General features: G+C 42.9%; 2 protein-coding genes across 5 annotated transcripts; both read left to right on the top strand.

Annotated features, from left to right (window-relative positions):
* The first annotated feature begins 2,540 nt into the window (after positions 1 to 2,540).
* LOC106584788 (serine/arginine-rich splicing factor 7) lies at positions 2,541 to 21,326 on the top strand. 4 transcript variants are annotated; one of them, XM_014170384.2, is made up of 8 exons: positions 2,541 to 2,780; positions 4,671 to 4,851; positions 5,202 to 5,378; positions 6,484 to 6,552; positions 15,221 to 15,292; positions 15,445 to 15,498; positions 20,383 to 20,403; positions 20,968 to 21,326. In XM_014170384.2, the coding sequence occupies exons 1-8, from the start codon at positions 2,753 to 2,755 to the stop codon at positions 21,020 to 21,022; spliced, it is 657 nt and encodes a 218-aa protein (XP_014025859.2). In that variant the 5' UTR covers positions 2,541 to 2,752; the 3' UTR covers positions 21,023 to 21,326. The 4 variants fall into 4 exon arrangements, with proteins under 4 accessions (XP_014025859.2, XP_045561293.1, XP_014025866.2 ...); XM_045705337.1 differs by having other exon boundaries at positions 20,383 to 20,544; positions 20,968 to 21,233; XM_014170391.2 differs by lacking the exon at positions 20,383 to 20,403.
* A 61,046-nt stretch (positions 21,327 to 82,372) lies between these two features.
* Positions 82,373 to 135,796, top strand: LOC106584808 (heterogeneous nuclear ribonucleoprotein L-like). The gene is made up of 13 exons (XM_014170409.2): positions 82,373 to 82,758; positions 108,205 to 108,323; positions 111,290 to 111,527; positions 114,361 to 114,446; positions 116,445 to 116,541; positions 116,659 to 116,731; positions 123,063 to 123,134; positions 125,446 to 125,666; positions 126,177 to 126,298; positions 127,461 to 127,662; positions 128,116 to 128,173; positions 128,621 to 128,719; positions 134,219 to 135,796. The coding sequence occupies exons 1-13, from the start codon at positions 82,564 to 82,566 to the stop codon at positions 134,272 to 134,274; spliced, it is 1,638 nt and encodes a 545-aa protein (XP_014025884.1). The 5' UTR covers positions 82,373 to 82,563; the 3' UTR covers positions 134,275 to 135,796.
* The last annotated feature ends 8,383 nt before the right edge of the window (positions 135,797 to 144,179 follow it).

Here is a 144,179-nt window from a genome sequence, read left to right as displayed (position 1 = left end):
CAAATCCTACCAGGGTAAACCACCAGGGGGAGACTGCTACAATGATCCTCAAACCAGGACATCCGTCATTCTTATGGTGGGTTGCAACATGCAGAATCCTTCCAAGTTTAACCCTCCAGAGGGGGATTGTCATGACTGGTCTGTTCAGGTCAGGTTACCGTGGACCACACTCCTACAAAAGAGGACAAAGGGATTTTGTTTGCTGCCTTAAGATTTACATTGGGCGTGAGGTGTCATAAAACCCCCCACCTACATACCTCTCGATCTCTCCCCCTCTGGCGGGTGTGAGAGATGTCTCTTGTAGGAGTGTGGTCCACGGTAACCTGACCCGAACAGTCCAGTCATGACAGCTGTCAGGCTCACCCAACAGCAGTGCCAGACTGGACAGTTAGATGTCAGCGTTGAACCACAGGTGGTCCGGGCGGCACTTACTGCCGGCCAAATCTACAAAGGGGACAAGAACATCGCAGCCACACCGTATAATGCCTACCACGCAGAGTATCGTCTCCTGAGTATTACTAACGAGCAAATGGCATACCCCATATTACACCTGACAGATAACAATGACTGTATAATCTTCTTTACCACATTCTCTCCCTGCCTAGAGTCCTGTATGAAAGAAAGAGGAGGCCACAGCATTATCAATGACCTTGATAGGGTCTTTCGTACTAGAGATCAAAACTATAAGGCCTTTACGTTCCAGAAAGTCTGGCAACCTATGTGGGGGGGTGAAAACCAATCCCCCAAGGCAAAAAGTACTATGCTCCTTTAGTACAATACATAAGAAGTTCCCCCTATATCACTGTGCTCAAAGCAAGGGTTATTATTGCAATGAGGTGAACACAGGTCGCTGTTTGGAGGGCTACAATGGCTGAGTGCTTTCCTTCAGGTCCAGTTGAGCCAATGAAGACTCCTGTATCTGTAGTGCAAAGAGAGGACTGTCAACCTGCCTCTCCCTTCATCCCTCTCTGTCTCTCACTGTCCCTCTTTGGCCTTTCCTCGGTATCTCTGTCCCTCAATGGGAGAATCTCCATTGGTTTTGCTCGACTCCTCGCGTCCTCACCTCCGTCCTCACCTCCGTCCTCTCCTCGCCTCCTTTTGAAAAAGGTGAGGAGGTGAGGAAAGGAAAACTGGAAACAAATGTGCTTGAATGAAAAGACTCTCCACTAGCACGTCATCAGGCAAATGACATTTACAATGGAGTAATCCCCAAATACATGTGTTAATTATACGCATGCTTTTCTCAGAGAAAACAACTGATTCAAAGGGGGTGTGGCGGATTTTAAAACACTTTCGCGTTAACTGCCGGGAGGATACATCTGTGCTTAGGCTATGGAGGAGAGGAGGAAACTCCTCCGAATTGATACTTTCCTACATATGGTGAACAATTTTTGGTTTCCGAGTCACAGTGTAGAAGAGGACAGAAGTGGAGGAGAGGATGGACTTTTTCCCATTTGGGAATCCCCTTCCCTATCATTCTTTCTCTCCATCCTTCCCTCCCTCTCCTTCTCTTTCTCCCCCTCTACAGTTCCACCATTCAATAAACGACACTATTACGGGACCATTTCTCACTTCATTCCTGTGTTTTATTGTAGATGGGTATGTAGTGATAAGAAAGGTGGATAAGAGAATAATAGATAAGATATAAGGTGATATGTCATGAGGATGTGATTTCATTCACAGGCAGTGTAACAATGTTCTGGGAATAAAATATGAATATCACAAAGTATAACACATTTATGAAAATGATTTTCTGGCTAAATGAGACAAGAATAACCCAATCTTATCATATTTGAACAAGGTTATGACATTCATGACAGTAACCACATAAGATGCATTGAAAAACGTTAAGCTCCAGTATGACTGCTGTTGAGGCCTATCATTGTAGGGCACTATGTTATACTTATTTGGCTGTGACATTACATAAAACCCTTCTTCTCTGTGTCAAGTGCCCATTCCAAATCGACCCCAACATCTGTGAAGTTGTAGTGCTATGGAGGACTACTTAGTTATAACACACAATGTAATACTGTAGCTCAATGTGTAAGGATGAGATTCTCTCTGTATGGTTGGACAGTATGCAGATTTTCATATCGTCATACCATTCTTCCTTCATACTGGTATATACGGTATTACCGGCTTGTTGCGCCAAAAAAAACACACAAAAAAACGCCATTGGGCGTCTATTACCAGAATGCTAACAACATGTGCAGAAGTAATAGCGAATTTCAATGGAGGCTGCTTGCTAAATATGCTAACAAGCGAAACCAATTCATAGAGTCATAGTGGACAGAACAAGCAAGGTGGGCAGAGCCAAGAACGAGCTAGCCTAACCCAACCATGATGTTGCTGTCACTTTGACCTCTTTCTAGACACATCTACGCCACTCCAGTGGCTTCAATTGACGCCACATGTCCATGACTGTTTCAATATACTGACCGAGAATAATCTACACTGGATTTTAATCTTCAAATCAGGTCCTAGAGCTAGCTAGCTGGATTGAGCCTGTGATTGAATTTGTCCGACGGTCAAATGTGTCGTTGTAAACAGTGATACAATTCCAAAGGATTCCAGCCCGAATAATTAAATACCTAATACTGTACTGTGTGATTCATGGTATGAAATATGAGTGATTTAGCATTTTATTGTATTGCAAGAGTACATTTTGTGAGCGGTCCTGTCTGACCGTCCTCTCAGGAGAATGAGTTTGACACACGCATGCGCAGATTGATTGTAAAGCGGGCCTTGAATCATGTCGAGACACGGTCGAAACGGAGGAGGTAAACTAAATAGCATAACGGATTTTAACATCACAAAATAATGCACAGAAGGCTAACCTAACGCATGTTCAGTAGTAGACAAAATATATATTGACGTCAAACTCCGTATTCGTGAAGATAATCTCATGCTTGGTTAACTAGCTAGCTACATTAGGCGTATTTAGCTTTCCCAGCACACCCGATTCGCTAATCAATTGCTTTATTATGTAGGTATTTTTCGCTCGAAATGTTTTAATGGGGGCAATCTGTAGTTGCTACATCCATTTGAGGACCTATAAATGAATGAAATGTGCCCATTGTTGAATTGATTCTTGAAGAATTTAAAGGTGCAATATGCAGATCGCTGCGCAATTTCCTGTTTGCTAAAATTCTAATAATTTACTTAATTTCAGTTTGTGACAAAACAAGCAGTCATTGTGTAGAGAACCATTGTACCATCTAAACCGCTGTGAAATATATTTTCCATAACAAAAAGTAACATATTGCAGCTTAAATGCCTCATGACCATAGTTCAACTGTTGTACCCCATCAGAACTCAAAATATAAGCATGTTTTACTCCAATGTTTGCCAACAATGTAAATGTTAACAAACACTAGATATAAAGCCTCAAAACATGGTTAAAACTATACATTTGATATCATAGATGGTCATTCCTTATATCCATTGCTCTATGGATTTGAGCTTGGTTACATTTCTCCATCCCCATCCCTCAGCTTTTTAACAAAACAGTGGCGGGGATCACTTTGTTTCAACTGCACTGTGATAGCTCTGGTTCACAGTCTGAGATTAATGCCATACATTTGTTTGGAAAATGTCCTCTCACAAGCCAGAATGTTGAATGACTTACTTAACAGGTTGTCTGTAAGAATATGAGACATATTCACAGGAAAGTATACTTCAATGAACTGGTAGTGTGTTCAGATTTCTATCACCTGAAGCATGCGCAGAGCCATGTAAACGTGCACGAGCAAGCGTCTCTTGTGCACATGCTTCAAGTGATCGAAATCTGAACACGCTACCAGGGCTTTGAAAAGTTTATGTAATTATACTTCCTGTCGATATAATGTTTCACATTCCTACCTGCAAAAGGACCAACCACAATGGACAACCGGTAAAGTGAGTAAAAATATAATTTCATCTGTGTCACAGCCGGCCGTGACCAGGAGACCCATGAGGCAGCGCACAATTATCCCAGCGTCGTCCGGGTTAGGGGAGGGTTTGGCCTGCCGGGATTTCGTTGTCCCATCGTGCTCTAGCAACTCCTTGTGGCGGGCCGGGTGGCTGTAAGCTGACCTCGGTCGCCAGTTGGACGGTGTTTCTTGGATATCACGAAATTGGGGAGAAAAAAGTGATAAAAGTACGTAAAACCAAAAAAATCATTTTATTCAACATTTTGGCTTGTAGAGGTCGTGAGAGGAAACTTTCCTGATCCAAACACATATTTCTGCCTGACGTATAATTCAATGCCGGGTCTTCAGGCTAAACTGCTTCAGGCTAAACTGCTTAAGGTTGATTTTTTTTGCCTAATTTATCACATTTTCAGGCTTCAAATATTTGCTCAAGTGTGATTTAAGTGATACGTAATTGCAGTAAATCACTACATGCAGCTCATTGTTATGTGGAAAAGCACACAATATTATGTTCATATGCCTGACACATAATTTAATTTAGACCATAGCATGAGGAACTGCCTCAGGCCAACTCTATGCTAATCGTTCACTGACCTAAATACATGGGATGCCTTGAGAGGACCGCATTTCAATGCAATTTCTACATTTCTGCAGTTACTTTTGATACTGAGCTTAGGGGAGTGGGAAATCAAAGTCCTCTCAGAACAGAATCAGTGAGTTGCAGCAGTGGTGGCACCTCTTTCTATTTTTCCTTTGCAGACGCTAAGGTTTACGTCGGTAACCTGGGCACTGGTGCAGGGAAAGGAGAGCTAGAGCGGGCGTTTGGGTATTATGGACCCTTGAGAACAGTGTGGATTGCTAGGAACCCACCAGGGTTTGCCTTTGTGGAGTTTGAAGACACCCGGGATGCAGAAGATGCGGTCCGTGGCCTTGACGGCAAGTAAGTGGTACCTCAAGACTCCAGACTTCGCCCCCAAGTTTAGCCTACTCTCCAAGACCTACAAGCTGAAAGGGCTCAGAGGGCACCAGTGTTGTTGACGTTTGCCAGTCAATAATGTAATTTGCTCTTTGCCAATATTGATGCATTTTATTGGTTTAGGGACATCTATCAGTAGACAGTAAGCAGGTAGCTGGTATGCTCTTGTTACTCATTTGCTGATATCCAGATGAATCACTTTAGGCATGTTCCTAAATGCTTGTTAAGCTTTAGATGGGTTTCCTCATGTCCTCTTTTTAAAGTAAACTATGCCATTGTGCAATTTGCTTAATGTTGAACTGACTGTCTTTCAGGTTAATTTCTGGATCTCGAGTTCGAGTTGAATTATCTACAGGGATGCCGCGGCGATCTCGGTACGAGCGTGCGCCCACCAACCGGCCCTTTGACTCCAACGACAAGTGCTATGAGTGTGGTGAGCGGGGGCACTATGCCTACGACTGCCACCGCTACAGTCGACGCAGGAGGAGCAGGTAAGCCTCCATAACCAATGCATCAGATTTAGCTTGTTTGGTCTTTTTTCTTATTTTGGTAGTTGTCGCTTATTTTTCATTGTCTTGATTTTTCAGTGTCTTATGTAGATAAAAAAAAAAAGTAAAGATGATTATTATACAATCTTGACAAACTGCCTGTGTCTAGGCTACCTGTTGTTGTTGCTACTTTTGTCTCCGTCTGTCACTTAATCCCTTTTAAAATATGGAAATACTTCTGAACTGTTATGTGGGATTTTTTTTGTTAACAACTCACCTGGTCAAAACATTTCAGGTTTCGTCGTTTGATTCAGAGTGTCACGATCCTTAACGATTTCATGAGGCATCTAGCAAATTCCACACTTTTGATCCTTCTATGACCATGGGGTTGATCGATCAGCCAGACCTCCCCTTCTCAAGCAACTGCCACATCTAGCTGCACCTTAAAGATTTCATAGAGGGCTGACAATGCACCAGATGATTTGGTTATCAATTTGGGCCTGGGGTTTTGTAAAGAGGACAACCTGGTAGACCATGGTCCCGTCTAGAAAAATCTCCTTGCATCTATCAAGTCTCAATCAAGCGATTTGGCTGTCAATACGACCATCATCATTAGAAATCGAAGAACACGACTAGATGCAGAGGTCGGCTGATAGATACTTCTAGATCGCCTAGATCTGCTCGAACCTTGGTCCAAAGTGGGTCAACCGGGCAAACTTGCAAGGTTTATTTCAAGTACCAATTAATGTGTTTTTATCTCCAATGTAATGTATGACTTGACAATAACATTCCTCTCTTCCACTCTTTACTAGAGAACTGAAAGGCCTGCTTTAAGCAGGATACGTTAGCTCCATGAACAGCTATGTCTATATAGTGACTCCTACTACCAGTACCATTGCACGTGTAATGTTAAATCTAATGTAATCCCCCCCTTTTTGTGTGTTGATTTGAGCCAGTGTCAGAGCGTCAGTGGACTTAGGGTGATTGTTGTTGTCAGTGGTCAGGTTAGAAATAAAAACAGACTAAGGCAGTCTTATGTGGGGCTTCGCGGGGCCTGCTCTGAACTGTCGTTCTTTCCCTCCCTCCCCCTCGTTTGGATGTGGTTTAGGTCCCGGTCTCACACCAGGTCCGGTGGGAGGAGGTACTCTCGCTCTCGCAGCCGGGATCGTGGCAGGAGGTGAGCGCTCTTATGTAAAGTCCTTTCTTGTTCCAAAGGCGCTGTTGTCCAACTTCCTCAATCATCGATGGAGTTCCTCAGGGGTCTATTCTTGGTCCTCTTTTTTCATAACACTTATGATGAAATAAAAATGATTGTACAGTGCGTTCGGAAAGTATTCAGACCCCTTGACATTTTCGACATTTTGGTACATTACAACCTTACTCGAAAATGAATATTTCAAAATAATAATCTCCCTCATCCATCTACACACAATACCCCATAGAGACAAAGCAAAAACAGGTTTTTAGAAATGTTGCAAATGTAAAAGAAATATATATATAAAATCATATTTACATAAATATTCAGACCCTTTACTCAGTACTTTGTTGAAGCACCTTTGGCAGCGATTACAGCCTCGAGTCTTCTTGGCTATGATGCTACAAGCTTGGCACACCTGTATTTGTGGAGTTTCTCGCATTCTTCTCTGCAGATCCTCTCAAGCTCTGTCAGGTTGGATGGGGAGCGTCACTGCACAGCTATTTTCAGGTCTCCAGAGATGTTTGATCGCGTTCAAGTGGTGCCTCTGGCTGAGCCACTCCTGCGTTGTCTTGGCTGTGTGCTTAGGGTCATTGTCCTATTGGAAGGTGAACCTTCGCCCCAGTCTTAAGGTCTTGAGTGCTCTGGAGCATATTTTCATCAATGATCTCTCTGTACTTTGTTCTGTTCATCTTTCCCTTGATCCTGACTAGTCTCCCAGTCCCGGCCGCTTAAAAACATCCCCAACAGCATGATGTTGCCACCACCTTGCTTCCCCGTAGGGATGAAGGCCTCATTGGTGGAGTGCTGCAGAGATGGTTGTCCTTCTGGAAGGTTTTCCCCATCTCCACAGCGAAACTTTGGAGCTTAGTCAGAGTGACCATTGGGTTCTTGGTCACCTCCCTGACCAAGGCCCTTCTCCCCGATTGCTCAGTGTGGCCGGCGGCCAGCTCTAAGAAGAGTTTGGTGGTTCCAAACTTCTTTCATTTAAGAATGATGGAGGCCACTGTGTTCTTGGGGACCTTCACTGCTGCAGAAGGTTTTTGGTACCCTTCCCCAGATTTGTGCCTTGACACAATCCTGTCTCGGAGCTCTACGGACAATTCCTTCGACCTCATGGCTTGGTTTTGGCTCTAACATGCACTGTCAACTGTGGAACCTTATATAGACAGATGGGTGCCTTTCCAAATCATGTCCAATCCATTGAATTTACCACAGGAGGACTCCAATCAAGTTGTAGGAACATCTCAAGGCTGATCAATGGAAGCAGAATATTTCAACAAAGGAGCTGATCGTGGACTTCAGCAGAGGGAGCACCCCATCCACATCGTCGGGACCGCAGTAGAAGGTGGAAAGCTTCAAGTTCCTCGGTGTACACATCACTGACAAACTGAAATGGTCCACCCACACAGACAGTGTGGTGAACAAGGCGCAGCAGCGCCTCTTCAACCTCAGGAGGCTGAAGAAATGTGGCTTTACACCTAAAACCCTCACAAACTTTTACAGATGCACAATTGAGAGCATCCTGTCGGGCTGGTTCACCGCCTGGTACGGCAACTGCACCACCCGCAACTGCAGGGCTCTCCAGAGGGTGGTACGGTTGCCCAACGCATCACCGGGGGCAAACTACCTGCCCTCCAGGACACCTACAGCACCCGATGTCACAGGAAGGCCAAAAATATCATCAAGGACAACAACCACCAGAGCCACTGCCTGCTCACCCCGCTATCATCCAGGAGGCGAGATCAGTACAGGTGCATCAAAGCTAGACCGAGAGACTGAAAAACAACTTCTATCTCAAGGCCATCAGATTGTTAAATAGCCATCACTAGCACATTAGAGGCTGCTGCCTATATACATAGACTTAAATCATCACTGGCCACTTTAATAATGGAACACTAGTCACTTTAATAATGTCTATATATTTTGTATTACTCATCTCATGTATATACTGTATTATATCCTATTCCACTATATCTTAGACTATACCGCTCTGACATTGCTCGCCCAAATATTTATATATTCTTAATTCCATTCCTTTAATTTAGATTTGTGTGTATTGTTGTGAAATTGTTAGGTCAGGGCTGCCCAACACTCTTCCTGGAGATCTACCATCCTGTGGGTTTTCAGTTCAACCTTAATACCCTGACTACACTGCTCGCGTGCGTGAGCGTTGCAAAATAAATGTAGAAATCTATATTATTCAATTATTGCGGCAACGTGCATCTGCGTTGCTAAGGGCTAAAATAGAAGTCAGTTCTATTTGTGACGCAGATCGCGCTGCAATTCCTGCCTCTCCCATCTTCTCATTGGTTTATAGAAGCAGATACCCACATTTACGTCATTTAGCGGACGCTCTTATCCTGAGCAACTTACAAATTGGTGCATTCACCTTATGATATCCATTGGAACAACCACTTTACAATAGTACATCTATATATTTTTTTGGGGGGAGGGTGGGGGGGGATTAGAAGGATTACTTTATCCTATCCCAGGTATTCCTTAAAGAGGTGGGGTTTCAGGTGTCTCCGGAAGGTGGTGATTGACTCCGCTGTCCTGGCGTCGTGAGGGAGCTTGTTCCACCATTGGGGTGCCAGAGCAGCGAACAGTTTTGACTAGGCTGAGCGGGAACTGTGCTTCCGCAGAGGTATGGAGGCGAGCAGGCCAGAGGTGGATGAACGCAGTGCCCTTCTTTGGGTGTAGGGACTGATCAGAGCCTGAAGGTATGGAGGTGCCGTTCCCCTCACAGCTCCGTAGGCAAGCACCATGGTCTTGTAGCAGATGCAAGCTTCAACTGGAAGCCAGTGGAGTGTGCGGAGGAGCGGGGTGACGTGAGAGAACTTGGGAAGGTTGAACACCAGACGGGCTGTGGGGTTCTGGATGAGTTGTAGGGGTTTAATGGCACAGGCAGGGAGCCCCGCCAACAGCGAGTTGCAGTAATCCAGACGGGAGATGACAAGTGCCTGGATTAGGACCTGCGCCGCTTCCTGTGTAAGGCAGGGTCATACTCTGCGAATGTTGTAGAGCATGAACCTACAGGATCGGGTCACCGCCTTGATGTTAGCGGAGAACGACAGGGTGTTGTCCAGGGTCACGCCAAGGCTCTTAGCACTCTGGGAGGAGGACACAATGGAGTTGTCAACCGTGATGGCGAGATCATGGAACGGGCAGTCCTTCCCCGGGAGGAAGAGCAGCTCCGTCTTGCCGAGGTTCAGCTTGAGGTGGTGATCCGTCATCCACACTGATATGTCTGCCAGACATGCAGAGATGCGATTCGCCACCTGGTTATCAGAAGGGGGGAAAGGAGAAGATTAATTGTGTGTCGTCTGCGTAGCAATGATAGGAGAGACCATGTGAGGGTATGACAGAGCCAAGTGACTTAGTGTATAGCGAGAATAGGAGAGGGCCTAGAACTGAGCCCTGGGGGACACCAGTGGTGAGAGCACGTGGTGCGGAGACGGATTCTCGCCACGCCACCTGGTAGGAGCGACCAATCCAAGAGTGTGCCGCGCCGGAGATGCCCAACTCGGAGAGGGTGGAGAGGATCTGATAGTTCACAGTATCAAAGGCAGCAGATAGGTCTAGAAGAATGAGAGCAGAGGAGAGAGAGTTAGCTTTAGCAGTGCGGAGAGCCTCCGTGACACAGAGAAGAGCAGTCTCAGTTGAATGACCAGTCTTGAAACCTGACTGATTTGGATCAAGAAGGTCATTCTGAGAGAGATAGCAAGAGAGCTGGCCAAGGACGGATGCTCAGAGTTTTTTGGAGAGAAAAGAAAGAAGGTATACTGGTCTGAAGTTGTTGACATCAGAGGGATCGAGTGTAGGTTTTTTGAGAAGGGGTGCAACTCTCGCTCTCTTGAAGACGGAAGGGACGTAGCCAGCGGTCAAGGATGAGTTGATGAGCGAGGTGAGGTAAAGGAGAAGATCTCCGGAAATGGTCTGGAGAAGAGAGGAGGGGATAGGGTCAAGCGGGCAGGTTGTTGGGCGGCCGGCCGTAACAAGTCGCAAGATTTCATCTGGAGAGAGAGGGGAGAAAGAGGTCAAAGCATAGGGTAGGGCAATATGAGCAGGACCAGCGGTGTCGTTTGACTTAACAAACGAGGATTGAATGTCGTCAACCTTCTTTTCAAAATGGTTGACGAAGTCATCCGCAGAGAGGGAGGAGGGGGGAGGGGGAAGAGGATTCAGGAGGGAGGAGAAGGTGGCAAAGAGCTTCCTAGGGTTAGAGGCAGATGCTTGGAATTTAGAGTGGTAGAAAATGGCTTTAGCAGCAGAAACAGAGGAAGAAAATGTGGAGAGAAGGGAGTGAAAAGATGCCAGGTCCGCAGGGAGGCTAGTTTTCCTCCATTTCCGCTCAGCTGCCCGGAGCCCTGTTCTGTGAGCTCGCAATGAGTCGTCAAGCCACGGAGCAGGAGGGGAGGACCGAGCCGGCCGGGAGGATAGGGGACATAGAGAGTCAAAGGATGCAGAAAGGGAGGAGAGGAGGGTTGAGGAGGCTGAATCAGGAGATTGGTTGGAGAAGGATTGAGCAGAGGGAAGAGATGATAGGATGGAAGAAGAGAGAGTAGCAGGAGAGAGAGAGAGCGAAGGTTGCGACGGCGCAATACCATCTGAGGAGGGGCAGAGTGAGTAGTGTTGGAGGAGAGCGAGAGGGAAAAGGATACAAGGTCGTGGTCGGAGACTTGGAGGGGAGTTGCAGTGAGATTAGTAGAAGAACAGCATCTAGTAAAGATGAGGTCAAGCGTATTGCCTGCCTTGTGAGTAGGGGGGGACGGTGAGAGGGTGAGGTCAAAAGAGGAGAGGAGTGGAAAGAAGGAGGCAGAGAGGAATGAGTCAAAGGTAGACGTGGGGAGGTTAAAGTCACCCAGAACTGTGAGAGGTGAGCCATCTTCAGGAAAGGAACTTATCAAGGCGTCAAGCTCATTGATGAACTGTCCAAGGGAACCTGGAGGGCGATAAATGATAAGGATGTTAAGCTTGAAAGGGCTGGTAACTGTGACAGCATGGAATTCAAATGAGGAGATAGACAGATGGGTCAGGGGAGAAAGAGAGAATGTCCACTTGGGAGAGATGAGGATTCCAGTGCCACCACCCCGCTGACCAGATGCTCTCGGGGTATACGAGAACACGTGGTCAGACGAGGAGAGAGCAGTAGGAGTAGCAGTGTTTTCTGTGGTAATCCATGTTTCCGTCAGCGCCAAGAAGTCGAGGGACTGGAAGGTAGCATAGGCTGAGATGAACTCTGCCTTGTTGGCCGCAGACCGGCAGTTCCAGAGGCTGCCGGAGACCTGGAACTCCACGTGGGTCGTGTGCGCTGGGACCACCAGGTTAGAGTGGCAGCGGCCATGCGGTGTGAAGCGTTTGTGTAGCCTGTGCAGAGAGGAGAGAACAGGGATAGACAGACACATAGTTGACAGGCTACAGGAGAGGCTACGCTAATGCAAAGGAGATTGGAATGAAAATTAACTGAACAACTGGGGAAGCGAGAGAGCCGGGCCTCCCTCACTAACCATTCACTGAAACACTCAAATATAACTTTTACAACTTCCACTTTAGAAATTATAATTGATGTAAACTACAGTGGTTCAATGTTTCCAGGAATAGGCTCAAACTTAGTTAACCTGTTAGGGCTAGGGGGCAGTTTTGGCACGGCTGGATAAAAAACGTACCCGATTTAATCTGGTTACCACTCCTACCCAGTAACTAGAATATGCATATACGTATTACATATGGATAGAAAACACCCTAAAGTTTCTAAAACTGTTTGAATGGTGTCTGTGAGTATAACAGAACTCATTTGGCAGGCAAAAACCTGACAAGGTTTCAGGCAGGAAGTGGCCTGTCTGACAAGGTGTCGTTCTTCTTGTCTCTGTTTATTGAAGAGTGAGGATCTTAGCTGTCCCGTGACACTTCCTACGGCTGCCATAGGGTCTCAGAAGGCGGCAAAAAGCGGAATCGTGGCTTTGCAGGCTCTGGCTGAAAAAAAGTAGCGCGTTTGGGTAGTGGCTGGTTACAGTACTGTGAGACTCAGGCTCGTGCCCGCGTCGACCGAAAGCTTTGTTTACTTTCCTCAGTTTAGCTAAATGGACATTCCCGGTCGGAATATTATCGTTTTTTTACGAGAAAAATGGCATAAAAATGGATTTTAAACAGCGGTTGACATGCTTCGAAGTACGGTAATGGAATATTTAGATTTTTTTTGTCACGAATTGCGCCATGCGCGCGACCCTGATTTACCATTTCAGATAGTGTCTGGGACGCACGAACAAAACGCCGCTATTCGGATATAACGATGGATTATTTTGGACCAAACCAACATTTGTTATTGAAGTAGCAGTCCTGGGAGTGCATTCTGACAAAGACAACAAAAGGTAATCAAACTTTTATAATAGTAAATATGATTATGGTGAGTGCTAAACTTGCCGGGTGTCTAAATAGCTAGCCCGTGATGCCTGGGCTATGTACTTAGAATATTGCAAAATGTGCTTTCACCAAAAAGCTATTTTAAAATCGGACATATCGAGTGCATAGAGGAGGTCTGTATCTATAATTCTTAAAATAATTGTTATGCTTTTTGTGAACGTTTATCGTGAGTAATTTAGTAAAATGTTAGCGAATTCCTCCGGAAGTTTGCGGGGGGTATGCTAGTTCTGAACGTCACATGCTAATGTAAAAAGCTGGTTTTTGATATAAATATGAACTTGATTGAACAAAACATGCATGTATTGTATAACATAATGTCCTAGGGTTGTCATCTGATGAAGATCATCAAAGGTTAGTACTGCATTTAGCTGTCTTCTGGGTTTTTGTGACATTATATGCTAGCTTGAAAAATGGGTGTCTGATTATTTCTGGCTTGGTACTCTGCTGACATAATCTAATGTTTTGCTTTCGTTGTAAAGCCTTTTTGAAATCGGACAGTGTGGTTAGATTAACGAGAGTCTTGTCTTTAAATAGCTGTAAAATAGTCATATGTTTGAGAAATTGAAGTAATAGGATTTTTAAGGTTTTGAAAATCGCGCCACAGGCTTCAAGTGGCTGTTACGTAGGTGGGACGAATTCGTCCCGCCTAGCCCATAGAGGCTAATTCAGCTAGATAACTTGGTACAGTATTCTTCCGTGAAGCCCACCCAGTGCACCGTATCCTATGACGCCGTAGCTAACTAGCATGCTAGCATCCATTAACACACGGTTAGCACCAATACTTGGTTACAACAAACTACCAATGGATCATTCGTGTCCGTGTCTAGTTCCTTTCATAACTCAGAAGTAATTAAACGTTGGCTAGCAAGTGCAAGCTAGCTAGCTAAATTGCCATAATTGTTTAATGCTTTTTGACCTGTCCCCAAATTAATGTCATTGGTTGAGTTTGTTTTGATATTTTAACCTGCGTGTCGTGATCACGTTTGCACGAAATAAATGTATGCACGATGGCGCACACGCGCAGCCGGTTTGGGTTCCGTGTAATTTAACACACCTGGTTCTACTTATTAGCTGCTCAAGAAGACCTTAACTAGCTGAATCAGATAAGCTAAATTAGTTTTGGACTGAAAACCTACAGGACAGTAGATCACCAGGAAGAGGGTTGGGCAGCCCTGTGTTAGATATTACTTGTTAGATATTACCGCACTGTTGGAGCTAGAAACACAAGCATTTCGCTACACCTGCAATAACATCTGTTAAACACGTGTATGTGACAAATACAATTGGATTTTATTTATTTACCTGAGTTCAATTTCGAGTCTCATAGCAAAGGGTCTGAATACTTATGTAAATATGTTTTTATATATAATTTTGGCAATTTCTAAAAACCTGTTTTCGCTTTGTCATTATGGGGTATTGTGTTGATGAGGAAAATGTTTTATTTCATTTTTTTTTTTTAAATAAGGCTGTAACGAAACAATGTGGGAAATTGGAAGGGGTCTGAATACTTTCCAAATGCACTGTATATACACTGAGTGTACAAAACATTAGGGACATTTTCCTAATATTCTGTTGCACCCCCTTTTGCCCTTAGAACAGCCTCAATTCGTCAGGGCATGGCGTCTACAAGGTGTCAAGTGTTCCACAGGGATGCTGGGCCATGTTGATTCCAGTGTTTCCCATGGTTGTGTCAAGTTCTCTGGATGTCCTTTGGGTGGTGGATCCCCCCTTCATCTCTACACTGATTTGAAGTGGATTTAACAAGTGACATCAATAAGGGATCATAGCTTTCACCTGGTCAGCCTGTCACGGTTCTCCAACCCTGTTCCTGGAGAGCTACCTTCCTGTAGGTTTTTGCTCCAACCCCAGTTGTAACTAACCTGATTCAGCTGCTCAACCAGCTAATTATTAGAATCAGGTGTGCTAGATTAGGGTTGGAGTGAAAACCTACAGGACGGTAGCTCTCCAGGAACAGGGGTTGAAGAGCCCTGTGTTGTCATGGAAAGAGCAGGTGTTCCTAATGTTTTGTACACTCAGTGTAGAGTAAATTGTCATTACACTGTTATGCTTTACACAACTCCATATACATACATACATTCACCACATAAACATGTACAGATTTCTATGTGTTACGGTAGTACGATCGAGTAGTTGATCAGGAATGGAAATGCAGAGTTTACCAGGTCTGAATGTATGTTAGCTAACAGCTTTGATGTCTGTGTTCTAGATCAAGATCCTTCTCTCCACGCCGCTCTCGTTCTCCTAGAAGATCTAGAGCCCTTACCCCCAAGAGATCAAGGTAAATTGTAGAAAAATTGACTTGCTTGCATTATTTAAAGATCCCACATTGTGTATAAATAAATTAAGGTTAAATAAATATAAAAATAACATTTGTTCTCTTATTTATTAAATGATGGGTGTTGATACTTTTCCCCCCTCATTTCTTTTTAGATCTCGATCAAAGTACAGATCAAGGTCTAGGTCACTTTCTCGTGCAAAGACCAGGTGAGAAATAACTATTATAGCTCTGATCAGCGTTTCGTTGCTGTTGTCAACAATGCAGCTACATAAATTGAGTAATTAACACTTAATGCAGCAGTTTGTGTCAATCCCCAAAGATTACCGCAACAAAATGCAATTTTGTGTTGGTGTTGACCGTTTCGGGCATTACAATTTAGACATTTGTCCCCTTGATATATTACGTGACTGACTTAAGAGACTAAAGCAGGTGTCAAACTCATTCTATGGAGGGCATGGTGTCTGTGGGTTTTCCCTTTTTAAATGAAGAGAGAGACAAACCAGGTGAGGAGAGTTCCTTACTACATTGAACAAAAATGTGAACATAAGTGTTTGTCCCATGTTTCATGAGCTGAAATAAAAGATCCCAGAAATGTTACACAAAAAGCTTATTTCTCTCAAATTTAGTGCACAAATTTGTTTACATTCCTGTTAGTGAGCATTAATAGTTTGCCAAGATAATCCATCCACCTGACAGATGTGGCATATCAAGAACCGGATTAAACGGAAAGGGAGACAAATATATCTTTGCTTTCCATTTATTACTTAAAGAACACTTAAAGCAAGGAACTTTTCAATGTTTAAATAAAATATTAAAATAAAATATTCAATACTTAATTGTTAAATTAAAATGCAATATCAGGCATGATACCTTCTTCCTTTTGTTAGGTTCATATTTTTGATAGTAAATGACTCACGGACACTAGAGAATCTTAACCAAGTTTAATTCTTCCCAAAGGTTCTGTATAGCTGTATTCAGACAGCAAGACATTTCTCACCATCACAGTTATATACATCCCACTTAAGACACTCCTCCTTCTCTCCAATCCTCTCCAAAAAGGTAACAGGATACCAAACCCTTATTAATCCCTTAAGGGGATCTGACCTCACCTTCTGACCTTACATAATCCACAGATGTCCATCTGTCTTTCCTGTATCAACACGGTGCTCTCCTCCCGTCCCCAACACATTCCAAAGCCACTTTGTCTTTCTACAGATCTCACTCCTTAATATACTATGCGTCTAATCTATCATGTCTTTAACATCTCAATGTTCAAAATGTCGAATCCAACGCTTTGAACAATAGTGAATGAAAAAATTGCCTGTCCACATCATCAAAAGAAAGTTAAGAAAGAAAGCAAAGCAGACCTGAGCTTATAACTTCAAATTATTTTTCAAAAAGATGAGGATGTCTACATTGTCTACATTTGCAGTCACTATTACCCTTGCCGTGGAGAACACCCTCTCGCTAGGAACTAAAGTGCCAGGCACAGCCAGGTAGTGTCTTGCCATCATGGCAATGTGAGGGTATTTACACTCATTGCTTTTCCACCATGTCAGTGGATCACCATCCACTGGAATGCCACTTGTTGCTTGTAGGATGCCTCCTCCTCTTTGATGGTGTTGGCAAACGTCTTGCCTGTGTCCTTGCTCGCAAAGGTCTCCCCGAAAAGCTCCTTCATGGCCAAATGATTTTGTGGAGGAGATGCCTCTGAGTCTGCTCCTGTCAGCTCTGTGGCTTGACCCTGCAGAAAAAATGACTTGATCTATTAAACAAATTATTTATTTTCGTATTTCATAGAACTGTAATTGTCAATAACATTTAATAAAAGCCATTATTATACCAAATCAAAAATGGATGATTCTAATAGCATAGACTAAGATTAGACTGCAGTATATTTATTATTTAAGTAATTCACCCTTATTTTTACTTTTACCTCTTCAGTGGCCACAATCTCAGTGGTGAGATCACTGTATGTCCTCCGGGGTAGGGCAGGGTCTAGGTGAGACAGGGACTTGAACCTTGCATCCAGTGCAGTAGATCTATGAAGGTAGTCCTATACATTAGGGGGGTATCTGGGGTTCAGGTCCTCTCTAAAGGCAGCCTTGACATCTCTTGTGATGGTGCTCTTTTCCTCACTTGGGGCCATGGATTGTAGAATCCTTGTTTTTTCAGAGGTAGGATCATGGACACAAACAGTGCCGTTTCAGTGCTCAATTTTGATATTTTCCTGTTCATAAAGATCTGGTACGATCTTCATACTGAAGTGGTTGTGCGAGTGGATTTCGTAGCATGGCTCAAGCACTTTCACCATATTTTTAAACCCTTTGTTTTCCACAACAGAGTATGGCCTCATGTCTGCAGCGATACGCATCCCAATAGATTTGGTGATGGCTTTAGCCCGGTCTGATTCTGCAGAAAAGGGCTGCTTAAATGCCGCGGTGAGAAGTTGTTGTCTCTTGACTGAGTTGGCTCCCGTCACTGACACACCAGGGTGATGACGCTTTAAATGTGTGGCCATGCTCGATGTATTTCCATGATCATACGGCTTTCTTGTGGCACAATGCCTACACAACGTAATGGTGTTGTCCACCACCCTTCTTCCGTCATCATATTTGACAGGGAAGCCAAAATGCTCCCATACATGAGACTTAAATGAAGCGGAAGGCATTTCCAGTTCTTCAGTTCCTCCGCTAGACATGGCTGTCACTGCTCTTTTTTCTTTGCTTTTTGCAACGCGAGCATCCAGGCTTGATTCGTTGGGATTCAACATGCCCCATTCACATGAACAGTACACACAACTGCTTTAAAAAAAAAAAATCAAATCAACCTTCAGAGTAAAACAGCACGCATTTCTCTTTATCTTTTCACTGCATCTCTGCATCGAGATTTAGGGAATTATTACTTTAAAAAATAACAGCGGCAGTTAAACTGTATTTCACACTATAATGGTTAAACTTTGCAATTGATCCGCGGTTCACATGCATGCCGAACTGTGGGGGGTGATCCGTATGGATCACGGATCAACTATGGTCCATTACACCACTAATCATTACACAGGTGCACCTTGTGCTGTGGACAATAAAAGGCCACTCTAAAATGTGCAGTTTTGTCACACAACACAATGCCACAGATATCTCAAATTTTGAGGGAGCGTGCAATTGGCATGCTGACTTCAGGAATGTTCACCAGAGCTGTTCCCAGAGAATTGAATGTTCATTTTTCTACCATAAGCCGTCTCCAACGTTGTTTAAGAGAATTTGGCAGTAGGTCCAACCGGCCTCACAGCCGCAGACCACGTGTAACCAGGCCAGCCCAGAAAGTCCACATCTGGCTTCTTCACTTGCGGGATCATCTGAGACCAGCCACCCAGACAGCTGATTAAACTGTGGGTTTGCACAACCAAAGAATTTCTGCACAAACTGTCACAAACTGTCTTAGAGAAGCTCATCTGCATGCAATTTGGTGTCGTAAACCAACTTCAGTGGGCAAATGCTCACCTTCAAAGGTTATGGTATGGGCAGGCATAAGCTATGGACAAGGGACACAATTGCATTTTATTGATGGCAATTTGAATACACAGAGATACCGTGATGAGATCCTGAGGCCCATTGTCGTGCCATTCATCCACCACCATTACCTCATATTTCAGTATGATAATGCACGGCCCCATGTTTGGGATGCTCTGGATCGACGTGTACAACAGCGTGTTCCAGTTCCCGCCAATATCCAGCAACTTTGCACAGCCATTGAGGTGTGTGACAATATTCCACAGGCCACCTTTTTATTTTTTTTAAGATATCTGTGACCAAGTGATGCATATCTGTATTCCCATATGAAATCCATAGATTAGATTAGGAAATCCATAGATGAGTTTATTTCAATTTACTGATTTTCTTATATGAACTGTAACTCAGTAAAATCTTTGAAATTGTTTCATATTGATTTATATTTTTGTTCAGTGTAATTAGTGACTTATTTCATCAATCATATACAAGGGAAGAGCGAAACCCCGCAGATACTCGGCTCTCCGTGGATTGAGTTGAAGTGAGGGCTAAAGCCTTGTTCACACTGCAGGCCTTAATGCTCAAATCAGTTTTGTTTTTCAAATGCGTTTTGTAATAGTGACTGTCGTACTTGTGACCACATCGTACTTGCCCTTTGTGCTGTTGTCTGTGCCCAATAATGTTTGTACTATGTTTTGTGCTGCTACCATGTTGCTGCTTCCTCATGTTGTGTTACTACCATGCTGTGTTTTCATGTGTTGCTGCCATGCTGTTGTTGTCATCTTAGGTCTCTCTTTTTATGTAGTGTTGTGGTGTCTCTCTTGTCGTGATGTGTGTTTTGTCCAATATTTTATTTTTTAATCCCAGCCCCCGTCCCCACAGGAGACCTTTTGCCTTTTGGTAGGCCGTCATTGTGTATAAGAATTTGTTCTTAACTGACTTGCCTGGTTAAATAAAAATAAATGTGTGTGTTCCGACAGCAGTCATTTGCTGTCATGGCAACACTGGTTGTCATAGTAACAACAGGTGTGTGCACGGTGGTGTAGGCTGATTGGTGGTGGTGCTCGTGCTTCCCATCACTCAGAAGTTTTGTAGAAAGCTAATGTCACAACAATGCCTGCCATGGACGTTTCCCAGTTGCTTTGAATGTTCAAAATCATAGTGTAAGAACACTTTTTTAAAGCCTCAAATGATAAGATGATCCAACTTTCAAAGCTAGTCCTTTTTGGCTAGCCACTGCAGTCAACTAGCTAGCTAGGTAGCTGTTTAGCTTTCTAGCACATTCACTAATTTGTTTCTAAACAATTAACAAGCTAGTAAGCTACAATGTCATGTTCTTCTCAAACTGTCAACAGAGGAGCTTGAGGGCAAATAGACAAGTCACATGGCCAGCAATCAGATTGAAGGTGGTTTGAAATATGCCTTGAAATATCCGATTTCATGTAGCTTTTGAATGTTCATACTGCAGGAAAAGTAACAGAAGTGATCTTAAGGTGGAGATAAAAATTTTAAAAAATGACATACATGAAAAAGGGACACTTTAAATCTAAAGAATCTGAATGCCTTGTATGTTTACTTCTTCAGGTCTGGTTCCCCCACGAGGAGGTATGCAGAAGTATTGAGTCTGACCCCAATTTTCTTCCCACCATTCTCCTCTCTAAACGAGCTGTGGAACAGTTTGACAATGCATGATAAGCAGCAAAATGAGACAATGAAAATGTTGTCCATCCATACAGTTTAAACGGTGTAGGTGCATGATGGTTCATTAAGTCAGGCTACTTAAGCATTACAAATGAAAGGTAGACTCAGCAATAAATCAACAACAATTACATTCACATCTTTCAGTTCAATATGTGAAATATGTATTAAAAGGTTATTTGAATTGTATTCTTTAAATTCACCCAAATAATACATTTGCATGACAAACTTATATTAAATGCATGGTCCTTAAATACTTTGTTTGCTACCAGTTTCCATTGTCGAAGTCTTATAAGAATGAGCTCTAAAATTAAAATTATATTTGAAATCCCAGCTGTTCAAAATCTAAAGCTTCACCTCAAAAACTAAGGTGCATTTTTCCTCCCAGCTGAGGTAATGACTTTAACTTGGGTTTAATGCACAGCAAATAAATGAAGAGGGAAAACTCATTTCTCTTTTTCTCTCTTTCAGCCACTCTACCTCGAGGAGTCCTCGTCGAGGTGACAGCTCGGAGAGAGAGGACTGAACTTTGAAGTTTTTTTTCTTTATGTAAGCATCGCTTGTGACTAAGTTCTTTGTTAACCCATTGTATTATTTGAAAATATGTAGCTTGTTAATTTCCTCTTGAGGCATATTACTGACATTTCAAAAAGAAGCAATGGGGACCCAGTTTGGAATGCTTTTGTGTTTGTGTTTTAGAAATAGTTGTTGGTTAATAAAGTATATTTGATTTAAAACTGTTTGGTGGTGTGTTGTCCATCTGGGCACAGTTGGTCTGTATATAGCACAACTCAATGAAATGGTTGATAAATAAAAGGTTTTTGATTGAGTGATTGTGTTAACTCCACCTATAGAGGGCAATGTTGCACTTGCGAAATGTGCTCTTCGAATTTTGAACTCAGGATCATAGCACACTGTTCTTGTCTTATCCTTGATACCAAACGGCTACTAAACTCAGCAAGAAAAGAAACATCCCTTTTTCAGGACCCTGTCTTTCAAAGATAATTCGTAAAAATCCAAATAACTTCACAGATCTTCATTGTAAAGGGTTTAAACACTGTTTGCCATGCTTGTTCAATGAACCATAAACAATTAATGAACATGCACCTGTGGAACGGTCATTAAGACACTAACAGCTTACAGATGGTAGGCAATTAAGGTCACAGTTATGAAAACTTAGGACACTAAAGAGGCCTTTTTACTGACTCTGAAAAACACCAAAAGAAAGATGCCCAGGGTCCCTGCTCATCTGCGTGAACGTGCCTTAGGCATGCATGCAAGGCATGCTGCAAGGAGGCATGAGGACTGCAGATGTGGCCAGGGCAATAAATTGCAATGTCCGTACTGTGAGATGCCTAAGACTGCGCTACAGGGAGACAGGACGGACAGCTGATCGTCCTCGCAGTAGCAGACCACGTGTAACAACACCTGCACAGGATCGGTACATCCGAACATCACACCTGAGGGACAGGTACAGGATGCCAACAACAACTGCCTGAGTTACACCAGGAATGCACAATCCCTCCATCAGTGCTCAGACTGTCCGCAATAGGCTGGAGGCTGGACTGAGGACTTGTAGGCCTGTTGTAAGGCAGGTCCTCACCAGACATCACCGGCAACAACGTTGCCTATGGGCACAAACCCACCGTCGCTGGACCAGACAGGACTGGCAAAAAGTGCTCTTCACTGACGAGTCGCGGTTATGTCTCACCAGGGGTGATGGTCGGATTCGCGTTTATCGTCGAAGGAATGAGCGTTACACCGAGGCCTGTACTCTGGAGCGGGATCGATTTGGAGGTGGAGGGTCCGTCATGGTCTGGGGCGGTGTGTCACAGCATCATCGGACTGAGCTTGTTGTCATTGCAGGCAATCTCAACACTGTGCGTTACAGGGAAGACATCCTCCTCCCTCATGTGGTACCCTTCCTGCAGGCTCATCCTGACATGACCCTCCAGCATGACAATGCCACCAGCCATACTGCTCGATCTGTGCGTGATTTCCTGCAAGACAGGAATGTCAGTGTTCTGCCATGGCCAGCGAAGAGCCCGGAACTCAATCCCATTGAGCACGTCTGGGACCTGTTGGATCGGAGGGTGAGAGCTAGGGCCATTTCCCCCAGAAATGTCCGGGAACTTGCAGGTGCCTTGGTGGCAACTGGCAAATCTGGTGCAGTCCACGAGGAGGAGATGCACTGCTGTACTTAGTATCTGGTGTGGCAACCAGCTGCATTGACTTTTACTTTTGATTTTGACCCTCCCTTTGTTCAGGGACACATTATTCCAATTCAGTTAGTCACATGTCTGTGGAACTTGTTCAGTTTATGTCTCAGTTGTTGAATCTTGTTATGTTCATACAAATATTTACACAAGTTAAGTTTGCTGAAAATAAACGCAGTTAACAGTGAGAGGACGTTTCTTTTTTTGCTGAGTTTATTACTACTACTTCTAATTTAAGCTCTTGCCTCTACAAATGTGTAGGTTGATATTTTACTTCAGACGTGACCTACTTGTGTGTATGGACTGACATGTATGTGTATCTGATATTTGCACACCAGTGACGGTCAGTGCTGTTTAAGATGAGGGAGGACACTTTTTTTTTCAGGAGCATGGCCTTATTTCTATTACAGCATATTGGATGACTCTCATTCATATTTCATTCACCCAGTTCAGTGTAACAGCTATAGGTTTAGGCTACTACATGATACTCAAATTTTCCCTGTACCCATCATGAGGTTGCTACAACCTAGCCTATGAATAAAAGTTTACAACGTAGCTGTACACAGGTCGAGAAACACATTTAAGGTGACAGACATGGACAGACAGTGGCATTCAATTCTGCCTTGCACACTCTTGCCTGCATCTAGCTGATTCAGTCCCTTCGGAAAGAATTCAGACTTTACACATTTTGTTACAGCCTTATTATAGAATGGATGAAATAAATAAAAATCCTCAGCAGTCTATGCACAATACCCCATAATGACAAAGTGAAAACAGGTTTTGAGAAATGTTTGCACATTTATTACAAATAAAAAACAGAGATACCTTATTTACATAAGTATTCAGACCCTTTGCTATGAGACTCGAAATTGAGCTCAGGTGCATCCTGTTTCCATTGATCATCCTTGAGATGTTTCTACAACTTGATTGGAGTCAACCTGTGGTAAACTCAATTGATTGAACATGATTTGAAAAGGCACACACCTGTCTATGCAAGGTCCCATAGTTGTGCATGTCAGAGCAAAAACCAAGCCATGAGGTTGAAGGAATTGTCTGTAGAGCGCCGAGACAGGATAGTGTCGAGGCACAGATCTTGGGAAGGGTACCAAAAAACTTCTGCAGCATTGAAGGTCCCCAAGAACACAGTGGCCTCCATCCTTCTTATATGGGAGAATTTTGGAACCACCAACGCTTCCTAGAGCTGGCTGCCCGGCCAAACTGACCAATCGGGGAGAAGGACCTTGGTCAGGGAGATGACCAAGAACCCGATGGTCAATCTGACAGCTCTAGAGTTCCTCTGTGGAGATGGGAGAACCTTCCAAAGGGACAACCATCTCTGCAGCACTCCACCAATCAGGCCTTCATGGCCACTCCTCAGTAAAAGGCACATGACAGCCCGCTTCGAGTTTGCCAAATGACACCTAAAGACTCAGAAACATGAGAAACAGGATTCTCAAGTCTGATGCAACCAATATTGAACTCTTTGGCCTGAATGCCAACTGTCACCTCTGGAGGAAACCTGGGGCCATCCATACGGGGAAGCATGGGGGTGGCAGCATCATGCTGTGGGGATGTTTTTCAACGAGACTGGAAGACTAGTCAGGATCGAGGCAAAGTACGGAGAGATCCTTGATGAAAACCTGCTCCAGAACACTCAGGACCTCAGACTGGGGCAAAGGTTCACCTTCCAACAGGACAACAACCCTAAGCACACAGCCAAGACAACGCAGGAGTGGCTTCGGGACAAGTCTCTGAATGTCCTTGAGTGGCCCAGCCAGAGCCCGGACGAACTCAATCAAACATCTCTGGAGAGACCTGGAAATACCTGTGCAGCAACACTCCCCATCCAACCTGACAGAGCTTGAGAGGATCTGTAGAGATGAATGGGAGCAACTCCCCAAATACAGGTGTGCCAAGCTTGTAGCGTCATACCCAAGAAGACTTGAGTTTGTAATCACTGCCAAAGGTGCTTCTCTAAAGTACTGAGTAAAGGGTCTGAATACTTATGTAAATGCAATATTTCAGTTTTTTTGTTTTCAATAAATTAGCAAAAATTTCGAATATCCTGTTTTTGCTTTAAATAAGAATAAGGCTGTAACCTACCAAAATGTGGAAAGAGTCAAGGGGTCTGAATACTATCTGAAGGCACTGTATAGGGTGTAAACAGTTGCAAACACGAGTTTCTGTTGGCCAAATGTACGTATGTTTATCACCGTTTTGTTCTGTTTGTTTCTTGTTCACACGTAAACACAGTTCACTTTCATAGCAGCCACATTGTGTTCCTTATTGCATATTAGGTAAACTCATGTCATAGTCAGCATAGCTAATATAACTAATGCGTTAGTAAACCCCCTACAATCGTGCAGTAACATTAGAGTACAGTCAGTAAGCAGTGGTCCCCAGTGGCAATAAATTAGTAATACCAAAAGCTTACCGTGACTTGGAAGAGTGAACTAGCTAGCTGCATTTGCTTGCTAAGTAAGTGAAACTGGAAAAAAATGACAATCTCTCCCTGTCTCTATTTCTCTCTTCTTCATTTTGGAAGATATTAATTTGTTCAAAACTGTTCAACTATTGTCTTTCTTTCTCTTTCACATTTAAACACTGCAGTGCTAGCTAGCTGTAGGTTATGCTTTCAGTACTAGATTAATTCTCTGATCCTTTGATTTGATGGACAACATGTCAGTTCATGTTGCAAGAGCTCTGATAGGCTGAAGGACGTCCTCCGGAAGTTGTCATAATTGCTGTGTAAGTCTATGAAAGGGGGTGAGAACCATGAGCTTCCTAGATTTTGTATTGAAGTCAATGTACCCAGAGGAGGATGGAAGCTAGCTGTCCTCCAGCTACTCCATAATGTTACCTTACAGAGTGCTGTTGAGGCTACTGTAGACCTTAGCAAAATAGTGTGTTTTAATCAATTATTTGGTGATGTGATTATATTTAGTATAGTTTTATCTAAAAAGTATAGCTTTTTAAAAGTTTTACAATTTGAATTTTTATGAAATTCACTGAGGAAAATGGTTATCCCCTTCCTCCTCTGAGGAGCCTCCACTGATGCACACTACAGGTAATGTTTTTACATTTAAGTAAATTGTAAAGTATTTTGTCTGTAATGTCTTTTTCGTTATGTGTCGAACCACAGTAAGACTAGCTAATGGAGATCCAAAATAAAATAAAATCGTTAACACATTTGATTGTGAAAACGCCCAAGGTCACAGAGACAAAGGAGGGGGTAAGAGATGGTCATAAAATATGATAATCATGATGCAGTTGATGAGCCTCCAGTTACCCTCTCCACTCATTTTCACTTGGCCAAAGATTTGACAATAATAAAAAAAATCTCATGGTGCAGTAATATCTGAAGTGTTTTTCAGACACGCCAATATGCTCTTGGGCAAGTAAAGACCAGGGAGCGTTTAGCCTGTAACAGCAGTGGGAACGAGGGCATTATGTGCATCCCAAATCGCACCCTTTTCCCTATATAGTGCACTACTTTTGACCAGAGCCCTATGGCCCCCTATTGGCACTAGTCAAAAGTACTGCACTATATAGGGAATAGGGTGCCATTTGGGATGCACATATTGAAATTCAGCTGTTTACCGCTTGTTTCTCCCCCCTTGTTTTTCCCTTTTCTTCCCAGCTGTTTGATCATAATCCAAAGAGACTGCTCATATCTTTTAATAGCCTCATTAGCCAAAGGCAAAATGCCAACTACCTAATGTGCGTGACCTTATTCTGGTATGCAAGGGGTTCGAAGATGAATCAAGGTTATGTGGTGTGTTGGGGAAATGGGGAAATAAATCCTCTCACATGAGGAAAACATGCGTTAGACAAACCATCTTTCGAAGCCTACATTTCTTTTATAATGTCCACCTATATTCTGTTGATATGGCAAGTGCTGTTTCCAGCTTCTTGTGTTTATCCATGTAAACCCTCAAAACAATTGAGATAATTTAAACATAGAGGTCCGTCTATTGGTTTGTTGGTTTCTATAAAGGCAAAGGATCAACACTGGAAAAGAACACAACCAAAAGTCAATCACGGAGTGCTATGCAATTGCAGGGATTTACATTATAACTTAACTTAAAGTACGAATATCAAGTAATTTAACCAGCTCATAACAAATAAAGTATTCATAACCCTTGACTTATTGCATATGTTGTGTTACAGCCTGAATTCAAAATGGATTAAATTGATTTGTTTTTCTCACCCATCTACACAAAATACCCCATAATGATGAAGGGAAAACAAACATGTTTATAGAATTTTCTATCAAATTTTGTGAAAATAAATAAAATCTAATTTACATAACTATTCAGACCCCTGAGTCAAAACATGTTAGATTAATCTTTGGCAGCGATTATAGCTGCAAGTCTTTCTGGGTAAGTCTCTAAGAGCTGTGCACACCTGGATTGTATACTGAACAAACATATAAACGCAACATGTAAAGTGTTGGTCCCATGTTTCATGAGCTGAAATCAAAGATCCCATATGTTCCAGATGCACAAAAAACATTTAAAAAAAATGTTTGCACTAATTTGTTTACATCACTGTTAGTGTGTATTTGTCTTTTGCCAAGATAATCCATCCACCTGACAGGTGTGGCATATCAAGAAGCTGATTAAACAGCATGATCATTACACAGGTGCACCTTGTGCTGGGGACAATAAAAGAAGACTCTAAAATGTGCAGTTTTGTCACACATCACAATGCCACAGATGTCTCAAGTTTTGAGGGAGCATGCAATTGGCATGTTGACTGCAGGAATGTCCACCAGGCTGTTGCCAGATAATTGAATGGTCATTTCTCTACCATAAGCCGCCTCTGTTGTTTTAGAGATTTTGGCAGTAGGTCCAGCCGGCCTCACAACCGCAGACCATGTGTAACCACGCCAGCCCAGGACCTCCATATCCAACTTCTTCACCTGCGGGATGGTCTGATACGAGCCACCCGGACAACTGATGAAACTGTGGGATTGCACAACCGAAAAATTTCTGCACAAACTGTCACAAACCGTCTCAGGGATGCTCATCTGCGTGCTCGTTGTCCTCACCAGTGTCTTGACCTGACTGCAGTTCGGTGTCGTGACCGACGTCAGTGGGCAAATGCTCACCTTCGATGGCCACTGACACAATGCAGAAGTGTGCTCTTCACGGATGAATCACGATTTCAACTGTACCGGGCAGATGGCAGACAGCATGAATGGCGTTGTGTGGGCGAGCAGTTTTCTAATGTCTACGTTGTGAACAGAGTGCCCCATGGTGGCGGTGGGGTTATGGTATTGGCAAGCATAAGCTGCGGTCAACAAACCCAATTTCATTTTATCGATGGCAATTTCAATGCACAGAGATACGAGACGTGATCCTGCGGCCCATTGTCGTGCCATTCATCCACCGCCATCACCTCATGTTTCAGCATGATAATGCACGACCCCATGTCGCAAGGATCTGTACACAATTCTTGGAAGCTGAAAATGTCCCAGTTCTTCCATGGCCTGCATACTCACCAGACATTGTCATTCATGTTTGGGATGCTGTGGATAAACGTGTACAACAGCGTGTTCCAGTTCCCGCCAATATCCAGCAACTTCGCACAGCCTTTGAAGGGGAGTGGGACTACATTCCACATGCCACAATCAACAGCCTGATCAACTCTATGCGAAGGAGATGTGTTAATACTGACTGGTTCTCTGATCCACCCCCTACCTTTTTTTAAAAGGTATATCTGTGGCCAACAGATTCATATCTATTCCCAGTCATGTGAAATCCATAGATTAGGGTCTAATTATGTATTTAAATTGACTGATTTCCTTATATTAAACTGTAACTCAGTAAAATCTTTGAAATTGTTGCATGTATCGTTGATATTTTTGTTCAGTGTACAATATTTGCAAATTATTCTTTAAAAAATTATTCAAGCGCTGTCAAGTTAGTTCTTGATCATTGCTATCATTGACAGCCATTTTGAAGTCTTGCCATAGATTTTCAAGCCAGTTTAAGTCAAAACTGTAACTAGGCCACTCAGGAACATTCAATGTTGTCTTGGTAAGCAACTCCAGTGTATATTTGGTCTTGTGTTTTAGGATATTGTCCTGCTGAAATGTGAATTTGTCTCCCAGTGTCTTTTGGAAAGCAGACTGAACCAGGTTTTCCTCTAGGATGTTGCCTGTGCTTTGCTCTATTACGTTTCTTTTAATCCTAAAACTCCCTAGTCCTTGTCGGAGACGAGCATACCCATAACATGATACAGCCACCACCGTGCTTGAACATTTGAAAGTGGTACACAGTGATGTAGTGTTGGATTTGCCCCAAACATAACGCATTGTATTCAGGACATAAAGTTCATTTCTTTGTCCCATTTTTTGCAGTTTTACTTTAGTGCCTTACTGCAAACAGGAGGCATGTGTTTTAATATTTTTATTCTGTACAGGCTTCTTTCTTTTCACTGTCATTTAGGTTAATATTGTGGAGTAACTACAATGTTGTTGATCCATCCTCAGTTTCCTCCTATCACAGCCATTAAAGGCTGTAACTGTTTTAAAGTCACCATTGGCCACATGGTGAAAGCATTTTCCTTACTCTCCGGAAACTGAGTTAGGAAGGATGCCTGTTAGGAAGGATGACCTCCCTGGTCTTTGTAGTTGAATCTGTGTTTGAAATTCACTGCTTGACTAAAAGACCATAAAATGTATTGTTTGTGTGGGGTAAAGAGATGATGTAGTGTTTCAAAAATCATGTTAAACACTGTTATTGCACACAGAGTGAATCCGTGCAACTTATTATGTGACTTGTTAAGCACATTTTTACTCCCGAACTTTGCCATAATAAAGGGGATGAATACTTATTCACTCAAAACATTTCTTCTTTTCATTTTTAATGAATTTGTCAGCATTTCAAAAAACAGAATTCTACTTTCACATAATAGGGTGTTGTGTGTAGGCCAGTGACACAAAATCTCGATTTAATTAATTGTAAATTTAGGCTGTAACACGACAAAATGTGGAAAAAGTCAAGATGTGTGAATACATTCTGAAGGCACTGTATGTCTCAAGCCTGCTCATAGAATCATGAAGCTGACTAGGGACACTGGCACACATTGTACATTGTCTTGGCTACATTTTAATAGTATAGAATAGGCTAATTTTAATAGTATAGAATGGGATACTTCATTATCCATAATTTGCATCATAATACTGGCAGATGTGGCACACAGACATCACGACACATTTTGACAAGGCAAATAAACACAATATATATGAACCTTGTTTGTGTCAATGAAATAGAATTGGAATAAAGATAGTGAAAGCAACTAGTCAGTGGCGATAAAATTAGGTCTGCATCGTGTTGTGTAACGATATATCAGACTGCCTCTGAAATGTACATTATCGATCATAGTCCGCTGGTGGAAAAATCTATTTGTTATGGCTTTACAGCCCTTGCTATATTGTGGATAAAGAGTTACCTGTCTAACAGAACACAGAGGGTGTTCTTTAATCGAAGCCTCTCCAACATAATCCAGGTCGAATCAGGAATTCCCCAGGGCAGCTGTCTAGTCTGTGTCTATGTATGCAGATGAATCAACACTATACACGTCAGCTACTCCAGTGACCTAAATGACTGCAACACTTAACAAAGAGCTGCAGTTAGTTTCAGAATGGGTGGCAAGGAATAAGTTAGTCCTAAATATCGGATCATCGGATCATCTCAACTAGCTAGCTGCTACCGAGTGGCTATAGTGGCTAATGCCTTTGTCCTGAAGCTAGCACCAGTTAGCCTCGAGCCAGGCGCATCTCCCGGCTAGCAAACAAAATTACTCCAGCTCCAGCTTTTGCCAATTGGCCTGGACCTTTTGTTGACATGGAGCCCCGCCGATCCATCACGTCTGGTCTGCTGACGTAATTCCGTCCGATGTGCTCTCAACCGGCCTTTGTTGGACATCGGTGAAGACGCTTCTGCTAGCCCCTGCCTGCTAACTTTATGAATGCCGTGTCTCCCGCTTGGTAGCTTAGTAACGACTTCCCTGTTTCTATGATCACTTGGCTACATAGCTGATGCCTGCTGGACTGTTCATTAATCACAGTACTCCATTTTGTTTATTTTGTTTATCTGTCGGCCCCAGCCTTCGTGTGTAGTTAACTGACCCTCTCTGCCCATTCATCGCCATTTTACCTGTTATTGTTGTCTTAGCTGATTAGCTGTTGCTGTCTTACCCGTTGTTGTCTTAGCTAGCTCTCCCAATCAACACCTGTGATTGCTTTATGCCTCGCTTTGTCTCTCTCTAATGTCAATATGCCTTGTATACTGTTGTTTAGGGTAGTTATCATTGTTTTATTTTACTGCGGAGCCCCTAGCCCCACTCAACATGCCTCAGATACCTCTTTTGTCCTACCTCCCACACATGGGGTGACCTCACCTAGCATAACTAGTGCCTCCAGAGATGCAACGTCTCTTATCACTCAATGCCTAGGTTTACCTCCACTGTACCCGCACCCTACCATACCCCTGTCTGTACATTATTCCCTGAATCTATTCTACCACGCCCAGAAATCTGCTCCTTTTATTCTCTGTCCCCAACGGACCAGACGACCAGTTTTGATAGCCTTTAGCCGTACCCTCATCATACTCCTCCTCTGTTCCTCAGGTGATGTAGAGGTTAACCCAGGCCCTGTGTGTCCCCAGGCACTCTCATTTGTTGACTTCTGTAACCGTAAAATCCTTGGTTTCATGCATATTAACACCAGAAGCCTCCTCTCTAACTTTGTTTTACTGACTGCTTTAGCACACTCCACCAACCCTGATGTCCTTGCCGTGTCTGAATCCTGGCTTAGGAAGGACACCAAAAATTCTGAGACTTCCATCCCAACTACAACATTTTCCGTCAAGATCGAAGAGATAGCCTACAAAGTTCTGTCATACTTTCCAAGTCTATGCCCAAACAGTTTGAGCTTTTAATTTTAAAAATTAATCTCTCCAGAAATAAGTCTCTCACTGTTGCCGCCTGTCATAGACTCCCCTCAGCTCCCAACACCCCGGCCGTCCTACAATCTATGCTAGATGCCCTCAATCTCACACAAATCATCAAGGAACCCACCAGGTACAACCCTAAATCCGTAAACATGGGCACCCTCATAGATATTATCCTGACCAACTTGCCCTCCAAATACACCTCTGCTGTTTTCAATCAGGATCTGAGACCACTGCCTAATTGCCTGCATCTGTTATGGGTCCGCGGTCAAACGACCACCCCTCATCACTGTCAAACGCTCCCTAAAACTCTTCTGTGAACAGGCCTTTCTAATCGACCTGGCCCGGGTATCCTGGAAGGATATTGACCTCATCCCGTCAGTACAGGATGCCTGGTTGTTCTTTAAAAGTAATTTCCTCACCATTTTAAATAAGCATGCCCCTTTCAATTTTTTTTTAACTAAGAACAGATATAGCCCTTGGTTCACTCCAGACCTGACTGCCCTCAACCAGCACAAAAACATCCTGTGGCGTACTGCACTAGCATCGAATAGTCCCCGCGATATGCAACTTTTCAGGGAAGTCAGGAACCAATACACACAGTCAGTTAGGAAAGAAAAGGCTAGATTTTTCAAACAGAAATTTGCATTCTGTAGCTCTAACTTCAAAAAGTTCTGGGACACTGTAAAGTCCATGGAGAATAAGAGCCTCCTCCCAGCTGCCCACTGCACTGAGACTAGGAAACACTGTCACCACCGATAAATCCACGATAATCGAGAATTTCAATAAGCATTTCTCTACAGCTAGCCATGCTTTCCTCCTAGCTACCCCAACCCCAGCCAACAGCTCCGCACCCCCCGCAGCTACTTGCCCAAGCCTCCCCAGCTTCTCCTTCACCCAAATCCAGATAGCAGATGTTCTGAAAGAGCTGCAAAACCTGGACCCGTACAAATCAGCAGGGCTAGACAATCTGGACCCTATCTTTCTAAAATTATCTACCGCCATTGTTGCAACCCCTATTACTAGTCTGTTCAACCTCTCTTTCGTATCGTCCGAGATCCCTAAAGATTGGAAAGCTGCCGTGGTCATCCCCCTCTTCAAAGGGGGAGACACTCTAGATCCAAACTGTTTCAGACCTACAGTGGGCTCCAACATTACTGGCACCCCTGACTGGCAATGCACAAACAATACTTAAAAAAATATAAACAATATAATTATGGAGAAAAACTCAAAATACCAACGTGAGAAATACTGTACTTTATTAATGTTTCAATGGGACCAACCAAAATCATACAATTATTTAATACAAAATAAATGTAACCAAAATCAAGGTTTCATAATTATTGGCACTTCTCATTTAGTACTTAGTGCAACCACCTCTGGCAAGGATAACAGCATGGAGTCTTTTCCTGTAATGTTTGACAAGGTTAAGGAACACATTTGGAGGGATTTTGGACCATTCCTCTATGCAGATCCTTTCAAGATCCTTCACATTTTGGGGTTTGCACTTATCAACTGCCCTCTTCCACTCAGCCCACAGGTTTTCGATTGGATTGAGGTCCGGCGACCGAGATGGCCATGGCAGAACATTGATTTTGTTGTCACAGAACCATTTCTGTGTGGATCTTGAGGTATGTTTCGGGTCATTGTCTTGTTGGAAAGTCCACCTACGGCCAAGTCCCAACCTTCTGGCAGAGGCAACCAGATTGTCAGCCAAAATTGCCTGATACTTGGTGGAATTCATTATGCCATCAATCTTAACCAGTGCCCCTGGACCCAAAACATCACTGGCCCCCTCCATATTTCACCGTGGGTATGAGGTGCCTCTCCTTGTATGCATCTCTGTTTCGACGTCAAACATGCTGATGCTGTATCTGACCAGAGCACCTTCTTCCAGTCATAATTTAAATGACGTTTGGCAAACTCCAAGCGCTGGCGTCTGTGTCTTGGGGTCAGAAAGGGCTTTCTTCTGGCAACCCTTCCAAAGAGCCTGTGGTTGTGGAGGTGGCGTCTGATGGTGCTTTTTGAAACCTGGTGACCCCAAGACGCCACCAAGGCCTGCAATTCTTTCACAATGATTCTTGGGGATTTTGTTGCTTCTCTCACCATCCTCCTCCCTATCCTGGGGGAGCAAAATGCATTTGCGTCCTCTACCTGTGAGGTTGTCAACTGTTCCATATCTTTTGAATTTTTTTATAATTTCCCTGACAGTGCTCAGTGGTATATTCAATCATTTGTGGATCTTCTTGAAGCCATTACCAGATTTATGAAGGTCTATGACCATCTGTCTCTTTTGAACTGCCAGTTCTTTTGTCTTCTTCATGGTGTTGGATGACAGCGGGATATTGCATGTGTGTTACCTCATTTTTATACCCTAGTGAAACAGGAAGTGATGGCTCAATATAGCTCCTTAAAACCTGTTTGGGATAGGGGGCAGTATTTTCACGGCCGGATAAAAAACGTACCCAATTTAATCTGGTTACTACTCCTGCCTAGAAACTAGAATATGCATATAATTAGTAGATTTGGATGGAAAACACTCTAAAGTTTCTAAAACTGTTTGAATGGTGTCTGTGAGTATAATAGAACTCATATGGCAGGCCAAAACCTGAGAAGATTCCATACAGGAAGTGCCCTGTCTGACAGTTTATTGTCCTTCTGTAGCCTCTCTATCGAAAATACAGCATCTCTGTTGTAACGTGACATTTTCTAAGGCTTCCATTGGCTCTCAGAAGGCGCCAGAAAGTGGAATGAGAGCTCTGCAGTCTCTGGGTTAAGTACAGCAGCTCTGTTTGTTACTGGCCTGCCTGGGGACAGTGACACTGGAGATGCACGTCCACGAGACTACTACATTTTGTTCTTTCAGTCTTTGAATGAATACAACGTCGCCCGGTTGGAATATTATCGCTATTTTACGAGAAAAATAGCATAAAAATTGATTTTAAACAGCGTTTGACATGCTTCGAAGTACGGCAATGGAATATTTTGAATTTTTTTGTCACGAAATGCGCCCACGCGTCACCCTTCGGATAGTGACCTCAACGCACGAACAAAACGGAGCTATTTCAATATAACAATGGATTATTTCGAACCAAAACAACATTTGTTGTTGAAGTAGAAGTCCTGGGAGTGCATTCTGACGAAGAACAGCAAAGGTAATCCAATTTTTCTTATAGTAATTCTGAGTTTAGTGAGCACCAAACTTGGTGGGTGTCAAATTAGCTAGCCTGTGATGGCCGAGCTATCTACTCAGAATATTGCAAAATGTGCTTTCGCCGAAAAGCTATTTTAAAATCTGACACCGCGATTGCATAAAGGAGTACTGTATCTATAATTCTTAAAATAATTGTTATGTTTTTTGTGAACGTTTATCGTGAGTAATTTAGTAAATTCACCGGAAGTTTGCGGTGGGTATGCTAGTTCTGAACATCACATGTGTCACGTCCTGACCAGTAGAGGGTGTAGTTGGGTCAGGATGTGGCAGAAGGGAATGTGTGTTTTATTGTTTCATTGATTTTGGCCGTGTGACTTCCAATCAGGCACAGCTGTAGAGGGTTGTGGTTGATTGGGAGTCACACATAAGTTGCCTACGTTTCCTTTGTGTTTCGTGGGTAATTGTGCTTATCATTGTGGTTGCACCTGACAGGACTGTGTTGGCTGTCAGTTTTGTTGTTTTTTTGTAAATTGCATAGTGTTCGTGTAATTAAATATGACGAACCCTAACTCCGCCGCATTTTGGTCCACTTCTTCCTCAGACAGCCGTTACAACATGCTAATGTAAAAAGCTGTTTTTTGATATAAATATGAACTTGATTGAACAAAACATGCATGTATTGTATAACATAATGTCCTAGGAGTGTCATCTGATGAAGATCATCAAAGGTTAGTGCTGCATTTAGCTGTGGTTTTGGTTTTTGTGACACATATGCTTGCTTTGAAAATGGCTCTGTGATTATTTTTGGCAGGGTACTCTCCTGACATAATCTAATGTTTTGCTTTCGCTGTAAAGCCTTTTTGAAATCGGACAATGTGGTTAGATTAACGAGAGTCTTGTCTTTAAAATGGTGTAAAATAGTTGATTGTTTGAGAAAATTGAATTGTGGTATTTTAGTTGGTTTTGTATTCCGCGCCGTGCGATGCCATTGGCTGTTGGCTAGGGGTTCCACAGGCGGAACGGCGTTCCGCTAGCAGAACGTCTGTCCTTAACAGGTTAAGACTTAGATAAACTTAAATAAGTGGAATTTCATTTGTGGTTTAATTTTGGTAGATGTTATTTACAAAAATCTTTAAGGGTGTCATTAATTGTGAAACCTTGATTTGGAGGACATTGATTTTTAATTAAATCAATAAATTATTTTGGTTGGTTCCATTGAAACATTAATAAAGTACAGTATTTCTCACATGTTGGTATTTTGATTTTATCTCTATAATTATATTCTTTATATTTGTTTAAGCATTGTTTGTGCATTGCCAGTCAGGGGTGCCAGTAATTTTGGAGCCCACTGTACAGTGAGGGAAAAAAGTGTTTGATCCCCTGCTGATTTTGTACATTTGCCCACTGACAAAGACATTATCAGTCTAATAATTTTAATGGTAGGTTTATTTGAACAGTGAGACAGAATAACAACAAAAAAATACAGAAAAACGCATGTCAAAAATGTAATAAATTGATTTGCATTTTAATGAGGGAAATAAGTATTTTACCCCCTCTCAATCAGAAAGATTTCTGGCTCACAGGTGTCTTTTATACAGGTAACGAGCTGAGATTAGGAGCACACTCTTAAGGAAATGTTTTTTTTACAGAGATTCAGCTCTCATTCAGATCTCATTATTACCAGAATTGTCTTTCTTCGTATCGGTCTGCGGCCAACAAGGCAGAGTTCATCTCAGCCTATGCTACCCTCCAATCCCTCGACTTCTTGGCACTGACGGAAACATGGATTACCACAGAAAACACTGCTACTCCTACTGCTCTCTCCTCGTCTGACCACGTGTTCTCGCATACCCCGAGAGCATCTGGTCAGCGGGGTGGTGGCACTGGAATCCTCATCTCTCCCAAGTGGACATTCTCTCTTTCTCCCCTGACTCATCTGTCTATCGCCTCATTTGGATTCCATGCTGTCACAGTCACTAGCCCATTCAAGCTTAACATCCTTATCATTTATCGCCCTCCAGGTTCCCTTGGAGAGTTCATCAATGAGCTTGACGCCTTGATAAGTTCCTTTCCTGAGGATGGCTCACCCCTCACAATTCTGGGTGACTTTAACCTCCCTACGTCTACCTTTGACTCATTTCTCTCTGCCTCCTTCTTTCCACTCCTCTCCTCTTTTGACCTCACCCTCTCACCCCTACTCACAAGGCAAGCGTCCCACCTAGCCCATAGAGGTTAAAGGGAGTGCTCCTAATCTCAGTTTGTTACCTGTATAAAAGACACCTGTCCACAGAAGCAATCAATCAATCAGATTCCAAACTCTCCACCATGGCCAAGACCAAAGAGTGCTCCAAGGATGTCAGGGACAAGATTGTAGACCTACACAAGGCTGGAATGGGCTAGTTGACCATCGCCAAGCAGCTTGGTGAGAAGGTGACAACAGTTGGTGCGATTATTCGCAAATGGAAGAAACACAAAAGAACTGTCAATCTCCCTCAGCCTGGGGCTCCATGCAAGATCTCACCTCGTGGAGTTGCAATGATCATGAGAACGGTGAGCAATCAGCCAAGAACTACACGAGAGAATCTTGTCAATGATCTCAAGGCAGCTGGGACCATATTCACCAAGAAAACAATTGGTAACACACTACGCTGTGAAGGACTGAAATCCTGCAGCACCCGCAAGGTCCCCCTGCTCAAGAAAGCACATATACATGCCCGTCTGAAGTTTGCCAATGAAAATCTGAATGATTCAAAGAACAACTGGGTGAAAGTGTTGTGGTCAGATGAGACCAAAATGGAGCTCTTTGGCATCAACTCAACTCGCCGTCTTTGGAGGAGGATGAATGCTGCCTATGACCCCAAGAACACCATCCCCACCGTCAAACATGGAGGTGGAAACATTATGCTTTGGGGGTGTTTTTCTGCTAAGGGGACAGGACAACTTCACCGCATCAAAGGGACGATGGACGGGGCCATGTACCATCAAATCTTGGGTGAGCACCTCCTTCCCTCAGCCAGGGCATTGAAAATGGGTCATGGATGGGTATTCCAGCATGACAATGACCCAAAACACACGGCCAAGGCAACAAAGGAGTGGCTCAAGAAGAAGCACATTAAGGTCCTGGAGTGGCCTAGCCAGTCTCCAGACCTTAATCCCATAGAAAATCTGTGGAGGGAGCTGAAGGTTCGAGTTGCCAAACGTCAGCCTCGAAACCTTAATGACTTGGAGAAGATCTGCAAAGAGGAGTGGGACAAAATCCCTCCTGAGATGTGTGCAAACCCGGTGGCCAACTACAAGAAACATCTGACCTCTGTGATTGCCAACAAGGGTTTTGCCACCAAGTACTAAGTCATGTTTTGCAGAGGGGTCAAATACTTATTTCCCTCATTAAAATGCAAATCAATTTATAACATTTTTGACATGCGTTTTTCTGGATTTTTTTGTTGATATTCTGTCTCTCACTGTTCAAATAAACCTACCATTAAAATTATAGACTGATAATTTCTTTGTCAGTGGGAAAACGTACAAAATCAGCAGGGGATCAAATACTTTTTTCCCTCACTGTATATCCATCCTGCCCTGCCAACTTAACAAACAGATCACCGACCATTTCGAATCCCACCGTACCTTCTCCACTGTGTATTCCAGTTTCCGAGCTGGTCACGGGTGCACCTCAGCCACGCTCAAGGTACTAAACGATATCATAACCGCCATCGATAAAAGACGGTACTGTGTAGCCGTCTTCATCGACCTGGCCAAGGCTTTCGACTCTGTCAATCACCGTATTCTTATCGGCAGACTCAACAGCCTTGGTTTCTCAAATGACTGCCTCGCCTGGTTCACCAACTACTTCTCAGATAGAGTTCAGTGTGTTAAATCGGAAGGCCTGTTGTCCGGACCTCTGGCAGTCTCTATGGGGGTGCCACAGGGTTAAATTCTCGGGCCGACTCTTTTCTCTCTGCGGGTGATTCCTTGATCCACCTCTATGCAGACGACACCATTCTGTATACATCTGGCCCTTCTTTGGATACTGTGTTAACAAACCTCCAAACGAGCTTCAATGCCATACAACAATCCTTCCGTGGCCTCCAATTGCTCTTAAACGCTAGTAAAACTAAATGCATGCTCTTCAACCGATCGCTGCCCACACCCGCCCACCCGAGTAGCATCACTACTCTGGATGGTTCTTAGAATATGTGGACAACTACAAATACATAGGTGTCTGGCTAGACTGTAAACTCTCCTTCCAGACTCATATTAAGCATCTCCAATCCAAAATTAAATCTAGAATTGGCTTCCTATTTCGCAACAAAGCCTCCTTCACTCACGCTGCCAAACATACCCTCGTAAAACTGACCACCCTATGACTTCGGCAATGTAATTTACAAAATACTCAGCAAGCTGGATGCAGTCTATCACAGTGCCATCCGTTTTGTCACCAAAGCCCCATATACCACCCACACTGCGACCTGTATGCTCTCGTCGGCTGGCCCTCGCTACATATTTATAGCCAGACCCACTGGCTCCAGGTCATCTATAAGTCTTTGCTAGGTAAAGCTCTGCCTTATTTCAGCTCACTGGTCACCATAACAACACCAACCCGTAGCACGCGCTCCAGCAGGTATATCTCACTGGTCATCCCCAGAGCCAACACCTACTTTGGCCGCTTTTCCTTCCAGTTCTCTGCTGCCAATGATTGGAACGAATTGCAAAAATCGCTGAAGTTGGAGTCTTATATTTCCCTCGCTAACTTTAAGCATCAGCTATCTGTCACGTCCTGACCAGCAGAGGGCGTATTGCTTAGTCTAGGTCAGGATGTGGCAGGGGGTTTGTGTTTGTTAAATGTTGGGTTGATGATTGGGACTTCCAATTGAAGGCAGGTGTGTATAGTTGCCTTTGATTGGAAGTCCTATATAGGTGTGTGTGTTTGTCTTTGGGGTGGTGGGGAATTGTTCTGTGCTTAGCCGTGTGCCTAGTCAGACTGTTATTGTCGTGTTATTGTTTTCCTGTGGATGCCTTACTGGAGTCTATTAAAGTATGAGTATTCACAGTATCGCTGCGCCTTGGTCCTCTTCTCTCCAGTACGACATTTTCAAGGATGAGTACAACTTATTTTATGACAGAATTCCCCACCAACAAAGGACCAAGCAGCGGAAGAAGGCTGGCGAGGACTGGGAGACACAACGGGTAAGGGAGACCGAGAGGCACCCCCAAGATTTTTTTAGGGGGGGGCACAAGGGCTGTTTGACGGGGCAAGAGCTGCCCGCCAGTCAACAGTCGTCATCAGAGCTGCCCGCCAGTCAACAGTCGTCATCAGAGCTGCCCGCCAGTCAACAGTCGTCGTCAGAGCTGCCCGCCAGTCAACAGTCGTCGTCAGAGCTGCCCGCCAGTCAACAGTCGTCGTCAGAGCTGCCCGCCAGTCAACAGTCGTCGTCAGAGCTGCCCGCCAGTCAACAGTCGTCAGAGCTGCCCGCCAGTCAACAGTCGTCAGAGCTGCCCGCCAGTCAACAGTCGTCAGAGCTGCCCGCCAGTCAACAGTCGTCAGAGCTGCCCCCAGGTCAGAGCTGCCCGCCAGAACAGTCGGAGAGGTCAGACTGCGCTGAACTGCCGGAGTGGCCAGACTGCGCTGAACTGCCGGAGTGGCCAGACTGCGCTGAACTGCCGGAGTGGCCAGACTGCGCTGACCTGCCGGAGTGGCCAGACTGCGCTGACCTGCCGGAGTGGCCAGACTGCCCTGACCTGCCGGAGTGGCCAGACTGCCCTGACCTGCCGGAGTGGCCAGACTGCCCTGACCTGCCGGAGTGGCCAGACTGCCCTGACCTGCCGGAGTGGCCAGACTGCCCTGACCTGCCGGAGTGGCCAGACTGCCCTGACCTGCCGGAGTGGCCAGACTGCCCTGACCTGACCGGAGTGGCCAGACTGCCCTGACCTGCCGGAGTGGCCAGACTGCCCAGACTGTCCCCAGTTGCCAGACTGCCCAGACTGTCCCCAGTTGCCAGACTGCCCAGACTGTCCCGAGCTGCCAGACTGCCCAGACTGTCCCGTGCTGCCAGAGTGGCCCGACTGCCTGGAACGGCCTGCACCTGAGCCACCTCCAGGATAGGTGGGTTGGGGAGGGAGAGTGTAGCACAGTGCCGTCGTTGACGGCAGCCACCCTCCCTTCCCTCCCTTATGGTTTAGGGGTTATTGTTTGTTGGGTTTTTGTTGGGGTATTGTTTTTCTTTTTTAGGTGCATCCTGGAGTCTGCACCTTGAGGGGGGGGTACTGTCACGTCCTGACCAGCAGAGGGCGTATTGCTTAGTCTAGGTCAGGATGTGGCAGGGGGTTTGTGTTTGTTAAATGTTGGGTTGATGATTGGGACTTCCAATTGAAGGCAGGTGTGTATAGTTGCCTTTGATTGGAAGCCCTATATAGGTGTGTTTGTCTTTGGGGTGGTGGGGAATTGTTCTGTGCTTAGCCGTGTGCCTAGTCAGACTGTTATTGTCGTGTTATTGTTTTCCTGTGGATGCCTTACTGGAGTCTATTAAAGTATGAGTATTCACAGTATCGCTGCGCCTTGGTCCTCTTCTCTCCAGTACGACATTTTCAAGGATGAGTACAACTTATTTTATGACACTATCTGAGCAGCTTACTGATTGCTGCAGCTGTACATAGCCCATCTGTAAATAGCCCATCCAACTACCTACCACATTTTGTTTTTAAAAACCCATATTGTTTTTATTTACTTTTTTGCTCTTTTGCACACCAGTATTTCTACTTGCACATCAATCACTCCAGTGTTAATTTGCTAAATTGTAATTACTTCGCTACTATGGCCTATTTATTTTACATACCTGCTTACTCCATTTGCACACACTGTATATATATTTTTCGATTGTGTTATTGATTGTACTTTTGTTTATCCCATGTGTAACTCTGTGTTGTGGTTTTTGTTGCACTGCTTTGCTTTATCTTGGCCATCTTCTCAACTGGCCTACTTGGTTAAATAAAGGTGAAAAAAAAGAAGGGCCAGATATGATTAGACACCTGTGATAATCTTAAGTACACAATTAGGCCACAAGGTGTCATTTTATAAAATAATTCTGGTAGTTTACTGGTAAAGTTGGAACATTTCCAGTAATATATCAACGCTTTGCAACCCTAGTGCTGAGACATGGCTAGTCTCAACTTTACATTTTTGGGGCCCTAGCTGTTATTCTCAGCTAAATAATTTGGTAACACTCTCATAATGCATGTAACCTACCTGCAGGCTACTACAGTGTTAACAATATTGTCTTCTAGATATTGCTAAACAGAAAGCCAATATACAGCAAATAAAATATTATTTGCCTGAAGCATTTGGCATATGCCACTAGCTGTATTGCAAAGAGCCTTTTAACAATGTCTGCCATTAGACTGAAGAGACTTGACGCAGGTGGACACTCTCTCTGCAATATTAATAGCCTCGTTCTTCCTTTTTATTGTTTTCAGGCCAGACCTTACGGCCATCTGAATCCCAGCCGTGTGTCTCTTAAATAATCATTGCATCGGGCCTTGTAAACAGGGCATTAAAGATTTATAGCACAATAAATACTCCAGCTACTGTTCTGTGTTGTTCTCTCTTCAGAACAACACAACGCAACACTAACAGAGATTAACCATCCAGTTGGGCGATGAGTTTCTTTTTGGGGGCGGATTTGTGGACAGGGAGACTTTTAAATGTCATCGCTGAATACATTTGAATAATGTATTCATTATTACCAAAGCACCTTGAGCCCCTGTAGTTGTGAGCATGCCAAGGTGGTTGTATTAGAGAACACAGGCGGTGTGGGGGCACAGTGGGACTCAGCGAATTAGATGACGCCTTCATTCACACACACCCAACAGGAGTGTTGTCGGATAGTGGGAAACCAAGGGCTTTGGCAAAATACTTGGCCTTGTCTTGTCTGGAACCCACCGTCATCGCTGTGTGGATTTGTGTGTGTGCTTGTTCACTGACACTGGTGGCACCTGTGGAGGCTTTTGATAGCTGGAAAATTCAGCCATGGGTCCTATTCAGAACAATGTTTTCTTTTATTCTAAGAAACCATATTTTATTCCATATTCAGTGGACTTTCTTTTTGCCTCCAACAGCAATCATTGTTTTATTGATTAAACAAACTCCCTCGGCACAAGAACATTTTTGTTTTATCGAACTCTGGAGACTTGAGGTTGAGAGTACGGAGTGCAATTGTAATGTATGAAAGTATGTATTGGTTTCTATGGCTCATGCAGAGGACAATGTTGAAAGACAAGTATAGATGTTTTAGGCGGTAACTTCTCAGCAGAGGTGTGTGTGTGTGTGTGTTTGGGAGTTTTTGGAACTGATTCAGGGGGTGCAGTGTGCCTCTTGTCCATTTTCTCTCACCTCTCCTCTCCCACATGCTGCCCTTCACCTCTTCCTCCCCCTCTTTCTCCTCCTTCATCCATGCCTTTCTCTTTCACTGAGCACCTCTTCACAGGGATGAGAGCCTAATCGATTTTTATCTTCCCCAGCCACCCACATGGCCTCCAGAAAACTGTGCAAGTTTTGACTTATCGCATAGATAATCCAGCTCGAGTAGTCAATCACAGAGTCATTTGTGCTCATCTCGTTTGGGGGGAATATTCAGTGTTTTAGTGGAGCAATGGCTTTGAGCGGAGTTCATAGTAATGCCATTCAATCTGTTCTGTTACACTCCATCATCTACCTAAATGTCTGCCCTTAACACTGTTGTTGCCCAGGTTCATGACCCTCTAAATGGGGTGCTTGTAAATATTTCTCGGGGCCCTTTCAAATTAGCATTAAACGTCAGGGGGGTAATAAATAACATAGTCTAATTGAATTATAACGCTCCCCAGAAAAAAAGGAAATGATTGTGAGTTCATTTGTCTAGATTACTTTCTAATGACACCCTTCAGGTCTTTCTGCTGCAACTGAGTTAGAAGACGGAAGCTCATTCAGTTCATTCAGCTAGTTCGGTCTTCCCAACGACGTTCAAGGCCAGCCTCTGTACAGTATACCTTTGGGGCTGACCAAATTGGCTGCTCCTATCTTGGGCCTCCCATGGTGCCAGTTTTGAGCTGTCGGCAGTGCTTCAGTTCCACTGGGGTAAAGCCACTGACACTGCCGGTGCTTATGACAGTTTATGCTGAGCAAGGTCCTGAATGCATACAAGTTATTTAGATGATTTGCCCCTGACTGACTGCGCTCTTTACTGTCCAACTGGGATGCCTTGGAATATCCGAAGTCCTCCCTTGGGTAGCTGATCTGATAAAAAAATTTGGGCGGATGCGTCTTAAGAAAGACCCTCCAGTAGTCGAGGATAATCCCACTGCTTGCTCTGGAACTTCTGGGCAGAGCAGAGTTGGCAGTGGCAATGGGCGAGAAAGCAGAATAAGGACTCCATTGAGGAGGACTTGGTTGCCAGCGGCCCTTTGGCACCTCGCTCAGTGAGTCAGACTGAGCCAATTCAGGAGTACACAAGGGGGGAAGAGGCTGATCATCAGGGCACAATGGTCTATTACATATAAACTGAAAACATCTTAACATGCTCGCCAAAGTGAGGCAGGGGAATGACCAAATTTTCTTAATATAAAATGTTTTGGGTATTCTAGCAGTTCAGTGAAGCTTCTTTTTCATTTGCTCTGTGTAGGAATTGAGTATGTTACACCACTCGCACCTTTTTAATAATGCAGTCGGCGTGTCACCTCTTCCAGGTACAATTTTGTTTAGAGGGGGCAAAGGAGCGTGTTATGGAGAGGAGCTGGCAGGTGTAGAGTAAAGCAGAGAGAGAAAAGCAAAGGGCCTTTGAGCACAACTGTCAGCCTATTTTTAAGTGTCAAGGACCGAGGTGCACCCCAGCGCTATGGCTCCATTTGACACAGAGGCTGAGGTCTGCCACAGAGAAGACAAGCAAGCAAGGTTGCCCAGAAAACAAACAATAGCAAGTGAAGCAAAAACAGACCCAGTATGGAGGAGAACTAGTCTGTTCCCAGATCTGTTTGAGCTGTCTTGCCAACTCCTATAGTCCCAGTGACAGCACAAACAGATCTGGTAGCAAGCTAGAGGAGAGCACAGAGGAACCATGAGTGGGGCAGTAAGTAGAAGGTTGGAAGGTACTTTGGACAGAGACGGACAAGGTCTAGACTTCTTAACTAGGTGAATTAACTTAAATGAAGTTAAATTAACACATTGACTTGTTGGACACCAGAAGAGGTAAATAAACAACTCATTTGTAAGCCCTATAGCGGAAATAACAACACACACACTTACCGTTTCTCAGAAGAGGTACTTATTTGTAAGCCCTATAGCAGAAATAATAAATTGCTATGACTTTTGTTTGCTTTGGTCACACACACCACACAAACACACACACATAAACGTACTGTCAAACTTTCTCAAACTCTTGCTCTCACTAGTTGACAACACCATAAGCAAGGCTAATGGGGGGGGAGGGAATTGCACCACAATAGCTGTCAGAAAGAACAGAAGAACAAGACTCTCGAGTGCATCTGAAAACCACTCGGCTCTTATTTCCTCTTTGTCTCTCCCCCTTTGACCATTTTCTGTCTCTCCCCCTTTGACCATGTCTCTCCCCCATTGACCATTTCATGCTCTATTTTATAGTGGTTTCACTAGAGTAAGAAAGGCCTGAAATAGGTCATAGTTGGCCTTTTTTCTCTCACCCGAGGGGACCGATAGTCTAGACTTCAAATTAGACCACTATGTGAAGTGCTTTGAGCTGTACCTGACGAACTTGAGGAAATGTCTGATATCCGCTTTCACAACAAACACTTGTACCATTATGCAATTTGATTGTGTGGTGGCTGTTTCTGCATAGCATGACATAACATTCATCTATAAAATCACTCAAATGTTTTTGTTTTCATATTAATATTGTCTGTGTAGGATTCAAATTTTAGAAGAAAAATGATTGATCTATCCATCAAGTTATAGCACATTATTGCATCCCATCATCAAATCAAGTTCTGTCTAATCTATCGTAATCAACATCTATTGTCCTCAATATGGCCATGCTGCGGCCTGTGTAGACTGATCGACATTCAATGTCATACACCTTCAGGGCCAGACATTCACTCTCACCGCAGTTCATTCCTAACTGTAAGAAATCTGAATCTGATGCTTTGCCAGCGTGAGGACAATTTAGCATGAGTTAGTCCGGGTTTACCTCAAGGGGACTGGCAGAGGGCCTGGCATATGGCATCATTTAGCACACGACGGCTGCAGTTCACACGTCCCCGCTCCGGCACCTCGTCTCTCACAAACTCTCATATTAACACCCATTATGCTGAACGCTGGCGACGATCAATACCTGCAGCTGCCTCTTTCTCTCCTCTCTCTTCTCCCCCTCTCTCTTTTTCTTTCTCTCCCTCTTCTCTCCCCTCCAATAAAGCAGTGTGCTGAAAAATGAAACAAGACAAAATGGACAAGACTTGGAGGTAAACTTCTTTCTACCCTATGCTTGTGATTCAAGGCTGAGCCACCGCTGCGCAGAAGAGGAATACATGAAAAATCTGTTTGATCCTTCCGCCCAGCTGTACATGCAAATGAGGCAGCCAGGCTTTTTTTAGTCCCCATCACACACATAATTGGGAGGCTCATTTGGGTGTGATGTATATATGAGAGAGAGAGAGAGAGAGAGAGAGACAGAGAGAGAGAGAGAACCACTTTAAAATAAACCATCAGTCTACTGGCTCTGTGTTAGAATAGTATGTGGCAGAGGTGTAGCCTGCCCTCCTGGTGCCCTGTCACCACCATGCTATTGCTCTTCTCTAGGCTCGGTGTTGACCACAGAGGGTCCGGGACATCAAAATAACGAAGCGCCTTTCAACTCCCGGAGCTAACATAATTCCAACCACACACCGAGCGTCCATGAGTCCACGCATCTTCTCTGGGTGTTTCCCTAATGGCACCCTATTCTCTATGCAAATGGGACCCTATTCTCTATGTAGTGCACTACTTCTGCCCAGAGCCCATATGGCCCTGGTCAAAAGTAGTGCACTGTAATGGGAATAGGGTGTCATTTGGGATGAAGCCCCTGTCTAGGAGCAGCCAAAAGGGGACTTATTTACCCGACAACTGAAGATGAAGAACAAAGCCAGATGCAACACCACAAGGCTCTAAATATTGAAATACATAGGAACGGCGCGTTGATTGAAGAGATCCGATGGCCACTTAGACATCCATCTACCTCCAGATATCCAGCTTGCGTCCTAAATGGCACTCTATTCCCACCATTGTGCACTACTTTGACCAGAGTCCTATATAGTGCCATTTCAGCTGCATGTCAAGTCTGCTTTCTTTTTTATGGTGGCCCTGGAGGGACATAAAGGCAGTAGATTCACGTTCAGACTCAAGCCCTTTAGGCCTCTACTGATCACTTCAGTCCTGTCAAAACCTCTCAGTGAACTGTGGCAGGTGCTCTTTCGGTCCCATAAATGACTGGTATCTATTTTACTTTGTCTGTCATTTCCATTAGCGTTGATGAGAGCCCTTTTCAGTGGAGGTGAAGCAACCTTGTCCAAAAACACATTTAGTACACGTTTTCTCTTTTAGAATATCTCTAAAGGATAGTGCCATGGCTAATTGTCCAATGGCTGATTCACATACATACACAATGTTTTAAACAGGGTATTTCAGTTGACTTCCTGAATTGGCTGAATTTAAATGGAATTGACCCAATGCTGGTTTTAAGCAAATTTGACTCTGTCACATCAGTAATTCTGTAACTCACTGTTGTGTATTTTATGGAAGCCTATTTTATACACAACTACTGTAGTGACGCAAGACTAGCTTGCTCCTCTTTCAAAAAATGTCATTCAATTTGGGCTGGCTTAGATTTACAGCAATATATTTTTCCACATAAAGCATGTGTTCAAGCAATAGCCTACTGTGTCACCGGCTATCATGAAATTTGATTTCCTCCATCTTCCAGTAAACAAATGATCCTGGGTCGCTGCTACACTAATTTGCATGACTTGTTCCAGGCTATGATAGAGAGAGAGAGAGAGAGAGACGGAGGGAGGGGGAAACAGACATGGGTTAAAATCATTTTAGAAATCTTTTAAATTCTTTGAGCATTTGCTCTAGCCTGCCTGGAGTGCCATCTGGCCGGGGTTTACTGTTTTGGGACTATTCTATTGGTCCATTAAGCCAGGCAAGCAGTTTAAAGCACAGATAAAGGATTTCAAATGATTTAAATAGTATTTGAACCCAGGTCTGTAGGGAAACAGCCTATGTTTGTAGGCAGATGAACAAACACCCACAGGATGTAATCTCACAGTTGGATGCACCGATCCTACATCTTCATTGTCCTCCCAACAGATTCATGCAGGTTTTAGAGCTTCATCATCGTTCGTCCACTCAGCACGGGGTGGTAATCGAGTGTGGTGACCATACGGGAAATGGACAAAAGGAAGCAGGAGGTGCCCTTGAGGGTCTTGTGGGAGTGCTGCAGCCACCTGTACACATGCATTCAGTGTAAGCGTAGGTTCAAAACTGTCCTTTGACACAACCTCTGTCTATCTTTCAGCATTGTCATCCTCTCACTATCTGTTCAATAAAATCAAAAGAATAACTTAAAATATACTTTAAAAAGGTAGCAGTAAGATGTAGCCATAGAAATAAAATGGCATAGAAATGAACTACATTCTATTTGTGTGCTTTGTCTACAACCTAGGAGGCCTGGACTGAAAGGCGATATATGGATTTTTTGGAAATCTATGCGACCCAAATTCTAGGTGACCCTTAAAGTAAATGGACATGTTTTGTGTGTTTAGGTGATTCTGTTTTGGTGTAAATCCATTCAATGAAGGTCAAATGAAAACCATGAACAGAAAATGCCACATTTTTCTTTATGTGGATTTCCCTCAACTCACATTATTAAGAAATGTGACTTCTTATAGCTCAACTAGAATTGAACCCTCCTGGGTCTCTTGAGATTGGTTTAAGTGTTTTTATGCTTTTTTTTTTATTCATTGAGGCAACAAGAGCAAATTATTAACTCAGAAAATCAACATCCACAAGGGTCCAGGAGGACAAGTATGAATAAAAATAGATTTAATCCATCCTACCAATTCAAAATCCTCCTTCGGCAAACAAGTCCTGTCAATTAATCATTTGTGTTGTGCGTAACAGCAGTAAAAACCAACACTGTGAAAATACAAACCTTATATGCCAATGAATGCTAATGAATAGTCATTATAAAAATTATTATAATTGTACTGTAACTCGACAACATTGCACTCTTTCCACAAATGAGTCTCTTTTAGCTTCAAGCTGGAAAAACAATGATAAACAAACCTTGATGGACTGAGAAAACCATGAACTGTAAAAAAGTTCAAAACAAAGTCATTACAGATGAATTAATACATTCTCCCATTCCCAACCATCACTGAACTTTGTCATTTTTACTCACTAGATCCCTGTGATTAATTATGTAGGCGTAATTGCCTTTACTTTATTTTGTGTTTTTATGAACTTACAGCAACAGTTTATTTGAAAGTGACATAATATATCTGTAAATGAAATTACAGTCATGCGTGCATCATTTTTTTTAATATGTGTTGCCCCAGTGGGAATTGAACCCACTACCCATGCCGTTGCAAGCACCATGATCTACTCACTGAGCCACACAGGACATCCAGTTTACTACATGAGACACAAACGTGTTAACTGGTCACATTAGTGCTCTCCGTCGCTAATCAGTGGCTCGACGACTCACTGCGAGCTCACAGAACAGGGCTCCGGGCAGCCGAGCGGAAATGGAGGAAAACTCTCCTCCCTGCGGACCTGGCATCCTTTCACTCCCTCCTCTCTACATTTTCCTCTTCTGTCTCTGCTGCTAAAGCCACTTTCTACCACTCTAAACTCCAAGCATCTGCCTCTAACCCTAGGAAGCTCTTTGCTACCTTCTCCTCCCTCCTGAATCCTCCTCCCCCTCCCCCCCTCCTCCCTCTCTGCGGATGACTTCGTCAACCATTTTGAAAAGAAGGTTGACGACATCCGATCCTCGTTGCTAAGTCAAACGACACTACTGGTCCTGCTCACACTGCCCTACCCTGTGCTTTGACCTCTTTCTCCCCTCTCTCTCCAGATGAAATCTCGCGTCTTGTGACGGCCGGCCGCCCAACAACCTGCCCACTTGACCCTATCCCCTCCTCTCTTCTCCAGACCATTTCCGGAGACCTTCTCCCCTACCTCACCTCGCTCATCAACTCATCCTTGACCGCTGGCTACGTCCCTTCCGTCTTCAAGAGAGCGAGAGTTGCACCCCTTCTGAAAAAAACCTACACTCGATCGCTCCGATGTCAACAACTACAGACCAGTATCCCTTCTTTCCTTTCTCTCCAAAACTCTTGAACGTGCCGTCCTTGGCCAGCTCTCTTGCTATCTCTCTCAGAATGACCTTCTTGATCCTAATCAGTCAGGTTTCAAGACTGGGCATTCAACTGAGACTGCTCTTCTCTGTGTCACGGAGGCTCTCCGCACTGCTAAAGCTAACTCTCTCTCCTCTGCTCTCATCCTTCTAGACCTATCTGCTGCCTTTGATACCGTGAACCATCAGATCCTCCTCTCCACCCTCTCCGAGCTGGGCATCTCCGGCGCCGCCCACGCTTGGATTGTGTCCTACCTGACAGGTCGCTCCTACCAGGTGGCGTGGCGAGAATCTGTCTCCGCACCACGTGCTCTCACCACTGGTGTCCCCCAGGGCTCTGTTCTTGGCCCACTCCTATTCTCGCTATACACCAAGTCACTTGGCTCTGTCATATCCTCACATGGTCTCTCATATCATTGCTATGCAGATGACACACAATTAATCTTCTCCTTTCCCCCTTCTGACAACCAGGTGGCGAATCGCATCTCTGCATGTCTGGCAGACATATCAGTGTGGATGACGGATCACCACCTCAAGCTGAACCTCGGCAAGACGGACTGCCCGTTCCATGATCTCGCCATCACGGTTGACAACTCCCTTGTGTCCTCCTCCCAGAGTGCTAAGAGCCTTGGCGTGACCCTGGACAACACCCTGTCGTTCTCCACCAACATCAAGGCAGTGACCCGATCCTGTAGGTTCACGCTCTACAACATTCGCAGAGTACGACCCTGCCTCACACAGGAAGCGGCGCAGGTCCTAATCCAGGCACTTGTCATCTCCCGTCTGGATTATTGCAACTCGCTGTTGGCTGGGCTCCCTGCCTGTGCCATTAAACCCCTACAACTCATCCAGAACGCCGCAGCCCGTCTGGTGTTCAACCTTCCCAAGTTATCTCACGTCACCCCGCTCCTCCGCTCTCTCCACTGGCTTCCAGTCGAAGCTCGCATCCGCTACAAGACCATGGTGCTTGCCTACGGAGCTGTGAGGGGAACGGCACCTCCGTACCTTCAGGCTCTGATCAGGCCCTACACCCAAACAAGGGCACTCCGTTCATCCACCTCTGGCCTGCTCGCCTCCCTACCTCTGAGGAAGCACAGTCCACGCTCAGCCCAGTCAAAACTGTTCGCTGCTCTGGCACCCCAATGGTGGGACAAGCTCCCTCACGACGCCAGGACAGCGGAGTCAATCACCACCTTCCGGAGACACCTGAAACCCCACCTCTTCAAGGAATACCTGGGATAGGATTAGGATAAAGTAATCCTTCTAACCCCCCCCTTAAAAGATTTAGATGCACTTTTGTAAAGTGGTTGTTCCACTGGATACTATAAGGTGAATGCACCAATTTGTAAGTCGCTCTGGATAAGAGCGTCTGCTAAATGACTTAAATGTAAATGTAAATGATAACGCATTGAGATTCCAATAAAGTTTCAGTGCATCGTGCTTCAGAACAGGGGTATGGCAAAGACAGACAAAATGACATAAATTGACATAAACGGCTATATAAAGCTTCAAGTTACAACAACCTTATGTAGGCAAGTGAGTGAGCTGTATAGGAAGTCTTATCCATGGATCATGCATTAGAGAAATGAGAACTCTTCTCCCTGCATCACACATACATCATGATACACATTGCTTGCTGTAATATACAATTTCAACAAAATATTGAATCAATGTTTTTTTTTGTTAGTCAGTTAAGTTAAGTCCTCTTTGTTCCCACGTTGAACATAAGGCTTCCACGAGAGAGAGCCACTGCTGCTGATCTTCTGCTTTTTTGGGGATGGTTTTCCATGACAGGCCACTGTCCTTCATCTGCTTCTCCACAGTTTTTTGCCAGGTTTCTTTTGGGCAGCCACGCATCCTTTTTCCATCTGCTGTCCAATGAAGGGCTGTCTTTGGGAGTGCAGGCTCATTCATTCAGCATACATGCCCTAGCCATCTCCTTCTTTTCATTGTTTGGGTTTTTGTGATGCTGTCTTTTGGTGTAATTCTTGGTTTGATATCGTGTTTGACCAGTAAATGCCAAGTATCTTCCGGAGACACTTGTTTTGGAAAGTCTCTAGTTTTCTAGACAGTCTGGATGTTAGCCTCCAACATTCAGAGTCGTACAGAAGCACACTGAGGACATTACTATTGAACGGGATGAGTTTGGTTTTGATATTGAGTTGTTTGATTTCCATATGGTTTTTAACATGTCAAAAGTGTAGGTTGCTTTTATGATCCGGGTGTTGGCATCCTTTTCTGAATCTCCGTCATTAATGACCTTGCTGCCTAGGTAGAGGAAGTCTTGAACTTCCTCCACCGCTTCTCCGTTTATGTTAATGAGTGTGTGTGTCTTGTGGTTTTTCCCTCACGAGCTTCGTTTTCTTTGCATTGATTTTCAAACCAATTTGTAGGGATGTGTTTGTGAGCTTGTCAACCTTTTCTTGCATGTCAGATTGTCTGCTGGAGAGCAGGGTGATTTCATCTGCATAATCCTGTCATGACGTTGGCCTCTTTTGGTACAGGGAGGACAGTTGACCCCTCCCTTTTGCACCACCAACCCTTACCTTCCCCCCCAATCCACCCTGTGTGTAAAGGGTCGTAAAAACTCTAAAATTCCAGGAGAGTCTCTGGCCACATGGCCCATAGAGAGACACAGGAAATTCTTCCAACTCATATAATTGGAGAGCCAAGCGACATTTTGTGTTCTGGAGAAGCTATGGAAGATTGGTGAAGAATCCAGCTACGAACTGATCCGCTTGGTACAATTTTGTGATACTCAGAAGAGACAATATAGCCATTTTACCATAAAACTGTTTATATAATAGCATCATAATGGTTGTATAGAATGTATTAATAAGGATAAAGCTTTTGTAAGACATTGAGACGCTATTGTACTGATGTAATATGATAGAATTGTATTTCTGTAACCAAATCTAACTCAGTCATAGGCACGCCCCCAGGGACCCAAAACTCCCCAACAGAACTCTCGAACAAGGATCACGACGACACACTGAGCGTAAATATATATATTGATTGCAATTGTTCCCGAATGAGTGAGCCTTCAATTGTCAATTGTTAATATTAAATGAACTCTGTAGGTGTGCATTCTCAGCTGACCGTTTATGACCCATTGTTCAACAGGCCGACCTGCCTGTTTAGCCCACAAGGGCACATTCCTCTACCAATCCTTTGTGACGATAATTACTGTTTGTATGTTTTTCTGTTAATTACTTAGTGTAGTAAATAAATGATTTTAAGACAATTGATGTATGGATGATTTTAGTAAAGACTGGGTTCGTGCAGATACAACAATTTACGACGTTTGGAATGAGACTGGACTAGAGGTAAAATACACCATTTAAACCACAAGATAATCGGCCTATACTATAATCGAATATAATATTATAGTACAGGAAAGTTATATTAGGAAAATTATAGCTTTGTAATCTGAATATTCTCCTTGGTGCCCCGATCTCCTAGTTAATTACAATTAAAAGATTAATCAGTTTAATCGCGTGATAATAATTACAGGGAGCTAATTGATAAACATATCTTCCGTTTAATGGTACCCCAAAGACACGACATTTGGAGCCCCCGTGCGAGGAATCTAAGATAGAATTGGACTTTGCTGTGAAATTCTATATATCAATTGTGCAAACAGAATTGTACAAACAGCCTGCTATGTAAACAAAGTGATTGTGCATTTTCCATTGAGAGAAGCTATTTAGAGTAGCTCCGGTCTTATGTCGATAGCAGTGAGGATTAAATTCCAGATTTAGTCCGTTAGGCCAAACGGTACTATTTCTGTCGGTCAATATTAACTTCTAGAGTAAGGTTAGAAATTAGAAGTTAACTGTCCGGTAAACCGAGCCGAATAATTTGCCTACCGCACTAACACAGTGTGGGCAGACCGTATGCGTATCGATATTTAAGTACCGTGTCGCTCCGGTCAGCATAAACGCTAGCAGAATATGCTGAATGGGGTTAAGGTGAGACGTCACTAGAAAACCCACCCTTTCCTATTTTGGTGCTTGGAAGGATACTCCTGAACCAAGTAGCAATAGCTTAGCATTACGGGTAAGCTAACAGAGAGGGAACATTTTACCCTCCACCGTAACACGTTTAAAATTTCTCCGCTTGCGCGACGGAAGTCCGACCTTTGTACTTCCGTTTAATTTCAGCATTCTGCACCCTGGTGGTGAAGAATTGCCAGTACATCTCTAGGGGAAATTCAAACGTGGAGCACGGTAACATATCCAGACAATCACAATTGACTGGATATGACGTCTCATTCAATTTAACTAACAAGTGAAATTGCCAGATTTACCTTTTCAAGTGGATCTTTCAAATAATATCCAAAATTGATTGGGCGTCTACAATGAGACATGATTAACTTTTTCCAAACTTAACTTAGATGAAGCAATGCTCTCAGGTTAATTGAAAGTTAATTCCCAGATAGCCTATACAGGTTTGATATTTCATAAATAGATTAATCAGTAAAATCTGTTTTAGCAAGGCACAGTCAGTAAAACCCCTTTACGGACGCTCAGCCCCAGGGAGGAGCGTACCCTAGTGGTGAAGGGTCCCAACATTTGACCTACGGTTTACACTTATGATATCCAATCAATGGAGATTGTATGGATTATCGTCTCATTCAATTTAATAAGTTAAATTGTCGAACATACCTTTCTAGGTTCTTCCAATTAAATGAGACAACTTAAACTTTGCATATTAACCTGGATGAAGCAACCTCTCAGGTAATTCAAGTTTAATACCCAGATAGCCTACCCAGGTAGGACTAATCATTGGCATTGATTAATTCAATTTGCTTTTGCAAATTCATTCACGTCCAACTTCCACAGTACTGTACAGTACTGATGGTTCATTAACGTCTATAAATAGATTAAAATCGTCTTTGCAGTTTTCCACATTCCAAAACCAAATTTTGGAAAATTAGGAAAAACATTTTTTCCTTTCAAATGTTCTAATAATGTGCAAGCTATCAGCGGGGGTGGTCCCCACTCGCCCGCTAATTAGTGAACCTCCACCCGTAAATGGATTGATCTCTGACCTCAGCAGCAATAACAACCCTAATTATGCCATTAGTGGAAAAGCAGACAACAATGTTTTCCAAAATCAACCATCGGGCGCAGGCCTCGTAAAGGTTCTCTCCAGTCTAGCTCTGATGTCTTGCCATCCGAGATTGCCATCTGTCCAATACTGCAGTGCACAGCTGAAGCACGAGCAGGTAACGGTAGACATAAAGGGACAGGTGGAGAGAACCGGGAAACCAATGACAAATGCAGAAAAGGGAAAAATTCTGCTAGCTATGGAACTGCGTTCGAAAACTGAACAATTAAATGTAATTGCAAAAACGTATGACGATGAACAAGCACAAGCTCTTCAACAAAATCGTTTTCTACAGGAACAACTCGATTTAGCCAAAACTAAATACGATGATGTCCATGCCAAACTAGATAAATCTGAAGAGTTATCTGCAAACAGGAGCGCTCAACTTGACAACATGCATGCTGTTTTGTTGAATGTTACTCAAAATAACACGGTGCTCCTCAAAGCGCTGCAGACCAAAGACGATCAGTTAATGAACACAATGACAAAGTTGGATGATAAATCAGCAGAACTTATTGAAGTCGCTGACCAAATGAATGATGAGAGAACTCAGGTGATGAGGTTGGAAATATTGATTTCTAAGCAAGCAGAGGAAATCTCCTCACTGAATCTCTCGCTCTGTACTCAAGACCTCTATCTGCAAACCATGACAGATAAGTTTGAGGCCTAAAGGAGCAGGTGTGACTCTCACGTGTCCAAAATCAGTACTCTAAGCGCTCTAGTGGACTCTGCAATGCAGCAGAATTCCACCCTTAGGTACCATCTGGAGGAAATCCAGAATGGTCACGCTCTACAGCGCGACTTCCCATCCAAGCAACCGGAGCCCTGTACTCACAGGAGTGAAGACAATAGGTTTCAGACCTTGCCTCCCTCATGTGTCCCTCAGTCTTCTCCTCTTGGCCCTTCGGCACTGAGTAATATGGCGCCTCTTGGCCAACAACAACAAGGCTTGGCTTCTTCTCTTGGCCTTTCGGCCCCAATCTCTCCACAGGATGAAGCCAACCCTCTCTGCCCGCTTGGCGCGGAATACCTTGACAAACTCGTCAAGAATTTCCCCACCTTTGACCCCGTTCCAGGTCAGCCTAACGATACTGAGACGTTCCTAGCTGACATAGAGGACGCGTTGGGTGGCTACCCGAACGCTACGGGTTCTGACAGGGTTTACCTGTTGAAGCGAACGTCGAATAGACACGTGACGAGGTTCATTCGTCTACAACAGCAACACGTGCTAAATGACTATGCTAAACTTGCCACAGCTTTGAAATTAGAATTCAGTGGTTCTGCGACTCGCAAACACGATAGCTCACTGGCTAACACCGTCAAACAAGCTCGGAACGAACACCCACAAGCTTTCTATCATAGGCTTCGTTCAGCTTACTTTGGCCTACTCACAGAAACAGGAATGGAAGAGCTGTTACCATTCAAACAAATGTTTCTGTCGAACATGTATCCCACCTTCATTACCTACTTGGGCCCTGCAGCCCACGTTGGCTTGCCTATCTTACAACTCAGAGAGCTTGCAAGCACAGCTTTTGAGGCATCAAAAGTTCACAACGCTAAGAGCCCTGACCACTCAGTTTTGAAGTTTAACCGGGAGCACTCACTCCAGTTAGAGGGTGCATTATCAGGTATTGGAGCATCGAGAGATGACGCACAACAACAGTTTCTACCACGAAACCCTGATTCCAATAACCTCCGCGGTCGAAATAACTGTAAAATACGTAGCCATCAACATGACTACCGCTACAATCGACCTGTTCGCTACGTTCCTGCACCCAACCCACCAAAAGTGTCAGAGCACAAGGGTAACAAAGGGTTGAAGGACGATCAAAACGTAGACCAATGTTCTCCAGAAGTCCCACTACGGGAAGAACTTAAGCGAGAACAATTTGAGAAAAGGGTAAAAGATAAGTCACAAGGACTAGACGGGGAATTACCGGACACCAGGTCCGCAGGAATTAACACCCATAGCATGGACGTTAAAGTTCAAATTTCTCCCGCTCTCATTCAAGACCCTATCCAGGGCCCGCTTGATCAAGAAACAAGCCCCCGGGCTCTGTCCATAGACTCTGATACAAAAGTTGCGAAGAAAAAGGTCAAACTCTTCGTTAAAGCCAAGCCCACTCAAAATCGGAAAAGTCAATCTGCTTCCATCTTGAACAGACATGGCACATCACGTCGTTGCGAACGACCACTCCACTTTGTGGGGAATATGTCCACTAACCACGAATCTAAACGGCCATACCTGGAAACAGTCCTGGAGGACTGCTTAGCTTGTCATGCGCTAATTGATTCGGGTGCGACAATATCACTCATCTCTCAAACATTGTTTGATGATCTCAAAAGGGCTTTGAAACCAACTAAACGTTGGTTAAAAGTGGAACGATGCGACACTAAACTTCGAGGGGTCACTCAGACTACCTCGCCTCTCACATTGAGAGTCATGCTGAAACTACACTTCCAGGACGTATCGCTCGTTCACCCTGTGTATGTTACCAGCCTCGAAACTGTAACCCTGCTACTTGGAGCAGACTTGATGGATCGGTTACTCCCATTGATGGATTGGAAAACCAACCAGGTATGGTCACAGGCCACAGTGCCTTCTCCACTGACCACACCGTCTCCCCCTAACGCTAGCTGCAACGCAGTCCTTCACGAGGGGTATCTGTCGAAAGCACCCCTTGAGAAAAAGACGTTTAGAAACCTCTTGGTACAAAATCCGATCCACGGAGATAGTACGATATCTCGACACATTCCATCAGCCAACCTGATTGACCATTCTTTTCATGATTTCGAGCCAGCTCTCTCTGTGAATAAGCAACTTCCCTCCTCCTTGCAGTCATGTAATACGGTAGTTGAGATGAACTTTTCTTTCCCTTTGGACACTTCCGCAAGCACTGCGGCCGTCCCAGCAAGAAAAACATTGATGCGCAGAGTATACTCTGCTTCCGATGATACACCTTCCGCTTTGTTGGGGACTGTCACCCCTTACAATGACACTAATGGCGTCAGTCCAGCAACTGACCCGATGACTCCCACTTGTGAAACACTTTGCGATATCACAGACCGATATCCTCATCTCAGTTCGCAGGTAATGAAGAGGTTGCCACACGCGGACGCGGTGGTGACTGACATGCCTCGACAGCCACTGAGCGTTTTGAAGCACAAACACCAGGAGATTTGGTTGAAAGGTTACAGGCACTCTCATAAAAACGCGGCCGCTGACAACTCGTACATAGGGTCCGACCTTTTCATTTGCGCATCGGACACCAACACCACCCGCTGGTGGGGGGGTCCCGAGGCACAAAGGGGGGGAATAGTAGCCCAGACCCATGATGAGCCTCATCGAGGCCGGTGGGGGGGTCAAGACTACGGACAACACCGTACGAGGCCGCCAGAGCATAAATCAAATCTAGTTGTAAACTCTCCTATGAGAACAGTGAGGAGCAGACAGGCCCCTAGACGGGGATTATCTTAGAAGACATCTAAGATAGTACTGAGGTGTACCACACTGGTCATAAAGGAAAGTCCAGTGGACTTGTCCACCTCCAAAACAAATGGCAACAATAATCATTCTTTGCCATGTTCAACTACAATACAACTAGTAAAATGCTCCAATCATGTGTTCCGGTAGATAATATTTCAGAATAAATCGGTAGGATAACTGGTCCCCTTGAGTACCAGTACCAATACTAACAACAGTCAGTCCAGCTACAATCAGTAAGAAGGTTAGAGACTTAACCAATCAAATTACCATTGACAACAGCGACATAGGAGTCACTCAGAGTGCAACACGTGGAGGGGAATCTCCAGTGCACTCTTCCAATGGTTAACACACATGTCACTAATAAATAGGATCCTCCATTCAGGAGGAAAATTATTAGAAGTCATGAACCATGATCACACCACGTATGACTGGTCCAATACTTAAAGAGTACTTCCGTCGTGAGGTTAGCTCCTCCGTGGATAACATAGCTATGAAATAGACTTCATACCTATCGCCACTACAAAAGTGGAAGAAACAGTGACTTGTAGAAAAACTACTACAGACTCCCTTGACACCAATTCTGACTGACCTCCAGGCATTGACCTGAAAATTACCTGACTACGTCAGACTCATTCTGAACAAGTTGTAATCTGCCCGGATACTTGGTTTTCTTCCCTTGACATGAGCGCTTGTGTAAGCATAAACGCACATGCACAACGGAACATCCAATTAGGATTTATGCTAGGACCACTTAAGGGCCCAAGCAATATACCAGCCTTAGTAAAGTTGAACATTTACTTCTAGGCCTTTGACTCTACAGCACTCACCAGTTTTCTTCCCAGAAGTCCATAGGTCATACCTGTAGACTGCCCAAAACTAGTGCATTACAGCTGTAGACTTATCATATAGTTATCAACTTAGGATAGCGCCTAAGCAACACACCAAGTAGGAAAAACCCTAGATATGGCATTAGAGACAATGCCATGATAATCATTTTGCCAGAACATTGGACGTATATAGAATACAGTCCAATTAGATGATTTTTTTGTGTGAACTCTATTTTGTATATTTTTGTTTTGTTTATGCTTTCATTCCTTTTCGGTTCAGTTCCTTTGACACTTAGGATGTGATAGAGACATAAACAAAGTCCCCATACAACCATCACTTAGTGCCACAACGCCGCTCATTGGGGAATGAATGTAATTATATATATTTCATGACTGTGTGCGCGTTGTTAACATCTGCCTAAGTTACTGCCCAGATCTTCCAGTCTGGACGACGGGTCCGGAACGGCGACCCCAAATCCGGACACCCACAGCCTATCCGTGTGGCGGCATGCCGCTGTCAGAGAGACTACCAAGGTAAACCACCAGAGGGGGGGACCACAACGGCGATCACCAACCAGGACATCCCCTGGCCCTTCCTGGGGTACTTTACAGCTTCCAGGGAACCTACCAAGGTACACCAATTGAGGAGACCGCAACGGCGATCACCAACCGGACATCAACTGCCCATCCTTGTGGTGGACGGCTCCGCTTTCAGAGAGCCTACCAAGTTCAACCACCAGAGAGGACTGCAACGATGATCTACCAATGGGACATCACGTGGTCATGATTTTATGTTGATTTGTAACTTGCAGGATAAACAAGATCCAAACCACCAGGGGGGGTATGTCATGACGTTGGCCTCTTTTGGTACAGGGAGGACAGTTGACCCCTCCCTTTTGCACCACCAACCCTTACCTTTCCCCCCCAATCCACCCTGTGTGTAAAGGGTCGTAAAAACTCTAAAATTCCAGGAGAGTCTCTGGCCACATGGCCCATAGAGAGACACAGGAAATTCTTCCAACTCATATAATTGGAGAGCCAAGCGACATTTTGTGTTCTGGAGAAGGTATGGAAGATTAGTGAAGAATCCAGCTACGAACTGATCCGCTTGGTACAATTTTGTGATACTCAGAAGAGACAATATAGCCATATTACCATAAAACTGTTTATATAATAGCATCATAATGGTTGTATAGAATGTATTAATAAGGATAAAGCTTTTGTAAGACATTGAGATGCTATTGTACTGATGTAATGTGATAGAATTGTATTTCTGTAACCAAATCTAACTCAGTCATAGGCACGCCCCCAGGGACCCATACAGGACCAGGCGTCATTTGACAAGCCTGTTCTATGGGCACTATAAAACACCCCCTGATTTACATTCCAAGTACTCTACTGAAAGTGAACCATACCAGATGGTTAACTTTTAGACTATTGATACCGACAGAATAAGAACAAGTCTTTGATATTAATTATTAGTCTGCAGCTAAGTAAATTATATCATCGAACGCGAAGACCAACGAATCAACCATTCTATGACGACATTAATGAATGTCGCTCTGAAAGATCCATTCTAACCGAGAGAGAGAGAGAGAGAGAGAGAGAGAGAGAGAGAGAGAGAGAGAGAGAGAGAGAGAGAGAGAGAGAGAGAGAGAGAGAGAGAGAGAGAGAGAGAGAGAGAGAGAGAGAGAGAGAGAGAGAGAGAGAGAGAGAGAGAGAGAGAGAGAGAGAGAGAGAGAGAGAGAGAGAGAGAGAGAGAGAGAGAGAGAGAGAGAGAGAGAGAGAGAGAGAGAGAGAGAGAAAAGAGAGAGAGAGAGAGAGAGAGAGAGAGAGAGAGAACGCGGACAAAACTCCCCAACAGAACAGAACTCTCGAACAAGGATCACGACGACACACTGAGCGTAAATATATATTGATTGCAATTGTTCCCGAATGAGTGAGCCTTCAATTGTTAATATTAATGAACTCTGTAGGTGTGCATTCTCAGCTGACCGTTTATGACCCATTGTTCAACAGGCCGACCTGCCTGTTTAGCCCACAAGGGCACATTCCTCTACCAATCCTTTGTGACGATAATTACTGTTTGTATGTTTTTCTGTTAATTACTTAGTGTAGTAAATAAATGATTTTAAGACAATTGATGTATGGATGATTTTAGTAAAGACTGGGTTCGTGCAGATACAACAATTTACGACGTTTGGAATGAGACTGGACTAGAGGTAAAATACACCATTTAAACCACAAGATAATCGGCCTATACTATAATAGAATAGAATATTATAGTACAGGAAAGTTATATTAGGAAAATTATAGCTTTGTAATCTGAATATTCTCCTTGGTGCCCCGATCTCCTAGTTAATTACAATTAAACGATTAATCAGTTTAATCGCGTGATAATAATTACAGGGAGCTAATTGATAAACATATCTTCCGTTTAATGGTACCCCAAAGACACGACAATCCAGATCTTCCAGAGTTGAGGTGAGTGTCCATCTGATGCCACTTTTTCCGTTTGTCAGGGTCTGTGTCATAAGCCAGTTAATGGCTTTAATGAACAGGGTGGAGGAGAAGATGCATCCTTGTTTAACTCCAGTGTTGATTCCGAAACTGTTGGTTACATGTCTCTTACAGACAACCTGACAGTGGAAATCGGTTTACAAGGTCTTGATGATGTTGACTATTTTGGTAGCGATTCCATAGTGGTGAAGTATTTTCCACAGGGATAGTCGGTGGAGAGTGTCGAAGGCCTTTTCAAAATCAAAAGGTGGTGTATATGGAACTGGTCCCCAGGCTCAATATTGAATATGGAATTCCCAAACTGTAACCAGTAGACCTGTTATCATGTAGCAACAGGGAGCAGTCAGTGCCACATCATTGATTCACATGAAAACTACATCCCAAAGGCACCCTATACTCTTTAATAGTGCCCTACTTTTGACCAGGATCTATAGGGCTCTGGTCACAAGTTGTCCACTACAAGGAATAGGGTGCCATTTGGGACCCTTATTCTTATTGTATATTGTCAGTCACACACTGTTATTTGAGAAATAAAGCCTCTACAATGTAACATGTGTCCTACATTTGTATTGTACAATATTGTTCAGCTGGAGTATTTCCATAGAAACCTAACCGTGACATTTTTCTCAAGTTTGTGGTGTGATGTGATACATTTTTTTTTAAATGTTATGGCACAGAGTCATCTCCATCCTCCTCCTAAATTCTTCAGCCTTCGCTTTTTAAATGAAATCGTAAATGTTGGCTACTGAGGTAAATGGAGGTTTGAAAATAATTATGTGCATTCCATTTACTGTATTAAATGATGCCAGTGATTGGAATCAGCTGCTTATAGTGGCCAAATACCATTGGAAACATTCCCACACATACAGTGTACTTTACTTTTAAGAAAATATCTATTATAAACATTTTTAAATCTGGAATGGATGTGTTTCTTATAAAACATGTGAACGATAGGATATTGAGGACAGAACTTGAACCCAGGCAACAAGATTATATTGGAAATCTTGGAAGTATAGTATAAATAGGGTAATGTGGGGTAACTACTGTAGCCCCACACTAATCACTGATCTACACGTGGAATTATGTATAAAAAATGAAAAGCTGAAATGTCTTGAGTCAATAAGTTTTTAACTTATTGACTCTAAATAAGTTCAGGAGTAAAAATGTGGTTAGCAACACACATAACATTCAAGACTGGGCATTCAACTGAGACTGCTCTTCTCTGTGTCACGGAGGCTCTCCGCACTGCTAAAGCTAACTCTCTCTCCTCTGCTCTCATACTTCTAGACCTATCTGCTGCCTTTGATACTGTGAACCATCAGATCCTCCTCTCCACCCTCTCCCCGAGTTGGGCATCTCCGGCGCGGCCCACGCTTGGATTGTGTCCTACCTGACAGGTCGCTCCTACCAGGTGGCGTGGCGAGAATCTGTCTCCGCACCATGCGCTCTCACCACTGGTGTCCCCCAGGGCTCTGTTCTAGGCCCTCTCCTATTCTCGCTATACACCAAGTCACTTGGCTCTGTCATATCCTCACATGGTCTCTCCTATCATTGCTATGCAGACGACACACAATTAATCTTCTCCTTTCCCCCTTCTGATAACCAGGCGGCGAATCGCATCTCTGCATGTCTGTCAGACATATCAGTGTGGATGACGGATCACCAGCTCAAGCTGAACCTCGGCAAGACGGAGCTGCCCGTTCCATGATCTCGCCATCACGGTTGACAACTCCCTTGTGTCCTCCTCCCAGAGTGCTAAGAACCTTGGCGTGATCCTGGACAACACCCTGTCGTTCTCCACTAACATCAAGGCGGTGACCCGATCCTGTAGGTTCATGCTCTACAACATTCGCAGAGTACGACCCTGCCTCACACAGGAAGTGGCGCAGGTCCTAATCCAGGCACTTGTCATCTCCCGTCTGGATTACTGCAACTCGCTGTTGGCTGGGCTCCCTGCCTGTGCCATTAAACCCCTACAACTCATCCAGAACGCCGCAGCCCGTCTGGTGTTCAACCTTCCCAAGTTCTCTCACGTCACCCCGCTCCTCCGCTCTCTCCACTGGCTTCCAGTTGAAGCTCGCATCCGCTACAAGACCATGGTGATTGCCTACGGAGCTGTGAAGGGAACGGCACCTCCATACCTTCAGGCTCTGATCAGGCCCTACACCCAAACAAGGGCACTGCGTTCATCCACCACTGGCCTGCTGGCCCCCCTACCTCTGAGGAAGCACAGTTCCCGCTCAGCCCAGTCAAAACTGTTCGCTGCTCTGGCACCCCAATGGTGGAACAAGCTCCCTCACGACGCCAGGACAGCGGAGTCAATCACCACCTTCCGGAGACACCTGAAACCCCACCTCTTTAAGGAATACCTAGGATAGGATAAAGTAATCCTTCTAACCCCCCCCCTTAAAATATTTAGATGCACTATTGTAAAGTGGTTGTTCCACTGGATATCATAAGGTGAATGCACCATTTTGTAAGTCGCTCTGGATAAGAGCGTCTGCTAAATGACTTAAATGTAAATGTAAATAATAAGTTGCATGTACTCTGTGTGCAATAATAGGGTTTAACATGATTTTTAAAGACAATGATAACCCCTTCACATAAAATTATCGTAAGGTCCTTAAGTCGAGCAGTGAATTTCAAGCACAGATTCAACCACAAAGACCAGGTTTTCCTAGGTTTTCCTATGGTTCACAAAGAAGAGCACTTACTGGTAGAAGGGTTAAAAAATATATATATATCCCCTTTGTGCATTGTGCCGTTATTAATTACCCTTTGGAAGGTGTATCAATACACCCAGTCACTACAAATACACAAACGCCTTTCTTAACTCAGTTGCCGGAGTGGAATTCACCAGTTACAGTTACAGTTACTGTTTAAAACAGTTACAGAGTTTAACGGCTGTAAAGGGAGAAAACTGAGGATGGATCAACAATATTGTAGTTACTCCACAATACTAACCTCAATGACAGAGTGAAAAGAAGGAAAATTGTACAGAATAAAACATATTCCAAAACATGCATCCTGTTTGCAGTAAGTCCCTAAAATAAAACTGCAAAAAATGGGGCAAAGAAATTGACTTAATGTCCTGAATACAAAGCATTATGTTTGGGGCAAATCCAACACAACATATTACTGAGTATCACTTTTCATATTTTTAAGCGTGGTGGTGGCTCTGCATCACGTTACAGGTATGCTTGTCATCGACAAGGCCTAGGTTGTTTTTTAGGATAAAAAGAAATGGAATAGAGCTAAGCACAGGCTAAATCCTAGCGGAAAACCTGGTGCAGTCTGCTTTCCAACAAACACTGGGAGACAAATTCACCTAAAACACAAGGCCATATATACCCTGGAGCTGCTAACCAAGACCATATTGAATGTTCCTGAGTGGACTAGTTACAGTTTTGACTTACATTTGTTTGAAAATCTATTGCAAGACTTGAAAATAGCTATTGCGCAATGATCAACAACATTTTTTAAAGATAAATGTGCAAATATTGTATAATCCAGATGTGCAAAGCTCTTAGACACTTACCCAGAAAGACTCACACCTGTAATCGATGCCAAAGGTGATTCTAACATGTATTGACTCAGGGGTCTTAATACTAATGTAAATGAAATATTTCTGTATTAAATGGTTTATACATTTGTTTTCACTTTGTCATTATGGAGTATTGTGTGTAGATAGGTGAGCAGAAATATCTATTTAATCCATTTTTAATTCATGCTGTAACACAACAAAATGTGGAATAAGTCAAGGGGTATGAATACTTTCTGAAGGGGGGGGGAGTTATCCCCAACATAGTCGATTATGTATCTTTAGGCTGCCCTAATGGAATATATATACACTTTATAGATGTAATTCAATTAGATTATACACTGCTCAAAAAAATAAAGGGAACACTTAAACAACACAATGTAACTCCAAGTCAATCACACTTCTGTGAAATCAAACTGTCCACTTAGGAAGCAACACTGATTGACAATAAATTTCACATGCTGTTGTGCAAATGGAATAGACAACATGTGGAAATTATAGGCAATTAGCAAGACACCCCCAATAAAGGAGTGGTTCTGCAGGTGGGGACCACAGACCACTTCTCAGTTCCTATGCTTCCTGGCTGATGTTTTGGTCACTTTTGAATGCTGGCGGTGCTTTCACTCTAGTGGTAGCATAAGACGGAGTCTACAACCCACACAAGTGGCTCAGGTAGTGCAGCTCATCCAGGATGGCACATCAATGCGAGCTGTGTCTGTCAACGTAGTGTCCAGAACATGGAGGCGCTACCAGGAGACAGGCCAGTACATCAGGAGACGTGGAGGAGGCCGTAGGAGGGCAACAATCCAGCAGCAGGACCGCTACCTCCGCCTTTGTGCTAGGAGGAGCAGGAGGAGCACTGCCAGAGCACTGCAAAATGACCTCCAGCAGGCCACAAATGTGCATGTGTCTGCTCAAACGGTCAGAAACAGACTCCATGAGGGTGGTATGAGGGCCCGACGTCCACAGGTGGGGGTTGTGCTTACAGCCCAACACCGTGCAGGACGTTTGGCATTTGCCAGAGAACACCAAGATTGGCAAATTCACCACTGGCGCCCTGTGCTCTTCACAGATGAAAGCAGGTTCACACTGAGCACGTGACAGATGTGACAGAGTCTGGAGACGCCGTGGAGAACGTTCTGCTGCCTGCAACATCCTCCAGCATGACCGGTTTGGCGGTAGGTCAGTCATGGTGTGGGGTGGCATTTCTTTGGGGGGCCGCACAGCACTCCATGTGCTCGCCAGAGGTAGCCTGACTGACATTAGGTACCGAGATGAGATCCTCAGACCCCTTGTGAGACCATATGCTGGTGCGGTTGGCCCTGGGTTCCTCCTAATGCAAGACAATGCTAGACCTCATGTGGCTGGAGTGTGTCAGCAGTTCTTGCAAGAGGAAGGCATTGATGCTATGGACTGGCCCGCCCGTTTCCCAGACCTGAATCCAATTGAGCACATCTGGGACATCATGTCTCGCTCCATCCACCAACGCCACGTTGCACCACAGACTGTCCAGGAGTTGGCGGATGCTTTAGTCCAGGTCTGGGAGGAGATCCCTCAGGAGACCAACCGCCACCTCATCAGGAGCATGCCCAGGCTGAGCCTCATTTTGACTTGTTTTAAGGACATTACATCAACGTTGGATCAGCCTGTAGTGTGGTTTTCCACTTTAATTGTGAGTGTGACTCCAAATCCAGACCTCCATGGGTTGATAAATTAGATTTCCATTGATTATTTTTGTGTGATTTTGTTGTCAGCACATTCAACTATGTAAAGAAAAAAGTATTTAATAAGATTTTTTCATTCATTCAGATCTAGGATGTGTTATTTTAGTGTTCCCTTTATTTTTTTGAGCAGTATATATAACTTTTTCTAAAGGATGAAATATTAGACCAACTTACCTCAGAATCGTTTTGTTAAAGTGACTTAAATATTTTCAATAAGACAGATGATAACATTTTAGTTGAGCAAGAGTAGTGGCAGCCAGGGAAAGTGTTGGGAGAAAAATTGGCGAGATAAAGTGGTTTCTGTGAGAATTACAGGGGGGGTGCAGTTACCCCGGGGGGGCTAGTTACCCCACGTTACTCTGCTGCCTACAATCTATGACCTCTAACAAATATTGAAATCATAAAATAGCTTGTGAGATCCGTCTACAGTGTCTACATAGTTAAGAACAGGCCTAGCTGGACTTGCAATGTGGTTTGCAAGAAAGCAAATGCAACCATATGAATGTAATGAAACCCGCTACCATGTACTGCATCAAATTATAAAACCATTTGTTTGACAGGAAACTCGTTTATTGTCAATTATTTCGACTTCTGGATCCGTGAGTAGGTTGGTGAAGCAGTAGGACAATTGAAAAATTCCTTTTGATTGCATATTTTTCTGTAGAGGCCAGTTGTTACGTTCCCCAGTTTCTGTGTTGTAGTTTGTATATTTGTAAGTGTGTTTCAGGTAATGGCTTCCTGAAGTTCTCCAAGCAGCTGATTGGTCGGCCCCATTGCTGATTGGAGAGCTGACCCCGCCCCCTCGTCAGGACGCAGCTGTCTCAATTAACAACCCCAATATAAGCCGTGCTGTTGCTCAGGGAGGGAGAGACAGAGATTTTTGCTGAGAGAGGAGGTTGATGGCAGAGATATATATGTATATGTTGGTTGTTTCTCAGAAAGAGAAATGGCTATGTACTTAGTTAGTTGTTGCTGAATAAGCTTATTGTTCTGTGTTTAGTGCTCAGAGCTTCTTTAATGTCCTGGGTTAGTGTTTTCTCAGGTTTTGATGTGAAGTAGTTTGTACATTTGTGTTATTCTGTTTCCTTTGTTCCCAGGGGGGAAGGGGAAGGCACCTAGGGAGTGCTTAGGAAAGAGGCCCGCGGGCATACATATACCCGTAGTAGTTTACTGTCTATGCACACTAGGAAAGACCTGGGCGGACCATCCCCTGTATTTTGGTTAGTGCACCAGGTGGTGCTAGTTAGGTAAGTAGTGGGTAGGCAGGTAAGGTAGGAGAGGGGGTTTTGATATTTAGTTTCTTTGCTTTGGTTCCGTCCAGCCCCTTTTCCCCAACCTTACCGCGTGAAGGAATAAATTCCCTGTTAACGGTATTCTCTGCCTTTGTGTCATCCTTGCTCACACCTACACTTCCATACCTCTTTCACAACACGGAGAGTTAAGTTGTAGCAGGGTGTTGCGTTCCCTCTTTCTAGAGGCGTGCGTAACACCAGTACCATTGTTTTATGATACGTAGTCTCTGAAACACTGCATAGTCTCTGAAACATTTTGAACTGTGTGTTTGTTTGTATGTGTGTGTGGGTGTGCATGCATTTACATTATTGAATTTTTTTACACAACATACCCTCATAGTTTCTGTTTTTTATTTCAATTATTGAAGGGAATGAGTGGGCTAAAACTACCTATTTTCATGCTGAATGAGTTAAAACCCTCTGAAGTGAAAGCGAAGTGCCCTATGGTCTACTCAGTGGTGGTGTCCCAATGGCATCCTATTCCCTATACATAGTAGTGCACTACTTTTGTTCCCTGTATAGTACACACATTTTGACAAGGGCCCATAGGGCTCTGGTCAACAATAGTGCACTATATAGAGAATATGTTGCCTTTCGGAACACAGGCTCAGTGTGTCTGGGTACATTTTTCTCCTGGCACATTATAAAATGTTGTCAGATGAGTTGACTCTGACCTTGAGATTATTAAATCATCTTTTCATCTCTGGCTGGGAGATATCCTGTTGGGGATAGGGGGCAGTATTTGCACGGCCGGATAAAAAACGTACCCGATTTAATCTGGTTACTACTCCTGCCCAGTAACTAGAATATGCATATAATTATTGGCTTTGGATAGAAAACACCCTAAAGTTTCTAAAACTGTTTGAATGGTGTCTGTGAGTATAACAGAACTCATATGGCAGGCAGAAACCTGAGAAGAGTCCTTACAGGAAGTGGCCTGTCTGACAAGTTCTTGTTCTTCTTGGCTCTGTTTATTGAAAACTGAGGATCTTTGCTGTAACGTGACACTTCCTACGGCTCCCATAGGCTCTCAGAACCCGGGAAAAAGCTGAATGATGTAATTCCAGCCTCTGGCTGAAAAACATTAGCGCGTTTGGATAGTGGCCGGTCAGAGTACCATCAGACTGAGGCTCGTGCACGAGGGGATCCCATGTTTTTATTTTCTCTCTCTTTGAACGTAAACACGCTTTCCCGGTCGGAATATTATCGCTTTTTTACGAGAAAAATGGCATAAAAATTGATTTTAAATAGCGGTTGACATGCTTCGAAGTACGGTAATGGAATATTTAGACATTTTTTGTCACGAAATGCGTCGTGCGCGTCACCCTTCTTTACCATTCGGATAGTGTCTTGAACGCACAAACAAAACAGAGGATATTTGAACATAACTATGGATTATTTTGAACCAAACCAACATTTGTTATTGAAGTAGAAGTCCTGGGAGTGCATTCTGACGAAGAACAGCAAAGGTAATAACATTTTTCTTATAGAAAATCTGACTTTGGTCAGGGCTAAACTTGGTGGGTGTCTAAATAGTGATGCCGGGCTATCTACTCAGAATATTGCAAAATGTGCTTTCCCCCGAAAAGCTATTTTAAAATCGGACATAGCGAGTGCATAGAGGAGTTCTGTATCTATAATTCTTAAAATAATTGTTATGCTTTTTGTGAACGTTTATCGTGAGTAATTTAGTAAATTCACCGGAAGTTTGCGTGGGGTATGCTAGTTCTGAACGTCACATGCTAATGTAAAAAGCTGGTTTTTGATATAAATATGAACTTGATTGAACAAAACATGCATGTATTGTATAACATAATGTCCTAGGGTTGTCATCTGATGAAGATCATCAAAGGTTAGTGTGGTTTGGGTTTATGTGACATTATATGCTAGCTTGAAAAATGGGTGTCTGATTATTTCTGGCTGGGTACTCTGCTGACATAATCTAATGTTTTGCTTTCGTTGTAAAGCCTTTTTGAAATCGGACAGTGTGGTTAGATTAACGAGAGTCTTGTCTTTAAAATGGTGTAAAATAGTCATATGTTTGAGAAATTGAAGTAATAGCATTTCTAAGGTATTTGAATAACGCGCCACGGGATTCAACTGGCTGTTGAGTAGGTGGGACGATTTTGTCCCGCCGACCCTAGAGAGGATATACTGCCGTCACTTCACAGTAACAGGCTCACAGCGTACTTGAGTACTGGAGTTCTAAGAGAAGCACACTGTTGTAGGTGGAATTTTGTAAAGGGATTCTGAAACGAAGACCTAAGTATGTGATATTATCAGGGCCTTTGGTGTAGACCTGTATCAAATACAAAGTTCTTATATTTGAGAGCAAAATACCTGTCATAGATATGTATGTCAAGAAACTATTTGACACCATAAAGGTAAAGTACAATATCATTACACAAGACCATGGTGCTTGCCTACGGAGCTGTGAGGGGAACGGCACCTCCGTACCTTCAGGCTCTGATCAGGCCCTACACCCAAACAAGGGCACTGCGTTCATCCACCTCTGGCCTGCTCGCCTCCCTATCTCTGAGGAAGCACAGTTCCCGCTCAGCCCAGTCAAAACTGTTCGCTGCTCTGGCACCCCAATGGTGGAACAAGCTCCCTCACGACGCCAGGACAGCGGAGTCAATCACCACCTTCCGGAGACACCTGAAACCCCACCTCTTTAAGGAATACCTAGGATAGGATAAAGTAATCCTTCTAACCCCCCCCTTAAAAGATTTAGATGCACTATTGTAAAGTGGTTGTTCCACTGGATATCATAAGGTGAATGCATCAATTTGTAAGTCGCTCTGGATAAGAGCGTCTGCTAAATGACTTAAATGTTAATGTAATATTATTATTATTACCTAAACTTTCATGAGAGATCAATTCAAACGTGTACGACCAAATATTTAGTAACATCTCAACAAGAGATCTTACTGCCATGTTGGACTGAATATTTATTTTATCTCTCCATTTCAGTACTGAAGATAATATTATTGAATTGAGTAACAGCTTATCTCATATTTCTAGTGACATTTAACTAGCAGCTTGAGGGGAATTATATCCAGAAAAGCCTAATTGACTAACAATTTAGATGAATCAAATCTTTAAACATCAATACAATAAATTAATACTATACTTAATTTGCCATTTCTCACGCAGGTGAGCAGAAATTCCAATTCCCAATTCATATCTTGTAGTAAATCATTGTCGTTACTCAAATGAACCATAGCTCCATGAAAATAGTGTTAGGTCATGAATGCAAAGAAGGAATGTTCCCTCGAGACCATGGAAATGAGATTTTTGTTCTCAAGGCGATTTAATTCATTCGTTCATTTTACGTGAACAACCTGAGGCCCTTTCAGTAGAACTGTTGACTTTCAGAGGGTTCGTTGTCCAGCAGAGGTGAAAGAGAGAAAAGGAAAGAAACAGAGAAGTAGCAATATTCGGATAAGAGGAAGGAAAAGAGCCTTGAATGGATTTATTAGGTAGATAAAAGACTTGGCTGGAAGTGTTTTTGTTTCAATCTAGCTGAAAAAACAAGATGAGTATCCACAGATGGAGAGAAAATCTTGTTGAAAAATAGAGGAAAATACTCTGAACAGAATTGTCCTGTGTTCATCTTTGCCTTTCTTCTCATACAGTCCCCTAAAATGGAGACAGAAAATCAATTGACACTCACAACTCTTTGTTGCCTTGTGCACATTCTGAACCCAGCCACTCCAAAGTAGACCGCCACAAAGCTTAAAAGATTGATGCTCAAAGCTTTTATCCTTAGCGGCTCACTCTGTTCCATGGCTCCTTGGCATGGAACATAATGTCCTTAAAGGGGCTATCAGCAGTTGAAATAATAACAAACAATTTTCCCCGCCTCTGTTTTGGTAAAAAGCTGAGGGATGGGGCTGGAGAAATGTAACCACTCTCAAATGCATAGACAGAGTTATGGATGCAAGGACTCACCATGCATGATACAAAATTATAGTTTTAACCAGGTTTTTAGGCTATAAAGTGTTTGTTTACATTTACTTTGTTTAGAAACATTGGAGTAAAAGAAGCTTAAATGTTGGCTTCTGTTATATTCTTCAAGAATCAATGGGTACATATAATTAATTTACAAGTCAGAAAATGAAATCAAATCAAATGCAATTTTATTTGTCACATGCACCGAATACAACAGGTGTAAACCTTACAGTGAAATGCTTACTTACAAGCCCTTAACCAACAATGCAGTTTTAAGAAAAATAAGTGTTAAGTAAAAAATAGATAAGTAAAAAATTAAAATTAAATAACAAATGGTTAAAGAGCAGCAATAAATAACAGTAGTGAGGCTATATGTCACATCTGCTCCTGCAACGCCCTCTACTGCTCATCCTGTGTCTATTTGACCTGCCGCCACTCCCCCAGTACTTCCATGCTAACAGATCGTAATCTCTGCTCAGTCAGTCTACGCTTCTAGCCGTTTGTTACGATTAGATCCTGTTATCCTGTTGTGCCTGTTTTCCTCGCCTGACGCTGTTTTCCTCTCCACTACAGTTCCGCCCTCTCTGAATCTGGTCCCTGTCTCCCGTTCCACGTCTCGTCATCCTGCTACTCTGTCCTGGATTCCCCACTCTACTACTCCCTTGGATTCCCCTCCGGAGCTGCTTACCCTGTCCCAACCCCTCTAGCTCCAGCCTCAGCCTCCGCACATGGTTTCCTCACCCGAGCTTCCCCTGGCCTGCACTCCATCTTCCCCTTGTGTTTCAATAAATATCTTGGTTACTTCATCCCAGTCCCCTCGTCTGAGTCTGCTCTTGGGTTCCCCTGTTCCACTGCACTCCGGGGCACTGGTTAGTCGAGGTAATTGAGGTAATTATGTAGGTAGAGTTAAAGTGACTATGCATAGATAATAACCAGAGAGTAGCAACATTGTAAAAGAGGGGGGAGACGCAATGCAAATAGTCTGGGCAGCCATTTGATTAGCTGTTCAGGAGTCTTATGGATTGGGGGTAGAAGCTGTTAAGAAGCCTTATGGAACTAGACTTGGTGCTCCGGTACCGCTTGCCGTGCGGTAACAGAGAGAACAGTCTATGGCTGGAGTCTTGGACAATTTTTAGGGCCTTCCTCTAACACCGCCTGGTATAGAGGTCCTGGATGGCAGGAAGCTTGGCCCCAGTGATGTACACACTACACTCCGTAGTCCCTTGCAGTCAGAGGCCAAGCAGTTGCCATACCAGGCAGTGATGCAACCAGTCAGGATGCTCTCAATGGTGCAGCTGTATAACTTTTTGAGGATCTGAGGACCATGCCAAATCTTTTCAGTCTCCTGAGCGGGAATAGGTTTGGTTGTGCCCTCTTCACGACCGTCTTGGTGTGTTTGAACCATGATAGTTTGTTGCTGATGTAGACACCAAGGAACTTGAAGCTCTCAACCGGCTCCACTACAGCCCCATCGATGAGAATGGGGGGGGTGCTCGGTCCTCCTTTTCCTGTAGTCCACAATCCTCTCCTTTGTTTTGATCACATTGAGGGAGAGTTTGTTATCCTGATATCACACAGCCAGGTCTCTGACCTCCTCCCTATAGGCTGTTTCATCAATGTCAGTGTTCAGGCCTACCACTGTTGTGTTGGCCATGCAGCTATGGGTGAACAGGAGGGAATTGAGCACGCACCCCTGAGGGGCCCCCATGTTGAGGATCATTGTGACAGATGTGTTGTTACCAACATTTACCACCTGGGGGCGGCCTGTCAGGAAGTCCAGGATCCAGTTGCAGAGGGAGGTGTTTAGTCCCAGAGTCCTTAGCTTAGTGATGAGCTGTGAAGGCACTATGGTGTTGAACGCTGAGCTGTAGTCAATGAACAGCATTCTCACGTAGGTGTTCCTTTTGTCCAGGTGGGAAAGGGCAGTTTGGAGTGCAATAGAGAATGCATAATCTGTGGATCTGTTGGGGCTGGATGTAAATTAGAGTGGGTCTAGGGTTTATGGGATAATGGTGTTGATGTGAGCCATGACCGGCCTTTCAAAGCACTTCATGGCTACAGACGTGAGTGCTATGGGTCGGTAGTCATTTAGGCAGGTTACCTTAGTGTTCTTGGGCACAGGGACTATGGTGGTCTGCTTGAAACATGTTGGTATTACAGAATTTCCCAGGGCATAGACATATCTGTAATTGGCAGAAAGCTTAAATTCTTGTTAATCTAACTTCACTGTCCAATCTACAGTAGCTATTACAGTGAAAGGATACTATGCAATTGTTTAAGGAGAGTGCGCAATTTTGAACATGAAAAGTTATTCATAAAACAAATTAGGCACATTTGGGCAGACTTGACACAATATCTTGAACAGAAATGCAATGGTTCATTGGATCAGTCTAAAACGTTGCACATGCACTGCTGCCATCTAGTGGCCAAAATCTAAATTGCACCTGGGCTGGAATAGTACATTTTTGCCTTTCTCTTGCATTTCAAAGATGATGGTACAAAAAAATACAAAAGAAATTTTTTCTTTTCTTTGTGTTATCTTTTACCAGATCTATTGTGTTATATTCTCCGACATTCCTTTCACATTTCCACAAACTTCAAAGTGTTTCCTTTCAAATGGTACCAATAATATGCATATCCTTTCTTCAGGGCTTGATCTACAGGCAGTTAGATTTGGATATGTAATTTTAGGCACAATTTTTTTAAAAGGGGCGGATCCTTAAGAGAGCATGAAAACACAGTCATCCGTAACAGATGATGCTCTCATGCATGCTTCAGTGTTGCTTGCCTCGAAGCAAGCAAAGAAGTAATTTAGCTTGTCTGGTAGGCTTGTGTCACTGGGCAGCTCGCGGCTGTGCTTCCCTTTGTAGTCTGTGATAGTTTGCAAGCCCTGCCACAGCCGACGAGCGTCAGAGCCGGTGTAGTATGATTCAATCTTAGTCCTGTATTGACGCTTTGCCTGTTTGATGGTTCGTCTGAGGGCATAGTGGGATTTCTTATAAGCATCCGGGTTAGAGTCCTGCTCATTGAAAGTGGCAGCTCTACCCTTTAGCTCAGTGCGGATATTGCCTGTAATCCATGGCTTCTGGTTGGGGTATGTATGTACGGTCACCGTGGGGACGACATCATCGATGCACTTATTGATGAAGCCAGTGACTGATGTGGTATACTCCTCAATGCCATTGGAAGAATCCCAGAACATATTCCAGTCTGTGCTAGCAAAACAGTCCTGTAGCTTAGCATCTGTGTCATCTGACCACTTCTTTATTGACCTGCTGCTTCCTGCTTTAATTTTTGCTTGTAAGTAGGAATTATGGTCAAATTTGCCAAATGGAGGGTAAGGGAGAGCTTTGTACACGTCTCTGTGTGTGGAGTAAAGGTGGTCTCGAGATTTCTTTCCTTTTTCCATTTAACATGCTGGTAGAAATGAGGTAAAACGGATTTAAGTTTGCCTGCATTAAAGTCCCCGTCCACTAGGAGCGCAGCCTCTGGATGAGCGTTTTCCTGTTTGTTTATGGCCTTATACCGCTGATTGAGTGCAGACTTAGTGCCAGCATCAGTTTGTGGTGGTAAATAGACAGCTACGAAAAATATAGATGAAAACGCTCTTGGTAAATAGTATGATCCACAGCTTATCATGAGATACTCCACAGGGGTATATACCTCAGGCGAGCAAAACCTTGAGACTTCCTTAATATTAGGTTTCGTGCCACAGCTGTTATTTACAAATATACACAGACCGCCAACCCTTGTCTTACTGGAGGTAGCCATTCTATCTTGGCGATGCAGCGTAAACTCGGCCGGATGTATTTTATTCATGTCGTTGTTCAGCCACGACTCGGTGAAACATAAGATATTACAGTTTTTAATGTCCCGTTGGTAGGATATTCGTGATCGTAGCTCGTCTATTTTGTTATCCAATGTACGTTGGCTAATAGGACTGATGGTAGAGACAGATTACCCACTCGCCGTCGGATCCTTACAAGGCACCCTGACCTACATCCCGGATATCTCCATCTCTTCTCCTGTGAATGACAGGGATGAGGATCTTTCCGTGTGTCTGAAGTAAATCCTTTGCGTCCGACTTGCTAAAGAAAAAATATTTGTCCAGTACGAGGTGAGTAATCGCTGTCCTGATATCCAGAAGCTCTTTTCGGCCATAAGAACGGTGGCAGAAACATTATGTACAAAATAAGCTAGAAATAACGCGAAAAAACACACACAATAGCACAATTGGTAAAGAGCCCGTAAAACAGCATCCATTTCCTCCGGCGCCATTCTATCTGGATGTAGCAACTGCAAATGGCCCCTTTAACTATTTTAGGGGTATACATTGTAGGGGTATACAAAAGAATAGGGCTAGCTATGTTTCTATATCCATACTGCCTTGCCATTTAGAATGCATGTACATTGCATTGTTACCACAAGGGTGCATTCTCAGCCCTCTCCTGTATTCCCTGTTCACCCTTGACTGCGTGGCCATGCACGCCACCAAATCAATCATCAAGTTTCTAGACGACTACAGTGGTAGGCTTGATTACCAACAACGACGAGACGGCCTACAGGGAGGAGGTGAGGGCCCTTGGAGTGTGGTGACAGGAACATCACCTCACACTCAACGTCAACAAAACAAAGGAGCTGATCGCGGATTTCAGGAAACAGCAGAGAGAGCACCCCCCTATCCACATCGACGGGACAGTAGTGGAGAAGGTGGAAAGTTTTAAGTTCCTCGGCGTACACATCACAGACAAACTGAAATGGTCCACCCACACAGACAGCGTGGTGAAGAAGGCGCAACAGAGCCTCTTCAACCTCAGGAGGCTGAAGAAATTTGGCTTGTCACCGAAAACACTCACAAACTTTTACAGATGCACAATCGAGAGCATCCTGTCGGGCCGTATCACCACCTGGTATGGCAACTGCTCCGCCCACAACCATAAGGCTCTCCAGAGGGTAGTGAGGTCTGCCCAACGCATCACCGGGGGCAAACTACCTGCCCTCCATGACACCTACAGCACCCGATGTCACAGGAAGGCCAAAAAGATCATCAAGGACAACAACCACCCGAGCCACTGCCTGTTCACCCCGCTATCATCCAGAAGGCGAGGTCAGTACAGGTGCATCAAAGCTGGGACCGAGAGACTGAAAAACAGCTTCTATCTCAAGGCCATCAGACTGTTAAACAGCAATCACTAACATTGAGTGGCTGCTGCCAACATACTGACTCAAATCTCTAGCCTCTTTAATAATAAAAAAAATGGATGTAATAAATGTATCACTAGCCACTTTAAACAATGCCACTTTATATAATGTCTACATACCCTACATTACTCATCTCATATGTATATACTGTACTCTATACCATCTACTGCATCTTGCCTATGCCGTTCGGCCATCGCTCATCCATATATTTATGTACATATTCTTATTCATTCCTTTACACCTGTGTGTATAAGGTAGTTGTGAAATTGTTAGATTACTTGTTAGATATTACTGCACGGTCGGAACTAGAAGCACAAGCATTTCGCTACACTTGCATTAACATCTGCTAACCATGTGTATATGACCAATAACATTTGATTTGATTTGGTGTAGATATGAGAATGGTAACAGAACTGTGTAGTTACTCAGTTGCTTGACAGCTAACTACTGTTTGATATAAACATTTACATTTGTATTACTAAAGAAAGAGTCAAACTGAAAATGCTTGATAGATAATTAAACTATGAATAATTTGTTATTCAATACATGTTGTTTTGATTTGATTGTTTGCCTGAAAGAAAATCAATTTTACCGTGTAGCACTCTAAGTAGGCATGGTCAAATTTGACAAAGGCATTATTTTAGGATAGTTATAATGGAAGTTATGCAACTAGTTATGCAACAGCTAGTTGTTTCAACTAATTTTTATTAAGTAACTGGTTCCATAGCCTTTTTTTGCTTACTCAACTTTTCAGTCCAAGTGTTACCTGAACTAAAAAAAATGTGTTGGCCAAACTTATCTCCAACTTGAGAAATCGTAGGCTAAAATGAAGTGAACTTAAAATGATGTGTTTGCTCAAATTGTCTCATATGTTCATTCAACTAGAAATTATTATTTTGGCATTTTACCTAAAAATGGTAGTGGAACTAGTTGCACACACATAGTGCTTTTAACATGCAATGATTACATACATGATTACATTGTGCATGTTCATTTAGACAGTAATTCATATTCAACATTGGATTTGAAATCACCAGATCTTGGTTTACGGCATTCCAATCTTCCTGCTTTGTAACTGTGTCAATTACTGATTTCACCTGTATTGCTACACTTTGCACTTCAAAGTAAATCTCAGCTCTGTTAAAAGTACACTCCAGAAAATATATTTTATATATCATAGTGATTAAGGAGTAACATTAAAACAGAGCAATATGTCCCATCAACATTAGACTATACAGAAAAACCTAACATTGCAGAAAAAAAGTATTGTATAAATGAACATGCACAATGTAATCATGTGTCTCAAATATGTAACTTTACATTGTATGTTAAAAGCACTGTGTGTGTAACAGGTTCCCTACCAAGGCCAGGTTAAGAAATCCCCTTCCCGCCACAACATCATTTTCTGTAAACAAATCCGTGCACTAAGAAGCAATTCGATACAGTCACATTTATTTATTCAGTTTTTTTTAAATTATTAATCAATTACCCAATCAAGGCAGGGTCCACCAGTTACCCACGTGGCTCCTTACCTACTCTCCCCCCCTATCTGGTGATTAGCAGAGTGTCACGTCCTGACCAGTATAAGGGGTTATTGTTTATTGTAGTTTGGTCAGGACGTGGCAGGGGGTATTTGTTTTATGTGGTTTGGGGTTTAATGGTATATGTATTTATGTAAGAGGGGTGTTTGATTTATGTGTTCCGGGGTTTTTGGGTAATGTTCTTGTTTTGTATTTCTATGGTTTTCTATGTTGTGTATTTCTTTGTGTTGGCCTGGTATGGCTCAGGAACAGCTGTACATCGTTGTTGCTGATTGAGAGTCATACTTAGGTAGCCCTGTTTCACCTGTCCCTTTGTGGGAAGTTGTTGTTTGCATAGCTGTGTGTGTAGCCTGCAATCCTGTTCGTTCGATCGTTTGCTTATTTTGTGTTCAATAAAAGTCACTATGAGCACTCGACCCACTGCGCCTTGGTCCACTACGTACGACGACCGTTACACAGAGTGGCTGCAGGCTGTCTACACTCATTGAGAGCGGGCTCCTAAGTCTCCCTGTGGTTGGCGGTTGCAGTGAAAAAATATAAATCATATACTGTATATCTAATAGATACTGTATATATTTCCATTACATATATATTAGTACCAGTCAAAAGTTTGGACACACCTACTCATTCAAGGGTTTTTCTTTATTTTTACTTTTTTCTACATTGTAGAATTATAGTGAAGACATGAAAACTATGAAATAACACATATGGAATCATGTAGTAACTTATAAAGTGTTAAACAAATCAAAACATATTTTAGACTTTAGATTCTTCCAAGTTGCCACCCTTTGACATGATGGCAGCTTTGCACACTCTTTGCACACTCAGCTTTGCACATTCTTGGCTACTCTTGGCCAGGTAGCCACCTGGAATTCTTTTCCAACAGTCGTCAGAGAGTTCCCACTTTGCTGAACACTTGTTGGCTGCTTTTCCTTCACCCTGTGGTCCAACTCATCCCAAATTATCTCACTTGGGTTAAGGTCGGGTGATTGTGGAGGCCAGGTCATCTGACGCAGCACTCCATCTTCTTGGTCAAACTCTCCTTCTTGGTCAAATAGCCCTTACACAGCCTGGAGGTATGTTTTGGGTCATTGTCCTGTTGAAAAACAAATGATAGTCCCACTAAGGGCAAACCAGATGGGATGGCGTATTGCTGCAGAATGCTGTGGGAGCCATGCTGGTTAAGTGTGCTTTGAATTCTTAATAAATCACTGACAGTGTCACCAGCAAAGCACCCCCACATCATCACACCTCCTCCTCCATGCTTCATGGTGGGAACCACACATCTGTTCACCTACTCTGCGTCTCACAAAGACAAAAATCAAATTTGGACTCATCAGACCAAAGGACAGATGTCCATTGCTCGTGTTTCTTGGCCCAAGCAAGTCTCTTCTTATTATTGGTGTCCTTTAGTAGTGGTTTCTTTGCAGCAATTTGACCATGAAGGCCTGATTCACGCAGTGTCCTCTGAACAGTTGATGTTGAGATGTGTCTGTTACTTGAACTCTGTGAAGCATTTATTTGGGCTGCAATCTGAGGTGCAGTTAATTGTTGATTTCTGAGGCTGGTAAGTCTAATGAACGTATCCTCTGCAGCAGAGGTAACTCTGGGTCTTCCTTTCCTGTGGCGGTCCTCATGAGAGCCAGTTTCATCACAGCACTTGAAGAAACTTTCAAAGTTCTTGAAATTTTCTGGATTGACTGACCTTCATGTCTTATGATGGACTGTTGTTTCTCGTTGCTTATTTGAGCTGTTCCTGCCATAATATGGACTTGGTATTTTACCAAATAGGGCTATCTTCTGTATACTAACCCTACCTTGTCACAACACAACTGATTGGTTCAAATGCATTAGGAAGGAAAGAAATTCCACAAATGAACTTTTAACAAGGCACACCTGTTAAATGAAATGCGTTCCAGGTGACTACCTCATGAGCTGGTTGAGAGAATGCCAAGAGTGTGCAAAGCTGTCATCAAGGCAAAGGGTGGCTAATTTGAAGAATCTCAAATATAAAATACATTTTGATTTGTTTAACACTTTTTTGGTTACTACATGATTCCATGTGTTATTTATATTTTTCATGTCTTCACTATAATTCTACAATGTAGAAAATAGTAAAAATAAAGAAACCCCCTGGAATGAGTAGGTGTGTCCATAATTTTGACTGGTACTGTATATATTTATTTAAATTCTAAATTGTTGCCTCTTGGGCCCCCCACGGGCCTGGGCCCAGGGGCTTCAGCCCCGGTAAACCCCTGCATTAATCCGGCCCTGCTGGTTCCACAGCCTTTTTTTAGGTAAGATGCCCAAATACATTTTTGGGGAGATAAATGTGCACCAAATAATTTTTTTGTGTTCAGGTAGGCCTAACACTTGGACTGAAAAGTTGAGTAAACCAAAAAAAAGCCTGTGGAACCAGTTACTTAATAATAATTAGATTGTTTTCATCATTGTATAGTTCGAAGTCTAATAGTACCTTACTATTACATAGTAATTACAGAACAGTCCTTGATTAATAGCCTATGGATTGCTTATAGAAATTATGTGCTATTTGCATGTGAAAGTAGGGCGGCAGGTAGTCTAGCTGTTAAGAGCATTGGGCCAGTCACTGAAAGATCGCTGGTTCGAAGTCCCCGAGCTGACTGTGTACGTCGGTCACTTAACTATAATTGCTGCTGTAAGTCAGAGCATCTACTAAATGACTAAAATGTAAAGTGTCATGGGATACATTTGCTTCATTGTTTACCTTTTAATTAGGCCTAGTATCCCACTCTTCGATGGTATGCACGTAGAGTACAGACTGTGGCTCGCGATACAGAAGCTTCTATCATATCTTCGCTTTTTACGCATAACCCCTATAGCCAATCAATGACTGTATTCAGAAGAGAAGCAAAGGTTGTCCAATGGAAAGAAATCTGCAATGTGAACAAAAGAGTGAAGATGCACGCACAAGAAGGGGGCGTATTGGAGGGTGACATTACCGTCAATGCGCACAGCTGTCAGAATTCTAGTTCGCTTGGTCGACATTGTATCGTAGAGCCACATGCATGCAACTTTCTGGACTGCTTTTTTTGTGATTTATTTCTCAGGTGGTGAATTCATCTAACACCAAAAAAAAGAATTGTATTCATCAACAATGTCTCTCATTGAGGAATACGAGGAAGGGGAATACGAGAGCGCACCTAAGCGTCTCAAGACGATGGATGTGGAGGAGGGAGAGGATTCAGATACAGCTTCCGCGGGGCTGTTAGGAGACGAGGAGGATGCTACGGGGACCCCCGGGGAAAACCGGGCCCGGTGGTCAACAAAAAAATATGGGTCTGGAAGAAAGGTGGGTGTAGACATAGCATTGCTAATTGCCTAATGTTCCTTAGATGGATGCTTGTCTTGGAAAAAGAAAGTGACCATATTAAAATAAAAAAGTCAGTGTTGTTTCCTATCTCTCATACATCTATTGGGCAAGTGACAGTCTTCAATAAACTTTTTGGACTAGGATTGGCAGATGGGCCTTTGATCCAGCCGCAGTTTTGAGAATCTTAAGGCTACTTGATTATTTAAGGACTGATTTACAATAATGACAATTGAGATTTGTGTCAAATATATGATGCTAGAGTCAAGCAATTTTCTTTAGAAAGCATACACAATAAAAATTGAAGATTAAAACATAGACTATAGAAGGTGTGTGGAGCTGTGTACAGTAGCTCATGTCTATCAAAACACACGACTTGGGAGTTCTCAACCGAACGAAGCACGCTATTTAACTTCGTTACCCCGTAATTTGATTTTACATTCGTGTCCCCGACAGTCTGGCGGCTTGAAATCTATTTTGTCTCAATAATAATGAGACAAATAATGCGCAGGTTATCAGCGCTCATCGATTTAGAGACTGTCCCCCGAAGCAATGTATCCGTGAGTGTCTTTGCTAAACTACGTTTAGACAAACGCTATGAACTGGGGCTTAAGATGTTTATTATCTGGATGAATGTCACTGTGAAGAACCATATCCCATTTCTCACCCAAGGCTAACATTGTTTCACCAAAGAGGATGACAGAGATGCTCTGATGTACCCACATTCACAGTCACAACATAATATTATCCTCATAAATATGTATTTACATAGTTATCTACAAAAGTATGAACACATATGTTTATCCACATGCTGAAATAGACTTCAAAACCCATGGTATTCTATATGTAGATTTGTGGTCTAGGATTCTTTATGAGAAATACAGGAGGGTTTGCTCAGGATTCCAAATCACACATGCTGCTTCAGGTCCATCTCCAGAGAGAGCTGTAAGAGAAATGTAACCATTTCAATACAGAGTGAGCACTGGTTATCTGGCCGTTTTAAACCTTCGCTGCTCCCTGTGAAGTCACAGACAGTTCTGTCACTCCTCCAATCAACCGAAAACACAAACTCTTGTGCAAACTGTGGACCAGTACCTTTGTGTCCCTCCTGGCATTTCTTAAAGACCCACAGTCTAAATAAATTAAACATGAATTTTAAATATTTGTGGCCTAGTCCTGGAGTAAAAAGCATTCTCAATGGAGATTTTCAATTGAAAGGGCTTTTTAGTCCAAGACTAGACCTAATCTGTGTCTATAAAACTGGCCCAAATATTCTCAATCTTGGATATCCCTTCCCCAAGCTGTTGCTGTAATACAATAATGTGTTCTTAGACAACCTACCTAGTAAAATAAGGGTTAATAAAATAAAATAGATTTTTGTGTACTTTGCCTCAAATTGGTAATTTAGGAAAAAGTCAAATCAAGAGGGAACACTCTTCCTCTTTGGCATATACTTGAATACATCACACACCTCCCCTGTGTTCAACAGTAGCATGGTGACATGTTTGTCTCCACTCCTCTTTTGATAGATTGTCCATTAAAGGATTATCAATAAGAGTCAAATCAAGGGGAAACACTTTCCCACCATGGCATAACACACGACATAACACCCTCTCGTTGTGTTTAACAGTAGCATGTTGTTACGGTTATCTCCGCTCCTCTTTTAATAGGTTGCCTGTTGACGGATTATCACCATCACCCCCATGTAACTGATTGTCTATCATTTTTTATTGGCACAAGGAAGGTGGAAGTGGAGACTTCCGATATGGTTTAATTCGCTACACTTTTATTGGTATATCAATCTTCTACTTAGCTTTGGAACAATATCTCCTCAGTATATCTCCTCAGTTTGGGCAATGACAGAGGCTGCATATCAGGGCCCTGGTCAAAAGCAGTGCATTATATAAGGAATAGGGTGCCATTTGGAATGGAGCCAGACAGTGTCCCCTTTGTGACAGCGATGCCCAGCCCTGACAAGCACATCAAAAGAGCCTAGGTGGGTGACGGTAGGCCTTATCGTGGCCCAACAGAACATTAACATTTCTGTTACGTGCCTAGCAATGAGCCTCGTTGGTGTGTTTGATAGGGAGAGATAGTTTGAGGTGCAGTTTGCATTCTTAATCATATCCCAATGGCATATGCAAAGAGGGAATTACATTGTGGTCTCTTGGATGGTAGTAATGCCACTACTGGCGCGACACTAGGCACTATCTCATAAAGCCAAGGGCCCTGGCTGATAAACATCTGGGTGAGCGGCAGAGCTTTTGTTCAGATGCCAGGATGAATCTCTGAGTCACGGTATGAGTCCCAAATGACAAAATATTCCCTTTATAGTGTATTACTTTTGACCAGAGCCATATGGACCCTGGTCAAAAGTAGTGAACTATATAGGGAATAGGGTCCCATTTGGGAGGAAGACAGTCCCTCATGGGGTTTCAGTGTATAACCGTTTGGCATTTGTGGGCACAAAACAAAGCAATTTTTGCATTTTGTGGCACGGAATTAATAATTTCCACTAAATATAGCATGTTACAAATGGCGGCTCATACCAGTGTGATGAAAACCTCAGCTTTGGGCTGCATGGAGCCTGCTTTCGGAGATAGGACTGCGGCAGTTTGGCTAAGAAGTTAAGAAGAAGTTAGCTTCAGTGTGGATCTGGGTGGCACAGCTCTGGGTGAACTATGACTGGGACTATATTCCAATATCCATACTAACTATGGACATTAAATCTAACGCTACAAACTTATATTTTTCCCTGTACACGTGTAATTATTTTACTGTAAATTACTTTGACTGCCTTCCTTGTATTTATATTTCTACTAAATGTTATTCTATTTTATTCTAGATTGCGTAAACGCATCTAGGACCAGGCTAGGTTACCACTGTCTGGTCTACTTCGTAAACTAGATTTGGGCATTTCCATGTAAAAGACCCATGAGCACTAACATGAGAAGTTCATAGGAGCACATCAAATTGGGTGTCAAATGAAAGCTAAGAGTCGATACTTTTGAGAAATGAAGGCATATATAAATGTCTCTACATTAGGAATAAGCAAAGGCTTTGATTTCTGGTCAAACAGATGGAAAAGGGGTCTTAGAAAACATCTAGCAGAAACAGTCTTAAAATCTATTAGAAATACATTAAAAGACAATAAAGACCCCTGCCAACTAATATCATTTATATTTAGTTTTGCCAAAATGGTTTGCCTCCAGTAAGTTTAAGAAATATAGTCTAGTGTTTTGTCATTCTGTTACCAAAACCCCACATATCTTTAAGAAATGTTCTAATTTCTCTCGATCATGAGAGAGGATAATGAATGTTCACAGAAGTAACAAGTAAAGGTAGACCTACTAATTAGTTATAGTGTTTTTACAAATAACAATTTGGTTTATGATATATTAAGTGATTAAAGCGTGTTATTCTGTCACCAAATCAGTAACAGAATGACTGCAACTGAATTGGCTGCAATGGAAATTCATAGTAGTCACAAATCACAGTTGGGTTACCTGCTACTGTCCTCCCTTCCACTGTTATGTTCAGTTCATAACTGTTTTCTTTCTCCTTCTGTCTCATGGTCAAACGAGGAGTGTGAAAACAGTCTGGACAGCTCCTCCCTCTCTCTCTGTCTCTCTACACTCTCTCCAGTTAATCTCACCCCTTCCAGCTCTTATTGACACCTAGGGCTGAGAATTACCAGGGACCTCACGATACGATATTATCATGATACTTAGGTGCCAGTACGATATGTATTGCGATTTTCACAATTATATATGTATTGCAATTCCATACTGTGATTTTATTGCGATTCGATGTTCCAAACATATTTGCTCACCATATATCTGCTGTGGAGGGACAAGAGAGAGCCATGAGAAAACAAGTTTTGATCAGTTATGGAAATAAAAGTGCTGAAAACAAATTGGCTCCATTTTTAAAAAGTACAGTATAGTATAGTATTGGTCAGTACAATCAAGTACAGTATTGTACTGTACAGTAGAGAAGGGTTTAGTACAGTACAGTAGAGCACACTAGAGTAAAGTACAGTATAATTTACTGCATTGTACTGTACTATACTGTACTGTACTGCACTCTACTGTGATGTCCAAACTTGGCAATGCTTTGGTCCGGTATTATTTGGGGGCGGAGCTCATTCTAATAATTGTTAGTGTGTAGAATAATACCCAAACATGCAAAGGAGCATATATCGTTGTTCTACCTTTGTGTACCTATTCAGAATACATCACCATGCATCTCTGTATAGTACAGATCAGGGAGGGACCCATGATGTCACTCTGCTACCATCATTTTGTTACTGGGTGTTAATCCACTTCACTTACTGAAGGTCAATAACCAAAATAGATTTTTGTTCAAACTCGAGGTGCATTATCATAGCTGACACCCCATTCTTTCTGCAGACATCTTTGAACATTAATTCGGATTAGATACATTATTTAACATTTTTTGGGGAAAATGTGGTCACATAATAAACTGAGGCAAATGTTAACAGCATTCTGTTACTCTGCACACAATTTTTCTAGTAAATGTGTTTTTGTCAAATTTTCTGTGGAAAGTCCTAAAGTTGGATGGTTTGTTTAACTTTGCAATCAATGGTTTTTGTTTGGCATACTTTTAAAATGGAAAAGTCAGAGTCTCAGCGGCATTCTTTCACCGTAGAATTGGCAATTATGTCAAAGATGGGCTGAACCCTCTGTCTCTGCCTCCTTCTGAGATCCTGTCAGTCTGAGGCAGACTGAAGTATACCAACCAGTCTTGTCTTGGCCTGTACCTGTATAAAGTATGCTGATTTGCATTGAAAGTGATCCAGTGTTGTCTTCGGTCAATATAAAATCTCAAATCGTGTGCTTTAATCCTGTCATAAAGATGAGTATCAAGGACAGGCAATCGTTAGAAACAAAAAACCTACATTTGAGGTGAGATACAGGAGACTCCAAGGGGAATCTGTGTGTTGTTCTGTTCTCTCAGCTTTCTTTCCACATTCCCCCAAAAGGTAGTTACAAAGCAAGCATCTGTTGACCTCTGAAGAAATACTACTAACTAATACCTACGGTGGTTCAATGCTGAAGATGGTTTATTTGAAATATCTCTCTCTCTCTCTCTCTCTCTCTCTCTCTCTCTCTCAGGCTACAGCTGTAATGCCACAGAAATACACATTTTGAAACCTAGTTACTGTCCAATTGAAGAGTGTAACAAGAACTGAGAGGCTAGTGCTGTGAAGTGTATTCCCATTGGAAATCACTGTGCAAACAATTGAAAAGGCAAACATTAACAGACGACTGTAGTAGAGGGAGAGAGGGATAGGATTTTTGCGGGTGGCTTTGTTGACCGACTCTCCTCATTACCAGGATAAGGCTGTGTTTCCCTCTGTCCAACTCGCCCTCTCTTTTGCAGAGGCCTCCCCATCTGTCTTAGGCCTCTCCCTTTCTCTCGTTCTCCATCTCCCTTTCACTCCCTCCCTTTCTCTATCCCTCTCTCCATCTCTCCCTCCCATGAACACAGTACAGCAGTAGTTGCAGCATCATAGCCAGAGTATGCCCCAAGTTCCATTAAGCTAGAGCTTGATAAAACCACTGCTGTGAGACATGGGGAATAGGGTGGGTCAGAGTCAGTTCACCCTTCCAAGACTGACATGATGATGTTCTAGGAAATACTGGTTAAGTTCTCTGTTGATGGTTGTGAAGCTGAAATGTCGGCATTCAATATATAAGTGATACTCTGCAAGAGCAGTGAGAGAGAGCTTCTTTTCTTTGAAGTATTATTCAACGTTTCCTAGCCTACACACCTAGAAAGCAATGTCTAGATGTAAAATTGCAGTGCATTTCACTTATAGGAAATATTGTTTCCTGACTTGTGTACATTATATATACATACAGTGGTTGTTGTGGCCAGTGGCCATTTTCAATGGTGCCAGTCCTAACAAAGCAACATACCCCATTATGACTACATTTTTGCAAATGTATACAAAATAAAAAAATGAAATATGACATTTACATAAGTATTTAGACCCTTTACTCAGTACTTTGTTGAAGCGCTTTTGGCAGCCTTGAGTCTTTTGGGGTATGACGCTACAAGCTTAGCACACTTGTATTTGGCGAGTTCCTCCCATTCTTCTCTGCAGATCTTCTCAAGCTGTGTCAGGTTGGATGGGGAGCATCACTGCATAACTATTTTCAGGTCTCTCCAGAGATGTTTGATCGGGTTCAAGTCCGGGCTCTGGCTGGGCCTCTCACGGACATTCTGCGTTGTCTTGGCTGTGTACTTAGGGTTGTTGTCCTGTTGGAAGGTGAACCTTCACCCCAATCTGAAGTCCTGAGCGCTCTGGAGCAGGTTTTCATCAAGGATCTCCCTGTAATTTGTTCTGTTCATCTTTCCCTTGACCCTGACTTGTCTCCCAGTCCCTGCCACTGAAAAACATCTCCACAGCATGATGCTGCCACAACCATACTTCACCATAGGGATGGTGCCAGGTTTCCTATAGAAGTGACGCTTGGCATTCAGGCCAGTAACATTTTGGTTTCATCAGACCAGAGAATCTTGTTTCTCATGGTCTGAGAGTCCTTTAGGTGCCTTTTGGGAAACTCTAAGTGGGCTGTCATGTGCATTTTACTGAGGAGTTGCTTCCGTCTGGCCACTCTACAATAAAGGCCTGATTGGTGGAGTGCCGCAGAGATGGTTGTCCGTCTGGAAGATTCTCCCATCTCCACAGAGGAACTCTGGAGCTCTGTCAGAGTGACCATCGGGTTCTTGGTCACCTCCCTGACCAATGCCCTTCTCCACCTATTGCTCAGTTTGGCTGGGCAGCCGGCTCTAGGAAGAGTCTTGGTGGTTCAAAACTTCTTCCATTTAAGAATGATGGAGGCCACTGTGTTCTTGGTGACCTTCAAGGCTGCAGACAATTTTTTGGTACCCTTCCCCAGATCTGTACATCAACACAATCTTGTCTCGGAGCTTCGTTTTTGTTCTGACACGCACTGTCAACTGTGGGACCTTGCATAGACAAGTGCGTGCCTTTCCAAATCACGTCCAATCAATTGAATTTACCACAGATGGACTCCAATCAAGTTGTAGAAACATGTCAAGGATGATCAATGGAAACAGGATGCACCTGAGCTCAATTTCGAGTCTCATAGCAAAGGGTCTGAATAGTTATGTAAATAAGGTATTTCTGTTTATTTTTTTATACAGTTGCAAAAATGTTTAAAAAAATGTTTTCGCTCCGTAATTATGGGGTATTGTGTATATGTTGATGAGGGGGAAAAAAGTATTTATTTCATTTTAGAAAATCCTGTAACGTAACAGAATGTGGACAAAGTCAAGGGGTCTGAATACTTTCCGAAGGCACTGTGGGTGGTGTTGGTTGTAATCTGGCCTGTGGCCACCCTCTTCCTCGAAACCCCATTTATAACCATACAGTGGCTGGTCTGGCAACTCTCTCAACGCAAATCATATCAAATGTTATTTGCCACATGCTTTGTAAACAACAAGTGTAACTAACAGTGAAATGCTTACTTACGGGCCCTTCTCAACAATGAAGATAGAAATAAAATAGAGAAATAATAGAAAAGTATTAACACATTAATAAAAGTAATAATAAATACACAGCGAGTAACGATAACTTGGCTATATACACTGGGTACCAGCATGACTTCAAGGCTCTGTTGCTGAACTTGGGCTGCTCGTCATTGCACTGCAACCAGCCAGGGACCGGGCAGCACAGCTCCATATTACCTCTGTTGCCCTGTCTGTTTTCATTAAAGTTTAATGTTGCGACTCCAGTGGGGGTGGGGCGCAGGGGGGAAGGGGATAGGGGTGGGGGAGTTGAAACGCAGGTGCTTTATCTCCGCAACTCTGTGATCTCGACATCGTCTTCAGAGGGAGAGCTTGAAAGCAGCAGTTCGCCCCCTTGGAAAAGGAGAGTTCTGAAGGCTGGCGGCGGCAACTCCCGACATGCCCTACTTAGCTGGCACATCGCAATGCGGGCTGTTATTTCTCCCAACCCTTTCTGACATCAGAGAGACTGTTGGAGAGGCGTTCCTTAGTATTCCTTGGCTTTTGCGAGTCAATGTCTTATGTAATCCGGCTCTGGAATTAATGCTGATCCTGACAGTTTCTTTTTTTGTGTGGTTTTTCGAAGTATATGTAAATGAGGCCTAGCCTATTAATGCTTCTCCAAAGCTAACATCAGGTGGAAGACAAAATGTTGTTTTTTCTGCCCCATTCTCGTTGTTTTTAGTGTTGTTAACCATGGTAAATGTCATGCAGAGATAGGCACACTTATTGAAACAGGTTGTCTGAGGATTAGATTTTTTTATTTCACCTTTATTTAACCAGGTAGGCTAGTTGAGAACAAGTTCTCATTTACAACTGCGACCTGGCCAAGATAAAGCAAAGCAGTGCAACAAAACAACAACACAGAGTTACACATAAACAAACGTACAGTCAATAACACAGTAGAAAAATGTATGTACAGTGAGTGCAAATGTAGAAGAGTAGGGAGGTAAGGCAATAAATAGGCCACAGAGGCCTATTTATTACTATATTACTATTTATTACTAAATTACTATTTAGCATTAACACTGGAGTGATAGATGTGCAGATGATGATGTGCAAGTAGAGATACTGGGGTGCAAAATAGCAAGAGGATACATAACAATATGGGGATGAGGTAGTTGGGTGTGCTATTTACAGATTGGCTGTGTACAGGTACAGTGACCGGTAAGCTGCTCTGACAGCTGATGCTTAAAGTTAGAGAGGGAGATATAAGACTCCAGCTTCAGTGATTTTTGCAATTCATTCCAGTCATTGGGAGCAGAGAACTGGAAGGAAAGGTGGCCAAAGGAAGTATTGGCTTTGTTGGTAGAGCATGGTGTTTGCAATGCCAGGGTTGTGGGTTCGATTCCCACGGGGGACCAGTACGGAGAGAAAAAAAAAAATGTATGAAATGTATGCATTCACTACTGTAAGTCGCTTTGGATAAGAGTGTCTGCTAAATGACTAAAATGTAAATGTAAAAAATGGGATGACCAGTGAAATATACCTGCTGGAGCGCATGCTATGGTGACCAGTGAGCTGTGATAAGGCGGGGCTTTACCTAGCAAAGACTTATAGATGACCTGGAGCCAGTGGGTTTGGCTACAAATATGTAGCGAGGACCAGCCAACGAAAGCATACAGGTCGCAGTGGTGGGTAGTATATGGGGCATTGGTGACAAAATGAATGGCACTGTGATAGACTGCATCCAATTTGCTGAGGAGAGTGTTGGAGGCTATTTTGTAAATGACATCGCCGAAGTTAAGGATCGGTAGGATGGTCAGTTTTACGAGGGTATGTTTGGCAGCATGAGTGAAGGATGCTTTGTTGCGATATAGGAAGCCGATTCTAGATTTAATTTTGGAATGGAGATGCTTAATGTGAGTCTGGAAGGAGAGTTTACAGTCTAACCAGACACCTAGGTCTTTGTAGTTGTCCACATATTCTAAGTCAGAGCCGTCCAGAGTAGTGATGCTAGACGGGCGGGCAGGGGCGGGCAGTGATCGGTTGAAAAGTTACACATGGGATTAACAAATGTTCAGTCAATAACACAATAGAAAAATCTGTATAAAGTGTGCGCAAATGAAGTAAGGAGATAAGGCAATAGATAGGCCATAGTGGCGAAGTAATTACAATTTAGCAGTTATTAACACTGGAGTGATAGATGTGCAGATGAGGATGTGCAAGTAGAAATACTGGTGTGCAAAAGAGCAGGAAAACTAAAACAAATATAGGGATGAGGTAGGTAGTTGGTTGGATGGGCTATTTACAGATGGGCTGTGTACACCTGCAGCGATCGGTATGCTGCTCTGACAGCTGATGCTTAAAGTTAGTGAGGGAGATATATCGTGCTACGTGTGGGTATCGCTATGGTGACCAGTGAGCTGAGATAAGGCGGAGCTTTACCTAGCAAAGACTTATAGATGACCTGGAGCCAGTGGGTGTGGCAACGAATATGTAGTGAGGGCCAGCCAATGAGAGCATACAGGCCGCAGTGGTGGGTAGTATATGGGGCTTTGGTGACAAAACGGAAGGCACTGTGATAGACTCTATCTAATTTGCTGAGTAGAGTGTTGGAGGCTATTTTGTAAATGACATCGCCGAAGTCAAGGATCGGTAGGATAGTCAGTTTTACGAGGTTATGTTTGGCCCCATGAGTGAAGGAGGCTTTGTTGCGAAATAGGAAGCCGATTCTAGATTTAATTTTGGATTGGAGAGTTTACAGTCTAACCAGACATCTAGGTATTTGTAGTTGTCCACATATTCTAAGTCAGAACCGTCCAGAGTAGTGATGCTAGTCAGGCAGGCGGGTGCGGGCATTAATTGGTTGAAGAGCATGCATTTAGTTTTACTAGCATTTAAAAACAGTTGGAGGCCACGGAAGGACTGTTGTATGGCATCGAAGCTCGTTTGGAGGTTTGTTAACACAGTGTCCAAAGAAGGGCCAGATGTATACAGAATGGTGTCGTCTGCATAGAGGTGGATCAGAGAATCACCTGCGGCAAGAGCAACATCATTGATATATACAGAGAAAAGAGTCGGCCCGAGAATTGAACCCTGTGGCACCCCCATAGAGACTACCAGAGGTCTCCGATTTGACACACTGAACTCTGTCTGAGAAGTAGTTGGTGAACCAGGCGAGGCAGTCATTTGAGAAACCAATGCTATTGAGTCTGCCGATAAGAATGTGGTGATGAGTCGAAAGCCTTGGCCAGGTCAATGAAGACGGCTGCACAGTACTGTCTTTTATCGATGGCGGTTATGATATAGTTTAGTACCTTGAGTGTGGCTGAGGTGCACCCATGACCAGCTCGGAAACCAGATTGCATAGTGGAGAAGGTACAGTGGAATTCAAAATGGTCGGTGATCTGTTTGTTAACTTGGCTTTTGAAGATTTTAGAAAGGCAGGGCAGGATGGATATAGGTCTATAACAGTTTGGGTCTAGAGTGTCTCCCCCTTTGAAGAGGGGGATGACCGCGGCAGCTTTCCAATCTTTGGGGATCTCAGACGATATGAAAGAGAGGTTGAACAGACTAGTAATAGGGGTTGCAACAATTTTGTCTGATAATTTTAGAAAGAGAGGGTCCAGATTGTCTAGCATGGCTGATTTGTAGGGATCCAGATTTTGCAGCTTTTTCAGAACATCAGCTGTCTGGATTTGGGTGAAGGAGAAGCAGGAGGGGCTTGGGCAAGTTTCTGCAGGGGGTGCTGAGCTGTTGGCCGGGGTAGGGGTAGCCACGTGGAAAACATGGCCGGCCGTAGAAAAATGCTTATTGAAATTCTCAATTATGGTGAATTTATCAGTGGTGACAGTGTTTCCTAGCCTCAGTGCAGTGGGCAGCTGGGAGGAGGTGCTCTTATTCTCCATGGACTTTACAGTGTCCCAAAAGTTTTTGGAATTAGTGCTACAGGATGCAAATTTCTGTTTGAAAAAGCTAGCCTTAGCTTTCCTAACTGACTGAGAATATTGGTTCCTGACTTCCCTGAAAAGTTTCATATCGCGGGGGGTATTCAATAAAAATGCAGAACGCCACAGGATGTTTTTGTGCTGGTCAAGGGCAGTCAGGTTTGGAGTGAACCCAGGGCTATGTCTGTTCTTAGTTCTGCATTTTTTTTGAATGGGGCATGCTTGAAGCAGGATGTGCTCGTAACAGAGATACATTTACAACTAATTTACATTTTGAGGAAGCTTTATTTATATATAGTAGCTGTTGGCATTTTGTCAATACGACTTAGCAATTTACAACGCAAGAACACCAAACAGAGAAGATGAGGGGATTACAGTACATATGTTGTTGTTGCTGCTGATTTATTTATACATTTGCATTATCTTCTTTAATTTCCTGTTTGGGGAAAGTACTGCATTCATATTGTAATTGTAGAAAGAGATAAATAAATAAATAATTCAATATGAGGGTATATTGGCACACGGCTAAATCCTGCTGGTCTGTCCGAATGATGAACCTGCCGGTGCCTTCTCGAGATTCCTCAACCAGGTGTGACTTTGGTAGTAGTGGCAACATGCTGTAATGTAACCCACTGTGAGATTGTTTGGCCGAGCCCTTCCCTTCACTATCATCATCACTCCCAAACATGTTCATGTATTTTTACATTTTTTAATTTTTGTTTTACATGACGGAGATAGTGAAGAGAGACAGGAAAGTGTGGGTGCGGTGCAAACTAAATTCAAACGCCAACATCTGCATGTCATATCTTAACTTGACCAGTTTCTCACAGCAGGAATGTATGCACTCACTATTGTGTCTGCTAAATGACAAAAAATGTAAACGTAAGAAAATATTCTTGCAGTAAAAGGAAATGTGAATTACTATGTGGATTATAATTAATGGACATTTTGATTTATACAGTTTTCATTTTAAAGTGTAAATTACTAACTTTAAAAGCCTTATTAAATCTCTAATACACAACAAGTTTGCAGGAAAATGATCTGCAACAACACAGTGATCAAATTAACCTGTACATCAAGTAAACCTGTACATGTGCTCTGAAGACGGCAGCAACAATAACTGCTAGACCAATCCAGGCCACTGTCTTTACTGTTTCTGTCAGCCTCAAAACAATGGACCAACATCATCAAAGTCTAACAATTAATAATCAAGTAAATGCTTAGCATTTATTGGCGCTTTCAGCTTGAAGTGCAATCAGGCTACATCATGGCATGTCTGATGATGGCCTAAACACACCTCACTGGCCCTTCTGAAACATTTGGAACATTAGTTAATTTTGAATAGCTAGGTTTCAATGGCTGTTTCAGTATGGTTTCAACCAGGGTTCGAAGCAGGGTCTCTCGTGTGTCACAAGACTGCTAGCTCGTGAGCTAAAGCCAAGGCTAGTCATTAGCTCGGGAAGTTAACACAAATTCTCAGGCCTCTGGCAAGGTTAGTCGTCACATGAGCATGGTTTCACCTCACTACACGTTCACTCATCTAGTAGTAAAGGTCCTCTTCACCTTTTCCCTACTGTATGTTTTAGACAGCGTCTGATGAGAATAATAATTGTTTTGTTATCTCTTCTTGTGATTAGGGGGATTATGCGTTTGAGTGATTAAAAACACTCATCTGATATGTAAAAAGATGAGAATTAATATTCCACCACATCTGTTGACAAGTTTAGCCCTTTTTTACATTGGCATAATTCTAGAACATTTGCATTTCAGACAGACCTGCACGCCAATGATGTTACCCAAATTAAAATCAGACGCTCATTTTTTCATTCTGCGATAATTAGAAGTGAAAGGCACATTCCACTGAGGCATATGGCTAGTGTGTGTGCGTGTGTGTGTGTCTCTGTGTGTGTGGTGTTAGGATGTATGTGAAGCATGTTCTCTCTAATGCTAAGTAGTTTATTAACCTCACACTCAAAAGGTATGCTGATCAGTGGGGACATTATTTAACTTCAAGGTTGAAGGTGAAATTCTCAAAGGAGCAATGGGATGTATTCACTCTGAATACATTGAAATCAAAGAGAGGAAAAGCAATATGGTGGTAGCTACACTGATGTTTGAATTAAATGAATAGAAAAGTGTCATATTCAAACAGCAGTGTAGGGATATTTTCAATCCATGCAACTGGAATCTTTACACAAAAAAATCAAGAACCCAAAAAGCATCTCAGATCTTGGATCAGATCCTCCCCCACCCATATAATCTTATCATGATCTAAAAGGCAAAACTGATCCTATGTTAACACTCCCAGACCCTCTCCGAGGAGGTCTCAGGGGGAATGGGATATGCAAAAAAACTCACACTTGTACAGGTTACCCACTTGTACATACAGTGAAACAAGACTGTATACAGTATAAGCACGCCCAAATTATTATTATTATTATCATACAGGCCCTGGTCCGTCAGATAAGACCTATGAACAGTTATCATGTTTTTCAAGCAATTTTCTGTCAAAGGTTGATGATCAATTTCATGGTGAATATGGTGATTGTGACAGGCCCTCACAGATATTGACCTTGAATGATTTTTTTCAAAATACACACATTGATTGCAATGCACCGTGCGCACCGCAGTCTCTTTAAAACCTAGTTTTTCCACGTGCCAAAACCCCATTATCAACAATAACATTTTCATTGTGCACGCAACATCACAGAAACAATCCAAAAGCCTGCAGCCTTGTGAAATTAGGCTTCCCCTTTGAAGTGAAAATAAAAAGCAAGCCTCGATGCGCACAACCTTAAAACAATATAGAAAAAGCGATGAGGGGAAAAAAGTCTGTGAAGATCATCAAAGCGGTTGAAAATTCCTGCCCAATGTCAATGTGTAATTTTAAAAGTAGGGCATAGAATCCAATCATATCCATATTAACAACCTCTGTGGCTGCATGGGTGAGAAGGGAAGGAGAGAGAAGGTGTACATCCCCAATGGCACCCTATTCTCTGCACTACTTTTCACCAAGGCCTATAGGCAGAAAGGGCTCGGGCAGCTGGATGAGGGGGATATTTTATGCCTTCCTCTTGTCGTTTGATGATGGTAATCGCCCATGCTCTGTTCTTTTATACATTTTATTTTACCAGGTTAGTCTCAATATAATTCTAAATCTATTTTACAAGAGAGACCTGGCCGCAATAGTAACACACACAGTTTCAGACACTTTTACAACATAAAACACAAAGCACTACAGTTTAAAAACATACATTTACACATTGAGCAGCAAGATGGTTTGGGGAGGTGTGGAGCAACAAGGGTTCAAATTATTGACAACCCCCACTTAATTTTCCATCATAGTGTTTATCTTACCTTTAAACTCATTTAAAGGGATTAGCTCCTGTAATTTCAGGACCTTTTGAAGCTCATTCCAAGCCGAAGGGCTGTGGAACTGTACGGGCCTAAGGCACAGTCACTAAACACAGTCATGTGAGCGCAGGCGATAGTTGTAATTTGTCTGCTGGACAATGTAGGTACACAGGTCAAATGGGAGCTGTCTCAGTTTGTCCTTATTAATATAAACGTACCAATGACTTAGTCTCCGAAGAGCTAAGGAAGGCCAGCCCACTCTCATATAGAGGATACAGTGATGAGTTATAATTTATTGGATGGCGCTCTACCTTCGAGTGGGTGAAAGTCCAGAGTCCCCTGGGGTTAGGTTGTCATTGCACTAATGCTAGTTAGCATTGCCTCGTGAAACTACCTCTAACTTCCTTTATACTGGACGCAGATACATTTCCAAAATCCAGAACTATCCCTTTAAGGCGTTGTGTGTATGTATAGATGTGTGTGTGTGTGTGTATTACACTGCAGGGTTGTGTGCTGTCCCAATTGCCCTCCAGATAATTGTTTTAGAGAATAGCCATCTATTTAATGAAGGATACAAATAATAGCCTCCAGCATTAACTCAAAGGACGTTAAGGATAGGGATCCCACTATAGCCCGTTCTTGAGTTGTGTTTGTGTCTGCTGTGGCCTTAGCCTGATGACGCTAACACTGTTTGAACATTGTTGATTACCGTGGTTGCGGAGGGGAGTCGACATTGGCCAATGCAGTGCAGTATTTTTCTGACAGCCGGCTTCGAAGGCGTCCCTAAGTGATGTATTGTGCATGATATTGCTTGCTATGCCCACACTCTGCAGTGTTTGTGTGTGTGTGTGTGTGTGTGTGTGTGTGTGTGTGTGTGTGTGTGTGTGTGTGTGTGTGTGTGTGTGTGTGTGTGTGAGGCACACACAAACGCCAAAATGTATGACAAATAGACAAGTCTAGATCTCCTCTCCTGTGTTTAAGGACTAGAAAATATCTACTTACATTTTTGGGGGAAGTGTCTTTAATTGAACCAAACAAACAATGGTCTTTTCTCATATGAAAGACTTGAAGCAGATTGCTCTGTTTGTACATTGTCACGTTCGTTGTAATAATCGGACCAAGGCACAGCGTGAGTAGCGTTCCACATATTTTATTAGAAAGTGAAACTAAGCAAAATACAAAAACAATAATGAATAACCGAAACGTGACGACAATACAACTACACATAAACACAATATCCCATAACCCACAGGTGGAAAACATGCTACTTAAGTATGATCCCCAATTAGAGACAACGATTACCAACTGCCTCTAATTGGGAATCATACAAATCACCCAAACATAGAAAAACTAAACTAGAACCCCACATAGAAAATATAAACTAGATTAACCCCCCAGTCACGCCCTGACCTACTCCACCATAGAAAATAAAAGCTTTCTATGGTCAGGACATGACATACATCCTCAGTGTGTATATTTCATGAAGAAGTTTTAATGGAAAGATATTGGGATTCTGGAAGTCACATTGCCAGAGGCGCTTCTCAGAGTGCCTGAAACACTAGTGGAATTCTTAAGTGTCTGCATTCTCCCTTTACCTGAAAAACACAGATAGGAACCGGGAAAGAACAAAAGCTTCAAAATGTCTTCTTGTCTCATCTTCCGGCCTCTGGAATTCTGCCTGAAATACTGATTTGTCCAAAGCAGGAAAGATGGTTGGGTTCAATATCCTGTGCATGGTGCAGACCTGGGCTGAAATACTATTTTAAATAATTTTAAATACTTAATCTGTGCCTGATTAAGCTTGCCTGGTTTAATGGACCAAAGAATTATAATAATAGTCCCAAAATGGCAAACCACGCCCATTACATAACAACAATGAGGCTATATACGGAGGATACCGGTACTGAGTCAATGTGAGGGGGTACAGGTTAGTCGAGGTAGTTTGTACATGTAGGTTGGTGTAAAGTGACTACGCATAGATAATAAACTGCGAGTAGCTGGGGGGGGTCATTGTAAATAGTGCGGGTGGCCATTTGATAAATTGTTCAGCAGTCTTATAGCTTGAGGGTAGAAGCTGTTAAGGAGCCTTTTGGACCTAGACTTGGCACTCCGGGTACCACTTGCCGTGCGGTAGCAGAGAGAACAGTCTATGACTTGGGTGGCTGGGGTCTTTGACAATTTTTTGGGCCTTCCTCTGACACCGCCTAGTATATAGGTCCTGGATGGTAGGAAGCTTGGCCCCAGTGAAGTATTGGACCATACGCACTACCCTCTGTAGCGCCTTACGGTCGGATGCCCAGCAGTTTCCATACCAGGCAGTGATGCACTGGTCAGGATGCTCTCGATGGTGCAGCTGAACTAATGTGACACGGTGGCATCAGAGAAGAAGGGGGCTGAGGAGGTTTGTTGCATGACAGGTGGCTAGGAAGCAAAATAAAATATTTAACCAGGATTGTTTTAACAGAAAAGGGGCTCTTCTGAACCCAACTGGCGAGCAGAATAATTGAATATGACGGGGGTGTTTAATATGTCCGCTGAACCGCATGCTTGATTGGAGAATAATCCAGAACCATTTTTTTAATTTTATTTGATGAAAGTGTGTCAAACTTTTGGTATATGGAGACTTCATGGTGTAATTTTCTGGTTGTAAACTGGTTTTCTGGTTGAGGAGACATCACATCACCATATTGCAACCAATTACTACTACAACTACTACAGATTATAAGAACTACTACAACGTAATGGAATCTACATTTAGGAACCAATTCATGTTATATCTTTATTATATCTGTATATGACTCTCTATATAATCTTCAAATTCAGTTTCAAATGTGGTTATGCAGTCTCTACTATCCGCCTGCCAGGTTTGCTCAATAAAACAATGTTAGTTGTTCATGACCAAAATATATCAATTCAAATGTGGTTTCTTGCAGTTGAAGAGGAGCCTTGTTTTCATATCATCCCCAGAAAAGTAATTGCTTTTGACAAAATAAAGGCCAAGATACTTCACACTACTTGTACCTCCTGATTTTCTTCCATTCTATCCGACAGCCTGAAGGGAATCTTCATCTGACATTTCTATTTACACTCTACACTAAGGTTGTATCTCAAATGGCACCCTATTCCCTATATAACACACTACTTTTGACTAGAGCCCTATGAGCCCTGGTCAACAGTAGTGCAATATATAGGGAATATGGTGCCATTTGGGACGCAGGCTGAGACATAATCAGAATGGTTCAATTAATGACGACTCTCGAAAAACGGCACTAAAACAAATGTTCCCTCGTCAGATTGTTTGTTCCGTGGAACCCTGGCTGTTGGCGAGATAAATTATGCATTACTTCTGCCTTGTTAGCCCCGTTTGTGCAGCGTTTGACCTGGCAAATGTTTACCGCTCTCGTTTAGCGGTAGCAGTCAAGGCCAGGTTTAATGAGAACATTCTGGAAGAGAAGGAAGGAGAAAAAAGAAATGAGAGAAGAGGAGAAGTTTAGTTATTGGCCCTCGCTCGGCAAAACCAAAATGCCTGTTAGTTGCAAGTCAACGGGGGCCTAGAAACTAAGTAGCAAGCCAGGGAGGATGAGTATGTCTGTTAAAATGGTAATTATACATCAACATCCGTCCTTGATCGCAAATGTCACTGAAAGGGATATGTCACTGCTTGTCACCCCCTCACCCCTCATTCCTCCCAAAAAAGCTGAGATCCTGTTGCTATGGAGATGGAGAAAAGGGCATGGTAGGGGAGCGGGGGATGGTACTTAATGCCCTTTGCCGCGGCCATGCCGCGAGTATGAGATACCTGTTCAACTGTCATGTCCACTTTGTTCTGTCTGAGAGTGGTGGTGTGTGTGTGCGTGCGTGCATGAGGGGTATGAGGGGGGACAGCAACACTCAGGGGTCCTAACCCTAAAAAAGGCAAGAAGATGTTCTTCGCTCAGCAGAAACATGGTCGTCTCGCCTGGCACGGACAATAAAATCCTGACCCCCTACTAACGTCATGTGAAACAAACTGCCACAATGATTAATGCCACAGGCTTACGGTTGTCAGGATGTTTCACCGATGCTAGCATCTCCCTCCGCTCTACTCTGCTGCTCTGGTCCCAAAGGCTAATTCTAACTTTATTGTCCCCTGTGGGGAACTGCTTTAAGACAGTTAATGCGTTATAAAAGGCCATGTTCCAACTCAACCCTTTTGTCTGAGTAGATTCGGTTGGTGACGCCCAACCTGAATGGAAAGTGATGCGTGAAGAGACTGGCTGGCCCGGATGGTGACTGACTCAGCAGAAAACCACATCCAGCCAGTGACAGGAGAGGTCGTGCTTCAGCAGGCAGGGCGTTGTGGCGAGCACAGAGTCGGAGCGAAGAAGTAACGCTGTACGGTTTTCGATGCATTTGGGCTGGTGGGCTGTGCAGTTAGAGAAAGTATTGGACATTCGTGGCTCGAAGTTGATAATCTGTTGGTTTCTAGATTGGTTCCTCTCTAATGAAGTACTCTACCGTTGATTTTATGGTGTAGACACACACTCTCACGTATACAAACATACACACACATAACCTGGCACACTCTTTCTCTCTCTCACACGCACACGCACGCACACGCGCACACACACAAACAGTATGTCAACCCCTGTATCTGGCCTACAGTTACACAACACTGTTAAACATGTGTCTATTCTCTGACAGAGCCCTGTTCGCCCTAAGCTGCTCTTTGAGTGTCTGCAGCATTGTAAATATAACATGTATGAGTGGAGAAGAGATAGCTGATGCTGACACCTGATGTTAAAGGGTACACTTTGCTTAGAAGGCTTCTGGAGAGGTTAGTTGTTTTTGGGGACGGTTTTGTCAAATGATTCTATATTGAACCCTTTTGAGAAAGTTCTATAGCACCTAAAAAGACCAATCAAAAGTGGTTCTTGTGATGTGCTTTGTGGCAGGCAATGGTTATATCTACACTAGAATGGTTTTTAAAGTGTACTTTAAAATGTACTTTAAAGAACCTTCATGAGAGTTATCCCAAAACGTTTGCTCAAGCAGCGACAAACCAAAGTGTGTGTGCGTGCGTGTGTGTGTTTAGTGTTGGCAGATGGTTGTCTCCCAGGTTTTGTACTGTGTTGTGAGATGAGGTAACATGGCCTCACAAAGCCTTCAATTCAGTTGCCGGAAACAAGGTCGCTGTCTGCATCGAGCAAAAACTGCAAGCTCTCGTGCTTTTTCTCATGCTAAGGTGTTAGTGGCAAAGCTTAGAAGGTTGACATTTTGTTCTTTCATTGTTGTTTTTACCATTTTGAGTGAGATGATTTTCCTAACCTCAACTACCAGGATTGTTCAAACAAACCAAAAAAGGACTCCTGTAACGGCTGTCTATGGAAAAAGTGGACCAAAATGCGGCGGAGTTAGGGTTCGTCATATTTAATGTCACGAACACTATGCATTTACAAAAACAACAAAAACTGACATCCAACACAGTCCTGTCAGGTGCAACCACATTGACAAGCACAATTACCCACGAAACACAAAGGAAACGTAGGCAACTTATGTGTGACTCCCAATCAACCACAACCCTCTACAGCTGTGCTTGATTGGAAGTCACACGGCCAAAATCAATGAAACAATAAAAAACACACACTCCCTTCTGCCACGTCCTGACCCAACTACACCCTCTACTGGTCAGGACGTGACAACTCCTGAATTAGCGGATCTCTCAGGAGACAGAAAAGTTACTATTTCAACATCACAGGGAGTAAAGCATGTACCCCCTAGCTTCAGAAAAAAAATGTAATAAAATAAATAAGACACTTTCCAAGAATATCACTCAATAGTATTGGCAGGGTATTGTTCTGCAGAGTGTAAGCCAGAGGGTTGTGGCTTGCATAGCAGTAGAGGTCGAGTAAGAGGTGCAGCAGCCTTTGATGTAGCTGCGTTTCAGACTAAACTGCGAACAGAGCCGCGTCGATGTGTATCCTGTGTGTGGCCGGCGAGGCCCTCTGCTGCAGCGTGCTTCTGGATGCAGTTTCACAACAGCAGCAGCAGTAGCTTGTGACTTGCGGTTGAGTCTGAATCAGTGGGAATTGTCATTATCAGCTACTGTGGGAGAGGAGTGAGACATTCACATGTGAACAAATACAATTTATGTATTTGTTTGGAAACACAGTCGTCTGATCCAGCGGTCTTATCCAGTGTGTGTGTGTGTGTGTGTGTGTGTGTGTGTGTGTGTGTGTGTGTGTGTGTGTGTGTGTGTGTGCGTGTGCATTAACCTCTTGTGACATTGCATTTTATCTCCTCGGCTGGCTGCAGTGGAATATTTGCTGGATTAATGGGATGAATCGTTGCTCCGAGACCCCCTTTCTTGGGGACAGAACTTTTGCTCACGTTTCCTCAGTGCTATTTTTAACGGAGGGTAGAGGCAGACTGAAAATGTAATTTGGTGAAAATAGCTTTGTGCGTGGGACTGACAAAAGGGGCCAAGGTCTGTCGAGGTGTGAGAGAGAGAGAGACAGAGAGAGGGAAAGGAAATAAAGAAATACAGACAAAGTGAAAGACAGGAAGGAGGAAGAAAGAAAACTAAAGACAGGAAGAAAGTATAGATAGTAAGAAAGAAAGAAAAAAAATGTTTTTAAAAAATGAACAAGGAAATAAAGAAATGGAAGAAGGAAAGATACAGAGAGATACTTTCAGCTTTGAAGACACCCTTGAAAGTTTGGGTAGTTAAGGTAGTGGTAGCTATACCTGACTGTGTTCAAGTGCAGGCATCAAAAGAAGACAGCTCAGATATTTTCCAAACAGCAGCTGCTCGAGAGCCAAAAGGTGGCTTTGAAATAGTTTCTATGCTTAATTTTACCTCAGCGAAAAGCACACCACTTATTCTATTATTTCCTTTCCCACTGTGACAGGCTACAGTTTTGCATGTTTTTCCCCCCACTCTCCAATATCCTGAGCATTCCATGGACAAACACTGTCCATGGATTGAGCTTGTCATTTCTAGGGCTTCTTTGAGTTATTTCCAGGGATGTTTGTCTGTGTCCTGTTTCTCCACACTTGCACTCACAAACTCCCGTCATGGATTTAAAAGCTAATGATCGGTGTAAGCATTGGCTGTAGGGAATTTCCATCATTGTTAAATCCATGGAAGAAAGTGTGCAAGTACATACTTCGGGAGAAGAAAGTGTGCAAGTACATACTTCGGGAGAAGGGTGGTGAATGTATTTATGTCTTTTTTATTTAACCTTTATTTAACTTGGCAAGTGAATCGGGACACATCCTATCTATCTCTCTTTTCTAGAGAGGCTGGGGGTAAGAATGTGGTCAATTGTAAAGGAATCTCGTCTTAAGCACAGTGACTGTCGGCGAGGATTCAATTTGTATCTGTGTCTGAAGTAGAGCGGTGTGGGGCTCGGTATTGTCCCAGAGCGCATGGAGGGCTAGACTAGACCGGAGGAATTCATCAAGACGGACAGCTCCCGTAATGAACCGTCCTGGGCTTCTGGAAGAGCTAGCGTTGAACGAAGAAGAGGGCCAAGTAATTGGTTGCCTCAGACGTGCTGTGGCCCTTGTCGATGCGGTTTCTCAAAGCCGGGCTATGGTGGATACAAAGCAGCCCAAATCGTTTTAAGAAAACGAGAGACTGGGTGTCAGACAATCTGTTTTGTTGTAGAGCAGACGCTTTGCAGTCTGATTACAATTATTGTTAGCTTCTCATGTACAGTAGCTCCAGTCTCATCAGGGTGACTTGTTTCTTAATTCAGACAAATTACATCCATTTGGAAGATTATAAGAATGGATGCTATAACCTGTTCACTGCACCCGCTGTTTTTTTGGTTCATTGTGATTATGAAAAAATCGAATTACTTAAAATCGGGCTGAGGTCATTCATTCATCGTGAAGTGATTTTATTGTAATTTCATATTGGTCTCTCCAATTTTACACCTCTCGTTTCCTAGCGGCTTTTAGTGGATCATTACTTTTAATTTGTTTTTGTTTTTTATGTGCTTTGTATCATTGTTTGTAATCCTTTTTCCAATTTAATTGGAGACTAAGAAAATCTTTTTGAATGTACAGTGTTCAATTCGCAGATGAATTGTGTAATTTTTAGGTATTGGCTTTTGCAAGACTTGCATTTTCATGGTTCATCTGTGCAGCATATAAGCAACATTTTTATTTTATATTTCAACATACATATTTGAATGCCTGAATAGCCAGTCCAACATGAATGTATCAGTGAGCATTCAAATATGGTGTCCCTCTCATGAATTTTCAGACAGAGCTTACAACAGTTTACAAAGTGATTCTAATGCTCAGCAAGTTGCTATTTCAGAAGTCCTTGCCACTAAAGGTTTTCATCATTAGCATATTTTCCTCACTTTGAGACAAGCGTAAAGGGTGTGGGAATTGTGAAGCCACTGTAAAACAGGTGTGAAGCGCTATGAATTAACAGCACGTGCTGCGAATTAACAACATCCAGCTGCAAGACAAGGGGCCATAGTCTGAAGGCTTGCAGTAGAGTTGGGTATAAATTATGTTATATTTAGGTTGTGTGACAGACCATGATATACTGTACAGTGCATTTGGAAAGTATTCAGATCCCTTATTCAGATCCCTCTTTTCCTTCGTCTAATCCGTATATGTCTTTGCTTTTCAATCTTTCATCCCCGCCTGATAACGACCCCTCTGAAAATCAGTAGTTCTACTGAGAGGGCCTTAAGTTGTTCGCCTAAAATGAATGAATGAAGTACAGTGCATTCGGGAAAGTATTCAGACCCCTTGACTTTTTCCACATTTTGTTACGTTACAGCCTTATTCTAAAATGGATAACTTTTTTTTCTCATCAATCTACACATAATGACGAAGCGAAAACAGGTTTTTGATCATTATTTTTTGAAAACTGAAACATCACATTTACATAAGTATTCAGACCCTTTACTCAGTACTTTGTTGAAGCCCTTTTGTCAGTGATTACAGCCTCGAGTCTTCTTGGGTATGACGCTACAAGCTTGAACAACCTGTATTTGGGGAGTTGCTCCCATTCTTCTCTGCAGATTCTCTCAAGCTCTGTCAGGTTGAGGGGGAGTGTCGCTGCACAACTATTTTCAGGTCCCTCCAGAAATGTTCGATTGGGTACAGGTCGGGGCTCTGGCTAGGCCACTCAAGGACATTCAGAGACTTGTCCCAAAGCCACTCCGGCGTGGTCTTGGCTGTGTGCTTATGGTCGTTGTCCTGTTGGAAGGTGAACCCTGTGTGCTTAGGGTCGTTGTCCTGAACGCTCTGGAGCAGGTTTTCATTAAGGATCTCTCTGTACTTTGCTCCGTTCATCTTTCCCTCAATCCTGAGTAGTCTCCCAGTCCCTGTCACTGAAAAACATCTCCACAGCATGATGCTGCCACCACTATGCTCCACTGTAGGGATGGTGCCAGGTTTCCTCCATATGTGACGCTTGGCATTCAGGCCAAAAACTTATCAGACCAGAGAATCTTGTTTCTCATGGTTTGAGAGTCCTTTACGTGCCTCTTGGCAAACTCCAAACGGGCTGTCATGTGCCTTTTACTGAGGAGTTACTTTTGTCTTGCCACTCTACCATAAAGGCCTGATTGGTGGAGTGCTACAGAGATGGTCTCCACAGAGGAACTCTGGAGCTCTGTCAGAGTGACCATCGGGTTCTTGGTCACCTTCCTGACCAAGAGCCTTCTCTCCCGATTGCTCAGTTTGGCCGGGCAGCCAGCTCTAGGAAGAGTCTTGGCGGTTCCAAACTTTTTCCATCTAAGAATGATGGAGTCCACTGTGTTCTTGGGGACCTTCAATGCTGCTTCACAAGATCTGTCCCTTGACGCAATTCTGTCTCGGAGCTCTACGGACAATTCCTTTGACCTCATGGCTTGGTTTTTGCTCTGACATGCACTGTCAACTGTGGGACCTTTTATAAACAGTTGTGTGCCTTTGTAGAAACATCTGAAGGATGATCAATGGAACCAAGATGCACCTGAGCTCAATTTCGAGTCTCATAGCAAAGGGTCTGAGTACTTATGTAAATAAGGTATTTCTGTTTTTTATTTGTAATACATTTGCTAACATTTCTAGAAACCTGTTTTCGATTTGTCATTATGGGGTATTGTGTGTAGATTGATGAGGACATTTTTTTATTCAATCCATTTTAGAATAAGGCTGTAACGTAACAAAATGTGGAAAAAGTCAAGGGGTCTGAATACTTTCCAAATGCACTGTATTTGCTTGCCAGTCTGTAAGTGGCTCTCGTGTCAAGGAATCCGAAGAGGCTGAGTTTTCTAGGTCTCAAGAATGAGTTCAAATTAAAAAATGATGATTGAAGTCATTCAAACCAAACCAAATCAAACATTGCTACAAAACACAAACAAATTCACTATAAACATTCAGAAAACAGTGTTAAGGCATTGACAAGGGAACACGCTGCGATTTCACTCTGTGTGCACTCCGACAGCATGTCAAAGGCGCTCAAGTGCCAATGCTGACGATGACTTTGATGTTTGGTTACATTTACATTATGTTAAACCTTCTTGGCTGTGAAAGCGGCCTTCGTATGTATCCATGTGGTATACTTCATTTGACCTTTGACCTTTCAACCCAATTTGACCGGTGCCCCCCTTCTCTCCTCCAGGACAATGGGGAGGATGCCCACAGGATCGCCCCCTCTCCGGTGGTCCACGTGCGGGGGCTCTGTGAGTCAGTGGTGGAGGGGGACCTGGTGGAGGCCCTGGAGAAGTTTGGCAACATCTGGTAGGTGATATTTCTTCTTGTCTGTTCTGCTTTGAGGGACATGCGGCAATCCTTTCCCTCATTTCCATTACATGGATGCATGTGCTTATGATTATTTTAAATGTACTATAGAACAGTAGTCCATTACATAACTGTCTTCATAGTTCAGAGTGGCATTTATTGTAACTGAATTTTCACTTACCAGGAAGAGCCAACTGCTATATGACTATGCATGTCAGTTAGTATTCTAATACTATTCTGCGTCTGAGCAGCTCACTGATTGAATGTATCAACAGAATGTATTGAGATGCATCTTTTTTCCCAGTGTGGGCAGTTTGATTGTTTTTCTCCAACAAAGCCAGTGGGATTGGACTCTTTGTCCTCTTAGAAAACAACTCCCTTTTTCTGGATTTTTATCTCCCATTAGCCATTTCTTCAGTGTTGGAAATCAATTTTTGATGCATTTAAATGCAATAACAATCTCCCGGTCATCATATTTCTCGTAGAACAAGGACCATTAAGGGCTTGGAAAATGTTGTTTGCCATTTAGGACCTGTATTTTTAGCTCATGTCTGTCCTCTAAATTGTCTGCTTTTATCATCAGACCACACGTTTACCCAAGGGTATAACTGCTCAGGGGAGAAACACATGATTCTCTTATTGCCTGGGGAAGCCTCATTTGGGTCACTCACACAACGGGGAATACACAGCAGAGGCTTATTTGCAGAGCCCCTTCACGTTCACTTAGAGAATCTAGAAAGTTTTGATTTGAAGTTGAGGTGAATTCCGGTGAAATTTGGAAATGGACAATGACCCCGTAGACACTCTCAAGTTGCACAACTGAAATACAATGCATTCGACACAATGGTTGTGACACAAGGGAGAGTTTTTCTGCACAAAAGTATTGATACACACATTTTTTGGAGACACCGCACAATAGTTGTGTAGACTTTGTTATGCAGACAAACTCTCCATTATATCACAAACATAGCAGTTGTATCCCAACCATTGTGTCAAATGCGTTGTACATCAGTTTTACAACCAGAGTGTGCACGGGGCCAATATGCCTGTGATTATTGTAAATAGCTCCCTGCCACCATCCATCCCAGTGTCACTTGATATTTCTGTAACTCGGGGAGTATTATGGGATGTGGATTTGATTGCAAGGACTTGACTTGTGCGCTGGTAGAGGATGTTCCCCGGTGCTGTAGTCGGAATTGAAATCAGGCGAGGGTATTTTTAGGTTGGTGCAATATCAATATAGTGTAGGTCCCTCCGAGTACGCCATAGGCAGACATATTGGGACACGGTGAACGTGAGCTGTCAGCTCCACTCAAACAGTAGCCTCAAGGACAGCATTCACATTAGAATGAAGGGGAGGCTTTATTGTGCAATGGTATTTATGAAGGTGGAGTGTGCTCTGTCTGCAATTTAAGTAGTGCATTATCATGCAGTTATAATATAGGGATGACCACCTGATAATATCTTATAATCCCAAACAAATACCAGCCATTCTTAGTAGATAATGTAAGATACTAGCTAGATGAATAGTTGCTGACTGTAAAATAAAGCATAACCAGGGGGACATTTTATTTTAACTTATGTTGAACTCTTTCTAGTTCAACAAAAATACAATGCGTGGCCCTACCAAGCAAAAAGGCAGTAACTGCTCATAGCGTTAAACTGAGAAAAATGGCTTTTATTTACCTTGGTTTCAAAGTAACTTTAAGCAGTTACTGCTAACATGACCCCCATTTTCTCCAAAACACAATACAATAGAGGCAGGATACTTGTCCACATGATTAAGCATGTATTTAATGTAGCAAAAATTACATTAACACATTTTCGACCAAATTAGCAGTTACTGCCTTTTTGCTTGGTAGGGCAGAATAGCAGCACCTCAAGAGAGGTGAGAACTTAAAAAGAGTTTGGTTTCTATCTGGCGTCTCTCCACAAAGGTTGAGTTACAAAGCAATTACCTCAGTGTGGTTTGGGGTTCTGTTAGATGAGACAAATCCTCATACGAGCATCTACTTCTATTTTACCATCACTGCATGGAGTCTGTATAAGAAAAACATTGAGATATCTAACTAGGAAATTGAGGAGCTAAAATGGAATATGGGCCACTGAGTGAAACACTGGCTAAATCTTCAGTGTGTGGGGTTGCTTATTGTGTATGAATGTTTCCCGTGGCAGGATGTAGATGATTCCTGAATGCTGATTCTGATCGATATGATTGTTGCCAAAGGAGAGCTGTGTAAAGAGATTTATTGGACGTAGGGCTTGTTGCTTACTAATTCTAAAGTTGAGGATGATAGTATGGTTATGGATCAATGGAAAAATGGAAAAATGTGTTTTCCTTATAGGGAGTTTTTTCCTTTTGCTTGCTTTTGGGGGGCTAGTAAAGCATTTTGTGACAAAGGTTGTTGTAACACCCCCCCCCCCCAAAAAACAACATTGTTTTCTTTGGATTGATTGAGAAGTAAAAACATGGATTGTTGCTTGACACTCATCAAATGTCTGTAACATGACTGAAACAAGGTTTGTTGATTGAGATTATTGATTGACTGAATTTATTAGATCATTTAAAGTATCAGGCAGCTCCAGCTGGAGCCAACATTACATACATAAAACAGTATTGAGGATAAAAACACATTAAAGCCCTAGTTTATTTCCATTGTGGTCCTCTTTGGCAGCAAGATGGCAGGTAGTTTACAGGTAGTTTACACTATCACTGTTTTCAACAGATATTGCATGACAGTCAGATTTTTTTGGTCGAGTGTTGCACAGCATCAAATAAAAAGGGAAACCTTTTCTCTGTCATGAGACAAAAGGACGAAACTCCCACAACAATCGTGTGCCTTATAACCATATTTCATGCTAAGTAGCTATCAACATTTTCAAAATTTGGTCGTTCACCAGAGATCAACCTCGATGCTGCGGTGGGTTACTAATTGTGTCTTTGTCACTGGGTCTTCCTTTGACAGCTACGTCATGATGATGCCGTTCAAGCGTCAGGCGCTGGTGGAGTTTGAAGCCATGGAGAGTGCCGACCAGTGCGTGACATGCGGGGCCATCGAAGCGGTCTACATTGCCGGCCAGCAGGCCTTCTTCAACTACTCCACCAGTAAGAGGATCACGCGGCCAACTAATGCCGATGACCCCAGCAGTGGCAACAAAGTCCTGCTCCTCTCCATTCAGAACCCCCTCTATCCCATCACCACTGTAAGTTCATGAACTTCATGCCAGTTCAGTGCAATGGTTGAGTTTACAATGTTGACAATATTTTTGTTCAGTATGGTTTAGTTGACGATTGTTTAGTTTACAATGGTTTAGCTTTCAATAGTTTAACTTACGGAAGTCAACCCACTGGGCACAAGCTGGTTAAATCAATGTTGTTTCAACGTAATTTGTCAACATATTGTGATGTGGAATCTACGTGGAAAATACCTTGGATTTGAAAAAAGTCGTCAACTGTCATCAGCTGTTGTTTTGAGGGGTTACATTTCAACCACAGGATTATGTCATCATGGTAACCATTTTTCAACATATATTATACAAGGTTTGTCTATGTCGAATTTTTACCTTTCAACAACGTCAGATATTCAACGTAATATCCACTATAGGATAAAAACAATAGGCTGGCAGCTGCTCCTACTGGACAGTTGATCTATCTACAGCTATTCCTTCGGTCCCATCCAGGTTTTTAACTAAACCCAGTTTGACATTGATATTTGTCACTGACTATTACCATAATATAATAATATATATGCCTTTTAGCAGATGCTTTCATCCAAAGCGATGTACAGTCATGCCTGCATAAATTTGACATGTGGGTGGCCCAGGGAATCGAACCCACAATCCTGCCGTTTCAAGTGCCATGCACCACCAACTCAGCCATACAGGACCACTTCATTGGCGCCGCATGTCACGGCCTGTCGGCACTCTACATGGCTTCGAACGCCATCATCATGACATAGCTGCCAAAGGAAGAACCAGTGACAAAGGCACACATTAGTAACCCACCGCAACATCGAGGCTGATCTCTGGTGACCGACCAAATTTAGAAAATGTAGATAGCTAACTAGCATGAAATGTGGTTATGGGTTCAGAGATTACATCTATAGAATACGGCACACGATTGTCGTGCAGTTTAGAGATTTTGTCTTTACCAATGTGCTATCGTGAGAGTGATTGTTGAAATCTCACTGTTGCTATCGAAGTCATTCCAAAGGGTAGGTTCACAGAGCAAATTAAATGTAACCCATACTTTATCAATCATTCTGTATATCATCAATGATGGTACTTAGCCCAGGATTCAACTAAAAATAGACTTGAAACTAAAAATTGATTTGAAATGGAATCTACGAGTTAATACTAGAATTGTTTGATTCATGACTCCATCTCAACCAAAAATGAAAGTTGAAGAATAGGATTAAATCAAATAAAACTGTATTTAAAGTGAATTTAAGTTTGATTTGATTTAGGAATTGAAGCCAAACTCAGTGGCACAGATATCCAAGCAGAAGATGCATCTCCTTCAAAAGTTGATATTTGGTTGTGTTGACAACCAAACACAATTCAATATCACTTTTGCAATACGGTAAATAGCCTAATAACTTGTTGACAAGTTAACAAATTATATGTTGGATTCACGTCTCCATTTCAACCAAAAATAGAAGTTAAAGAATATGATTAACCCAGTGACCCAGATGGAACTATCCAAGCAGTTGATACATATCCTTTAAATGTTGATATTTGGTTGCATAGTCAACCAAACACAATTCAATATTACCTTTGTAAGACAGCAAATAGCATAATGTTAAGGCTATTTTGCAAACTAATATAACGGTATTTATTCAACCTTAAAATGAGTAGCACATCCGTGGGTACATTTTGAGGTTACTGTAACAATAAATGTCTTCTCATGTAATCATAGAAAGCATTCAGGGTCGCAGATCTGTAGAAATCTTTGCAATTGCAATAATAATCTGTACAAAAACTAAAACGGCATCGATCCACCATGTACTTGAATGTAATCTCAGGTAACTACAATCCAGGTCATTTGGTTGTGCTATTAGATCAAGCACAGTGATAACACATTAAGTTGTTGTATCTAAATAAACTAAATATCTGACATTGTATTCCCATTTGAACTTTGTTGTGCTTTTAAATGGTTGAAGCACAGTGATAACACATTTAGGTGAAAACTAAACCAAAAATCAGACATTGATTTTCCATTAGAATTTGGTTGTGCTTTTAGATGGTTGAAAGCATAGTGATAACACATTGGGAATGAAACAAACTTTTGGCTGTCTTTTTGAGTGGGTGAAAATAGGTTGGAACCACATTGATCAACGTATCTACCAAATATTACCCAATTCTCCACCGTGAAATGACGTGGTGTGTCCAGTGGGAAGCTTGCAAGGATATTGTTCAAAATGGTTTAGTTTACGATGGTTTAATTTAAAATAGTTTATTTCACTATGGTTTGGCTTACAGTGGTTTCAGTCTTAATTCATGATAGGTTTGCTTATGATGGTTTGTTTATCATGGTTTAGTTTATCATGGTTTAGTACACAATGCCATGGTTTAGCTTATGGTATTTTAGCTTACGATGGTTTAGTTCATGATGCAATGGTTAAGTTTGCAATAGTTCGGCAATGGTTTTGTTCACAATAGTTTACAATGTTTAAGTTCACAATGGTTTAACTTTACAAATGTGTTGCTTACAAGGATTTAGTTTACAACGATTTAGCTTGGATTTCCTGAAAGCCTTGTAGCTAATGTGGCATGTTATTTATCTCGACAACCCAGCAGCTCAGCCACAAAAGAGTAACGTAAAGTCTAAAATGTATGTTTAACTGACAGCCAATCTTCTATCCATGAACAAATATAACTAAAAGAAGCAAGAAGAAATGTGTTTCTACTTGTGGTGTCGGTCTGGGTCATCTAGAAAAATACCACACGAACTACTAAGCTTTCAGGAAACTGTTACTTATTACTGTGTTCATTACGCCATTAGTCAGAACCCAGTCGTTGCTCTTCTGTCTTCTAGGATGTTCTGTACACAGTCTGCAATCCCATAGGCAACGTGCTGCGCATTGTCATCTTCAAACGCAATGGAATCCAGGCCATGGTGGAATATCCTTTCTGGAGTCAAGCTGGGCTACTGCAGGCGTGTGTGTCCGTGTATGCACGGGTGGGTTTGTGCCGAGGATGCATGTAGAGTGGATGCATGTGCATGTGTATTGATTCGAGAGTCTTGTCTGTATGAGTGATTTTGCGTAAGTGTCTGTGTATGTCTCCCTGTGGGTTTGTATGAGTATGCACACCTGCATCAGGGTGTCATTTTGGAGTGGGAAACAAGCTTGTCAGTCAGTGCTGGCCCCTCACACAAACACACTCAGGGCTGTAAAAAGCTTCAGAGTAGAGGAGCAGAGCCCACTCCACTCGACCGGGTCCTCGAGAGCACTGAATCAGCATGAGCAGCATTCCAGCGGACGAGATGGCCCTTCATCAAATATGGATGACTGTCTCTCGGCATCACACACACACACTCCTGACACACACACACTTCGCATGAATAAACACCTGACAGCACCAGCGCTCGCTTATATGTCGGAAGCAGTGTGTGTGTGTGTGTGTGTGTGTGTGTGTGTGTGTGTGTGTGTGTGTGTGTGTGTGTGTGTGTGTGTCTATTATGGTTTGCACACCTCCAGTATGTGTAGTGGGTTAGTGGCCGTATTTCAACACACTTTTCATTATGCAAGCCTTATATCAGATGAACAACCTATGTAATAATTTCCATGTTGTAGGCCAGTTCTGGAGTGGGAACCACATTTGTGTTCAGTTTTTGTATCTTCTTGGAAAAATGATCAACAATGGGAGGTACTTTTTGACTGAAATACTGAACTACTGATATACCTAGTTCATAGTAATTTGATAACTAATTCCCATATTGTTCCCTTATTTATAATCACATTGTAACGCAGTGGGCAGCTGTTTATATTTACTGTCTGGCATTATAAGACATTTCACTTTGTCTCCAAGTTGGCTCATTATGTGGATCATGTACAGCTATCAGTCAAGAGTTTCTTGCTAATGGTACCACTAGGAGCAGAGATTGGCCAATGGGAATTCAGGAGACAAGGGATTGTTGTCACTGTTGTTTCAGGTTTGGGTTTTATGGGAGATGGATGCTTAAATCCCCTGTTTTATTGCCACTGGGATGTGGTTGCCGTGGCAATGGGGGTTTCTAAGGCACTCTGTGTTGCATGTGTGTTTGATCTGATCTGTGTGTGTGTGTGTGTGTGTGTGTGTGTGTGTGTGTGTGTGTGTGTGTGTGTGTGTGTGTGTGTGTGTGTGTGTGTGTGTGTGTGTTTCCAATGGGCGTAACATCACATACTGTATTTTATCATATAATATTTGAAGACATAGGCTCAACAAGCGAGAAATAGAAAGACAATTTGGCCCACCTCAATTAGATTTCAATTATATTAACACAGACATTTTGGACCTTTTTATGCTCTTAGGTTTTTATAGTGCATTTTACTTTTACTACCGAATTTGCATAACGATCTACTCGTCTGCATTTTACTGGAAGCAGAGCAGCTTGAAAAGATGTGATGATGTTAGAGAGAGACTACAGTCCCTTTAGAGTAGCTGTAATCAGCACAGTCACTGCCAATAAGCTTATGGAATAGGGCCTTGTTCAAATACTCTAAAAAGGAATCCTTCCTTCCTATCTTCTTCAACTAATTACTGATCTGACATGAATGGATTGATGCAAGCAAGCTTTCCATTGTAATTGCACCAATTATGCCGTGTCAGATGAGGGATTACTTACAAGGAAGCGAGAATGTATTTTAGGAGGATTCGAACAGGGCCCTATTCTATAAACTAATCTGCAATTGCTGAGCTGATTACAGCTTCTCTGAAGCAGAACTACATTGGGCTGAGTGACCCAAGAGTATGCAAACAACCTTAGTCGTCTGCAGGGTGGCTTGTGGTTCTTGCACCATCTCCTATGTTATTGCCTTCTGGTCACTGTGATTATACACTGATCTACTCTGTTTGCCACACAATGTTTTGAATTCCACTGAGATCCTCCCGGTTGCTCTTCCTTAATGGTGTCGCCACGTTCGAAACTGTCAAAAACGCCCAGAAGGCGAAATCGGCTCTCAACGGAGCAGACATATATGCCAGCTGCTGCACCCTGAAGATCGAATACGCTCGGGTAAACACACACACTCACAAACCCACATACACACACAGTGCTCACACACACTCCACCAGGATCCCTGTGGACCCCTAACACACATGCAGCGGTGCTCTGCTCTCTCTCCCCATGCAGCCCACGCGACTCAACGTCCTCCGCAACGACAATGATAGCTGGGACTACACCAAGCCCTTTCTCGTCAGGCGAGGTACGATATCCTTCCTTCTCTGCTGAATCTCTTCCTGCACTAGGGTCGTATTCATTAGGTAGCAAACTGAAGAAAACAGACTGGAACAAGGAGAGACTACCTGGACTTGTCCAATAAGAAACGCTCATTTTAGTTCTCTGTTGCAAAACGTTTTAAACCATCCTCCGTTGCATGCTCTAATGAATACGACATTTGTGTGTGTGCGTTGTGTGTGTCACTTCTGTTTTACAAAGATCTGGAATTAAAATATGGTGAGCAGAGCAACCCTCAATTCTGTAGCCGTGGTTGTCAAACCATTTCAAAACCCTTTCAACCTTCACACTCTTACAGACCCATAATCAGTTGAAATGGGCTGTGACAAGAAATGAGTTCCACAATTGTGGTTTTACATTCGTTCCTTAAAGATCGGCCATGAATCTCAATTTGCCAGTTCGTCTGTTGTTTTCTCTTCAACATTAGGCCTCAGTCTTTGTCCCTGCCTAGTCTTCTTCATTTCCTAACTAAAATGAGTCAAAATAGCCTCTCTGTTAAAAAAACATTTGTTTTCTTTCAGTCATTCGCACTTGTTCCATCAGAGGTTACATACATATCCTTTTGTTTTACGTATTAATTGCCAATAGAAATGTCAGATTTAGCTGATGATGGGCACCCTCTCTGTTTACCACTTCCTGTGCTTATAGTGTTGTAGCTTGCTGTTGCTTTAGCACCCCCTACTGCTCAGTCCTGCAGGTCAGAGTGGGTACGGCCCAGTCGTCAGTGTCTAGTACAGGGTTTCCCAAACTCATCATCAAGCTTTGATTATTTGGATCAGCTGTGTAGTGCTAGGGCAAAATAATAAACGTGCACCCAGGGGGGCCAGGACCGAGTTTGGGAAACACTGGTCTAGTAGTACCTTCACTTTTTAATCACAACGGGTATTTTATCCACTCAACCCAACCTTATCTTATCCAGATGTCAAATAAAATAAAATTTTATTAGTCACATGCGTAGAATACAACAGGTCTAGTAGACCTTACATGCAGATGTGCTTATGTACTTAGTTAGGAAGACATCTGATTGTGTATACATGCTCTAAGAAGCAAATAAATATTTTATTGCAACCAATCAATCACATTTATTTTATAAGGCCCTTTTTACATCAGCAGGTGTCACAAAGTGCTATACAGAAACCCAGCCTAAAACCCCAAATAGCAAACAATGCAGATGTAGAAGCACAGTGGCTAGGAAAAACTCGCTAGAAAGGAAGGAACCGAGGAAGGAACCTAGAGAGCAACAGGCTCTGAGGGGTGGCCAGTCCTCATCTGCCTGAGCCGTGTGAAGATTATAACAGTACATGGTCATTTAGGCCAGATCGTTCTTCCAGACGTTCATAGATGACCAACAGGCGCAATAGTTTAACACCTCAGGAGTAAATGTCAGTTGGCTTTTCATAGTCAAGAAAGGATTCAATTATCTGTGAAAACAGATAAAAAACAATATATTCATGAGTGGCACGTTTCGTCACAATATTGTTTTGAATGTTCCTTTTAGGACTGATGCCCAGCTGAGCATTCTACTCAATGCAGTCTCAATGGATACTGATGAAGATTTAGTCTAAAGTACATTACTATGGCTTTGAAACCCAATGACATTTCAAAAGGAAAAGCAAATCATTTTTAGGACAAGCTTTTGTCATCATTGTGATGTCGCCAGATTTACTTTAGATACAGTATAACTTTAGATTGAGGGGAGAGCGCTGACATTTTAGCTAGCTAACATTAGCATTGCTAGCTATTTCTGGCCAACTTTTGTAGCTGGTGACAAAATTGCCGTCTCTCTAAAACAAACTTGACGACAATGATGGCAAAGTTGTTTTCTACAAATGATTTGTCTACTTTAGCAATGTCATCGTATTTCCAGGCCGCTATAGTGTACATTTGATTAAACAGTCATTAGCCCCCGTTCCGAAAGACTGGGCATTAACAATCAGACATCAATACGCTGCAGCGTCTGTAGAACGTTTGTTGATAACAATGGCAAAGGCGCGACTGAGTGATGGAGGTGCAACCCATGAATATGCCTCCATTTCTATCAGTCTGTCCTTGAATAAATCTTTATGGAAACATTGGATCTTTGAAAAAAAAAAACATTCATCCCTTTGCCATAGCCATGGTAGCCTACATTGCATGGTACAAATGCTGACACAAAATATTGAAATACAATGAGCATGCTCATACCCTTGGATTTGTCAGTGTTGAGTAAGTCGAGAGAATAAAACAACATCGATGAAAGGGCTATTGCTAATCCCCCCCTCCACTCCCCCTTTAATCTTTCATTTTGTCATCTATCTATTTTACTACTCAATCGGTGAAGACATCATAGAATCTGACAACAGACCTTGACTTTGCTGAGCCTATTCCCTGTCCCTTTGCTGAGCCCACACCAATGAATCAGTGCATATTAATTTGATATACAGTTATACAGTGCATTCGGGAAGTATTCTGACCCCTTCCCTTTTTCCACATTTTGTTACGTTACAGCCTTGTACTAAAATTGATTAAATTATTTTTCATTCTCAGCAATCTACGCACAATAACCCATAAAGACAAAGCGAAAACAAGTTTTTAGACATTTTTGCACATTTATAAAAAATAAAAAACAGAAATACCTTATTTACATAAGTATTCAGACCCTTTGCTATGAGACTCGAAATTGAGCCCAAGTGCATCCTGTTTCCATTGATCATCCTTGAGATGTTTCGACAATTTATTAGATTAGAGTCCACCTGTGGTAATTTCAATTGATTGGACATGGTTTGGGAGGCAGACACCTGTCTATATTAGGTTCCACAGTTGACAGTGCATGTCAGAGCTAAAACCAAGCCATGAGGTCGAGGGAATTGTCGGTAGAGACAGGATTGTGTCGAGGCACAGATCTGGGGAACGGTACCAAAAAATGTCTGCAGCATTGAAGGTCCCCAAGAACACAGTGGCCTCCATCATTCTTAAATGGAAGAAGTTTGGAACCACCAAGACTATAGCTGGCCGCCCGGCCAAACTGAGCAATCAGGGAGAAGGGCCATGGTCAGGGAGGTGACCAAGAACCCGATGGTCACTCTGACAGAGCTCAAGAGTTCCTTTGTGGAGATGAGAGAACGTTCCAGAAGGACAACCATCTCTGCAGCACTCCACCAATCAGGCCTTTATGGTAGAGTGGTCAGACGGAAGCCACTCCTCAGTAAAAGGCACATGACAGCCCGCTTGGAGTTTTCCAAAAGGAACCTAGGACTCTCAGACCATGAGAAACAAGATTCTCTGGCCTGATGAAACCAAGATTGAACCCTTTTTCCTGAATGCCAAGCGTCACGTCTGGAGGAAATCTGGCACCATCCCTACAATGAAGCATGTTGGTGTCAGCATTATGCTGTGGGGATGTTTTTCAGCGGTAGGGACTGGGAGACTAGTCAGGATTGAGGGAAAGATGAATGGAGCAAAGTACAGAGAGATCCTTAATGAAAACCTGTTCCAGAGCGCTCAGGACCTCAGACTGGGGTGAAGGTTCACCTTCCAACAGGACAACAACCATACACACACAGCCACGACAAAGCAGGAGTGGCTTTGGGACAAGTCTCTGAATGTCCTTGGGTGGCACAGCCAAAGCCCGGACTTGAACCCGATCGAACATCTCTGAAGAGACCTGAAAATAGCTGAGCAGCGACGCTCCCCCTCAACCTGACAGAGCTTGAGAGGATCTGCATAGAAGAATGGGAGAAACTCCCCAAATACAGGTGTGCCAAGCTTGTAGCATCATACCCAAGAAGACTCGAGGCTGTAATCGCTGCCAAAGGCACTTCAACAAAGTACTGAGTAAAGGGTCTGAATACTTATGTAAATTTGATATTTCCGGGGGGTTTTTATTCATATTTTTGCTAAATGTTCTAAAAACCAGTTTTTGCTTTGTCATTATGGGGTATTGTGTGTAGATTGATGAGTGAAAAAAAATATTTAATCCATTTTAGAATAAGGCCGTAACGTAACAAAATGTGTAAAAGGTCAAGGGGTCTGAATACTTTCCGAATGCACTGTACATAGCATTGTCCCCACCCCAAGTATTATAGCATTACAATGCTCAATAAAAGAGAACCCTTGGTCTCTGAATTTGAAGCTCTCATGTACTGGGGATGCTTTAACAATATGACGTGCCGTAGATAGACTACAGCCCATAATCATATTCATATAAATGGGAGCATGGTTTTTAACCAAGCAGAAAGCCTGCCTTGTGTGACTTGGGCTTGATTAAACATCCGTTGGACGGTGTGATTGACATGCCAGTCCCGATTCCCATTCTCTCTCTGCAAATGGAGGGTAAACAGTGTCTTATCACCCACAAGCCAGGGCTGCTTTCCAATCGATCGCCTTGCCGTATATTGGATTTGATCGTCTGTTTGACTTTGACGGCGTCAAGGACTTTTTGCCATGGAGTTGAGGATGTGTGGTCAGCTTCCAATTGTTTTTATTGACCGGAGGAAGGAGACAGAGAAGCAACTAGAAAAATAGCAAGAGGCTGAAAATAAAATGCTGACATGAAAAAAGCCAGAATAATAATGGATTGGAAGCTCTTTGGTGCAAACAGAGAGAAATTAAATAAACCAGCACCAGACAATCCTCTTGAGCCGCAGACGGTAAATTTAAATCCTAATCAGCTTGCATTGAAATGCTATATTCGCACTTGAGCCCCTTAACATATCAGATGCTCTTCAAAAAGGATTGTTTTTTCAAACCTCTTGTTCGTTCTTTTGAGAGTGCATTGCCTCGAAGGTACTCAGGAACATTGCCTCAAAACACAAGTAAAGTCTAGAAGTGTATCTCTCCCCTCCTCACTCTCTCCCGCAGTCTCTCTCCCCTCCTCCCCCCTCGCTCTTTCTCTCTCTCTGCCACTCTGTCAGGTGAATGGCGACCCTGTCGGCTCAGTGCAAGCATCAAGGTCACTCCTCCTCTCAGTTAATCCTTCTCCTCTCCACTCTCTTTGTGGTTTCTGTACAAATATGGCAACCCACCAATCCCATCGGTTCCTGCCTGCCTAACTGCTCGTTTTGTACCAATTAGCTTAGCTCTGCATGAGCTCGGTCCCCCATGGCCCGCGGGAGCTGGGAAGAGGATGGCATGCGTTCTTTTAACTCAGCGCCTCACCTTCCATTTATGTCTGCGTGAGCAGCACCAGTTCTCTCTCGCGTTGTTGAAATTAGACTTCGAAAAAAATGATGTTCAAATGATGTAGGACAGGTTGAGTCATTGGTGCTTGCACTGAAAGACACGTCCGTGTGAACACACTTGCATGCGCAACAGCGCGCACACACACACGCACACGGTTTGTCACACACACACTTCTCTCAAATCCTCAGAGTAACAGGGTTCACTGAGTTGATTTTAGATGACGTTTGTTTGATGAGTAAGGGATGCAGTGAGAAAGCCTGGTCCTATATCTGCTTGTGCTGTACAGACAAAGCCCCATAGAGGTATACAGCACAAATAGATCTGGGACCAGGCTAACAATGACAGGCTGTTTCCAGCAATGCTCCATATAGTAGTCTGTAACTTCACTGGGACACCTTACATAAAAACCATTATATTACATATGCTTCAGTCTTAGTTCGACAGCACCTAGAGTGGGTTTGTCTGCGTCTCTGCCAGTAAGCTGCATTGGGGAAAAGATGGACTGAAAATACCCTTGTCTTTGTTCTTGTTAGTCCTTTTCCTGGTGCACAGTAAGAGGATTAGGGTAGAAGGGTGCTTAATATACCTTTTTTCATGTCAATGCATTTCCCCTCCTATCTGGGTCAACGTTTCCACCTGAGGCCATTGAACTGTTACTGTGATATGCTAACTGTCATTTTAGCACACCTCTCTCTTCCCCCCCAAAAACACTGTTTTATCGTTCCTCTGAAATTCACTCAAGTTCAGTCAGCCAAGGAAGAGAAATGTGTCATTTGAAGTAAAAATGTCAAATTTGAACCAAAAGTGTATAGTTTTGTTATTATGCCAATTACCAAACGTGTTAAGCAGTGTCTAGATTTGCTGTTACTAAATGGAATCTGCTTGCGTAGTGTGGTTTTATGGCTTTCAGTCATTCCTAGGCTGGTGTGCAAATGTGCCAATGTGTGTGTGTATATGTGCTTGTGTGTTAGTCTTGTGTGTGTGTGTTAGTCCTATGTGTGCATGACTGTGTCTGTTAGTCCCCATGTGTGTGTATCTGTGCGTGTCTATGCATTTTGAGTGGATGGATGTGCGTTTGGCACCTGGCGACATTGTCACTTTACATTTGCCTTACACTGTGTATTCTGTCTGTGTTGCAGAGCGAGGGAAGGGGAGACAACGCCAGGCCATTCTGGGAGAGCATCCGTCCTCCTACAGCGACAACGGCTATGGTCAGTGTCGCTCACATTCGCTGCCTCTCTTTATCCCTCCCTCCCTCGCTCTTTCTCTATGTTTGTCTCATGTCTCTCCTGCCCTCACTAGGCTGGACAATAAAATGAGTCAAAATTCACCCAAGGCTGAAAAATGGCAAAAGAACGTTGGCTAAGCTGGAACACTAGCGCGAGCCTATAGCAAATGAATGGAATCGAACGTTCCCAGTGCCTCTTCTGACTGGAGTGACGCTTAGAATTCCATTTTGCCTAAATTACACCAAAAATGTATCCCTTTTTATTTTACCACAACAGTCAGTTCTTAGGACGAAACTGAAAAATAACAACTCGTGTAGAAAGTAAACATCCGCACATCGATGGTGCCAAGTGTGCTTATGTCTGCGTAATGAGGAAGTTGGGAAGAAATTGCAACTTTTGACTATTTCTGTTCTAGCGATCGATGACAGCAGAGTACGCTGCCCAACCTTATGTAATTAGAAAGAGGAGATTATCCTGATTAAAATGGTGTCCGACTTGAAAAAAATCCATATATACACATTGCTAGGTATTTGGCGAAATATACCAGCATGCCTCTCCATAGGAAAACAATGAGGGGAGCTCAGCGTTCCAAGGGCAAACGGTATTTCAGAGCTAGTGTTTGATGACAATGGAGTACGCTGCCCAGCCTTACATCATTAGAAAGAGGAGATTATCATGATTAAAATTGTGTCCAATTTGAAAAAATCTAAATATACACATTGCAAGATATTTGGCAAAATAGACAGACATACCTATATTTCCCTATAGGAAGCAATGGGACGACCTCAGAGTTCCATGAGTCATTTTTTGTTGTTGTTTACATTTTAACTATCTGCAAGGTGGGCAGGTCTCATTGTCAACAATAGCAAAGCAGGCATTGTGACGTAGAACAATAGGCAATATTGTTCTACGTCACAACAATAGGGAAAAGGACATTCGAAAGGCGAGTTGGTGCCATGGTGCTCAATAGAACATTAGGAGCTGACAGGGTGAAAAATGCCCTAAAATAAAGCCTGTTTTTTTGTGATTACTTCAAAACTACGGCAAGCAGCTGGGACATATGGTAAAATTATGAAACTGGGCTCCACGGTTGATGCAATTAACTCGTTTTTGTCAGAAAAAAGCATTACAAAAAAGCATAAATGTCATGTGTCCAGCCTACCCTCACACACACACACACTCCCTCTCTCTTTATCCCTCTCATTCTGACTCATCTCTGTTTCTCCGTCTCTCACTCCCTCTCTCAGCATCTCTCTCTCGCTCCCTCTCTTTCAGTCTCCTCATCTTCCTATTCTTCCACCTTTCTTTCTCCCAGCATCTCCCTTTCTCTGTATCCCTCTCTGACTCATCACCTCTCTCTTTCTCAGAATCTCTCATTTTCTCTCTTTATCATTCTATCTGTCTCGCCACGTCTACAGTATCTCTTTTCTTTCCCATCCCTCTCTTTATCCATCCATCCATCTCTCTCTCTCTCTGTGTGACTGCCATTGTGCATCTGGGCTTTGGGTATCTTGTAATTAAGCTCCAACACCCACAGACACTTACATCTGGAGGAGGTGGTGGAGGTTGGATGGATGGATGGAAAAACCGGGGGAGAAGGGGTGGTCTTTACATATGTGTGTGTGTCATACAGTCATTGGTGTGCATGTGTGTGTAGTGTGTGTGTGTATGTGTGTCAGGAGTTTGGAAAGAGCGTAATGATGTGATGTGAGCGGCCGCTCTTGAAGGCACTTGGTAATTAGCGAGATCTGCAGGGGAAACGGGGTGCAGTGGTGTAGAAAATGGTCTAGGACTTTTTTTTTTAGTACTGCTGGAATTGTTTATCCTTCTTCATGGGGGGCTGGGGGCTGAGGGGGGACGTTTGCACTGTCATCTCAACCATCCCCAATAAGGTCATCCTATGTCTGTGACAGGTTTTTTGTTGTTCTTTCTTTCTTTCTTTCTTTCTTTCTTTCTTTCTTTCTTTCTTTCTTTCTTTCTTTCTTTCTTTCTTTCTTTCTTTCTCTATCTCTCTCTCTCTGTCTCTCTCTGCCCCCTCTGTCTCTCCCTCTCTCATACACTCTCTCTCTCACTATTTCTTTCTCTCCCTCACTTTCTCTCTCTCCCCTTCTCTATATTTTGTCTCTCTCTCTCTGCCTCTCTCTTTTGATCTCTCTCTCTCTATCCCCCTACCCTCGTCCCCCCTTTCTATTTCTCACTTTCTCTCATTGTCTTATTCTCTCTCTCTCTCTCTCTCTCTCTCTCTCTCTCTCTCTCTCTCTCTCTCTCTCTCTCTCTCTCCCCCACTCTCCAGGGTCACACTGCCCCCTGCTGCCCCTGCCCAGCAATAACAGGTACAAGAGGAGCTCTCCCCATGATGCCCAGGAGGTGGTTGCCTACCCCCTGCCCCAGACCTCCTCCTATATGGGCCACGCCTCCAGCTCGTCGGTCGCCATGGTGAGCGGCCTGCACCCTGCCAAGATGAACTGCACCCGCATCTTCAACCTCTTCTGCCTGTACGGGAATATTGAGAAGGTCAGTGTCAGCGTCTGTTTTCGCACGAGATGAAAGCTACAGTCTGCGATTAAAAAAAAACATAATTCATTTAAAAGTTCAAAAATGGATGTATCAATCGTGGATTGCCTCTTTAAATGAGAGGGCTGAGTGACAGCTAGTGTGACTAGGGGGTGGATGCAATCAAATTGCCATGACAATCTTTATGCTGTAGCTTTGGTTACAGAATTACCTACCACTGTGGGGGGAGTACCTACCAGTTTGATTCAATTGAACCCTGACCTGTAATATGTTTTAGAGTGAGACTTATTCCATTTGGTCTCTGTATTAACGTGGATAAAAACAAAAGTGTGCTTAGTGATTAGTTGACTAATTTAATCAAGTGTGCTGGTACTGTAGTACTGGTGTACTCGAAGAGAAGCCATTAGTAGGGGAAATGTAAAACTAACCCAAGGTCAGCGTCACCTAGTAGAATATCAGAAGGTCTGTATGGATTCACAGTGATGCCATTCGGTCTTATTTACGCCGCAGGTGAAGTTTATGAAGAGTGTCCCGGGCACCGCACTGGTAGAGATGGGAGATGAGTATGCTGTGGACCGATCCATCACACACCTCAACAGCATCAAGGTGTTCAGCAAGAGGCTCAACGTCTGGTGAGGAGGCTACATGTTTCACCTTTGACCCCCACCCCCTGAACCCTAGCTTGATGAGCGTGACGTTCATCTTTCCTCGATTCCTCGCGTCCTCTCTCCTTGCCTCCTCAAAATACATTGGAAGAACAGGTGTAAGGGAAGCACCTTGGATCTTCTCCTCAAATGCTTTTTGAGAAGGAGGCAAGAAGAGAGGATGCGAGGCCATTTTTTGAAAGAGAAATCTATTACCGTCATCATTATCATCAATTTGTTGCTTAGCAAGTTTGGGTTTTGGGAATCTTCAAAGCGTTAGGAAAAAAAGGACAGTGGAGTTGCTTGCACAAAGGCCTTATTCGTCTCGACAGCGTTGGCTGTTTAAAGGCTCTGTGTGGGTTGCGTTGAGTCTTCCTATCGAATTGGCAGCCTACATCCATCAGAGTAATGAATTGCCTAAGCTGCTAGATCGAGTTTAGATGAGTCTTTCGTTCAGCTCCGCTGGGATTCAACCCCGCCGTAAGGAATTCAAACAGCGTTTCATTATGTTGGTGGACGGTCCACCAGTTACTGACTGCATACCCAATCTGAAGACATTGCTGCAACATATGGGGCGTTGTTTGTAACATGCTATATGTTGTGAAAGAGATGGATGTCGTGGCATGAAATACATGTTTTTCTATAGCATGCTATAAACAATGCCCCAAATAGTATAGCATGTTACAATACAAACGATGCCCGAAATAATTATAGCTTGTTAAAAATGGCGCTGCCATAGCCATCTCTAGGCCACTGAATGAGAGACTGCATAGAATTGAAAAACTTAAACAGCATTTCATAAATCCCCTTCAACCCGTTGGGAGTTAGTCTCTCGCAGCACTAAGCCGATACGTACCTAACCTCTCGCTCCCCTCGGCCCTTGAGAGCCAATTTGTTATTAGAGGGTCAAGACAGGTTTTTTTTATGTTTACTCTTCCTATCCCTATCTGTACCTTGGCCTCATGAATGTATAAACCCCATTTAAAGTGCTTCCTTTTTGTTCACCCACTATAGGAGAGCTGTAAACATAGAATTACATATAGATTATCTATGGCTGCAAATCTAGCAGCTGTGTTCCTCTCCCATCTATATATCTATCTATTCATCCCTCCCTCCCTCCCATCCTTCCTTGATCTTTCCCTCCCTCCAGTGTGTCCAAGCAGCACGCGGTCATCCCCAGTCAGGTGTTTGAGCTGGAGGACGGCAGCAGCAGCTACAAGGACTTTGCCATGACCCGGAACAACCGCTTCAGCAGCGTGGGCCAGGCATCCAAGAACATCATCCAGCCGCCCGCCGCTGTGCTGCACTTCTACAATGTCCCGCCCTGCATCACTGAGGACGAGCTGCAGAGGGTGGGTGTGGAGGGGAGGGAAGGAGGGAAGGGGTGGCTGTTTAGGCTGGAATGGTGTCTGATGTCCAGAGAGGTGGGAGGTGGGGGTAAGGGGAGGTTGAACCCTTTCTATAGTGGAATTAAAAGTTTGGATGACCCTGATAATGGGTAGCAGGAGACACCTGCCTATAGGGTAGAGAAGACACAAGCAAGTGGGGAGATAGTTCTTAACATTTTAATAAACAGGCATTCAAATGTTTGCAATATGTCAAGTTATTTGACCCCAGACAGACAATAGCCCAGTGGCCCTCCAAGACCAGGTTTGAATAACACTGGCCTGTAGAAGCCTATTTCTTGTCCAGTGTTGAGATTCATGTCATAACATCGCCATCTAGTGGATAATATATACAAAACACTGAATGAAGCAATGTTGACGCAATAGCTGAACCTTTTCTGTTGTGTGCTTTATGTTTAGTTATGTACAGAACACGATGTACCCGGTTTCATCAAGTTCAAAGTCTTCGATGCAAAACGTAAGTGCTCATTTCATTCATTATGTTGGACTAAATGGACATTATATGACATGAGTCAATTCGGTAGAGGTACTAGTCATAGACATTCAGCTGTTTTTCTAAATGTGTCAGCATTAGCTAGGCACCTAGATTATAAATGTAATTAATAAGGAATAATATAAATAGATAAATAGTATTCTACTATGACTGATATGAATAGACCATTATGAATGCTTTCCTATAGATGTTTATAAATGCTTTCAAAATGATCATACATGTTGTAAATGCTTATGAATTGTAATTCGTATCAATGTTTACAAATGATGAAATACTTATTTATGTGTATTCATGAAAGTTATTATAAAGCGCTACCGACATATTATTTATTATTAACACGCACTTTCACATGTTTTCTTTTCCAATCACTATCTTTTCAAGTTGGCTGATGTTTTCCCCTCTCCCTTCTAGCCAGCTCCAAAACTATCTCAGGCTTATTCGAATTTGACAACAAGACGCATGCTGTGGAGGTTCTAACAGTCCTCAACCACCACCAGATCAGAATTCCAAGTAAGTAGTGTGTCCTACTCCGGAGAGAATGACATCCGAATGCTTGCTTCAAAAACAGAGAAAAAAAGAGTGAGAGATGATGAGAGAATGATAGAAAGAGAACATGTCACAAGGCAGTAAGCTGGATACAAACCTATGCCAACACCATATGTGTGCCAGAGACTGCAGCCCTAGAAAACCGCTAGAAAACCCATGGCACCTCCTCTGTCTCTTTTAAGTGACATCTTCGAGACATTTAACATGGTTCTGACTGCAACTATCCACCCAAAATAATAACAATACGGTTGATGCCCACACCCCACGGAAATCTAATTATCATAATACAAATTTCCCCATCAAAATCTGTCAGTTTAAGCTAGAGATATCCGGGGTTTTTTGCATTGGTTGCATCTCAATCCACCGCATCCGCCGATGTCGCACTTCCGCATCTGCAGTGAAAGGTGACAGAGCTAGAGCGGTGTTTGTCAGAACATGAGACATCCCAAAAAATCTGTCTTCTCACAAAATGTACATGTCAGTGTTTGCACTAGGATGCCCACAGGCCTCACGATACTTGTCTGAAGGTCCCCGGTACCAGTTGAAAAAATGTATGGAAGAGTACCGTAATTTCCGGACTATACGCCGCAACTTTTTTCCCACGCTTTGAACCTCGCGGCTTAAACAATGACGCGGCTAATATATGGATTTTTCCCGCTTTCATTATTTTTTATTTTTTTTAAAACACATTCTGTGACGTGCTCAGTTTTTTGCCGGCATGAAGCTTTCATTAGACCAATGAAATTGCCGAACGGGTTAAGGTCAAACAACTTTTTTGTTTACTGTTTAGATTAAATCGAGCGCTCTCAAACTTCCCATCATTCTGATTACGGTAGTCATTTTGTCACCCTCATCATGGCAAAGACACGGAAAAATGCATATGATGCAGCTTTCAAGTTGAAGGCGATTGATCTGGCTGTTGGAAAAGGAAATAGAGCTGCTGCATGGGAGCTTGGTCTTAATGAGTCGATGATAAGATGTTGGAAACAGCAGCGTGAGGAATTGACTCAGTGCAAAAAGACAACTAAAGCTTACTGCTAATTTTTTATTTTTTGTTACAAGCCGTGTTTCGTTAAAGCCTATTTATTTTTGTTACAAGCCGTGTTTCGTTAAAGCCTATTTATTTTTGTTACAAGCCGTGTTTCGTTAAAGCCTGTGTAAGGTTCATTTGTTTCAATGTACCGGTAGGCACCTGCGGCTTATAGACGTGCGGCTTATTTTTTTTTTTTTAAATTCAGTGGGTGCGGCTTATATTCAGGTGCGCTCAATAGTCCGGAAATTACGGTACTATCAGGGCACAAGGTGAGACCCAGATGCAGACACAGGAGGCAGATGGTTGGAGTCTTAGATGTTTATTGATCCAAAAAGGGGTAGGCAAGAGAATGGTCGTGGACAGGCAAAAGGTCAAAACCAGTTCAGAGTCCAGGAGGTAAAGAGTGGCAGGCAGGCTCGAGGTCAAGACAGGCAGAATGGTCAGGCAGGTGGGTACAGAGTCCAGAAACAGGCAAGGGTCAAAACCGGGAGGACTAGCAAAAAGAGAATTGAAAAGGCAGGCGCTTGGGAAAAACACGCTGGTTGACTTGGACATACAAGACGAACTGGCACAGAGAGACAGGAAACACAGGGATAAATACACTGGGGGAAACAAGCGACGTCCGGGATGGGGTGGAGACAATCACAAGGACTGTAACGGTTGTCGTCGGATTTAGACCAAAATGCAGCTGGGAAATGTGCACTCATCTTCTTTATTATATTCGGACAAGAAGGCGAACCAAAAAGTACACAAAGCGAACACACCGACTAATCACATGCTGGTAAGGCACAAGGCTCTACACAGAACAATCTCCCACAAAACACTCAACAAACACATACCTATATATAGGACTCTCAATCAGAGGCAGATAGAAAACACCTGCCTCCAATTGAGAGTCCAACCCCAATTAACAAAACATAGAAATACAAAACACTAGACAGAACATAGAAATACACTAACATAGAACAGTGCCCAAAAACCCCTGGAATACATAAATCAAATACCCTACTAAACAAACCACCACCCCGAACCACATAAAACAAATACCCTCTGCCACGTCCTGACCAAACTACAATAACAAATAACCCCTATTACTGGTCAGGACGTAACAAGGACAGATGAAACAGATCAGGGTGTGACAAGTACTGTATATGGAGACTGTTTAATGCCAACAATATGGGGTTAAATACATATACAAATAAATGTTTCCTGATATTTATTATATCTTTCAGATATAGGAGAGACATTTTAGAAAAAACGTCCTTTTTATATTTTGGGGGGGGACTGTCTGTAGTTCCATGTGGTGAATCTGTTATTAAATACGTTTGAATGAGCAGTAAGACCCAAAATGACCCCCCCCCCCTGTTTAGACAGGGCTTAGACTGTTTAGTGCCAAAAATAAGGGGTTAAATACATATTTAAAAAATATATATATATTTTATACGTTTCCTGATCTTTCTTATATCTCTCAGATATAGGAGAGACACATCAGAACAAACATCCATTTGATATTTTGTTGGGACGATCTGTTGTTCAATGTAGTGAATCTGTTAGTCAATGCGTTTCTATGGTCTAATAGCAGTAAGGCCCCAAAAAACAATTAGACATGAAGGGGTCTTAAAATCATAAATCAAATAGCTAAATGATCCTTGGTATGACCTTCTTAAAACAATTCCATATAGCTTAGTGGACCCCCCCCCGACTTAGACAGGGCTTAGACTCTTATGGGTTAACAAAACAACTATGCTACCCAAGCATAATGTTAATAATCAATAGCTGACTAGCACAGTCTGATTGCATAGAACCCCCCCCCCAAAAAAAGGGATGATGTTGAGTAATATACTACATTTATCAATCGGACTCCATTATTATGTGAATATAAGACTCTGGAGGATCTAGCAAGATAGTGAATCATTGCATCACCGACTCAGTATAACTATAATGAACATGTGTCTATCTTGCACCGTTATGCAATTACTAAGAAGCTAGATACAAATAGCTAATCCTCGCGACCGATGTTCTAGCATTCATTTATTGAGGCTAACAGCTCTGGGATGTCAAGTTGGTACCCAAGCATGTGATATGTGTTTAGTGTAATTAACAACTATCAAATTAAAGGCAAATAGTCAATCAAATAATTACTCAATAATTGACTCAATTCAACTAATATAATGTATTAGTCATGAAATAATTGACACTCAAACATTACAGTGAACATGAAATACATGATACATTACAGTGTACATGAAATACACGATCCATTACAGTGTACATGAAATACATGATACATTACAGTGTACATGAAATACATGATACATTACAGTGTACATGAAATACATGATACATTACAGAATGACACAGAGTAAATGACTATCACCAATAGGCTAAGACTTATCGTGGTTACACACGTCTTCAGTTCAGAATCATCTCTAAGAGAAAAAAACTATGTGTGTCTGATACACATAGGAGCTTGGTAGCAAGTTCTCAAAGTATGATCGAATTCACTCCCCTCTTAACCAAATTCAAGCGGGAACGTACCCCAACCGGAATGAACACTTCTTAACACTTTGCTAGTGAAAACAAAAGGTAGGAACAACACACCCAGATTCTTATCTAATCAACTCTAATCAATTTTAATGTTATGACCGGAAAACAGGAATGTGCCTAATAACCCATCAACCCAATATAAAAAATGTTGTCTCTTTTTTTATTTTATTTAACCATTATTTAACTAGGCAAGTCAGTTAAGAACAAGTTCTTATTTACAATGACGGCCTACCCCAAACCCAAACCCTAACCCGGACGAGGCTGGGCCAATTGTGCGCCGCCCTATGGGACTCCCAATCACGGCCAGTTGTGATACAGCCTGGAATCAAACCAGGGTCTGTAGTGACACCTCAAGCACTGAGATGCAGTGCCTTAGACCTCTGCGCCACTCGGGAGCAGTCCAGTTACTTTAAAAATACATCAACCAGAAAACATACAATGCAATAAAACATATCGAAATGGGCAGCTCTTTATAAGCTCTTGAAACAAACCAAACACTACAATTTCATTCACACAGTAACAGTCGTCACTCCTCTTCTGGCATCAGTGACCCCAGGACTTCTGTGGAAACGTCTCATCCTGGAGATTGTCACGGTGAAGGTGTGGCTCTCTCTTGTGAGATGCAAATATACATCTGGACAATGCCAGATAGAATCAACATGCCAGGCTAGCCGCTAGACGCCTCTTCATCGCTGGCCTTCATCATCGTTCACATTTGTTCACTCTCTCTATTTATCGACTACAATACAAGTTAAATACATTTTTGTTTTATTCTTCCCTTGCGTTCCTCCCCTACACAGCAGTTATTCACCTTCACACTGGCTGACAACGCAAACAAAAGCCAATAGACAAAACAAAAATGGACCCCCCCCCCAAACACCTTCATTGTGTGCTTTCATTATTTGTTTTGGTGGCAGAGGAGGAAAGTTACAGGAGAAATCTTTGTTTTCTCTAATAATAATGGCTCTCATACAGAGAGCCTCACGCCATAGTCTCTTTGTGGGTGGCAGGCCTAAGGTCCCAGTTAGCGGAAAATAGTCTGAATACAGAATATAAGGAGTAACCCCTTGAGGCAACACAACACAACACACAAACAAACACTCACTCCATCATTTGCTCACTCACACATAATATTAACCTACTCACATGCAAGCTGCTGCTACTCTGTTTATATTATATCCTATCACCTTACCCCTATACATATCTACCTCCATCACTCCAGTATCCCTTCACATGTAAATATGTTATTGGAGCTGACTTTTTAAATATTTCCTGTATATAGTATGCTTATAGTGCGCATTTCATTGTACTTGTGCATGTGACATTGAAACTCGAAACATGATCCTGACTAGTAAATACCAGGCATTCAGTTGAAATGTTGATACATAAAGAGACATGACATATTATAATCATTATTATGAGACATTATAAAGGCTTGCGCATGCTTATAACAAGTAGTAAACAATTATACCTGCAGGCTACCTCCCTGTGATCTAGGAAATCTATGGAACAAATGTTGCTACCAAGTGTTTATCAAAGTTAACTAGATAACACATTGATCATGTCTCTTTAAAAAAAACACTCTGTAACACTTTACTTAATAAGTTGGCCTTTTATATGGAGTGGTTTCAGAATCTTTCGCTGGCTAACATACTGCCTCTGCTTCATGAAATATCCCACCAGGGCAATGCTCAAACTGACCACAGTGTCAACACATGATTATTTAGAGCAAATGTTCATACACACACACATACGCAGAAATACACACACACACACACACACACACCCCTCAAAGTAAATGTATAGAGTTAAACATGTGTGCAAGTCATGTATTTTTTATCCTCTCCTCATCCCTTCTTCCTATTCTGTCTTTCCATCTGCAGATGGTTCCAACCCTTACACCCTCAAGCTTTGCTTCTCCACTTCCTCACACCTCTGAGACCTGGAAAACCAAGATGGCCGCCGCACTAGTTTGCCATCAACAAGGGGAAAGCGGATAGGGGAGAAAGGAAGAGCACCCAACAAAGGAGAACAAAAGAAACAACGCAAGAGTGGAGAGTCAACACACTTTTTCGGACCTGAGAATGGAAAGGCGGGGTGTTAAAAACACTCAAGATCATTTCTCCCCCTCATATGAACAATTTTAATGGATTATTTTTGTTGTCTTTTTTCCTTTATTTACAAAAACTATTTGAAGGAGCTGCGAGTGGTTGGGCTGACTGTTGTAACTGACAGAGGGAAAGGAAAGCCCAACTATGCATCCTGGCAGGGCTGCTTACTCTGCACTACAATTGATTTGACATTTCCTGTGCTGACTTGATGAGGGCCGAATTTGATTTCTGTCTTTTTATTGTGTGACCTATTTTAGTGGTCAAAAGACAGTGGCCCACGGTACATTTTAATTCCTAAGCTGATGTCGATGGCCAGTGGCCAGTTTTACAACTTTCAGACGATTCCCAAAGTTGGACCATGAGAACTGTATACCCAGTTTTTCCCCTATATTAGTTTCTTAGGCGGGATGCAAAATCCCTCGAAGCAACATCTAGGGCAGCTGGGATAAAAATTACAAATTGAAACCAATGGCGGGTAAATCAATTTAGGCAGTGGAGGGCTGCTCTAGCTAGGGGAAACACTGGTGGAAACTAGTGGAAATGTGTGTGCCTAACTCTACAATATAAGAGATTACTCAGTGTTTGTAAATGAACAACCCGTTCACATTATATTGTACATATGTGTGTATAGCAGTTGAGTGTGTGTCCGGGCGCTATGTTAATAAGAGCAGTTCCTTATGGAAAAAACAATTTTACATGTGAATTGTTCCAAGAAAACACATGAAATCATATGATTTTCCACATGTGAAATCATGTGGTTTTTCTGTAAGGGGTGTTTCTAAAAAAATTCTGTCGATGGTCCTCTTCTTTGGAGAACCATTTGAATTAAAACTGAAATGAACACTTGAGACTTGTGTCAGAAGTCAGTGTCAGCTTACTATCTGATGGTCAACAGCAACCCGCCATGTCGGTCCCTGGATCTAGGGTTGGGAAACACTCAGCCGCTACGATACGTCTGTCTTCTCTCAAGACAACATTTTTTGAAGAGGACATTTGCTTTTCCCAAACTGTGTTTCAAGAGTTCCAAACACTGAAGGTCCATGCGGGTTGTATGTATTTAGTGTTCCCAGTTATACTGTGTCTCCATGTTTGTACTTGGCACACCACCACCACGTCTGAAGAATTCACTGTGAGCATGTGCAGAAATTAAAACATTTGCCAGTCGATACACAACAAGGTCATTGTATTCCCATTCCAATAGGTGCTTATCCAATTAGCATACTATTATATATCCAGTTCCGGTAACACTTTGCAATAAGGTTACCTTTAAGGGGTTATAGTTTGTTTAATATTGAATGAAACATTTATAGAACATTATATCACTACTAAATGTCATTTGAACAATGAGAACAGTGAGTCTTTTTGAGATTTCTGTTGCTTTGTCATGTTTCATGATACAGAGAGTGAAATTCATCAGTTTAGCAAGATCAAGGTAGGACTGCTAGTTCCTGATTAGAATTGGGTGTCCTGACGTCCAGGTCACAGGGTTATGGAACACACTTTTACTCTTCAGACTGTTTTAAGTTATGTGTAAGCAATTAAGCAGGCAAATCATATTATGATTACAAGCAAAATTATTTCAGGATATAGTCCTCGTCGATATTGGTCGCATCTTGGCATCCGGCTGGTCCTCACAGTGAAAAGGTTTGCAAAGTGTCTTGCTTGAAAAAGCAATTGCCAAACTATCTGTCTATATACAGTACATTCGGAAAGTATTCAGACGACTTGACTTTTTACACATTTTGTTACGTTACAGCCTTATTCTAAAATTGATTAAATTGTTTTTTTCCCTCAATCTACACACAATATCTCATAATGAAAAAGCAAAAACAGGTTTTTAGAAATGTATTAAAAATAGAAAACTGAAATATCACATTTACATAAGTATTCAGACCCTTTACTCAGTACTTTGTTGAAGCACCTTTGTCAGCGATTACAGCCTCGAGTCTTCTTGGGTATGATACTACAAGCTTAGAACACCTGTATTTGGGGAGTTTCTCCCATTCTTTTCTGCAGATCCTCTCAAGCTCTGTCAGGTTGGATGTGGAGCATCGCTGCACAACTATTTTCAGGTCTCTCCAGAGATGTTCGATCGGGTTCAAGTACGGACTCTAGCTGGGCCACTCAAGAACATTCAGAGACTTGTCCCAAAGCCACTCATGTGTTGTCTTGGCTGTCTGCTTAGGGTTGTTGTCCTGTTGGAAGGTGAACCTTTGCCCCAGTCTGAGGTCCTGAGCGCTCTGGAGCAGGTTTTCATAAAGGATCTCACTGTACTTTGCTCCGTTCATCTTTCCCTCGATCCTGACTAGTCTCCCAGTCCCTACCGCTGAACAACTTCCCCACAGCATGATGCTGCCACCACCAGGCTTCACCGTAGGGACGGTTGCAGGTTTCCTCCAGACGTGACGCTTGGCATTCAGGCCAAAGAGTTCAATCTTGGTTTCATCAGACCAGAGAGAGAGAGAGTCATTTAGGTGCCTTTTGGCAAACTCCAAGCGAACTGTCATGTGCCTTTTACTGAGGAGTGGCTTCCATCTGGACACTACCATAAAGGCCTGATTGGTGGAGTGCTGCAGAGATGGTTGTCCTTCTGGAATGTTCTCCCATCTCCACAGAGGAACTCTGGAGTTCTGTCAGAGTGACCATCAACTCCCTGACCAAGGACCTTCTCCCCCGATTGCTCAGCTCTAGGGCTTGGTGGTTCCAAACTTCTTCCATTTAAGAATGATGGAGTCCACTGTGTTCTTGGCGACCTTCAATGCTGTACAAGTTTTTTGGGACCCTTCCCCAGATCTATGCCTCAACACACACCTGCCTTGGAGCTCTACGGACAATTCCTTCGACCTCATGGCTTGGTTTTTGCTCTGACATGCACTGTCAACTGTGGGACCTTATCTAGACAGGTGTGTGCCTTTCCAAATCATGTCCAATCAATTGAATTTACCACAGGTGGACTCCAATCAAGTTGTAGAATAATCTCAAGGCTGATCAATGGAAACAGGACGCACCTGAGCTCAATTTGGAGTCTCATAACAAAGGGTCTGAATACTTATGTAAATAAGGTATACCTGTTTTTTATTTTGAATACATTTGCAAAAATGTCTAAAAACCTGTTTTTGCTTTGTCATTATGGGGTATTGTGTGTAGATTGATAATTTTAGAGTAAGGCAGTAACGTAACACGATTTGGAAAAAGGGAAGGGGTCTGAATATTTTCCGAATGCACTGTAGCTCTGAGTTACATTATCCAGAACAGTGATTTCCAGACATTTCCTTGAGTACCATTTATTTTATCTATTCCTGTACCAGCACACCTGATTCAACTGATCACGTTTTTATTTAGTTGAATCAGGGATGCTAGTACTGGAATAGATCCAATATGTGGAATAGTGGGGTGTCCTCAAGCAGAGGTTTGTTAAGCACTGATGCTGGTACTTTGGGAGAGGTTTGGGAAAAAATGATCTAGAGACCATCCATCTGTATCTCTGCTCTGTATTCAACTATAACCACGGGGGCCCATGGTAGTGGCTCCTGCCCGGCTGCCCCTCTGGTCTTGGGGTCTTGAGGAGATGTGCGTGGGATAAACACAGCTGTGTCCTGAAAAGACCAAACCCACTCTGCATGTCTGTGTGCTTCAGTGATGCATGAAAAGCAACCGTCTGGCCTCCCTTATGTCCCTCTCTTCTCTTTTTTCACACTTCCCTGGCTGTAGCAATCCCTGTTTTTCTCACCAGGATCATATTCACTAGGCACAAATGGAAGCCATCAGACTGAAATCCGATGCAACACATTTAGCTATATTTTGCACTAATGTATTTGATCCAGCTGTGGGAGCCTGAGATTGGAAGATCTGGCTCTAAATTAACCTCAACCAAATATCGTCGTTGACAGCACTAGGCCTTTGTACATTTCTAAAATTATAAAGGCATAGTGCCAAAAATGTGTATTTTTACAACTGCCCTGGCACTAGGAAGTCAGCAGCAGTCATGGGGAGCAGGTCGATTCGCATTCCAGTGCTGGTTTTTGAGTTATAACCTGGGCTCCCCACACGGCGTTGAGAGAGTAGCCTAGCTAGACAATAGTGTGAGTAACCTAAACGGGCTACTAATGTGGCGTGACTTCGTAGGCTATGCCTACCCCTTTGAAATGTAAAAATGTACTCAATGTACTCATAGAGAGCAGAGAGAAGATGAGGAGTGAGAATAATTCCTCTATTTATTTATTTATTTTTATTTCACCTTTATTTAACCAGGTAGGCCAGTTGAGAACAAGTTCTCATTTACAACTGCAACCTGGCCAAGATAAAGCAAAGCAGTGTGACAAAAACAACAAGACAGAGTTACACATGGGATAAAGTGCAGTCAATAACACAATAGAAAATCTGTATACAGTGTGTGGAAATTAAGTAAGGAAGTAAGGCAATAAATAGGCCATAGTGGCGAAGTAATTACAATTTAGCAATTAACACTGGAGTGTGTTAAGCAGATGAGGATGTGCAAGTATAAATACTGGTGTGCAAAAGAGCAGAAAAAACTAAAAACAAATATGGGGATGAGGTAGGTAGTAGGTTGGATGGGCTATTTTCAGATGGGCTGTGTACAGCTGCAGCGATCGGTAAGCTGCTCTGACAGCCGATGCTTGAAGTTAGTGAGAGAGATATAAGTCTCCAACTTCAGTGAATTTTGCAATTCGTTCCAGTCATTGGCAGCAGAGAACTGCAAGGAAAGGCGGCCAAAGGGCTTTGGGGATGACCAGGGAAATATACCTGCTGGAGTGCGTGCTACGGGTGGGTGTTGCTATGGTGACCAGTGAGCTGAGATAAAGCGGAGCTTTACCTAGCAAAGACTTATAGATGACCTGGAGCCAGTGGGTTTGGTGGTGAATATGTAGCGAGGACCAGCCAACGAGAGCATACAGGTCGCAATGGTGGGTAGTATATGGGGCTTTGGTTACAAAACGGATGGCACTGTGATAGACTGTATCTAATTTTCTGTGTTGGAGGCTATTTTGTAAATGACATCGCCGAAGTCAGTTTTACGAGGGTATGTTTGGCAGCATGGGTGAAGGAGGCTTTGTTGCGAAATAGGAAGCCGATTCTACATTTAATTTTGGATTGAAGATGCTTAATATGAGTCTGGAAGGAGAGTTTACACTCTAGCCAGACACCTAGATATTTATAGTTGTCCACATATTTTAAGTCAGAACCGTCCATAGTAGTGATGCTAAGCGGGCGGGCGGGTGCGGGCAGTGATCGGTTGAAGAGCATGCATTATATTTACCAGCGTTTAAGAGCAGTTGGAGGCCACGGAAGGAGTGTTGTATGGCATCGAAGCTCGTTTGGAGGTTTGTTAACACAGTGTCCAAAGAAGGGCCAGATGTATACAGTATGGTGTCGTCTGCGTAGAGGTGGATCAAAGAATAATCCGCAGCAAGAGCGACATCATTGATATATACAGAGAAAAGAGTCGGCCCGAGAATTGAACCCTGTGGCACCCACATACAGACTGCCAGAGGTCCGGACAACAGGCCCTCCGATTTGACACACTGAACTCTATCTGAGATGTTCAGTGATTTATTCAGAAGCTCTCTTCAGCCATCAGAGAGAGAGCGGGGGAGATTATCACCCGTGTCATATAAACTCTCCGCTGTAGAACTCTGTGGCCTACTTTTTCCAGAGTTGATTTTCTCCCTAAGGACCTCACTGGAGTATCAAATGCTCACTACACACAAGCAGATGAAGAAAACCATCAACTCTCTTTCCCTCTGTTACCTGTGGCACCTTACTCGTAATATACAATCACAATGAGTTCCCGAAACCATCAGGTTATTATTTCAGAAAACTTTTTGTGAATATTGATTGTTGATGGTGTGTGTTACCCTTAAAGGGGCATTTTACAGTACCAGTCAAAAGTTTGGACACACCTACTCATTCCAAGGTTTGTCTTTATTTTCACTATTTTCTACATTTTAGAATAATAGTGAAGACATCAAAACTATGAAATAACACATATGGAATCATGTAGTAACCAAAAAAGTGTTCAACAAATCAAAATATATTTTATATTTGAGATTCAGGCCCTACACCCAAACAAGGGCACTGCGTTCATCCACCTCTGGCCTGCTGGCCTCCCTACCTCTGAGGAAGCACAGTTCCCGCTCAGCCCAGTCAAAACTGTTCGCTGCTCTGGCACCCCAATGGTGGAACAAGCTCCCTCACGACGCCAGGACAGCGGAGTCAATCACCAGCTTCCGGAGACACCTGAAACCCCACCTCTTTAAGGAATACCTAGGATAGGATAAAGTAATCCTTCTAACCCCCCCCTTAAAATATTTAGATGCACTATTGTAAAGTGGTTGTTCCACTGGATATCATAAGGTGAATGCACCAATTTGTAAGTCGCTCTGGATAAGAGCGTCTGCTAAATGACTTAAATGTAAATGTAAATGTAATTCTTCAAAGTAGCCACCATTTGCCTTGATGATAGCTTTGCACACTCTTGGCATTCTCTCAACCAGCTTCATGAGGTAGTCAATTAACAGGTGTGCCTTGTTAAAAGTTAATTTGTGGAATTTCTTTCCTTGTTAATGCGTTTGAGCCAATCAGTTGTGTTCTGACAAAGTAGGGGTGGTATTCAGAAGATAGCCCAATATGGTAAAAGACCAAGTCCAAGTTCCTCATGTGTACATGCCTCTCTGCAGGGAAACTCAGGTCGCTGGCGTAAAAGGTGAACACCCTATGCTTTGCGCCGACAGAGTTAACCCACTTGGTGGGGATTGTAACGTGGCTCATATAGCAAGGATCGCTACGATATCTAGAATATATGAAGACATTCTCCCCTTACCTTAAACATTATTACCTCATCAGTCTCATTCTGAACGTCGCATAATCGTTGGATATCTGCATGAACCCTAACCTAAGTGATGAAGTGATGAAGGCCAGCATCCCGGAGTCGCCTCTTCACTGTTGACGTTGAGACTGGTGTTTTGCGGGTACTATTTAATGAAGCTGCCAGTTGAGGACTTGTGATGTGTCTGTTTCTCAAACTAGACACTCTAATGTACTTGTCCTCTTGCTCAGTTGTGTACCAGGGCCTCCCACTCCTCTTTCTATTCTGGTTAGAACTAGTTTGCACTGTTATGTGAAGGGAGTAGTACACAGCGTTGTACGAGACCTTCAGTTTCTAGCCAATTTCTTGCATGGAATAGCCTTAATTTCTCAGAACAAAAAAAGCCTGACGAGTTTCAGAAGAAAGGTATTTTTTTTCTGGCCATTTTGAGCCTGTTATCGAACCCACAAATGCTGATGCTCCAGATACTCAACTAGTCTAAAGAATGCCCGTTTTATTGCTTCTTTAATCAGTACAACAGTTTTCAGCTGTGCTAACATAATTACAAAAGGGTTTTCTAATGATCAATTAGCCTTTTAAAATGATCAACTTGGGTTAGCTAACACAACGTGCCATTGGAACACAGGAGTGATGGTTGCTGATAATGGGCCTCTGTACGCCAATGTAGAAATTCCATAAACAATCTGCAGTTTCCAGCTACAATAGTCATTTACAACATTAACAATGTCTACACTGCATTTCTGATCATTTGATGTTATTTTAATGGACAAAAAAAATTGCTTTTCTTTCAAAAACAAGGACATTTGTAATTGACCCCAAACTTTTGAACGGTAGTGTATATTGGGAGTATACACTACCGTGTATACTCCCAATACACTACCGTGTATACACTACCGTGTATACTTCCTTAGCCTACATTGGGTTATATGTGCAAAAGTACTATCTCACAACTCGATGAAACCTTCACTTTTGCACAGACATTTCGAAACAAAACATACCAATTTGAAAAATAAGTCACAGGAGTTTTTTGAGCACGAATTAAGACGACTTTTGAGTAGTAAGACATGTATAAAAGCAACAGATACCATTAAAGAAGGGGCTAGAAGCGTCTTATATGGTGAGCTACCGAGTGGCTAGGACAGGCAAACCCCATACTATTGTGGAGGACTTAATTCTGCTGCCACGGATATGGCTGGGACAATGCTAGGGGAGAAGGCCAAAAAAACTATACAGACAATGACTCCATCAAACATCACTGTTTCACGATGCATCAGTGACTTGGCAGAGATGTTTTGAAACAATTACTGCTTCGCATACAAGCCAGTCAATTCTATGCGTTACAGTTGGATGAGTCAACAGACGTGGCACAGGCCTGGCACAGCTCCTGGTATATGTCCGTTAAGTTTATGGGGTGTCAATTAAGGAAGACATCCTCTTCTGCAAACCACTGGAAACCAGGACAACAGGAGAGGAAATGTTTAAAGTACTGGACAGCTTTGTGACATCAAATGGACTTTGGTGGTCAAGATGTGTTGGTATCTGTACTGATGATGCAAAAGCCATGACAGGGAGACATAGTGGAGGGGTAACGCGCGTGCAAGCAGTTGCTCCCGACGCCACTTGGGTACACTGCAGCATCCACCGAGAGGCTCTTGCTGCCAAGGGAATGCCTGACAGCTTGAAAGATGCTTTGGACACTACAGTGAAAATGGTTAACTTTGTGCATGCACGCAGTCAACAGTTGTAAGGTGTTTCTTCCGACACATTGGCGCGGCTGGCTTCCGGGTTAAGGGGGCAGTGTCAAGAAGCAGTGCGGCTTGTCAGGGTTGTGTTTCGGAGGACGCATGGGACAAGACTGTAACTACCAATTGGATATCGCGAAAAAGGGGTAAAAAGTACAACAATATATGATTCTGATTATTTTCAGGGTCGTGGTGATTAGGCACCAAACAGAAGACAATGGACTGAAACAGGCAGGGAATAGCTGATGAGCACATCCCTGATGTCTTTTATCATTGAGTCCCCACCTCCCCCGCTTCAGGCAGTGGAGCAAGGACATTAATACTTGGGGTAAAACATACTCCTCTGACCCACTTCAGCCCATCCCAAGATAACTCGTACCTGTCTTGGGACCAGAGTGTTATCAGGCCATATCTCAACCCTGTCAAAATGGCAGCATGCAGATTCGAAGCAGTCTTCTATGTCCTGCCAATGACCCTGTAAATAAATCAACATGTGTCTTCACTGCAATGGATAACGACTTCCCCTTCTCATTGAAGCCACAGAAGTTCAAGGCCGACCGTGGTACTGTAGGCATTGTTAGCAGATAACAGGATCCCCATTATAGTGAATGGAAAAATTGCAATATTCGTGGTCAATATTCGTGTAAATAATGTCTTTTTTTAAGACAGTCATGGTACAATAGTTACCAATATTTGCTTCTAATACACCAGATGTATGTCCTTGAACCAATTATTTAAAAATCACACAGAAGAAGTTAATTTTTAATATATATAGTTGCTAATAGCAGCCTGCAGTATCCCGGTCGGCCTTCTACTTGAGTTATTCAATAACAAGGGGCAACACTGAGCTACCCTGCAACTTCACTTCCTGGAGTAGCTCAAACTACGCATATTATGTCTACATGAGACGCCATCTTAATTGACTTCATTTGGCTTCAGTGCTCAATTTACTTTTCACATAGGAATGAATGGTGTCACGCGATTGGTGGCTTTGTCCATTCATATATACAGTCATTCCTTCACTATGATGCTATTTGAATGTTTTAGGGCCGGTTTCTCAGACACAGATTAAGCCTAGTCCTAGACTAAAAAGCATTGTCTGTCACGTCCTGACCAGTAAAGGGGTCTTTTGTCATTGTACTAT

Source organism: Salmo salar, chromosome ssa02 (assembly GCF_905237065.1).
Source record: "Salmo salar chromosome ssa02, Ssal_v3.1, whole genome shotgun sequence".
In the NCBI taxonomy this organism is placed as follows: domain Eukaryota; kingdom Metazoa; phylum Chordata; class Actinopteri; order Salmoniformes; family Salmonidae; genus Salmo; species Salmo salar.
Note: the sequence above shows the minus strand (reverse complement) of the source record. Positions and strands in the feature narration are given on the sequence as shown.

Coding starts and splice junctions, on each gene's coding strand:
- LOC106584808 (XM_014170409.2), top strand. CDS start 82,564: ATGTCTCTCATTGAGGAATACGAGGAAGGGGAATACGAGAGCGCACCT. Junction 123,135..125,445: donor CTACAGCGACAACGGCTATG/GTCAGTGTCGCT, acceptor CCCACTCTCCAG/GGTCACACTGCCCCCTGCTG. Junction 127,663..128,115: donor CTGAGGACGAGCTGCAGAGG/GTGGGTGTGGAG, acceptor CTTTATGTTTAG/TTATGTACAGAACACGATGT.
- LOC106584788 (XM_045705337.1), top strand. CDS start 2,753: ATGTCGAGACACGGTCGAAACGGAGGAG. Junction 6,553..15,220: donor AGCCGGGATCGTGGCAGGAG/GTGAGCGCTCTT, acceptor TCTGTGTTCTAG/ATCAAGATCCTTCTCTCCAC. Junction 15,293..15,444: donor CTTACCCCCAAGAGATCAAG/GTAAATTGTAGA, acceptor ATTTCTTTTTAG/ATCTCGATCAAAGTACAGAT.